This window comes from Aquarana catesbeiana, linkage group LG02 (assembly GCF_042186555.1).
Source record: "Aquarana catesbeiana isolate 2022-GZ linkage group LG02, ASM4218655v1, whole genome shotgun sequence".
Classification (NCBI taxonomy): domain Eukaryota; kingdom Metazoa; phylum Chordata; class Amphibia; order Anura; family Ranidae; genus Aquarana; species Aquarana catesbeiana.
Window position 1 is genome coordinate 700,845,067 of NC_133325.1, and position 135,088 is coordinate 700,980,154.

The 135,088-nt window shown below is 40.8% G+C and overlaps 2 protein-coding genes across 5 annotated transcripts; one reads left to right on the forward strand and one right to left on the reverse strand.

The window, feature by feature from the left end:
* The first annotated feature begins 19,171 nt into the window (after window positions 1-19,171).
* On the forward strand, window positions 19,172-74,534 carry TRPV3 (transient receptor potential cation channel subfamily V member 3). The gene is made up of 18 exons (XM_073616911.1): window positions 19,172-19,278; window positions 39,029-39,133; window positions 44,962-45,045; window positions 46,899-46,982; window positions 49,896-50,047; window positions 52,320-52,496; window positions 53,071-53,211; window positions 55,577-55,857; window positions 56,182-56,358; window positions 57,352-57,510; window positions 59,568-59,666; window positions 61,864-61,937; window positions 63,444-63,609; window positions 64,194-64,260; window positions 65,803-66,074; window positions 67,943-68,055; window positions 69,089-69,168; window positions 71,065-74,534. The coding sequence occupies exons 1-18, from the start codon at window positions 19,241-19,243 to the stop codon at window positions 71,178-71,180; spliced, it is 2,385 nt and encodes a 794-aa protein (XP_073473012.1). The 5' UTR covers window positions 19,172-19,240; the 3' UTR covers window positions 71,181-74,534.
* Window positions 74,535-89,525: 14,991 nt separating this feature from the next.
* ASPA (aspartoacylase) lies at window positions 89,526-109,046 on the reverse strand. Of its 4 annotated transcripts, XM_073616913.1 has the most exons (8): window positions 108,978-109,037; window positions 108,555-108,674; window positions 105,730-105,985; window positions 97,702-97,897; window positions 95,258-95,351; window positions 94,719-94,826; window positions 90,943-91,052; window positions 89,526-89,835 (listed from the first exon to the last, which is right to left on the reverse strand). In XM_073616913.1, the coding sequence occupies exons 3-8, from the start codon at window positions 105,960-105,962 to the stop codon at window positions 89,638-89,640; spliced, it is 939 nt and encodes a 312-aa protein (XP_073473014.1). In that variant the 5' UTR covers window positions 105,963-105,985; window positions 108,555-108,674; window positions 108,978-109,037; the 3' UTR covers window positions 89,526-89,637. The 4 variants fall into 4 exon arrangements, with proteins under 4 accessions (XP_073473014.1, XP_073473016.1, XP_073473013.1 ...); XM_073616915.1 differs by lacking the exon at window positions 108,555-108,674 and having other exon boundaries at window positions 108,978-109,046; XM_073616912.1 differs by lacking the exon at window positions 108,978-109,037 and having other exon boundaries at window positions 108,555-108,918.
* Window positions 109,047-135,088: the final 26,042 nt, after the last annotated feature.

Here is a 135,088-nt window from a genome sequence, read left to right on the forward strand (position 1 = left end):
AATTGATTTTAGCAATTTAGTTTAGTATTATAAATTACATCTCTACTGCTTATTGTTTTCATGCTATGTCTCCTAAAATGCAAATCTTCCAAGCTGTAGCTTTACATATTTTAAAATTTGTTTATGGAAACCATTTCTGAGTAACTAAAAATGAACCGAATGATTCTGTTTGTCAGTCGGAGTGTTTCAATTAAAATAAATGTTATTTATTTTTTTTATAATTTGGCCATATTGATATGTATTAATATATATCTCTCTTTTACTGCTACTACATTTCAATCTCATGCTAGTGTTGAGATAAACTTGCTTTAGGAAGCAGTTAAGCCTTGCAGATACTCACTGTACATTGCAGATAAGAGCCAAAGTCCCATGTCTAGATTATATATGTGATTTCCCTGTCGTCCGTGCTTCAAAAGCCGCTGGATGGGACACGGAGATGACAAGTGAAATATAATGGCCAATTGTTAGAGCCATATGGTTTGGAAGGGTGGTATTACATTGTTAATTAACTAATGCTGTTGGAATACACCAGTCTCCACTTATATGTTCACACATTTCATATACTATTGAGAATAGCCTTTTTTAATGCATACTTAATAAAAGTTAGGTTTTAAACCCAGTTTTGGTGCATGTGGAAATACACTTTTGGTATTTTGAACATTCTTTTATTAAATTAAGACCCTTCACATCTTCACAATACACTTCTCTTATTCTTCTCTAAAGTTATGGTGGTGAAGCAGCACCCAGCATTTGTATCTTATCTTGTAATATCTCCAGAGAAAGCAAGCACCGCTGGGCAGAGCAGCAAACATGAACAACAGGAAGAGAGGCTGCAGGATGAAAAATAACTGGTCACTAGGGCAGGACACCACAGGCAGTAGGAATACCCTGACAGCGGTTCACTTGAAAGAAGGGGTTATATTGCAGTCTGTGTGCACACCAGGGAGATTTATCTATTGCTGTCTCAGAAGTAAGTGAGGGGAATCTCCTCATTGGGAACAGGGATTTTGTTATTAATTATTATTAATATTATTATTTTATTTAAAAAACAGGTTCTATGCCTTCCCCGTTCAGTCAAGAAAGCCCCTATGTGTTGGACTGGGTATGGTTTTCACCAATTTGAATGCAGTAAGATAAAACTGGCTTCCATGCATAACTGTATTTTGCACATCATCATACAGTAACTCTACAATGCTTTGTTAAAGAACTTTTCTATGCTGAAAATAGCACCCATGTAATTGTAAAAGTATATCTAAAGGCAAAATGTATTTTTCATTTTGGATAGAATAGGGGAGGGTTTAAACCACTATCAGTTTTTCCTTTTTGGCCATGTGTGTCACCTTAGGGATATATTTCTTCACCCCCTGCCCTGTAGACTCAACATAAGTAAATGGATACCTTTCAAATTTGAAGGAAATCCCCTCTTATACAGTGGCCCCTGAAAAAGTGTCCCCATTGAAAGATTCCCTCTCTATTCCTGTTTTTGGTGGCAACTCAAAATTTAGAATTTACCCTTACTTTCCTTCCCAGTGAAATTTGCAATCAGTACAATTAGACTGAGAGAATCTTCCTAACGAGGACATAGAGAACAATACAAACATGACAGTGGTTCTAACCCTTATGCATGCTATCTATGTTTGCCTTCAGTTATATGTTAATAGTGTTTTGATATTTCAGAATCTTTAAACAAATTAATTTGCTTTATAGTCTATTTTTTGTAGCTTGTATACTGACACCCACCATCTTGCCTAGTTATTATCAGCCTCTTAGCCTGTGGCTAGCAGAAGGAACCAAAAGCAGAGGGAAGTGACATCATATAATGGAAGATGCACAGATGGAAGAGCTACATCAGTCTATGCAGCACTATGCTTCTTCCCTAGACAACTACAGCAGATCAATTCTATGGTCAAAGAGCCCCTGAGGTCCTGCTGCTGTATTTGCATGCCACCTGAGGCTCATACATATGCAGCACCATCGCAATCAGCCTTCCTAGAGACCAGCAACTTTAACTAAAAGGTGAGAGCAGGAGATTGCTCGGTTTATATAGCAGTGGATATCTATGGTCGCATGCTAACCCCCATGAGAGTGGGTTGAGGCTCTGTTCGGCAAAACGAGAGTGGGAGGCCTTAATAGCTGATCGTTCTTTGGATGGAGCAACCCTGTATGTCTTTGGCCCTTCATTGAGAGAACTTACAAACAAAAAAAAAAAAAGAAAAAAAAAAATCATTGACCTTTCTTTGCATGTGTACACATACACACACGTGTTTGAATTCAAAGATACATTTAAAAACCAGGAATATGAATACAAGATTAATTATTTGTAACTAAACTAGAGACAACAGGTTTTAATGTTGGGACACGTATGTTGTAATGTTGTAACGCTATTTACCATCGATTGTCTGGCTACCTACAAGCTGTTCAAAATCTAGCCATCTGGTAAGCGTTTAGGACATATGGTGGTGGATATTCTCACAAGTCGCTCTTGGTGTGACCGATTTAATTCACCTTTATTTTGTTTGGAGGAGTTTTTTCACTGAACTTTCATTATTCCTATATTTTCACTGTTGGGACTAATTTTTACCACCCTTTTATGTTGATAAACACTCTTTTTTATGATAATTTTTTTTTTTTGCACTTATATTGTTCATTCTGGTCCATCATGGACTCCTGATCCTGATTTTACACATTATGTTTAATTTCTGTAGCGCTGCTCACGTTTTTATAGTTATTGTCTGATTTGTGTTATATCTCACATTTTTGAGCTGCAGCTGTTTTGTATTGTTTTTTTTATCAGCGCAGTGCATATTTTTTTGTTCTACATATGCAGCACCTAGGAAGATTAGTTTACAAATGTTCATTAATGCAGCTTTTTTTTTTTTTTTTTCAAGCATATCTGCAAAAAAAAGCATACACTACATAATTTGTGCGGTTACTAATGTGCTTTAAATAAACCTTATAGTCTTCACAGGCATGGCCAAACTACATGTTAACATGTGCAAGAAGGTCATTCGGCCGTTATCCATTATATTATCTATATATTATCTATCTATCTATCTATCTATCTATCTATCTATCTATCTATCTATCTATCTATCTATCTATCTATCTATCTATCTATCTATCTATCTACAGCGGGGACGGAAAGTATTCAGATCCCCTTAAATTTTTTACTCTTTGTTATATTGCAGCCATTTGCTAAAATCATTTAAGTTCATTTTTTTCCTCATTAATGTACACACAGCACCCCATATTGACAGAAAAACACAGAATTGTTGACATTTTTGCAGATTTATTAAAAAAGAAAAACTGAAATATCACATGGTCCTAAGTATTCAGACCCTTTGCTCAGTATTTAGTAGAAGCCCCTTTTGATCTAATACAGCCATGAGTCTTTTTGGGAAAGATGCAACAAGTTTTTCACACCTGGATTTGGGGATCCTCTGCCATTCCTCCTTGCAGATCCTCTCCAGTTCTGTCAGGTTGGATGGTAAACGTTGGTGGACAGCCATTTTTAGGTCTCTCCAGAGATACTCAATTGGGTTTAAGTCAGGGCTCTGGCTGGGCCATTCAAGAACAGTCACGGACTTGTTGTGAAGCCACTTCTTCGTTATTTTAGCTGTGTGCTTAGGGTCATTGTCTTGTTGGAAGGTAAACCTTCGGCCAAGTCTGAGGTCCTGAGCACTCTGGAGAAGGTTTTCATCCAGGATATCCCTGTACTTGGCTGCATTCATCTTTCCCTCGATTGCAACCAGTCGTCCTGTCCCTGCAGCTGAAAAACACCCCCACAGCATGATGCTGCCACCACCATGCTTCACTGTTGGGATTGTATTGGACAGGTGATGAGCAGTGCCTGGTTTTCTCCACACATACCGCTTAGAATTAAGGCCAAAAAGTTCTATCTTGGTCTCATCAGACCAGAGAATCTTATTTCTCACCATCTTGGAGTCCTTCAGGTGTTTTTTTTTAGCAAACTCCATGCGGGCTTTCATGTGTCTTGCACTGAGGAGAGGCTTCTGTCGGGCCACTCTGCCAAAAAGCCCCGACTGGTGAAGGGCTGCAGTAATGGTTGACTTTCTAAAACTTTCTCCCATCTCCCGACTGCATCTCTGGAGCTCAGCCACAGTGATCTTTGGGTTCTTCTTTACCTCTCTCACCAAGGCTCTTCTCCCCCGATAGCTCAGTTTGGCCGGACGGCCAGCTCTAGGAAGGGTTCTGGTTGTCCCAAATGTCTTCCATTTAAGGATTATGGAGGAAACTGTGCTCTTAGGAACCTTAAGTGCAGCAGAAATTTTTTTGTAACCTTGGCCAGATCTGTGCCTTGCCACAATTCTGTCTCTGAGCTCTTCAGGCACTTCCTTTGATCTCATGATTCTCATTTGCTCTGACATGCACTGTGAGCTGTAAGGTCTTATATAGACAGGTGTGTGGCTTTCCTAATCAAGTCCAATCATAATCAAACACAGCTGGACTCAAATGAAGGTGTAGAACCATCTCAAGGATGATCAGAAGAAATGGACAGCACCTGAGTTAAATATATGAGTGTCACAGCAAAGGGTCTGAATACTTAGGACCATGTGATATTTTTTTAATAAATCTGCAAAAATGTCAACAATGCTGTGTTTTTCTGTCAATATGGGGTGCTGTGTGTACATTAATGAGCAAAAAAAATTAACTTAAATGATTTTAGCAAATGGCTGCAATATAACAAAGAGTGAAAAATTGAAGGGGGTCCGAATACTTTCCGTCCCCACTCTATCTATCTATCTATCTATCTATCTATCTATCTATCTATCTATCTATCTATCTATCTATCTATCTATCTATCTATCTATCTATCTATCTATCTATCTATCTATCTATCTATCTATCTATTATACAGTATATCTCCCTAACAAGCATATTATCATTTGTGGTATGCCTATGTGTTCATAAATAGATGTTTAAAAGTTTTAGCCTGAAGCATATGTTTACTTCCTACTCTTATAAGTTGTAGATGGCATCACAATGATACCCATTTGGCACTACACCCATTAGTCACATTATTAATAAAGAATTTGGAAACAGTACATATTTCTTTCTTGCGCAAGGACCCTATTTAAAAAGTGTAATTATATTAATTGTATTAAGAGCAGTATAATTACTTCACGGAGCACTTCCAGAAACCAAACGTTTCAAGTTTGATAATGTTTTTTGCAAATGCTGAAATGTGGCACACTTTAAAAGTGATCTATAATGAAAGCAGGCTTGTTCAATAAAGAAATAGCAGCATGCAAAGTGAATTATCCTATGGCGGGATCAGCAACCTGTAGATCGCAATCTACCAGTAGATCGCAGACAGGTGACTGGTAGATCGCGGTCTGGGCTTGCTGACCCACCATTCCAGAGCATAAAACAGAGTGCAATGCTTATCAATCTATCTGAGATATACAGTAAATAAATAAATTATTTATATAACTCTTCTCTAAAATGCACAAGATGAGCCATCTGCAATCTAAGATGCTAGGCTTGCTGGGTTGCCCACGTCCTAGTATTCCATGACATTAGGTTGCAGACAAAAGCTGCATGTACGCTGTACTTATGTAAATGTTAGAAAAAACTTAGCATGCATACAGTTTATGGACAGGATTTTACCTAGGATTTCACTGCCAGCAAAATCATAAAATTATACAGCCATTTGCATGAGCCGTTATAGTTTATCTTGTATAACGTTTGTGGCCCTAGATCATATTTATCTTTCAACTTTAAATGCAATGGATTTATTGGTTGTGCATAACTATTTCACCTAAACTAATCTAAGTCCCCGAATTTTGAGTCTTTTCTTTAGGAACTGCCTGTTTTCAGCTATATATTCTGAAACAATAGTTTGTTTTCACAGACAATTTGTGTAATGGTCACACTGTATATCATATTGCAGAGTAGGTTCTATTTTGATATCTATATGTGTTTATTATTTTGTAAGTTTTTTTGTATTTTTTTATCTTGAGCACATTGAATTTCTTTGGATGTGAGTAAAGGCTCTTTCACACGGGGCGGATCAGTGATGATCCGCCCCGTGAACACCCGCTTGCTCAGCCGATCCCCGCTGAGCAGGAAGATGACAGGTCCGTCGCTGCACACTGTGCAGCGACGGACCTGTCAGAGCACCGCTCTCCCCAATGGGGGATCGGATGATGACGGACCGTAGAGTCCGTCGTCACCCGATCCGATCCGAAAATGGATGGAAAAGTAGGGTTTTCCTCCGTTACACTTTTTCGGATCAGAGCGGGTCGGATGTCAGCGGACGTTCATCCGCTGACATCTGCTATTCCATAGGGATACATGTATGTCTGTTTTTCATCCGAAAACGGAAGGATGAAAAACGGACATATGGATCATCCGTGTGAAAGAGCCCTTAGGCTCCTTTCACATGGGGCGGATCCGTCTGAGCAGAATCTTCCTGTTCAGCGGGGGGGGATCTCTCTGATGATCCCCGATGAGCAGGCAGATAACAGGTCCTCCTCTATGCAGAGTGGACAAGGACAGAGCCTGCTCTTCCCTTGCGGGCAGTTGGATGGAAACAGACTGCATGTCTGTTTCCATATGATTGTTATCTGATCCGATCTGCTGGACGGATGACGAACGTATCGCCATATGTCTGTTTTCAGCATATTTTGTCAGATCAGATGCCAAGCAGGTGTCAGCGGACATCCACCTCCCCATAGAGAACAATAGGTGACCCAATCGGGTCCGCTTGAAGAACGGACATGCGGACCCGCTCAGTCCAATCGTGTGAAAGGGGCCTAAGGAGGGCTGTACAGGCAAAAGCATAAACTTCAAATATACATGATATATACACTATTTATACACTTTAACCACTTCAGCCCCAGAAGATTTTCCACCTTAAAGCGGAGGTTTGCTGAAAAAAAATATTAAAAGCCAGCAGCTACAAATACTGCAGCTGCTGACTTTTAATACATGGACACTTACCTGTCCAGGGAGCCCGCGGTGTCGGCAGCCGAAGCCAATCTGTCCTTCGGCTCTCGGCTGCTGCCGCCGCCATCCTCGGTAAGGGAATAAGGAAGTGAAGCCGTGCGGCTTCACTTCCTGGTTCCCTACTGCGCATGCGCGAGCCGCGCTGCGCGTCCTCACAGGTCCCTGCTGTATTCTGTGCCTTACAGAATACAGAGGGGGGAGGACAGGGTAGGCGGCGGAAGTGGCGTAGGTCACCGCAATCACCGCGGTGATCTATGCCAGGAAGTGGGAGCAAATACCTGTATTAGACAGGTATCTGCTCCCTCCTCCCCCCTATAATGTGCCAATTGTGACACCGGAGGGGGGGAGGAATCCAAAAAGTGGAAGTTACATTTTTGGGTGGAACTCCACTTTAACGACCAGGCCCTTTTTTGCAATACGGCACTGCGTCGCTTTAACTGATAATTGTGAGGTCGTGCAAAGTTGTACCCAAACAAAATGTATGTCCTTTTTTCCCCACAAATAGAGCTTTCTTTTGGTGGTATTTGATCACCTCTGCGGTTTTTATTTTTTGCGCTAAAAACAAAAAAAGAGCGACAATTTTGAAAAAAAACACAATATTTTGTACTTTTTGCTATAATAAAAATCCCAAAATTTAAAAAAAATCAAAACAAATTTCTTCATCAGTTTAGGCCGATATATATTCTTCTACATATTTTTGGCAAAAAAAAAAAAAATCGCAGTAAGCGTATATTGATTGGTTTGCGCTAAAGTTATATCGCCTACAAACTAGGGAATAGATTTATGGCATTTTTATTATTATTATTTTTTTACTAGTAATGGCGGCGATCTGCAATTTTTAATGGGACTGAGACATTTTGACAATTTTTTTGGGACCATTCACATTTACACAGTGATCAGAGCTAAAAATAGCCAGTGATTACTGTATAAATGTCACTGGCAGGGAAGGGGTTAACACTAGGGAGCAATCAAGGGGTTAAATGTCTTCCCTATGTCTCTCCTGTCCCCTGACAGAACCAGGATTTGTGCGTTTACACACACAGATCCTGGTTCTCTCTCTGTCACGAGCGATCACGTGTGCCCGGCGGCTTCTTAAAGAGCCGACGTACAGCTACAACGGAGGGGAGCCAACCTGAGGCAGCTGGTCCGGAAGCGGTTAATGAATAGATACATTTTGGATAATTCCTTGATGCCACCACCTTGGATTACCATTGGCGATATCCATTTTTATGAATAAAATAAACTACAGCAAACAAAAAGACATCCCCACCCCATTCTGTATATTATATCAGCATTGGAATGCATGGATGCACACAAATCAGCAAAATGTATTTTCAATGCACAAAATCAGAGCTTGTGACAGTTTCTAAGGCCTCATGCACACTGCAGCTGTAGAATACTGCGTTAAAAACGCAAATTTTGCTGCCTTTTGCATCGTTTTTGCATTAGCGTTTTTAAGCATTTGCGGTTTTTTTAGCAAAACTTTACTCCCACAAAAGCTTGAGGCTCAAAAACACCCATAAATGCCAGATCGCCTAGTTTTTCTGCATTTTTCAGTGTTAGAGCATTTTTACAGCTGAAAAACTCCTTTTCAAACGCAGTAGTTCTGGAGGGGTTTTTCAGCCTGAAAACTTCCCTGCCTAAAAACGCTGGTAAAAGTTCATGGACACATAGGATAACATAAACTAAAGCAAAAATTGTCAGCCACTCCAACCAGTTTATCCCCAGCAAGGAAAAATGCACATAGGGAACACTTCACTAGACATTGCTAGATACTCCGTCCTGCACAAAAATAAAATATAAAGAGTTTCCAACATCTACATTAAATGCATTCGTTTTTGTTGCAAGTATTTTCAAACAAATGTAAAACCAGGCGCCTCTGCAAAGTGTGCTCCCTAAACTGTCTGAGCCCATTCGCATTCGTGCATTGTGGTAAAACTTCTTAAAACAATGCATGGCAACATGTGTTCTGCAGTGGGATACGTTGTGGTGGCAGTCATAATGAATATCATGCCATGTGTTGTGTTTCCAAAAAGTCATGTACTGTAGTTTTTATTGTCCATTGCCAGGTGCTGAAAAAGAGAACAGGTATACCTTGAACATAGCCTCATCCTTACTTAAACATTCCAAATGTTCCAACTTGCTCAAAGCAGTTGAAGACCCCCAATGTCTAAATACAACAATGTTTGTATATCAAATTCAAATAAAAAATAACAATATTAATGTGAAGTCGTAAATGGCTTTGTCCCACCAAACCAGTATCTCAGGTTTGTGCACTGAATGGATAAAATGGTTTGAATCATGATGGGCTGCTGAATTACCATAATACACAAAATGAACAATTTTATATCCTTTCCTTGTGATGGAAAGCAGTTAACACCTTCTTGTCCGGCCCATGGCAGATTGATGGCCAGGTGGGTGCTTTACCATTCTGATTGGATGTCGTAGGATGTCCTTAACATCACGTCCTTAACATCACACTGCTCGTGCGTGACCCGGGGGATCGCTGGTGAGCTGTGTCCCTCAGACACAACGCATCATTGATCAGGGTAAAGAGCCGATGACGTAGGCTCTTTACCATGTGATCAGCTGTGTCGAATCATAGCTGATCACATGTAAACAAATGCTGGTTATCGGCATTTCCTTTCCTCAGCACTGTCAGTGTCTGAGCAAAGGTAAGCCAATACCTGGCTTTCCAGTTACAGGGGAGGTTTACACTGATAATCAGGGCAATGATCATCAGTGCAGTCCCATTACTGCCCATCAGTGCAGCATATCAGTGCTGCCTATCATTCCCGCCTTATCAGTGCTGCCTCATCAGTGCCCATCAGTGTAACCCCATCAGTGCCAATTATGCTCATCAGTGCAGCCTCATCAGTGCTAATCAATGCAGCCTTATCAGTGCCCATCGGTGCAGCCTCATCAGTGCCCATCAGTGCAGCCTCATCAGTGCTAATCAATGCAGCCTCATCAGTGCCCATCAATGCAGCCTCATCAGCGCACATCAGTGAAGAGGAAAAATTACTTATTTGCAAAAAAAAAATTGAAATTGAGAAAAAGGGTTTTCAATTATTTTTATTTAAATTTTCAACAAAGGTACAAAAGTGCATCAGGTAAGCTTTTATTTCAAAATTGTCTGTATTTTTTCGTTTGTTTAGCAAAAAATACAATACGCAGTCATGAATAAATACCACCAAAGGAAAGGTTTATTTGTCTAAAAAAATGATAAAAATGTAATATGGATACAGTGTTGCATGACCGCACAATTGTCATTTAAAATGCGACAGGCTGAAAGCTGAAAAGAGGCCTGGGCAGGAAGGGGGTGAAAGTGCCCGGTATTGAAGTGGCTAAATGCAGCCTGGGAGCGGACACCCCCAAATAATTTGTGTTAGCCCCATCACCTCAAAAATGGACTTATGCCAGCCATACACGTTTCGAATTTTGAAAGAATTTTCTTTAGAAAATCGTATCAAAGAATTTTCGGATGAATTTCGCACTATTAGTGGGCTGCAGCAATGGCCGATTTTCGTGCAACAATCAAATTTGAGGAATCGGACATGTTGGAAGTTTTTAGAAAAACGAACGATTTTCTAATCAATGATGGGAGAATCGTGCAAGAAATTTAATAAAAAAAGAAAATTTACGGAGAGAAAAGAAGATTCCCAGCCACAAAAATTCTTTTCTGTAGCAACATGAAGTGAAATTGAAGGCTTGGTCGGCCGAATTTCGTAAATCAATGGTGGCACCATTGGATCCCCAAAAAAACGAACTTTCTGATTTTAAAAAGAAAATTTGTTCGAAATTCGACCATGCATGGCCTGCTTTACAGGGTACTTTGTGGGTGAATCCTACTGCTTTATGCAAATAGAGTTACACAGGTGCTAAATATAAATCTGCCGCCTAAATACAGTAACAGATCCAGTATAACCGGTATTACTTCTGCTCCGTGAATACAGTTATTATGTATCCATTAAGATATCCATTAGCTGCGTTGGGAAAAATGGATGAGTCAGCATTAAAAAATGTGTTTAGGAATTTCACAAGCTCTGCTTGAAGTATATGTGTCAGGTGATCCATGTGATGTTGGGTACAGTATGTTGTGTGTTTATTATCTACACACTGTACTGTACAGGATCCACACTTTGGTACAGTGACGAGACTGAAAACTGCAGCTTGAGGGACATATTTTTATAATTACTGCAAGAATTGTACAGTTCATTTATGAAGTAACTTGTAATCTGATAAACACGTGGTTGTGAAGGACGCTGGCTGGTACATGTATGTGGTGACACAGAGCCCCTACCTACTCCTATACAGATACAAGAAGAGGCATGCAATGCTTTCTAATGAGAAATTTGTTTAAAATGATCTGTTTGATCTCACAATAAGTTGGCAACTACATATAATACATGGCAAGGACTTTTTAGACTAGAAGAAAGCTTATAGTCTACAATAACCGTTACAACTCTTATGCCGCGTACAGACGATCGGACATTCCGACAACAAAACCGTGGATTTTTTTCCTTCAGATGTTGGCTCCAACTTGTCTTGCATACACTCGGTCACACAAATGTTGTCGGAAATTCCGAACGTCAAGAACGCGGTGACATACAACACATATGACAGGACTAGAAAAAGCAAGTTCAATAGCCAGTGTGGCTCTTCTGCTTGATTCCAAGCATGCGTGGAATTTTGTGCGTCAGAATTGTGTACACACGATCGGAATTTCCGACAATGGATTTTGTTGTCGGAAAATTTGAGATCCAGCTCTCAAATTTTTGTTGTCGGGAATTCCAACAGAAAATGTCCGATGGAGCCTACACACGGCTGGAATTTCTGGCAACAAGCTCACATCGAACATTTGTTGTCAGAAATTCCGATCGTCTGTACACTGCATTAGTAGTTTATGTCAAGAGCTGATTTTTCTAGTGAACAAACACAAAAAACTGCTTAAAAAACTACTCACTGCAATTAATCTTTAGAAATATAATATTTTTTAAATTTTAGTTTGTCGCCACATTTGATTCCCCAAGAGTTTGTATCAATGGCCAAATGCAGTTTGCTTTCAGTTGCATTCAAATTGCATTTCAGATACACACAGACAAAATTAGGCAAAATATGCCTAACATTAAAAACATGTTGTTTTCTGGAAATCCCCCACAATCCAGTTGAATTTATTAAAGTCTAAATTATCTTGGATCATGGTTAATAAATGCCTTACGGTCACCCTGAACGATAAACTTGCTTTCTTTGACAAAATTTGTGACACTTGGATTAAATACCTTTCAGATGCCTTATGTATATACTATAGTATCTTTCGCTTGGACAGGGTGCACTTCTTCCTTAGTTCTCCTTTCCCCTACTTTCTATCATTTCTTTCTCATTTTCTGCGTTTCTGTTTTGTGTTTTTGGCCCTCTGGCCATTTGTTGTGATGTGCTGTAAAACATGAGCCAAATTTAGACCTGCACTTGAAGGGTGCAGTGCTGGCTGAAGGGAGCCAGGGGCACAGTTTGCTATAAATGGCCCTTCACTTATAGTGTTCATGTGGATAGGTTGACTAACCCTAAAGCCGCGTACACACGGGCGGACTTTTCTACCGGACTGGTCCGACGGACTTTCAACTGACTTTTTAACGAACGGACTTGCCTACACACGATCACACCAAAGTCCGACGGATTTGTACCTGATGACGTACCCCGGACTAAAATAAGAAAGTTAATAGCCAGTAGCCAATAGCTGCCCTAGCGTTGGTTTTTGTCCGTCGGACTAGCATACAGACGAGCGGATTTATGGGTCTGGCAGAGCTACGACGTAAAGATTTGAAGCATGTTCCAAATCTAAAGTCCGTCAGATTTTTGACTGGAAAAGTTCCTCTGAAGGTCCGATGAAGCCCACAATCGATTGGATTGTCTGCCGGAATCGGTCCGTCGGACCAGTCCGGTTGAAAAGTCTGACCGTGTGTACGCTGCATAACAACTCTGCAGTATCGCGCCAATCCCCTCTCCCATCTCTGAAACATTACTGGCGGGGTGGGGCATGATTGGGCTTGAGTGCATGCCTTTTATTGTTTTACATTTTGGTTTCTCACAATCTGAGTGAAGAAAATTGTGATCATTAAAAAATGTTGTCATTTCACTTTGTTGTGAAGAAAGGTGAAGAAAGGTACCTTGGTATGCAATCAATATGCACCGTTGTTGTTTGTGTACCTGATGCACTTTTGTACCTTTGTTGAAAATTGAAATAAAAATCATTGGAAGTGAAAACCAGTAAAGCCAGGATGAAAGAGATTGTCAGAAACTGTGAAAAAATATGTTGTTTTCCACAGCTGTGGATCCATAGGTGGAGATCGTACAGCTAACCAAGTGAATAGCTGTATGCCCCAGTGCTCGTGTAAATGTTGATGTTTCTCTGTATCAGCACTTATCTGTGCATGCAATGTATTTTACCAAACACAGAAGAGTTGCAATCAGGTTATTACGTTGTACGGGTAAACGCTGCAGAGAAGCATTAGCACTTCCATGAGTACAAGGGCGTACAGCCATTCACTTCTATGGCCTGCTGTAGGCTCCATCTGTGGCTCCCCAGATGCAGGAAAATAACACTTTTTTTATGCTAGGCGTATTTCATGCCTAATTATGTCCATGTGAATGAGGGCTTAGAATTCACTGACAGGAGCATGTGATCAACAGCTGACCCTCTTTCTAAGCTCATCAACTTGCTCAGGACTTTTTTGCATCCCCAAGCCTTGCATGGCGTGAGAAGGAATTCTGATGAAAACAAATGACTGTGTACACAGGCCCTATAAGTGACAACAGTTAAAATGTTGCTTCCTTGCAATATGGGATACAGGGGAACCTTCACCAGCCTTTTCCTGAATAGATGTCAAATGTGAGGCAACCTCTGCATAGGATCTTTATATTTTGCTGAAATATTTTATATGGCTATATGAATGAAGATATATATTTTTTTATTATTACAATGTTAAGATTCTCATCTAATGATAATGTAATATATTCCTCGCATTCCTTCATCCCCCTATCAGTCTGAAAAAAGATATAGGGGGTTATTTACGAAAGGCAAATCCACTTTGCACTACAAGTACAAACTACAAGTGCAAAGTGCACTTGAAATTGCACTGAAAGTGCACTTGGAAGTGCAGTCGCTGTAAATCTGAGGGGTAGATCTGAAATGAGGGGAAGCTCTGCTGATTTTGTCATCCAATCATGTGCCAGCTAAAATGCTGTTTTTAAATTTTCCTTGTATGTCCCCCTTGGATCTACAGTGACTGCACCTCCAAGTGTACTTTCAGTGCAATTTCAAGTGCACTTTGCACTTGTAGTTTGCACTTGTAGTGCAAAGTGGATTTGCCTTTCGTAAATAACCTCCATAGTCAGCCAAGCATCTTTTTTTTCTGAAGAATAAAAAGTCCCTTCACACATGTGTGTACATTGTTTTGAATGGGCTGGGAGTGAAGCTAAATGCACAAAAACCAAACCTACAGAATTTTCAAAAAAGCAGTGCACCGCAGTGCTTGCTTTGCGTGTTGTGGTGCACTGAACTGTAGATATATACAGCAACTGTGGATGTGTGTTGGGGCTCCATTCTAAACTAATAGGGCTGAAATGCACATAGGCCATGTGTTATTAAAACTTATAAGTATTAAGCCAGCCAAAGGCAGGATTGGAGAATTTATTTAAACATTTTATGAGAAATAATATGGGGGCTGCCATTGCTGAATGCCAGGGAACAAGGATTTGTAGAATTAGATGTCAGCTTTAGCAGCCTGTATAAAATACTTGAAATCTATGTGTTTTTTTTGAAGGAGATTTTTTTCTGGAAAAAGGTTGGAGTTTCCAACCTTGGAGTTTTCAAAGTCTTTCACACTGGGGTGGGCGGGCGCCAGCGGTAAAGCGGCGCCATTTTTAGCGGCGCTTTACCGTTGTATTAGCGACGCTATTTGGCCGCTAGCTGGGCGGTTTTAACCCCCGCTAGCGGCCAAAAAAGGGGTTATATATGCCCGCAAAATGCTGCTGCAGCAGCGTTTTGCCGGCGGTACGGCGGTGCTGCCCCATTGTTTTCAATGGGCAGGAGCGGTGAGGAGTGGTGTATTCACCGCTACTCCACCGCTGCAAAGAAGCTGCTGGCAGGACTTTTTGTGACGCCCTGCTAGCGCAGCGCCCCAGTGTGAAAGCACTCAGGCTTTCACACTGGGTTTGCAGCTGAGGCTTTTTTCAGGCGCTATTTTTAGCGCTGTAGCGCCTGAAAAACTCCTCCAGTGTGAAAGGGGTCTTAGTGAATATTCAACAAAGGAGGACATACAAGGTACAAAACAGCTTCAGTAGTTAATAAACCTTTCTCGCCAGCAAACTACCCCGAAGGAAAATCAGTTGCTGAGAACGGCTAACCAGAAACGCCGCTACACCAGAAGTATTCAAACTTTTTACTTTCCTGAGCCACATTTGAAGAAGAGGAATTGTCCTGGGCCACACAAAAAATATACTAATAATAAGGATAGCTGATTACCAGAAAAAGTCAGGCAGATGGCAAGATAATGAAAGAAGTGGGCATTGATTAAGTGCTCACAGCATGGGATTGTGGCGGTCAAAAGAAATAAAAAAGAAAAAAAAAAAAAAATGTTTTTTTGTTACTGCCCCTTTAAGTTGACGAATCTGATAGGCATGTGGATTCCAAGTGGGAAAAACGTGATACAAGGTGGGAAAAACACGTGTATTCCGGAGAAATACACGTGTTTGGGGGCTATATAAGACCCTCGCATCAAGCTCCAGTCACAGTTGACCCCATAGCGGCTTGGCGAGCTCCCCATCCCTCCCACCCTGTCGCAGCACCTATTATGTGGTTTGTCACCCTTGGATCAAAGGTGGAACTTTTGATGAATGTTTTTTATTTATTGTACTCACTCGAGTTCTATAACTGAGCGAGATATTGATATATGTTTTGAATAAATAAATAAATAATAAAAAAAGAATTTGAAAAAATTTTATTTATTGATGATTTTAATAAAAATAAGGATTTATAAAGTTTAGGTTATTACCAATAAAGGTGCCGCGGCCATTTTATCACCATTTAAGAATTGCATGTGAGTGTGAATTATTTCCTTGTTTATTCTTTTGTACAGCCTACATTCCCATGATCGCTGATATAGATAATGTATCTATCTGAGTAATAAAACTTGATTTCTTTGTGATATTTTTTATTATAAGAGTAAAAGAGAGCAACAGAAAACTAGTGCGATATTTGACACGGTTTTTGATAAACGAACACATTAATATCTGGCTGTAGTATCAATTCTCAATGAATTCTCAAGGTGCTCATCAAATATTTTGGATCTAATTTTGCTCTTTATGTGCTTCATCCTTGAATACAGTTGCTCACAAATATAGGTGCTGCCAGAAACTGATTCAAACAAGGAAGACGCCACTCCAGGTGAGCAATCCCTACAGTCCGGATGAGCTGGGGGCAAGTCACGGCTCGCCACCAACGATCAATAGGAAGAAAAGAACGGCTGCACACCACAGGAACGTTCCAACGATTTTAATCTAACCCAGGAGGTGATGTGTGCGTTTCACACTGATCAAACTGACCTCAGTGCTTCTTCAAACCTCGAGGTCAGTGTGAAACGCACACATCACCTCCTGGGTTCAGACACTCTGGGGGTTATTTACGAAAGGCATATTCACTTTGCACTGAAATACACTTGGAAGTGCAGTCGCTCTAAATCTAGGGGGTAGATCTGAAATGAGGGGAAGCTCTGCTGATTTTATCATCCAATCATGTGCAAGCTAAAATGCTGTTTTTTATTTTCCTTGCTTGTCCCCCTCGGATCTACAGCAACTTTACTTCCAAGTTCACTTGCGGTACAAAGTGGATTTTCCTTTAGTATATAACCCCCTCTGTCTTTGTTGGCTGTCATTTGCTATTCTTGGAATAAAATTGTTGGAACGTCCCTGTGGTGTGAAGCCGTTCTTTTCTTCCTGCCAAAAACAGGTAGGAAGACATGAATAAGGCGTAAATACGAAAAGTGGCATATTTTTCTTTGGGAAGATACATAAAAGTCCAGTAAAGAGACACTGTAAAATTGTTCTTCGGCGGCATATATTTGCAAAGTGTATTACAAAGAAAAAAAAATCTTGTTGGACCACATTCATAGTCGGACACCCCTACGCTACCTTCAATATGATTAAAGGCTATCAGCAGAAGTGTATATTCAGCCATTTTTTTTCTTAAGTTTGGATAAAGTACAAAGGGTTAGAGCCCCTGGCTGTTTTTTTTTTTTTTTTTTTTTACTGCTATAGAGATTTGACATATTAGGAAGCAAGGATATTACTAAAACAATTATATGGGAAGATTGCTTTTTGAATTGAAATACACTCTAATTTAAGCTAATAAATACTTTAAAATCCATTCTGGGCAGCAAAAGTGTAGGCATAAAAACAACCTATGTTCCATCACTAGAGGCTATCTTCTCATTTCTACACCATACAGTGGGGATGGAAAGTATTCAGACCCCCTTAAAATTTTCACTCTGTTATATTGCAGCTATTTGCTAAAATCATTTAAGTTAATTTTTTCCCTCATTAATGTGGACTGGGCTGAAGGTTTACCTTCCAACAAGACAATGACCCTAAGCACACAGCTAAAATAATGGAGTGGCTTCACAACAACTCCGTGACTGTTCTTGAATGGCCCGGCCAGAGCCCCGACTTAAACCCAATTGAGCATCTCTGGAGAGACCTAAAAATGGCTGTCCACCAACGTTTACCATCCAACCTGACAGAACTGAAGAGGATATGCAAGGAGGAATGGCAGAGAATCCCCAAATCCAGGTGTGAAAAACTTGTTGCATCTTTCCCAAAAAGACTCATGGCTGTATTAGATCAAAAGGGTGCTTCTACTAAATACTGAGCAAAGGGTCTGAATACTTAGGACCATGTGACATTTCAGTTTTTCTTTTTTAATAAATCTGGAAAAATGTCAACAATTCTGTGTTTTTCTGTCAATATGGGGTGTTGTGTGTACATTAATGAGGAAAAAAATGAACTTAAAGAGGGAGTACCTCGAAATTTTTTTTTTTAAAAGTCAGCAGCTACAAGTACTGCAGCTGCTGACTTTTAAAATAAGGACACTCACCTGTCCCCGAATCCAGCGCTGTTGGCACCCCAGGCCGAACCGTCCCTCGGTCCTTGGCAACTGCCGCCGCCATTCTCTGTGAGGGAATCAGGAAGTGAAGCGTTGCGGCTTCACTTCCCGACTCCCTACTGCGCATGCGTGAGTCCTGCTGCGCGTCCTAACTGGTCCCCGCTATCTCCTGGGACCCGTGTGTGTCCCAGCAGACAGTGTGGGGGGACAGGAAGAGGCATAGACTCCCGTGGGAGTCTATGCTGGAAGTGGGTACAAATACCTGTCTTAGACAGGTATCTGCACCCCCCTCCCCCCATGAAAGGTGCCAAATGTGACACCGGAGGGGGGGAGGGTTCCAAAAAGCGGAGGTTCAATTTTTGTGTGAACCTCTGCTTTAAATGATTTTAGCAAATGGGTGCTATATAACAAAGAGTGAAAAATTTAAGGGGGTCTGAATACTTTCCATCCCCACTGTATATGCACTGATGAGCTGAATGCTAATGGCACTGGCCTTTACCTGACCTGTGGTCCAAGTTATTGCTTATTGCTACTACCCCATAATTAGATATATACTTTATTGAATGGGTTTGTTGGGGCATGGTTGTAATGTAAAGTATAAACACATCCCTAATCTAGTATATTTATTGCCAAATAGTAATGGTATGTTTGAACCTATAGGACATGCCAACACTGATTATATGAAATACTGCTATACAGAATATTAAGAAAAGCATATTTAAGGTATTTCCCCCCTATGGCAGTATACTTTTTTTTTTTAATCAAATTATTTATTTATAGGAATAAAGCATCCCTCAGAGCAGTACAATACGAAATGAGTGCGATATCTCACAAAAGACAAACCGTATACTATACTTTTTTTTACTCTCCAAATTTATTAGTGAAAACTGTCCTGGGTGACACATTCATCTGGAATTATGTTGTCTGGATGCTTAACCTGCCGTACTAGAAACAGAAAGAGGCGGTGCTTCGCCTGTGTTTATTACACCAACTATGTAATTAATGATATCTTATTTAAGCCGGCCTCTCAGTCATTTGTCTTCAATGTAAAGGAATATTCTCTACTGGCTCTTCGAGACTGAACACAATTACATTACTGGAATACTACTGATGAGCATTCTACTTGCATGGAAGCACGGTCATCCAGGGTAAGGTTAAAATGTTCATCTTTTTCTGTGGTTGTGTGGCTGCATTGTGAATTAGGATCTTGTGGTCCTTACAAAATGTTGTTTGTAGCAGTATTTGTTACTGGCTGAAGCTCCATTCACTGTCAATGTTTAGGTTTGATTGGTGGCTTGCTATATTTTTGGAGCCATTGAAAGATTCTGTTTAGTTGTACCATTAGGCAGTAATAAAGGTTATGGATAAAGTGATGGCTTTTCCATATATTGATGTCTCTGCTCCCTGTCAGCTACTGGTGCTTATGGCTTGTCAGTGTTGGTAGGAACTCCATGGATTAAATTAAGGTGAACAGCCTGTAGGCTGATACCTCAATTGGTTATATTACCAGATTTTGGGCCTAAAAATTAATAGATCCCACACTAAATCTAGTAGGTACTATTAAAAACCACAATTTATTTATGGTACCAGGCTAGTAGTGGCCTACCACTTTGGCCACAACATAAAAAAACTCCAATACTCTAGATAAATTATATATAAAAGTAACAAATATGACCACATACATTACAATTGCTCATTAACCCGTTAGTTACATTTATTTGTTCAAATTGAAATAATTGCAATGTTGTCCTACATGACTGAAAGGGAAAATTTAAAATGTTTGTTCCTTTTCAGAGCAGCAGTGGAGGTAGACTCTAATGCCGCGTACACACGAGCAGAATGTTCGTCAGAAAAAGTCCGATGGGAGCTTTTCATCGTATTTTCCGACTGTGTATATGCCTTATCGGACTTTTTCCGTCGAAAATTCAGACGGACTTAGATAGTGAACATGTTCTAAATTTTTCCGACAGAACTAATTACTATCGAGAAACCCCCTCGTCTGTATGCTGTTCCGACGTACCAAAAACGACGCATGCTCTGAAGCAAGTACGAGACAGAAGCTATTGGCTACTGGCTATTGCACTTCCTTTTTCTAGTCCCGTCATACGTGTTGTACGACTTTGGTGTGACCGCTTATAGGCAAGACTGCTTGAGTGGAATTCCGTCGGAGTTCCGTTGGAGAAACCTTCGGAGTTAATTCCGACGGCAAAACCGGTCGTGTGTACACGGTATTAGGGGATGCAAGACTGAATAGGACAAGAATCTTTCAGTTAAATGCAATCTGCCTACCAATCCAATACCATTTATGTGGACCAGGACATGTGAATAATGTATCTGATTAATAACACCACTGCATACTTTACTGCCATTAAAAAAAACAGATCAAATAACATATTGAAGCATAAAATCTTAGCATTAGATTGGGACCTGTGTGGGAACCCTTAGAGGGTAATCCCCAACCAGGAGCTTGGAAGCCACATGTTACTCCAGCACCCTTTTGATGCTTCCTATGGAATCCTGTAATTAGGAAAAAATGTTTGATTTATCATACATATCTTATTACTGCAGGAAGAAATAGAAGTTATATGATCTAATGTTACTTGAAGTGTATGGATAGTCATTTTTTTAGTTTTGGATGGAGTAGGGAAGGTTTTTACTGCTGTTTGTGTCCCCACTTGGGCAATAGACTCTGGGACAGAAAAAAATATGAACTCTAAAGAATCCTTCGATGGGGACCTATTTTCCACTATCAGCTTTTTAACAATGGAGCTCCCTTAAATGTGTTCAGATTCCCTCTGATTTCCTGTTGCAGCTTGGGAACAGAAGTGAAGGAAAGCTCTACAATGGGACACAGACAGGAAAAAAAAATAAACCCAGAGAAAGGGTACAACCCCTCTATACTTTATCCAGAAAAAATAAAAAACAGTGGCTGTACATATTCACCATCATAATTTGAAAAAAAAAGTCTACTATTGAAGTATTTGTTTTACAAATATCTAAAGGAAGGTCACAATAGGTGTTCACAGTGTAGTGTCTAATCCCAACATGTTTCGCCGAAATAGGCTTCCTCAGGGGATTAATAGAAGATCACAAACAGTCAACCAACTATAACAGAAATGTATACAGGCATACCCCACTTTTAAGTACACAATGGGGTTTATTTACTAAAGCTGGAAAGTGCAAAATCAGGCTCCCTTCTGCATAGAAACCAATGAACTTTTAACCCCAGCTTGTTCAATTAAGCTTTGGTAATAAAACCTGGAAGCTCATTGGTTTCTATGCAGAAGTGAGCCTGATTTTGCACTTTCCAGCTTTAGTAAATAAACCCCATTGTGTACTTAAAAGTGGGGTATGCCTGTATACAAAAAGGAATATTAATAAACAACAAGGTAGCAACATAACATAATAATATAATTAATATGTATCAATGAGAAAAAAAGCTATGAGACGCTAACAATAGACCGCTCGGCAGCAATAGACCCCTCCTTCAACAGTAGATCCCTCTCAGCAATATAAGGCCCCCCCCCAGCAATATAAAATACCCCCCTAGTAACAATAGATCCTCCATCAGCAATAACAGATCCCCCAGCAGCCAGCAACAATAGACCTTCCAGCACCCCTTGCTATTATTGCATACATTTAGTGCTGGAGGTCCCAGAACTCCATTTCTCTGTGTTCCTGCTGAAAAAGCCCCTTTACTAGCAATTGGGGGTCTGGATCTGGTCAGTGGAGACCAGATACAGCCCCCATCAGCTCCCCATGCAGCTGTGTAGCAACAGATCACTTCTAATAGTAATCTATTGCTATCTGTATCCATATCTGGGATCTATTGCTGAAATGCTGGATAGAGCTGAAGCAGATCTTTTCAGGCCTCCGTACTCAGAGGAAGTGATGTGACATCACTTGTGACAATGCAGAAGCATTGTGTTAACAGGGATTAGCAGGCACTCCTATGGACCAATGTTTAGCATGATCGGAAGACCAGAAGCTGAGCATTTCAGCTCTTGGGCTTAGCACTGGACTCCAGCTATCACTGACAGCAAGTGGTTCCAGTGCTAATGTTGCAAAACTGAGACTGGGCACCATTTTAAATGGTGCTGAGACATATAGCCTCTATCCCTTCCCTGTTTTAAAATAGTTCTGAGGACACAAGTGGTTAATGAAATGGTCCTCCACATAAGCGACTCTTTGATGGCTGCAATGCTAATAAGAAAACAAATTTTAATTAGCTTACTTTTATTAACCAGTCACATTAATTGAGTGATCACTGCTGTGTTTGTGGCTTATACCAAACATTCACTACGTCCAGTGGATGGATAAAATCATAAAACATGTGAATGATTGAAAATGGTTTCAGCCCCTAACCGGGCATTATCCCACTGAACCAAAGTTTATTAAAAGCACAGCAAACTTCATCAGCACATGTGAAATTCTTTAATCACGGAGGCTCATGTGTGGGCCCATGTGACTGAATCACTTTAAGCAGCTAATAACAAGATCATGAGCAGTTCATTGTCACACTTGTAAAATTAATCCTGCAAGTGCTACCTTCTAATTACAGGTTTCAAGCATACGTAGGAATTACACTGTAATGCATACATTTTTAATATACAATCTTTACTAATATAAACTGCAGGTAAGGTAAGGACAAACAAATCCGCAGTAGCGTAAGTGGGGGAAACGGAAAGTCAATAGGCATATTTCTGAAGTCTCAGCAGGCAGGACACACTGGGGTTGATTTCCTAAACCCAAATAGACTGTGTACTTTGCAAGTGCTGTTGAAGTCATTTTCCTTAGTAAATATGATGTGGTAAATCTTCACATTGTAAAGTATACCCAATCAGGTGCGAGGAAAAATTATTTTTTTGTCCAATTTTATCAACGTGTGTACTAGGCATCAACAAATTACAGAGCCCTATAGTAGAATTTTGAATGCCCCAACCATTGCATAAAAAAATTAAGAGATTGCCTTTAAGGCCTGGTTCACACCTATGCATTTTTTAGAGCATTTTCAGTAACACACTACAATCCATTTAACATGGTCTCTTATGGGTCACGTTCACATCTGTGCATTTTATGGAAAGGGCCAGGGACTTTTTTTTCTGGTTTTTGGTTCCATAGAATTCATTGGATCAAAAATGTGTATTGAAAAACGCAAAATGCACCTGCAATATGCAAGCTGCAACCTGCATAGGTGTGAACCAGGCCAAAGACACTAATGAGCCTATATGACAAAAGTGCACAGCTTCCAGCTGACATATCTACAGCTCATGGTCTGAGAATGAAGAAAGTCTGGTTGCTATAAGGCTGGATTCACACCTATGCATTTTCAGTGCTTTTTGCATTTTGCAGATTTGCACTACAGAACGTGTTCCATAGGAAAACATATTAAATGGACTGTAGTGCAAATCTGCAAAATGCAAAAAGCGCTAAAACTGCATAGGTGTGAATCCAGCCTAAGAAATGTTCTTGTTAGCATGTTTTTCCTACATAAACCCCTAAGAGATTGCCCTGGAGAACCAGATTGTCTTGTTTACTGACCTGAAAAGCTGCACAGTAAAGCACCCTATTCCCTGGTCAGCCCAGGCTGACTGCCCAAATAAGATCATGTGACCTCTGATGTCATTTTCAGGCTAAGAAAAGGAACAGGTTGCTCACCTGTAAAATCCATGACTCCCCCTAGTGGTACAAAAACAGCAGCACTACAGGGGGGCATTTCTCAAGAGCATTAGCGATACAAAAAGGCGCTCTCTCATACCAAGCAAGGTTTATATTATAGTTTTCCTGTGTGTTTGCAACCCTGTACCTGGAAATCCAGTCAGCCAACTGCAACAGATTTTTTACTGAAGATAATATAGATTTACACAAAAAAAAAAAAAAAAAACTTTTAACAAAAAAGGGCAAGTTCTGGTTTTATTCCGCTGCAGTACTACATTAGGACAGATGAAGGAGGAATTCACGAATCAAGCTGTAACACAGAAGTTAAAGTGGAATTCCAGCCTAACACTATTTTTAAAAATGTTCCTTCCCCACTCCTCCTTCCTCTCCTGCCTACCCTGTGTAAAAGCTGATTGTAGATGGATCAAAATCCAGCCAGGCCAGTGTTTCTCCATTCCAGTCCTCAAGACGCACCAACAGGTCATGTTTTCAGGATTTTCCTCAGATGAAATAGCTGTGGTCATTACTAAGGTAGTGAAACTGATCAAATCACCTGTGCAAAATAATGGAAAGCCTGAAAACATGACCTGTTGGGGCGCCTTGAAGACTGGAATTGAGAAACACTGAGCCAGTCCCTGCTGAACTGGCAGCCAAATTTTAATCCAGAAGTCAATCTAGCGATCGGCTTTACTCAAAAACAGGAATATTGGAAAATTTTCACTCAATCAGCACATGCAGCCAATCAGCTGCAGTGTTGATCAGTGTATTCTGACAGAGGAGGAGTCCCTGCTGTCCAAATACAATAGCACAGAACAGAGAATTCGACCCCATACACACTATTCGATTTTCTGAAGATTTTTGTCTTCAGATTTACCAAAACCATATAATATGAGGTCAAACCTTAAGAGTTTCAATTTGTATGCAATCAGGCAGGCCCTTGCACTACATGGTTTTGGTAAATCTGAAGACAAAAATCTGCAGAAGATCTAATAGTGTGTATGGGGCCTTCCTTCAAATGTGTGGATGAGAGAATCTGTTCGGGTTTTTTTCATCAGTCAGCTGGCCGATTAAAACAAAAATGATCCATCTATGGTTAGCTTTACAAAGATCTGTCTACTCATCTTCTTTAAACCACTTCGGGACCGCCCACCGTCCTTATAGGTCGGTACTTTGAAGAGGAGTATCGTTGTTATGGCAGCAGCTAGCTGCCATAACCCCGCTATCCTCTTCTTCAGTGGGCGGTCCGCTTCAAGATAAAAGTGGTCTCTGCGGCGGATTCGCTTTTTTGCTTGCACATGATTGGATGATGGAAATCTACAGAGCTTTACCATGCTTATTAAGCTTTGGGGAAAAATAGTGCAACTGTGCTTGCTAAGTGCACAATCTGTTTGCCTTCTAAATACACCTCATTGTGTTCATATAGTGATGCAAATCAGCTGTTTAATATTGGAGCAATTTGCATCTACACAGTATTGGCAGATAGAAGAGGGATTTTCATGTCATTCTGTAATGTCATATATACACTAAATATATATATAAATATATATATATATATATATATATATATATATATATATATATATATATTTTTTTTTTTAATCAAAGTGAACTATGTAGTAGGAACGCATTTGTTTGTTGGTTAAACACAGTCCATCCAAAACTGATATTCAATTTTTGGTACATAGCAAAGAGTTAAATTATTTGTAAACGTCATCACACAAATCTTACATGTGAATGGGCCTAAAAAATCCTTTTTTACCATATATAAGTGCAAACAAAAGTATGTACCCAACGGGCTGATATTGACTGTTTTGAAAATGAACAGTCCTGAACTGTTCATTTTCAATACAAATCATTAAACCACTTGAGTTCCAGTTTATAATACCCCTTTATTACCAGACCATTTTTCAGTTTTCAGTGATGTGAAGTGTGACTGACAATTACTCAGTCATGCAACACTGTACCCAAGTGAATTTTATATAAACATATTTTTACACACATAGAACTTTGTTTTGGTGGTATTTAATAACACTAGGGGTTTTATACTATATAAAGAAAAAATTATCAACATTTTTGAAAAAAAATTGTTTCCCTTACTTTCTGTTAAAATAAAAAGGTCAGGCTAGTACAAACACCCCCAAAATTACCCCTTGTTGGAGCTCTAAAAACATTATTGTACAGGTCATACACAGTGGGAGGAGAAGGTGAAGGGGTTAAAGTGGTAATAACTGCTGTTTTTTTTTTTAAACCTGCAAGGCAATGGTATAATGTGTTAGTATGCATCGCATATTAGCACATTATGTGAAACTTACCTTAGACTGAAACCCTCCAGCGGTGCACTGTCACCGCTGAAGGCGCTTCCATCTTCACCCGGCCTTCCAAAGGGATGATGAAGAGTTAATATACAGGTCACATTGAGACAGAATGGAGATGAGATATACAGGAGAGAAGGGGGAGGTGGATAGGTTACAAAACGATCTCACAATTACAGCCCCCCTACTCTGAAAGTGTTGCTGCCTGTGATCTGGAGCTCATGAATAATCATCCATTCATCAGTTCTGCCTTTCTGTGCTGTAAGGGGAAGGGGTAGGCTCTTAACAGTAGTTTACATTTAAAGAGGAACTGCAGTCTGCTCACATAATTTGTAATAAAAATGTCTTTGCCATTCTGAGGCTTTCCTCCAACCACTTTGCATATTATATATTTATATATATACTGTGATTCTGTACTTGCCAAATATGCTTCAGAAATCTCCTTCCACTGAGTCTGGCTGCAACCATTTTAGTTGTGGGCAGCTGAAGCTCCTGCCTGTTCACTTCCTGTATTTACATAGACACACATTGGCACACCTTCAGCTCTGGAGCTCTCATTGGCCCTTTTATGACTCATCCCCCCTCCCTTCCTGGCAAACTCTCATGAGAGTGAGAGAGAGAGCTGTGCATGATGTCATCAGCCTAGACTTTTTACCAGACAAGAAACAGGAAGTGGGCTATATAAGGTATTTACTGGCAGAAAAAAAAATATTTTACTATCCAAAGTTAAAACAACAAGGGCAGAAGATTTAATAGATGGAAAGATGAAAAAATTACTGAAGTTCCACTTTAAGTAGTTGTTACATTTGTGATAGCTGTGATGGGTCATCTCACAGTGATCACACGGTACAGAGCCACTCAGATCAGCTCTGTATGCTGTGCCTGTAATGTGAGACATCTGATGAAGATTAGGATCACAGCAATTAATGGAAGCACTGGCTGTTCGAGTGTTGTAAACATAAAACATCCAGCACTTTGTCATTCATTAATGTATGGTGGTAGACAAAGGTGAAGAATGGTTAAGTAGAAGATCCATCTGTATGCTCTGATTGATTGTCACCCCCATATGTGTTTATTGTTTTCACTCTTTTTTTTTTTTGCAACATGAACAAAAATATATTGGATAGTCCAATAAATACAAAAACAAACCCAAAACCAAGGCAGTCAGATATTAAAAGCATGCAGCCATAAAGAGTTTTGGACAAAACCTGAACTATACAGTATGTAATATATGACCTCTGGTTATCATACAATCATACTGTATATTGTGTTGGATGCTGGACATCTCTTTGGTGTCTTTCAGGTATTGGTCAGGTAGCAGGAGACCTTTTAATCGCTTTTTAGATTATTTGCGTGTCTAAAGCTCCGTATCTTTTCTCCTTGAAGCGGTTTGCAGATGACATAATTCATAATAGCAAAATATGTGTCAACAGGTTGAAGGTTTCATATTGCATAACAGAGATAACATAACCTAAAATAACTTGAAAGCTGCATTACTAATAGATTATTGATTAAAGGTTGACCTGAAAAGTTCCTTTAATTTTAGTAATCATAAATATATTTTAAAGGGAATACATAAGGTTTTGCAGGCTATTTTCATTTATGTTTAAGATTAAAGTATAACTAAAGGCAAAAGTTTTCTTTAGTTTTGGATAGAGTAGAAATGGATTAGAATACCCATTAGGTTTTTATTTCTGTCTGTGCCCCCATTAGGGAAATTCACCCTCTCTATTTGTTCTGTTTACCATTATCATTGAAAGTGAAAGTAAAATAAAATAAAAAAATATAGGTTTATATCACTGTCCCTGATTTCGAGGGACTGTCCCTGATTTGGAGCAATGTCCCTCTGTCCCTCATTCCTCCTAATTTGTCCCTCATTTTGGTCTGATCTATATAGATGTACATAAAATGCACTTTTTATCTATCAAAAAGTGTTTATTAGCGCTAAACCTTTCATCTGATTTCTAAATTGCTGCATTTGTAAATTCCAAAAGCCAATATAAAGGAATAGTAGTGGTAAAAAAGCACTTGTGGGTTTAACCAACCTTGTTTTTTTTGTACAATTCTCCTTTAAGGGGGAGTGGCAAGGGGTGTGTCCTATGCCTGCATACTTTTGCTGATAGGTGTCCCTCATTCCCATCTCAAAAAGTTGGGAGGTATGTAGGTTGTCCTAAGAAAAGTAATAGAGGGGAAATCTTCCAAAGGAAACATTAGTTCTGGTGACCTGGGGGGACCCAAGGGGTTCCCTTAATTTGCAGAGATTTCCCCTCACTTCCTGTTTGGACTATAGGACAGGAATTGATGGTAAATCTCCCCAAATAAAAACCTGACAGGGGATTATAAACCCTCTATTACTCCATCCAACGTGAAAAAAGTATATCTACCATCAAAACATTTTATTTAGAGTAAGGGACAGGAGAAACTCTAGATTGTTAGCACATTTGACCAGGACCCTTCTAACCCTCTTGTATCAAATTGTATTGTAACTATTGGTGCTATATAAATTATGTATTGTAATAATAAAAATAATAATAATAACATAGGATTTTTTAAAATATCTTGTCTCATTGGAAAGGTTTTCCATCACTTCCTGTCCTGGAGACACAGCAGGAAGTAAGAGGAAATCCCCTCTTAGAAAACTGTCACCAGAACAGATGTTCCCATTGGAAGATTATTCCTCTCCTTCTCTTCCAGTGACAGTTCTAATATATTTAGATTTTTCCTGCACAACAGGAGACAAAAGAGAGTCAAGTCACCCCAGCAGGAACATAGAGTGCAATATAAACTTGAAAGAAGTTCTTACTCCTTATCCCTCAATCTAAAGATAACAAATGTTTTGGCTTTGCATGTACTTTTTGTTTCATTTCATTTTTTACCGGGTACATATATAAAATATTGCATAGGTATATTTTATAAATAACACGTTTTGCAAGTGAATGAAACCCTGGAGTCTGCTGACTACAAGATTTCTGTAGTTCTTTACCTTTGTGTTGCAAAGAGAGTGTAATTTGGTTTCCTGTTGATCGGCTCTATTAGGAACACACATAAACACAGCTAAATATGTCAAAAAAACGTCCCTTCCCTGTCTCCAATTCAAGCAGTACTGTGTGGAATATCCGTTAGAAAAGGGCATTTCAAAGGTAAGCAGCTGTGGCTTGGCTGTCTTATGGAAATGCTGATATTTCTTATGGAAGCACCCTGTATCAAATGCTTAATAAAGAGATTCTATGCTTATATTGAAAGACTAACATAAAAAAGATTTGTTTATAAACCTTTAAAAAATTTTAAAGAAATGAACCTAAAATTACAATCAAATTTTTTTTGCTTTCTAAACTTGACCACAATTGCATAGTACTAACGGGTCTCCACCTCATTAACCATCTTAGTTTGCATTTGGAGACCATCTTTTCACTCCTGTCCATAACATATTTTATTAGTGACATTCGGTTGGAACTGTGTGAGAAAGGAGAAGGAGATACAGGGGTTGATTTACTAAAACGGGATAGTGCAAAATCTGGTGCAGCTGTGTATGGTGGCCAATCAGCTTCTAACTTCAGCTTGTTCAATTAAACTTTGACAAAAAAACCTGGAAGCCGATTGGTTACTATACAGAGCTGTACCAGATTTTGCACGATACAGTTTTAATAAATCAACTCTACAGAGTCTCATCAAACAAATGAGCTGCGCTCACCCTCCTGACTGTTGTCATCATACAGCAGATGTCAGTTTCCCAGATGGGCTCCTGTCAGCCCCATCCACAAGATATTCAAAAAAGTCAACACAGGAGTCCATATATAATCCACAGAGTTTATTAATTAAAAACCAGGTGGTCCAGCATACAGCAGAAATCTAACGTGTTTCGGCTTTCAAAGCCTTACTCATAGTTCATAGTTATGAGTAAGGCTTGTAAGCCGAAACCTGTCAGTTTGTGCTGTATACTGGACCACTTGATTTTTAATAAATAAACTCTGTGGATTATGTATGGACTCCAGCGTTTACTTTTTTGAGAAGAGTTAACACTATCAAGAAGGAGATACTGAGATGGGACATTCGGAGGAGGTGGTCTAGTAATAGTGTTGGGCTTGTGGACAGATCATACAGCACATGAAATAAGAACATTGTATAGGTTCTGATGTACCATTGGAGATGGTGGATATAGTGGATTGAAAAGGTGAAATAAGGAACATCATTAATAAATAAACTCTGTGGATTATGTATGGACTCCAGCGTTTACTTTTTTGAGAAGAGTTAACACTATCAAGAAGGAGGTACTGAGATGGGACATTCGGAGGAGGTGGTTTAGTAATAGTGTTGGGCTTGTGGACAGATCATACAGCACATGAAATAAGAACATGGTATAGATTCTGATGTACCATTGGAGATGGTGGATATAGTGGATTGAAAAGGTGAAATAAGGAACATCATTACATTATAGGGTTGCTTTACCAAGGGCAAATAGATTGTTTGCACTTTCATTCAGATCTTTGTGAATGTGATGAAACTCTGCTGACTTCCATCATCCAATCATGTGCAAGCGAAATACTGGTTTTTCTTTATTCTCCTTACAGTTGACTGGGTGTGCTTTGGAAAGACCATTTTTACCACATTCACTAAGCCATTGAAAAATTCCCTTGCAATGTGTTCATGCCTTTGCAAAGTAAACAGTTTATTTACCTTAAACCCTTTGATCTGTTCTTGCAATTGTGATTGACAAGCTTAATGAAACTGAATGAGACTTTATATTTTGACTGTAATGTTTCTAGGTGAGCGCTGTAAGGTATATTTGTGTAATTTTGGATAAGACGTACTGTTGAAGAAAGTGCTGCAATCAAGCAATTCAGATTAGAAATGGTGCGCTGTATACTGTATACTTTCTTTTTGCTGTATTTATAGCTTTTCTGTATGTAATTGACAAGTCTTATGAGTGAGCAAATCTTATATATAAAATCGGGGGGTTGGAAGGTAATGACTTCGACTGCAACACTGTGTTTGCTATATCACTGAAAAAAAAATAACCTGACGTAAATATGTATTTGTACAAAATACAATAACAGCTGGTTTTCATGAATGGAACGCTTTAATCATGCGTTTTGGTATCCAAAACAAGTTTTGTGTGTCATTGTTTTTGTCCTTATTGTCATTCTGTCACACTATGAGTAAGACAAATTCAAATGTATAAGGCTCCTATGTATTCAAATATGTCTGTACACTTCAAGTTGTTTACTATTGAATCGAGAGCCGTAGTGTCATGTATAAGCATGTGTTTAGTTAAAAAAAAAAAAAAAAAAATTTATATGTATATTTATATCAGCTTAGTTTTAAACCCAACACCATAAATGTTATATATTGCAGCTTCCTAAGATATGGTGGCTGCATTTATTTTATTTTTTAGGGTTTTTTCCCTCTGTTGTCACCTGGTAGCACACCTCCAGTATAATGCCCCGTACACACGGTCGGATTTTCCGATGGAAAATGTGTGATAGGACCTTGTTGTCGGAAATTCTGACCGTGTGTAGGCTCCATCACACATTTTCCATCGGATTTTCCGACACACAAAGTTTGAGAGCAGGCTATAAAATTTTCCGACAACAAAATCCGTTGTCGGAAATTCCGATCGTGTGTACACAAATCCAACGGACAAAGTGCCACGCATGCTCAGAATAAATAAAGAGATGAAAGCTATTGGCCACTGCCCCGTTTATAGTCCCAACGTACGTGTTTTACGTCACCGCTTTCAGAACGATCGGATTTTCCAACAACTTTGTGTGACCTTGTGTATGCAAGACAAGTTTGAGCCAACATCCGTCTGAAAAAATCCTAGGATTTTGTCCGACCGTGTGTACGGGGCATTAGAGTGCCCCTACTCTGGATGAAGGAGCACAGGGGCACCTTTGGACAGCAGCATTGACATTCTAGGGGAAGGGGAGTGTTAGATACACTAGCAGATTTAAACTCACTAACAAATTGAGGCCAAATCTCAGTTCATACTTTATAATCAGCTATAGCAAAAAAAAATTTTTTTTCCTTTCAGGATAAAGGTTTGAATTGACTAAAAGTTAATCATTGCAAGCAACCCTGTCTGTGTTAAATGGTTTGTCTAATCTCTGTAAATTGATACATCTGTATAGGGCTTTTTTTTTCAGAGAAAATGTGCAGGAACTCCCCCTTTCCCTAGATAACACTTGTCTCCGTCCCTAGAGCCTCCCCCTTTAGGAAACAGGGAACTAAGTATTAGGGGGCTAGCATGAGCCCTTAGAGTTTGTTATTGAAGCAAAAGCAATAATAGACCCCCTACAGCAAGAATAGATTCCAACATTAGACAGCCCCACCATATCCAGTAATAAACAGCCCACCATATATCCAGCAAAGAGACAGCCCAATCTAGCAAAGAAACATCCCCATATATCCAGCAAAGAGACAGCCCAACCCAGCAAAGAGAAATCCCAAAATATTCAACAAAGAGACATCTCTATATATTCAGCAAAGAGACATCTCCAATCCAGCAAAAACATCCCCAATCCAGCAAAGAGATCCCCAATCCAGCAAAGAGGCCTTCTCAATAAAGCAAAGAGATCCACATCCAGTAAAGAGACAGCCCATGTACGTGTAGTGTGCAGGGTTCAGGAGTGTGCTATGTACAGGGTGCAAGGCTCAGGAGTGTGCTATGTAAATAGTGCAGGGTTCAGGAGTGTGCCCTGTACAGGCCGCAAGGCTTAGGTGTGCGCTATGTAAAGGGTGCAGAGTTCAGGAGTGAAATATGTACAGGGTGCAGGACTCACGAATATGCTACATACAGTACAATTAACACCTTGAGACCCTTGAGACCCTCAAAAATGTTCAAACAATTCTTATGACTAATTGGTCGGTAAGCTGTAACCATAGGTGACCTCTTGGGGCTGGTTCACATGGGAGGCCAGATGGTGGTAAAAACAGGTGGTAAAGCCATTGTTTTACAGCACCTGACAACCCACCTAAACACAGAAATGCCACTGCTTAGGGCTGTACATCTGCCCTGCAGCTGCTTGTAATGCATGTGGCTTCAGCAAAGGGAAGGTTAAAACAGGTGATGGGGAGGTGACAATTCACTTCCTCACTATCTATCACACCACAGATCCACCGCAGATCACTTTGCAGGGGATCAGAAATAATAGATGCACATGGGGTAAGTATTGTTATAGAGGGGAAAATTTTTTTGGTGGGGGGTAGCGCTAAGTGTGGTGATTTAGGAGAATTTGTGTTGGGAGGGGGGATGGGGGAAGAAGATTTGTGCTAGGAGGGGGGATTTGGGTGGAATTTGTATGGGGGGGGGTTTGGGGTGGGGGAGAAGATATGTACTAGGAGGGGAAATTTTAGGAGTAGGGGATTTGTGCTAGGAGGGGTGAATTTTTTTTGGGGGGGGGGTCATTTGAGCTAGGGGATTTGGGGGATGGGGGGGGGGCAAAGGTTTGTGCTGAGATGGGGGATTTCAGCAGGGGGGTTGATTTGTACTGGGAGGAGTGGGAATGTATGCTTAGGAGTAAGCATGCAGATTAGTGCTCAGCGTTTTTGTGCAGGGATTTTTGCTGACACATAACGCTCATACATCTTGGGGGGGGCAGAGTTTGGCAAGTTCGCCCTGGGCTCTGGATGACCTTGTCTAACCATATCTGTTCAATGCCCATAAAGGTGAAATATGCTGGATTATTGTGCTGACATACTATTCATCTGCATTCGCATAGTTGTGATATTGGGCCAAGCGGCTGTGTCCGTGCAGCTGTTGCTCACTAATAGACTTCAATGGGCTGCCTGCTTCAGTACCTGGAAGTGGAAATGCTGCAAAAAATGGCCTACTCACGTTATACAATTTATATAAAGTAATAAATCTGTATAATATATGAATTTTTTGAGATGTACCTGTATGGGCATCATCACCTGCGTGAAGGAGGCCACAAAATGTCCTCATTACCTTCCCTTCTAACTTGCTATTACCACAATCTGCACACTTCTTACAATAACAGAAATCATTATCTCAGTATCTTTTTCTCTCATACATAGCTTTTTACAATCCTGTCCATAGTTGTGCTTTTAATCCTATATTGTCATTTAGTTAAAACTGTTGAAAATGTCCTTGTAAAACATGCCAGTTCTTTCTTGAGATTTTATTGACTTCTTAATTTCCTTTCCCACAATCCATTATCCATTTTATTGTCTTTAGAGAGTTCCCCTTTCTTTAAAGCTGAACTCTGGGCACATATTCCTTAAAGGATAGGTTCACCTTTTCAGAAAAATAATAAATGCCCATAGTTTTGTAAAAGAAAAATGTGCATTTATTATTTTTTTCTTGCAGAAGCATTAAAAGCATTTCACCTGTGATCAGTGGATCTGGGGTGCAATGGTCAGACTTCTGCAGACAAGCCCTGCAGCTTTCTGACCATACCTCCATTCGGGCTGATTGTTTGCAAACCGTAGGGGTTGCAAATGAACTACGAAAGCGCTCATCTGCACTCTCACAGTTCATTCAGAACTACAGTGGAACCTTGGATTACGAGCATAATCCGTTCCAAGAGAATGCTTATAATCCAAAGCACTCGCATATCAAAGCGAGTTTCCCCATAGAAGTCAATGGAAACGAAGATATTTAGTTCCACATTGACTTCTATTACATGCAATACCGCATGTGGCAAGAGGTGGGGGCACCGGAAATACTCAGGCACAGCTCAGAAAGCCTCGGAAACATTCGGGAATAGAGTATTTCCGAGTGCTTCTGAATATTTCCGAACGGCTCCGAACCGTTCCGAGTGTCGATGGCACCCCCACACCTCTGGCCAAATGCGGTACTGCACTGCCCAATAAATTGAATTCTGCTCGTTTTGCAAGACAACACTCGCAAACCGTGTCAGAATTTTAAAAAAAAATTGCTCGTCTTTCAAAACGCTCGTTGACCGCGTTACTTGTAAACCAAGGTTCCACTGTACAAGCTGTCAGCTGCAGTGGTTGTAGTTCATTCATTCACTCACGTTCCTGTGTTGTTTTTGAATTGTGATAGCAGGTGTGGGGAGAAGATCCCCCACCTGATGTCACTCTGGGGGGGATTGGCAGCAGGAGCTGGAACGTGTAACATGTTCCACTCTAAATACGTGCAGAACATGTAACATGTTCCAAAAGGTGAACTTATTCTTTAATTGCCACAAAGGATATAAATCCACCTTGCCTGCACCAATTGCCTTTGCAAACCCAGGTACTATAATGCAAATGTAGCCGTGACATCATCACTGGGCTGCATATAGCCTGAGCCAAGAGCAGAGTTGTGGGAGGGATCCAGCAGACCCCACCCACTATAGGCTGCCAGAAAAAAGCTACAGAAGGGGGCAGAGACAAGACCAGTCACCCTGCACAAGGATAGAGAACAGCAGTGACAGGTCTTTACCCTGTTTCCCCGAAAATAAGACCTAGCGTGATTGTCGGTGATGGCTGCAATATAAGCCCTACTCCCCAAATAAGCCCTAGTTAAAGTCCTTGTAGGTCTTATTTTCAGGGTAGGGCTTATTTTTGGGGAAACAGGGTAGGGCTTATTTGGGGGGTAGGGCTTATATTGCAGCCATCACCGACAATCACGCTAGGTCTTATTTTCAGGGAAACAGGGTAATAAAGGAAGCTCCTGCAGAAAGGTAACATTTTACACTGGATCACTGCACAGATCTGGAATAAATTCCCATAGGACATAAAGATTTAATATTTAAAGATTTCCCGGAGTTAACAATTCCCTCCTATCTTTACTGTCAGAATTTCTAGAAGCTTTCCCCAAGATATATATATGTATATATATATATATATATATATATATATATATATATATATATATATACTGAATGGGTTTTCAATCATAAATAAAGTGTAAAATACAAAGTTCAAATAATGTCCAAATTTCAATAAGTGCAATCACCACAAATGTGCAAGTAAATCAAAAAATCAAAAAAATCTAAAATAATGTCCTTTTCTCACCTCTCATCACACATACTGTGAAGTGATTCAATATATGTGCAGAAAAAGATTGCTGGAGTTTCCTCTCTCTGGAATCCCCCAGCTGAAAAGTGCACACCTCCTCTCTCCAATTAGCGTCTCCATTTCTATGGATGTTAATTGGAGAGAGGAGGTGTGCTCTTTTCAGCTGGGGGATTCCAGGGAGAGGAGGTTCCAGCGATCTATATCTGCACATGTATTGAGTCACTTCACAGTATCTGCTTTTTGGGAGACTATGGTACATTTCTGTCAATGCTAATTGGAGAGAGGAGGTGGGCACTTTTCAGCTGAAAGATTTACAGGGAGAAGAGATTCCAGCGATCTTTATCTGCGCATGTATTGAGTCACTTCACAGTATCTTTTTTTGGGGGGGAGGTGAGAAAAGTTCCTTTTTTAATTTTATTTTTATTTTTTTAATTACTTGCACATTTCCACCTTGTGATTGCACTTATTGAATTTTGGACATTATTTGAACTTTGTATTTTACACTTTATTTATGGTCCATTCAGCATTTGTTATTGCAGTAAATATATATATCTTGGGTTATTTTTTTTGCACATATTTTAAAGTAATCACTCATTTTATTTTATTTTCTTGATTCTGGGCCGCATTGTCACTTTATTTGAATTCGAAGGTCTCATAATTTATTTTTTTTTACACTTTTTGCACATACTGAGCTTTTTTCAGCTCAGTCTTTATGAAAAAGACATGTATTTGAGGAACTGGACAAAATAAAAGGGTTAGAAAGTAAGTTTGTAACTTCTAGCGATGATGTTAAATATTTGATAATAGTGTATAGTTGCTAGTAGGGATGAGCTCAGGCATGTTCGGATCCTAGTCCCAACCCACCTGAACAATCCCGCCAGGAAGCCGGCACTGCACACCGCCAATCATAAGCGACTGAGGCATTTCCCGGACCGCAGCTGCACATACACACACCCTCTTGTATATGTGTGGCTGTGGGCCAAGGAAAGACTAGGCTTCTCATGATTGGAAGTGTGCAGTGACGGCTTTCTGGTGGGATTGCTCAGGTGGCTAAGTGGCTTGGGACTAAGATCAGAAAACACCTGAGCACATCGCTAGTTGCTATTAATTAAAAAAATTCCCATTTGCATTTTGGTATACCATGCATTTTGATAAACCATGGGCTCTAAAGATTTGCATAGACAAATACACTATCACCAAAAGTATTGGGATACCTGCCTTTACATATACATGAACTTTAATGGCATCCTAGTCTTAGTCCGTTGGGTTCAATATTGAGTTGGCCCTCCCTATAACAGCTTCAACTCTTCTGGGAAGGCTGTCCACAAGGTTTAGGAGTGTGTCTATGGGAATGTTTGACCATTCTTCCAGAAGCGCATTTGTGAGGTCAGGCACTGATGTGGACAAGAAGGTCTGGCTCACAGTCTCTGCTCTAATTCATCCTAAAGGTGTTCTATCTGGTTGAGGTCAGGACCCAACATGGATTGGCAAATTTGAGCGGAGACTACGAGTCAGGCCAATCACCACATCAGTGCCTGACCTCACAAATGTGCTTCTGGAAGAATGGTCAAACATTCCCACAGAGACACTCCTAAACCTTGTGGGACTTCCCAGAAGAATTGAAGCTGTTATAGCTGCAAAGGGTGGGCCAACTCAATATTGAACCCTACGGACTAAGACTGGGATGCCATTAAAGTTCATGCGCGTGTAAAGGCAGACACCCCAATACTTTTGGTAATATAGTGTATGTAAGTTATAGATTTATAGGTAACTTTAACCTTCTCACTTATTGTGCATAAAATTAGGTCCCTTTTGTCTTTATAAGCTCTTTCCCTGCCTCAAATACATTTTTACTCTTCTTGCTCCATGATAATGCATCTTACTCCTACTACTGCATTTCTATGTAATGTAAAGTAAAATAAAATGTAAAAAAAAAAAAACAACGGAAAAATAAGATCCACACTGTAATAAACTTTGTGGCTTAGTAAACCTGGGAAGTCAGATACAGAAATCTCAACACCAAAATCTTAGTTATATATAAAAATCAGGTGAATGATTCCTTTAAAGTATCTACTGAAAACTGCAAAATGATAAAAAAGCCAGCCAATCTAAAAAAAACATATATTGAAGATATGCCCTCCTTGTATTTTTACTTTGTGAGTGTAGTTAAAGAGCTGGATTTTTTTTTTTTCCGTGCAGCTGTTACATCACCCTCCTCTGTCAAGTGACTAATTCATTGTGTGTTTTTTTTCTATTATTCTTTTGTGAGAACTGTCACATCAACAGCAACAAACTACAGCCTGCTCCCATCCCGGACTGCAGTAACTGTTGTACATCATAATCTGTCCTCTTCAGTGTCTATTGTGTCACAATCACATTCTTAGATGACACTAGGCATTCCCTTCTAATTGATTCTACATAGCAGAGATGCATCACAGTATAGGTTTACATAAGTTGCCGGAAATTATTTTAGTTTGTTTCAGATGTACAAATACATTTCCTGACTATAGGGACAGTGTTATACTCACACATTAGATTTTGTGTATATATATATATATATATATATATATATATATATATATATTTCTTCTCTCATTGTGTACACTGTACTGTAGATGATTATGTGTATGATCATGTGTTGTGTATGTTAAGAATACTTATAGGTGCACCTTTATATAAGGCATTGTTGTAAAATAATACATATATACATGCACAAGACTTAATAGACTCCATAGAGAATTGCACATCATTAGTGTTTTATTTATTGTAATGCGTTGTATTTTTCTTTAATAATATAATAATATTGCAATGTGATGTGAATGTGATGCAAGAACAATATTGGCAGTTATTTTGTCACTAAAGTGTCTTTTGCATATTCTCAAACTGGCATTAGTTTTATTTGTCATGCAGATTTAAGGATTTATACATTATGTCTTCATTGCAGAACAATGAATAAAAACGAGGGAGTGGCGCTTTTGGCCAAGGCCGGGATTCCTCCTGGAACACCACCCAGGACACACAAGACTTTGGACAATGGGCTTAAGAAGAGGTGAGATATCAGTAACAACACATGATTTTTACTCTCTGGAAATGGCTTCCTTTAAGTTTTTCGGTCACTCTCTTTACTGTAGGATACATCATTTGTGGGATACATAATTTATTCTTGCTATTTACATGACTTTTTCTATAAAAGTCAAGATTGGCCCTACCCTCCCTGCCTCACCCTTTCCCAAATCTACTCATTGGTTGTCTAAAAGGATGGGTGCCTTCACCGACCAATAGGAGGACTTATGAGGTTAGAAGTAGTGGGGATAAGATCAGTATTTACAGGAAAATGTATTTTCTGCATAGCTTCAGCTACCTATATCTCTGGATCTACTGACAATTGTGTCAATATTCACAGGTTTACTATAAAGCCAATCTAATTAATCAGCAGTTGAAGACTTGCAGTTTTGGTGCATGCTACTGAAATCTCTGGGGCTAAATTAATATATGGACATTGAAAGTTATTTTTAGTTCAACTTAGAAACATTCCAATAATAATATAAAGTATTAGCAGAGTGTTGTACTTTGCTAATCATTGATCAGTGAGAAAAGTTTTGGAGTTAAACTGATACCCTTTATTGGCTAATTATTATATAATGTGTAGCAAGAAAGACCTAATGAGGAAATATTAAAAGAAAAATGTTACCCTTAGTAAAGAGCTTTTTAACCAGTTGTGGTCTTTGGACATGCTACACATGACCAAAAAAACTTGTCCTGTCCCCTTTTCCAAGTGCTGCAGTGCCAACCTGCCAGCCCCTTCGGGATTCAGAAATACAAAGTAATATTGGTACTTTTTTATTTACTCTGTTCTGTTGATCTGCAGATAAAGGGGGTGAGCTTTGATCTTTATATAATGTCAGATAAAGTAACCTGACAAATAAAAAAAGGTTTCTATTTAACCCCTATTATTTTATTAGCCCCTAATAACTTTTACTTCCATTTTATCCCCTTAGCTATTATTTTCCTGCGGTTTTATTTTTTTTTTTCTATCCAATTTTTTCTAATTATAATTTTTAAAATTTTTATTTGTTTTTCTCATAACATTGAAAAAAAAACGAATTAATCTGTGAATAACATTGCAGTGCATTGTTTCAGAGTCATTTTAGAAAGGGCAAATTATAGAATAACATTAAGACCCCTTTCACACTGGGGCGGTGCGGGCATTGGCGGTAAAGTGATGCTAGATGTAGCAGCGCTTTTCGGCCGCTAGTGGGGCGCTTTTAACACCCGCTAGCGGCCGAAGAAAGGGTTAATAGCACCCGTGTTGCAGCGCTGCCAAATCACTTTGCAGGCGCTTCGGCAGAGCTGCCCATTCAGTTCAATGGGCAGGGGCAGTGGAGGAGCAGTGTATACATCGATCCTCCACCACCTTAAAGATACTGCTTGCAGGATGTTTTTTTCCCATCCTGCAAGCGCACCGCCCCAGTGTGAAAGCACACTTGAGAATGGGTTTGTTACCAATTACATGACAGAGACTAAGGGGGGTTGCTGGTGAGTAGTTTCGGGCGGCAGCCATATTGAAAGCACAGCTACCCAAGCCCCCACAGCTTATCAATACTGCTAATGCTCATCATCATATCCCATGCAGTTAAACACAAACAATCTCAATAGTGCAAACATTGTTTTTGAAAAAGTGCTTTTATTAAAGCTTCCTGAGGAAGTCCTTGTGACGAAACGCATTGAGACAGATGTGACATCAGATGCTAGGGGAACCCAGAAGTAGTGGATGTTTTCTGTGTATGGGGGTGATTATTGAAGACATGAGCATTTACTAAGGATTTTTTGTGAGTAGGCATTTTATATTTAATAAAATGACTTTATTAAAAACAATATTGAAGATGAGTGGAAAGGAGAATCAAACCATTGACTCTTAACCAGAGGAGAAATTGGAGAAGATAGGACCGGATGTACTTGGTGTGTTTAACATGTGATATATGAACTTAGAAATAAGTGGTCATAGTTATCTGTTGAGCTTTTTGAGTATTTAAGCACTGCACAAGGTGGAATATATTGGAGGAGGAGATGTGTCTTTGACAGTAATATATGGACTCTTAGACCTTATATCTGCACAGGATTTTTGGAATTTAATATAAGTTTTGCTGTAATTTATGAGGATTATACACAATGTTTTGAGAGTGGATTTTCATTGCACTTGTCTCACTGATGTGATTTATGCATTTGCAATTGAAGCATGATGTTATTAATTTGCGTATTAGTTGCATGAGGGTATAGCACTGGCATATTTGACAGATTTTTCTTTATTATCCAGGGGGATAAAACATTTTTTTCAGCTGTTTGGGTAGAGGGCAGAGGAATACACAGGGCACCAGTTAAAGAAAATTGATTTGCTGAGATATCTGAACTGAAATTCCAGGTCTACATGCCTACTGTGGCCACTTTGTGGATTTCACATGCTTTCTTTTGGAATTTTAAAGTGTTTGTGAAGCCAAAACCTTTTATTCTAGCTTTGAATAAAATTGGGAGTTAGAACTCCTTTTAGGTTTTTACTGCTATCAGGAGCTCAGTTAGAAAGATTTACTCTCCATTCCTGTCCTTTTGACAATGTTTTGCTGTCCCCTCAAAATAACTCAACACACAGCCATTAATGTCTAAACTGCTGGCAACAAAAGTGAGTACACCCCTAAGTGAAAATGTCCAAATTGGGCCCAATTAGCCATTTTCCCTCCCCGGTGTCATGTGACTCGTTACTGTTACAAGGTCGTAAGTGTGTAAAATTTGGTGTTATCGCTCTCACTCTCTCATACTGGTCACTGGAAGTTCAACGTGGCACCTCATGGCAAAGAACTCTCTGAGGATCTGAAAAAAAGAACTGTTGCTCTACATAAAGATGGCTTAGGCTATAAGAAGATTGCCAAGACCCTGAAACTGAGCTGCCGCACAGTGGCCAAGACCATACAGCGGTTTACCAGGACAGATTCCACTCAGAACAGGCCTCACCATGGTTGACCAAAGAAGTTGAGTGCACGTGCTCAGTGTCATATCCAGAGGTTGTCTTTTGGGAAATAGACGTATGAGTGCTTCCGGCATTGCTGCAGAGGTTTTACGTGGTGGAAGGTCAGCCTGTCAGTTGTCAGACCATACGCCGCACACTCCATCAAATTGGTCTGGATGGCTGTCGTCCCAGAAGGAAGCCTCTTCTAAAGATGATGCACAAGAAAGCCCGCAAACTGTTTGCTGAAGAAAAGCAGACTAAGGACATGGATTACTGGAACCATGTCCTGTGGTCTGATGAGTCCAAAATAAACTTATTTGGTTCAGATGGTGTCAAGCGTGTGTCGCGGCAACCAGGTGAGGAGTACAAAGACAAGTGTGTCTTGCCTACAGTCAAGCATGGTGGTGGGAGTGTCATGGTCTGGGGCTGCATGAGTGCTGCCGGCACTGGGGAGCTACAGTTCATTGAGGGAACCATGAATGCCAATATGTACTGTGACATACTGAAGCAGAGCATGATCCCCTCCCTTCGGAGACTGGGTCACAGGGCAGTATTCCAACATGATAAAGACCCCAAACACAGCTCCAAGACGACCACTGCCTTGCTAAAGAAGCTGAGGGTAAAGGCGAAGGACTGGGCAAGCATGTCTCCAGACCTAAACCCTATTGAGTATTTGTGGGGCATCCTCAAACGGAAGGTGGAGGAGCACAAGGTCTCTAACATCCACCAGCTCCGTGATGTTGTCATGGAGGAGTGGAAGAGGACTCCAGTGGCAACCTGTGAAGCTCTGGTGAACTCAATGCCCAAGATGGTTAAGGCAGTGCTGGAAAATAATGGTGGCCACACAAAACATTGACACTTTGGGCCCAATTTGGATATTTTCACTTAAGGGGTGTACTCACTTTTGTTGCCAGCGGTTTAGACATTAATGGCTGTGTGTTGAGTTATTTTGAGGGAACAGCAAATTTACACTGTTATACAAGCTGTACACTCACTACTTTACATTGTAGCAAAGTGTCATTTCTTCAATGTTGTCACATGAAAAGATATAATAAAATATTTACAAAAATGTGAGGGGTGTACTCACTTTTGTGAGATACTGTATATCTGAAATAGCATGTTTGGGTGGAATGACCCTAAAAAAAAATCCTTTTGTCCCTGTTGAGTAATTGTTAGTGGAAAATCAGCCGTTTGAGTGTCATGCATTAGAAGTAAACCTAAAAATACCCCCGCAACTGGTGCCTAAACTTACCCCAACTCTTCTTGTCTCTTACCTTCCTTTAAAATCCCAGTACATCCATACATTGTGGCATGCAACATGCCCTCTGCCTCCCTACAGTGCAGAAACCTGAGCTGCCAGATATGAAGGCGGTGCCAAGGTTGAAAATGGAGTTCCACCCAAAAGTGGAACTTCCACTTATATGCTCCCCCCCGATGTCACATTTGGGGGAACGGGGACCCATTTATGACAGGTCCCCTTCCCCATTTCCGGGAGATGGGCTGCGGCCCAATCTCCTGGAAGTTCGGCCCCCCTCTTCCTTCCCCTGAGACAGGCCAATTGGAAAGTGCAATGCGCTTCACGTATGCACAGTAGGGAACCAGCAGTGAAGTCTTACGGCTTACCAGAAATGGTGGCGGCAGTACCCAGGAGTCGATCCAAAGATTGGCTGGGGTGCTGACATCTCGGACTCCCTGGATAGGTAAGTGCCCTAGTGTTAAAAGTCAGTAGCTACAGTATTTGTAGATGCTGACTTTTAATTTTTTTTTGGCTGCACCTCCTCTTTAAGCCAGTACATTGTTTGTAATTGCTGTTGACATTTAGGCAGCAGAAGCAGGCATCACAATGACACTAAGGCTCAGTTCACACTGCCTCGACCCTAAAGTCAGTGCGACTTTGCCAGGCAACTTTAGTGCTGCTTCGGAGCAACTTCGAAAAAACTTTGTAGCAACTTCAGGGAATGCCCAGATAATCATCCTGTAATGTCAGATCCAAATCACATCAGTTAAGATGAGGATCCGACTTAGAGGCGACTGCCATTAAAGTCTATGGGCACAAGTCGGATAGAAGTCGCCTGGAAGTAGTACAAGAACCTTTTCTAAAGTTGGAGCGATTTCAGTAGTGCTAATTAAGACAGCTCTCATTGACTAAAATAGGATTTCACATCTCACAAGTTGGATCCCAAGTCGTGGCAGTGTGAACAAAGCCCAAGGGTCCAGAGGATGTTTAGCACACATTGGGGTGTAGGGTTGATGGGTTTTATTTAAAGTGTAAGCCTAGCCAAAACTTTTTCTTCCTTTTTCATAGAGTGCGGAAAGATTAGAACTCTCCTGCTGGCTTTTTACTGCTAACTGGGGCTCCATTAGTAGACATTTCTGCTCACTAACTTTCATAGTGACAATTGTTCTAGCAAACGTAGAGTGAGGGAAAATCTGTGACAGAGAGATTCTGTCAGTCAGACTTCATGTACTATAGGACACTTGTAACAAAGTTATGATAAAGAGAAATCAGGAAACGGATTTACATTTGCACATATAATTATAGGGAGGACACATCAGGAAGATTTGTTTCAATGCAGTTTGACAACATTTGATTAGGCTGGCAAACCCATTTCATATTTTTAGACACAAATCATTTAGCTCATTCCACCTGCCACACAACTGGTTCTGGCAGTATCGGGCTGGCTCTGCCCTTATTGCCACTAGTACCTGTTGATCTCAGGAGATGCTCAGTCCTACAGCAGAGATCCAGCACCTTGGATAGACAGAAGGGGAATTTTACAAACATTAGCCTATTTTTTTCTTTTTTCTTGTGTCAGTTACATTTTTATCATGTCGCTCTCTCATCCTGATCCCATGCTTACAGAAACTTCTCTTTACAGTGACACCACTGATTTCCCAGTGGCACCCAGCAAAATTTCCTTCCCTGTATTTTCCAAGCCTATGGACTCCAATATAAAGCCTAGGTAAGTACCTGTTTTTATTACAGTAAAACTTAGAACAAAACAAGTCATTTTCCTGTAATGTTTAAAAATGTACAGTAGTTTGGGTGGTTATATTTAATGTAATTATTTATATACATTTGTAATCTAAAATTATACAAACAGGACATATTGTTGTTTGTAGACGTAATGCAGTTCATTTACTGAAGGCAAAAAGACTGTCTACTTTGCAAGGGTAATTTCACTTTGTTAGGGGATTTTCCCTTAGATCAGTGAAGGCAGTGAAATCAATCACGTGCAATCAAAAATAGCATCTTTTTTATTTTTCTTGCACATGATTGGGTATTATTTACAAAATAAATGTTCACAACATATACCAAGATAAGAGAACATGAACGGCCTATTGGAGTTTAACAGTAACCAACACTAGATTTAAGTAATTTATATAAAAAAATGCTCCATAGCACTGAACTTTTTAGATATTCTTTTCTCAATGAGGTATGGTACAGATATATATATATATATATATATATATATATATATATATATATATATATATATATATATAAAATGTATCATTAGTAAATTAGTATTTATACATACTGGCTTTATCTTGACTTAATTGTAAACTGTATTTTTAGAAACACCACCTAGGTTTAGCAAAAGCTTAAGCATTTCAGTGCCTTAGACATTTGCCTCTGCATCTTTCTGTATTTTTTTTATTTATTTATTGCCCTGGCCAGGTGCTTTGTCATACATCCCATCTAAAGCCCCTAAAACTGAACCTTTTCCGGGCCACTGCATGTCAACACGCTGTAACTAGCACCAATGGCAAACCTGTGTACATGTGTTAATGTGCACTGAAACGTGTAGGTGTGAATTGAGCCTCCAATTTAGAATGCTCCAAAGGCTGAGTTGGATGTTATGAAGCTGAATTCCATGGTGTCTTTTGCTGTGCTTGCTTGACTTCACATTTTGGTAAAATTGCATGTTTACTGCAACTCCCCTTGTACAAGTCAAAGCAAATGCAAATAAAAGCAAGTCAACCATATCAACTCAAAGACAACTTAAACGTCCAGAAACCCTAAGAGTAGAGTTTGTATACCACTGTTTTCTACAAAATTGTGACAAACTGTCATAAAGATGACCCTTTATGTCTCTCTTTTAAAGTGGAAGGGAACTCTGTTTTTCTTTCAGAACTATAAATGCACACAAAAGTATTTTTTGAACACAAAAGTGTATATATATATATATATATATATATATATATATATATATATATATATATATATATTTTTTTTTTTTTTTTCCTAATGAGATGGTCATTTTAGAGGGTAATGGGGTCTCTTTTTTCCATCTAGAGCTGTAACTAAAATATAAAACTAACATTTCCATACCTGGACCAACCTTGCCAAAACTGAAATTACATGTATTCTAGCTGTGCATTTGGTTTGCCATGGTCCTTTTTTTATGACAAGCTTTTTTTGGAAGCTAGCATTAGAAAACAGATTCTTCTATCAAACTATACTAATGAGGGTTCAGTTCCTAAAATCTGTAAAATGTTTAAAATAAATATTGAACCTGTAGTATCCTGTTAGCCAATATGGCCCTGTAAAGCATTTAACTATGCTTACATTGTGTATAAAAGAGCATAATAAACAGATATAACACAATATTTTCAGATGTAGACATTCCATTAGCTCGTTTAGAAGAGCAATTAGAAGAAAAGAAAAAAATAGGACACTATTTTGTTTGGTTTTATGCTAATATTTTACTTTCTTCTAGGATGTCTAATGTATTTCCTTACCAAATATAAATGTGTATAAAACTAATTTAAGTACATTGTATGAACTTTTCAACCTTTTTATCCCAAATAGTAACCACAGGCAAAGTGAGGATATTGATTCTCCACAAACCGTGTCAGATGTGTCAGAGTTCCTGTTAAAGAAATGTAATAATGGGTAAGATTATCCTCCTACATACAAGTCAGTAGAATGTTGTCCCCCATTCAGTACCTAATAATCAGTTTCCGCACCCTTTAGTATGATCACATCACTTTTAGGGTGCTGCCCCACACTTCTATCCCCTTTCCTTCTCCTATCTGTAATGTGCTCCCCTAGCAGGTGAAGGAGTTCTGAGCAGATTGTAGATCTAGATTAACGTGAACAATCATATTAATGTTTTTTTACTTGTTTATATATACTGTATTTTAGGATGTGCTTATGTCCACAGTACTGTGTTAAAACATTTTAGAGTACTTGGGGACAGGTAGATTTCCTTATTAGATGCAGGATCTGCTTTGTGGTTAGCAATGTAGTACAGTGATTGTTCTTCATTGCTTCTCCCTCCACTCTTCTCAGACTGCTTGGAAACAATGTAGATCCCCATTCTTTTGTACATAGCTAATTTCAGTGTCTGACATACAGATAGAAACAAGATATACCTATGCTCATATCCCAATTGCTTGTACATGAATATAATCTACTAGGTGCTAAAGGGGTGTGACCACATATTAACACTAAAAATACTGGATGAACTCTCTGCACACTGCTACACCCTTTAAAGCAAACTTTGCAATTAAAAATAGGGATATTTGGTTCACACATATTGCAATACGTATTTAACCACTTCAGCCCCGGGAAGGTTTTACCCTCTTAATGATTAGGCCATTTTTTGCGACGATATACCCAAATAAAATTGATGTCTTTTTTCCCACAAATAGAGCTTTCTTTTGGTTTTTGATCCCCTCTGCGTTTTTTTTTTTTTTTTTTTTTTTTTGCACTATAAACAAAATAAGACCATCAATCTTGAAAACAATATATTTTATTTTGTGCTATAAAGCATACCCAATAAAAAAAATTAAAACGATCTAATTTCTTCATTAATTTAGGCCAATATGTATTCTGCTACATATTTTTGATAAAAAAAAAAAACAATAAGCATATAAGGATTGGTTTGTGCAAAAGTTATACCATCTACAAAATAGGGGATAGATTTATGGCATTTTTATTATTATTATGTTTTTTTTTACTAGTAATAGCGGGCGGTGAACAGTGATTTTTAGCGGGACTCCGACATTGCGGCAGACAGATCGGACACCTAACTGACAATTTTTTACACTTTTTTGGGAACCAGTGACATTATTACAGTGATCAGTGCTAAAAATATGCACTGTCATTGTACTAATGACACTGGCAATGAAGGGGTTAACAGGGACAATCAAGGGGTTAACTATGTTCCCTGGGTGTGTTTACTAACTGTCTGGGGGATGGGCTGTCTGTGATAACACACACAGATCTGTCTTCCTGCATAGCAGAAAGACAGGATCTCAGTGTAATACCCTGTCAGAACAGAGATCTGCCTTGTTTACTTTGGCAGATCCCCGTTCTGTCTCTGCAGGGAACGATTGCGGGTGGCTGGCGGGCATGGAGTGTGCCGGACCCGCTGATTGGCACCCCAACTGGCCAATCGGCACGCTTGGCCACAGAAGCTAGAGCAGGAACTGCCGTAACGGTACCTTCATGCAGCGGAGCCACCTTGCTGCAGTATAACTATGGCGGCTGGTCGACAAGTGGTTAAGCTGGCCAACTGCGTAAAAATAATCCCTCTTTGGCCAGTCCTACTCTGTATTGCAGGTCAGTGGCCAGACCTAAACTGTTTATCTCTCCCCCATTTTGTGTCGGTTTGCCCCAGGTTGGCATTGTTTCTACAGTAGCATTTGCAGTGGCAAACTAGAGTAAGACTGGCTACAGAGGGTTTATTTTGATGCAGTTTGCCAGCTTAAACATGTATTGCAATATGTGTGCACTAAATATCCCTATTTTTTATTGCAATGTTTGCTAGAAAGGGTATAGCATTGTTCAGAGGGTCCATCCAGTATTATTATTGACATACAGATAGTTCACATTAGGTCAATCTACAAATCTGATTCTGTACTAGTGTCATGTTTATATGGAGCAAAAAGCAAGTACGGTAGATATATGACAAACATACTGTTTTCCCAACATAATATACTGTTATATCATGCTCTGCCTGTAAACATAGCTGTGACCATAGTGTACTTGTACGGAAGGAAACAAAACGCATCAAATATGACTATAGTGGAGTTACCCAAAGGAGCGTAAAACACCAACAGCCATGAAGTCCTTTTTGTGTCTAGCACCCAACCTCTACAAAAGATTCAGAATCAAATCCAGAAATCACTCTTTCTAAATGACCACTGAAGCCCACAACAGCACACATTGAGAATGTAGTTGAGAATGTAGATATTCGCCAGCACACCAAGGACCATCAATTTCATCCAACCTTTTTTTTTATTCAAGAAAGATCAGATCACAAAAAAGTGTAGTGCAACGTTTCAGAGCCACGCAGGACCTCTTCATCAGGCATGTGATCACATGCTTGATGAAGGGGTTCTATGTGGCTACAAAACATTGCACTACACTGTTTTGTGATGTGATCTTTCTTGAATAAAAAAACTTTTGGACAAAATTAATGACCCTTGTTGTGCTGGAGAATATCTACATATCGCATAAGTTCCAGTATCCAGCTGGCAGTCCCTACAGCACCCAATAACCTAAAGAGCATATTCCAGGAATGTGTGCGATGGGAATATGGACTGTAGTTGAGAATGTTCACAGAATAAATTGTGTGAATATTTACTTCAATTATCTGATCATGTGAAACGAAAATTCATGTTTACTTATTTTATATGTCACAACTTGTGAAACATTGCTGTGCATTAATATAATGTAAAATGTAGAGGTATATTAGAGCTTCACACACTAAGCATTATAACATAAAATTGTGTTCAACAACATCACAGATTTTTTGTGACTAGTATCTCACAAATGTCCTGTTTTTTTTTTTTTAAGTGTTGACTCTTCAAGTCCAAAGAAAACACCAAAAAGGCCACCTAAAAATCTCCTGTTCAAAGCAGTCTCTGAAGGCGACATAGAATCATTGAGCAGATTGCTGCAAGAGGCCAAAGAGTGTGCTGAAACATATACACAGAAGCAAGCTCAAGGTAAATATAATGCTTTATGTTTACTTTTTTCTTAATAAACTGTGTAAGGAATTATAACTCCATATACAAAAGCTGCTGTGCAAATGGGCAAATATCCAATCCAACCCTTTAGCAATAAGGATGATTATTCAGGCTTCATTTCTCTTTTGTGACTGTTTCTAGAATTTGTAGAATCGTGAATTTTCAGGGTCTCAAGCTGGCCATACATGGTTACATTTTTATTTGAACGTTTGTTGAAAAATTGTTCATCAGAACATTCTTTCTTATCAGTGAGTCAACTAATTTTGTTCAAATTTATCTAGACCTGCTATTTGGACTTGGATTACAATATGTATATTTTTTTCCAATTAAAGAAAAACGCTTTCAAAGTTAGAATTCTGTTCATATGAGAAAAATTTTCCATCCTGCTCCTTCAAATTTTCTTTGAAGAAAGAAAGATAAAAAATGAATGTTGATTTGACACCACTAACAATTAGAAAATCAAAACTTCCTGAAACCAACATTTTCTAAAGAAATTCTACTGGTATATAGCTAGCTTTAGCATCAGCTGCACAACTGTGACATAACCTGAGAATTACATAGAATCTACAAATTTTCAATAATGATTTCCAAAAACACATATCTGACCAGTTTCTCTGTGATACTTGGGTATTATCTAATCATATAGTACTCAATCAGGTTATTTATTTTATTTAACCACATCTAGATCGCCCACCGCACATATACTTGGCAGCACGACTGCGCAAAAGGACGTAACTGTACGTCGTTCCGTTCATGAGATACTATGGGCACGCCGGGGGAGCATGCACGTGGGTCGGCAGACTCGATGTCCGCCGGCCACCCACGGTTGTGGTACAGAGAGGCAGAACGGGGATCTGCATATGTTAACAAAGCGGATCCCTGTTCGGACAGGAGATGACATGGAGATCTGCTGTTCCTAGTGATGAGGAACAGTGATCTCTGTGTTTTCCCAGTGATCCCATCCCCCACACAGTTAGAACACACCCAGGGAACACAGTTAACCCTTTGATCGCCCCCTAGTGTTAACCTCTTCCCTGTCAGTGTCATTTATACATTGATCAGTGCATTTTTTTTAGCACTGATCACTGTATTGGTGTCACTGGTCCCCAAAAAGTTTTACTTAGGGTCAGATTTGTCTGCCGCAATGTCACAGTCCCGCTAAAAAACGCAGATCGCCACCATTACCAGTAAAAACAATAAAAAAATAAAAGTCCCTAAATCTACCCCGTATTTTGTAGACACTATAACTTTTGTGCAAACCAATCAATATACGCTTTTTGGAATTTTTTTTACCAAAAATATGTAGCAGAATACATATTGGCCTAAACTGATGCAGAAATTAGATTTTTAAATTTTTTGGATATGTATTATAGGAGAAAGAAAAAAATATTGTGTTTTTTTTTTTTTCCAAAATTGCAGCTCTTTTTTTGTTTATAGCACCAAAAATAAAAACCGCATAGGTGATCAAATAACACTAAAAGAAAGCTCTATTTGTGGAAAAAAAAAGGACGTCAATTTTGTTTGGGTACAACGTCACATGACTGTGCAATTGTCAGTTAAAGTGATGCAGTGCCGTATCGCAAAAAATAGCCTGGTCATTAAGGGGGTAAATCCTTCCGTAGCTGAGGTGGTAAATCTGTATTAGAAAGATTACACCTTACAGAAAATGTATGACATTTACTTTGCTAAAGCTCTGTATATCATAAACAATTGCTATTTCTTTTCTTTAAAAAATCTAACATTTTTTACCTTTTCTCATCCTTTCAGTCCTGTCTACATGCACTCACTCTAGTGGTGGCTGCATGTCATTGCTCAGGACAGGCTTCCTGATAATGAAAATGGCAGACTATTGAGTACCAGCACAGTACCGGAAGCTGGGTAACAACCCAATGGAGCAATTGGGAGACAGGCACAGAGCATTGTCACTTCATAGCAGGAAGAATAATTACTGATGATCCTGGTGTCAAGGTTCATATTGAACCTTGACACCAGGATCATCAGTAATTATTCTAGTGAAAGTTGAAGATTTAAAATATTAAAACTGATCTTTTAAATTACATAAACTTGTAAAAAAAATATATGAGATTTTAGTAATTGGGTATTGATATACTTTATTATTACTGAATTGCTATAAAAGAAAAGTGCTGCATTATAGATACATTAACACAAATGGTCGAGCATGGTTTACATACACCAGTAAGTTGTGCTCATGTTTATTATACACGCTAATAAATTATGTGCTGTGTTTTAGACTTCTACATGTACAAATTAACATCAAAAGACACTGGAAAAACCTGTTTGATGAAGGCATTGCTGAACATTAATGACAATACTACTGAGATTGTTAGTATCCTGCTGTCATTCGCTGAGGAGAATGGATTTTTAGAAAGATTTATTAATGCTGCATATACAGAAGAGAATTATAAAGGTAAGGATGGGTAGCATCTGCACTGCACAATACAACCCAGACATACACATAGAAGAGCAGAAAAGACGCATACAAACTGTTATTAAGCACAAATTACTTCCTTAGTATTCATGTTAATGGATACCACAGTCAAGCATTTTTTTTATGACTCTGGTAGCATAAATGGCTGATTAAAATGGACTTAGCTTTCTACTAAATACAATGCTAGGTATTATAAACTGTCCAAACCTGAAAACCCCGTGCATTTTTATGAATGTCTACCAGTAGTTTGTAACACATCAAGAATTTTAATTGAAAACAACCAATTTTTTTCCCACATCTGGAGTCATTTTGGGCTGATCCCAATATGTCTTTACATTTTGCAAAATTATTAGAATGCAGATTATGAACAAACCATAAAATGTTAAATATTCACAAAAATCATAAACAGGACCCACATCTTGCTGATCTGGAATACCTGAACCTGACCTGGATTAGACTTAGAACCTCTAGTTTACCTCTAGAAACCTCTGTTTATTTCTCTTACTTCTAAAAATTAGATATTATATTTTGAGTATGTTGAATCTATTTCTAGGTCAAACAGCACTGAACATAGCCATTGAGAGACGTCAGAGTGACCTTGTCAAGTGCTTGATAAGAAAAGGGGCTAATCTAAATGTATATGCACAAGGACGTTTCTTTAACCCAAAGCATAAACATGAAGGATTTTATTTTGGTAAGTAATAACAATTAGAGATTTGTAGGATTTCATTCACTATAGTCATATACAAGCTTCACTATAACATGGTTGAAACTTGTACTTCTCATCTTTTTTTGTGTGTGACATGATGGGCATGCAAGTTTCTTTGCTGATCCTGTTCACCTAAAGATTGAAAAATATTAAAAGCTATTATGCAATTCTGTAACTTGCATCACATTTCTTTCCCAACATAATAGAAAATATCTGTCATTTGATATGCTAAGCCACTGAAATTGTAAACGCCAACTTACTTAGACTCTGGAATGACTACTTCTCACTGCATCTAAATGGCCAAAGTGGTTCATTCCGACCTTCTAGAGAATGGGAATTTTTTCTTGTTCAGAATGTTTATTGAAAATTTGGTGTAGCTGAAATACAACACGTACAATTCCTGCTTCATTAAGGCTAGTTGTCATAACATTTGCCATGGGTATTATAATCACAAATGGGTATATTAAACTAAAGTTGTGCATAACCGATAATATCACGGAAATTACAATAAGGCATATTCTTAAATGGGCATTTTTTTTTTTTAATTATTTATTTTAACAATTGTAAAACATCATATCGTAAGATACAAAGATCATGACATTTTAAGAATTCAAAAGCAATATACAAAACAAATTAATAGAATTTGGTGGGGATACCCGTATAGGCGTGTGTCAGCGGTTACCATCACTGGGTCAATCAAACAAGAAAATATCTATACAGTATCCAAATCTAGGTCAAAAATAAAAACATAATGTGTCAGCTACAAAATCAAACATAAAGGATGGTCAAAGGATATTGCTAATGGGTTTCAAAAAGGCATGGAACTATAAGGTTCAAGAGAAAATATTGAGTCGTCCCAAGCTTTCCAAATTTTCCCAAATAGGGGAAGGGTACCTTCAATCTTAGCGGTCAAATGCTCCATCCTGCACATATCTGTAACTATGGAAAGTACATGGTGTAAAGTGGGGGGGGAGGTAGAGAGCCAAAGTCTAGGGATGGCTCTTTTCGCTGCCAGAAGTATGAAAGACCCGAGCTTCTGTAATGATTTAGGGATACCCGGGAAAGGAAGACCTAGAAGGAAATGTATGGGGTTCAATGGAATAGTTGTAGAGAAAAGTGCTTGCAATAATTTTTGAACCTCGGTCCAATATGTGCTAAAGATATGACAATCCCAGAAGATGTGAAGATGGATACCAACGGATTGACCACATCTCCAGAACAAGTTAGAGAGAGTAGGATTCTGGGCATGTAGTAATTCAGGGGTTCTGTACCAAAAAAAGTATCTTAATGGCGGTTTCTTTTTGTGCTACACATCTTGAGACTTTTGAACATGATTCCCAAATTTTCCCCCAATCCAACAATGAGATTGGTCGGTTTAACATTCTAGACCATTTTGCCATGTAATTATGTGTGGAATCAGTTAGGGGGGTACTGCGTGGAGCATTTTATATATAGACGAAATTAGTTTAGTTTCATATGGGCCATTTGCACATAATATTTCAAAGTCTGTAGGTTTTTCTAAGGATAGTGAAGGCGAGTTAGTTTGGAAAAAATGTTTAATTTGTAAATAGGAGTATTCCATAGAGGCAGGGAGATCATGTTTTTTTGGAGGTCTGAAAATTATAGGAATTTACGTGTAACCGGGTGTACCAGATGTCGCAGCTGAAATATACCCGCTTGAGTCCATGGGAGTGTTCGCATATAAGACAGTCCGTCTGGAATATCTGGGTTGAAAAGGACATTCTGGAGAGGAGAGCATGATGAGGAAAGGGAGAACTTATCTGTACATCTCTTCCAAATGGATAGGGTAAAAAGCATCGGGGACAAACAAAGAGACCTCAATTGGGGCATGAATTTGCTTGAGGATGGCCATAGCATGTAACAGGGATGGACTGGAGCAGTGATCCCCATTTCAATTTCAGCCCACCTACTTGGGGCTTTCCTTGAGGTCCAGGTGGCCAGTACCCTGAGATGGGAGGTGTAATAGTATTTAATGAGATCAGGAGCAGCCAGCCCACCTTTAGTTCTAGGGGAAAAACTACTGATTGAGCAATTCTATGAGATGCATTATTCCAAATAAAATTAAGGCACTTTCTCTGGAGGTTTTTCAGCTGCGACATTGGGACTGGGATTGGTAGTGTTTCAAATAAGTACAATAATTTAGGTAGTACCGACATTTTGAGGACGTTAATTCTGCCAAGAAGAGAGAGTGGGATGGGGGTCCAGAGTTGTAGAAGTCTAGAGATTTCTGCAAACACCAGAATAGTAGAGTAACCTTCAAAGTATATATAAAACAAAAAAAAACTGAGACATTTTTCTGATAAGCTTACAAATGTTATTTGTTATTTAGGTCAAACGCCATTAGCGCTTGCTGCATGCACCAACCAACCAGATGTGGTACAGCTGTTGATGGAGAACAGCCAGACCAATGTTACCATCCAGGACTCTCTGGGGAACACTGTTCTTCATGCACTAGTGACAGTGGCAGAGAATTCAGAAGCACAGAATGCCTTCATCATACGAATGTATGATACAATCCTACGAACCTGCAAAAACAAGTCTTTGGAAAGTATTGAAAATAACGAAGGACTAACTCCAATGCAACTTGCAGCTAAGACTGGGAAAACTGATGTAAGATTTTAAACAACTATACTGTTGTATATAACTAATTATTCTACTGGGCAAGATGCTTTTATACCAAAATTTCAATATTCCCGCTATACTGAGCGAAAAAAAAAAAAAAAAAAAGATATATGACTGCTTTCTTTTTTGCCTGTGTTGTCAAGATATATTGATTTATGGACAAATATGACAGATTTATCCCTTGACAAATTGGTTAACCTCATGGGGCAGCCAATTCAAGACCAATCCTTACATGCTGGATTATTAAAGATCATGAAGGTGAAAATGTTTTACATTTATCATTTTTTAACATATCATTTTTCTGTTTTGTAGATACTACATTACATACTGAGTCGAGAGATAAAAGAAAAGGAAAACAGGGTTCTGTCCCGAAAGTTCACAGACTGGGCCTATGGACCGGTTTCATCTTGTCTGTATGACCTAAAAGATGTGGACACAACCACTCATAATTCCTTATTGGAAATTGTGGTTTATAACACCAACATCAATGTAAGTATCACAGGACTTGTCATTAGGTATTGTTATATACAGCAATGCCACTAGATTTAAACACAGGAATGAAAACAACTTGAACATTATTATTCGGATTCCAAATTCCCACATGCCATATTTTAAGTATTATAATTTGTGCAAGTTGTACTAGAAAGTTTATAGTTTTGTATGACACAAAGTATTCAGCATCCAACAGATCTTTGTGTTGCTGCAACGTGTGGTAGATTGCATGTTTACACGTTACTGCAACACATGTAAACCCTAGTACTTTTTGTTTCCCATTAAAATGAATGGGAATTTGCTCACTCCAGCAATTGATTATGATACACTTTTGCTTTAGCAAACCAAATGTCATTAATTTCGGTTTTAGATCTACTTTAATATTGTTATTACATTCTCAGAATTCACCATACAAGGGAAGCTTCTTTCTGTGCACACCTGTAAAACATGGGCCACTGAAAACAATCCATTTAAAGCCATGGCCAATATTGCCCGAAAAGATTAACATTTTTGCTGGACACCACTGTTATGAATATCCTACCATCTTCTTTTGTCTCTTAGAGAGTGACAATGTAATATTTCTATATGATAATATGTATGTACCCTGTGAAGCCCATTATGGAAAATCAGTTGGGGGATGCCAGCACAATCATCTGGTCTTTGTAATGATAGGTGGATTGAATTAGGAATTTTGGAGGGGTTGGGGATTCCTCAACTATGGAGTCCTAAGAAGTAGAATAAACAAGCATGTGATTCAGCTTACCAGAAATCAAACCACACTGAAGTATTAGATTTGGCTGGGCACAGTGTTTATTATCCAACACGTTACACACTACACTATGCAGCCTGTCCACATTCCATACAGATTTAGCTTTAGGTTATGGATAGCAGCACAACTTATCTAATAAAAGATTAGTTTTATGCTTTGTATTTTGTTGCATAAAAATTTGTGTGATATGTTTTTAATAACAGAATTGTACTTTTTAATAGAACCGTCATGAATTGTTATCTTTGGAGCCCCTCCATACGCTGCTTCAACTAAAATGGAAGAAGTTTGCAAGATACATGTTCTTCATGTCCTTTCTTCTGTCTTTAACATATAATGTTGTCCTGACATTAATCTCCTATTACCGCCCACGTGGAGAACAGGTAAACCATCTCATATTTACTAGGTAACCTTGCTAAGTTCATTAGTTTTGTTATTATAATAATTATTATTAAAACATTAACTGAACTCGTTCAAGTTGTTCTCACAGCAGCTCAGGTCCCCTTTGTACCCCCTATTGGCAGGGAGTCTAAAACCTTTCATTCAAATATGTTTATATTCCTAAAAAATCTGTAAATAAACTATATAACAAGCCCTCACTGACTCCTATAGCAGCAAATACTTGGAGAAATTCTTCCTCAAAGTCCACAAGAAATGCAGAGAAGTTGTTCAAGCCTAGCATTTGCATTCTACTCTCCTCTCTTTTTTATGAATCTGTTGTGTTTACATTAGAAGGCTGGCATGCTCTCTAAGCACGCCTGAAAGACAGGAGCTAAAGGAATAAAAACTAAAGTGAAAGCACTTCTCTGTAAATTTGATGGTGAATTACTCCACAATGCCTGCAGCCACAGATGTCAGTGAAGTGTCCTTTCACTCTGACTTTGTCTGCTTCTGTTCAGCCAGATATCCATGAACTGAACCCCTGCTGAATCAGAGCAGAATAGGATAGATGTCACTTTGGTGTCCGTATTTTAACAGCGGCCCCATGTTGGATCTATGGGCTACGTCCAGTCTGTCACATTTAGGTCTGGAAAAAATGAAAATGGATGAAGTTTTTCCTTTTCTGAACATGGGCAGGTTTAGAGGTAGGTGGATGTAAACAGATGTATGTCTGTGTACATCCGCCTGCCTATAGTCTGCTTTAAAAACTGAAAGGCGGACCTGATCAAAAAGCTCTTAGGAAAGGACGCTAAAGCTTATTTACTGCTTTTTAAAAATATGTAAATAATTGAATGCCCATAGTCTGGTCACAGTTCTACTTTAAGCTTCAAATTTGTTGTAGCATTTAAGATAGTACAGAAAGATGTTGTAAACTAAATAATGAACGAAAGTTTATAGTTCTGTTAATGCATTCATTTGATTTGTGCCCAGCTAGATCCTTAGAACTCTGAAACAATATTCTTGCTGACAGACAGTAGTCCTGAAGCTGGTGGCTGAGAACCACTGTCTAATGCTGAGTACACACAAGCGGACTTTTTGACCGGACTGGTCGATGGACCAAGTCCGGCGGACAATTCGACAATGTATGGGCTTCATCGGACCTGCAGCGGACTTTTTTGGTCGAAAATCTGACAGACTTTAGATTTGGAACATGTTTCAAATCTTTCTGATGGACTCGAGTCCGGTCGAAAAGTCCGCTCGTCTGTATGCTAGTCCGACGGACAAAAACCGAAGCTAGGCCAGCTATTGGCTACTGTCTATGAACTTCCTTATTTTATTCCGGTCGTACGTCATCACGTACGAATCCGTCGGACTTTGGTGTGATCGTGTGTAGGCAAGTCCGTTCGTTGGGAAAGTCCGTTGGAACTCCACCGAAAGTCCGTCGGATAGACCGTCGGACCAGTCCGGTCGAAAAGTCCGCCCGCGTGTACACTGCATAAGGGAATTGTTAAGCATTAGGTTCCAGACCCTGTAAAATGTACAAATATGTAGACTGTATACTTTATTTGTAAGTGGTCACTACAGTTACCAGAACAAAATTGTGTAGAGTACGAAAGCATAGAGAACTATCTCTTCAAAATGTCATTGATAACCCTTAACTACACATAAGCCTCCACAGTCAGGTCTTTCATTCTGCTACCAACCTATAGAAAAAAATTACCCAAACTCTAAACATACCCTTGAAGTTCCATTGTTGACCTTTCCTTGTGATAAATGCTAGCTGCCTGGCTGTCAGGCACATCCATTGGTTTTACAAACCAACCCAGAACAATTATGCAGATTAATAACACTAACTTCACTCTCATAGCCTGATCTTCCTGCTTCTTCCAGGTCCAAAGTATAGAAACCAGATACAGACAGGCAGCTAGCATTTTCTCAAAGAAAGTCAGCAATGGCAGCCTACATGTTTCCCTTAGTATGGCTTTTCAGTACACACTATTTTAAGATGCTGGAGATCTTTGACTTGAGCCCACCTAATATCTTTCTCCTCTTATCACAGGCTTTGTATCCACTTAGTCTCTCATATGATCGAGGATGGCTGCAACTGGTTGGACAAATGTTTATTATTGTTTGTGCTACCTACCTCATGATCAAAGAGGTGAGTAATCGCAATGTTTTCCAATTACAGGGTGTAATTATAGAAACGATTCATTCTTTTCATTGCGTATCATTACACTCATTAATTCTTTGCATAGTTCTTTGTTTGATGTCATGTGGCCCCACCCTTATATAGTTTTAGACTGAGCAAAAACATGGGTGTGCTAACCAGTGTATAATCTGCTTACATCTTCCAGCTTCCATCATATGATATAGATCTTTATATGCACTAGATTTTCCCAATTCTAATGTGCATAGAAAGTGTTTGATATATTGTATGTGCCTGTATTCAATAAGTACATGTAGATTGCAGGCTTATTAAATAAGGCACTCCATACAGCAAACACAACAGACTTACTTTCCTGCCATCTGAGCTAGACATGTGCACACTGAAATATTTCGTTTCGGGATTTTGTTTTCGTCCGAAAAATAAATTTATTTAGTTACTCCCGAAATTAGTTTTTCTTTATTTAGTTTTTCGTTAAAAACTTGCATTCATCCGAAAATCCAAATTAATTAAGATCGAATCTGTCATTGAAGGCTTATGGTGCCTGTCGAATGTTCAAAGAAGATTCGACGGAGCAGCTAAACTGTACGATGCCGTATAGTTTAGCTGCTCCTTTGAATCTTCTTAGAACTTTCAACAGACACCATAATCGTAAATGAAAGTAAGTTGGCTGTACGTGTGTTAGTTCTAGCTATTTTACTGCCCCTCCTCTTTGGTTACAATCAGCCAATAACATTCATCAACATCATTATTTTTATTTTACTTCCCCCACCGTGTTGAATCTTTTCTCTCTCTACGTCGAATCTTTTCTCTCTATGTAGAATAAACTTTGACTAATAGAGTTAAGGTTAGGCACATTCGACCACAGGTTTGATGGACACAGAGTGTTATTGTCAGCATCATGTCGAATCTCCTATCTATATCGAACTGTTGTAGCAACGAAAACGAAAATAAAGCATTTGTTTATGTCGGATCTTTCGTTTTTCGGATTCTGCACTTTCGTTATCGCTTGTTAAAACGATAACGAAAATACCTGAAATTTGGGCGAAAATGCATTCGGACGAAAACTAATGCACATGTCTAATCTGAGCACAGTATCCTGAAATCTAATTGGTTGCAACCTTATTCTATACTTTTTAATGTCATATTAAAATGACCATGACACTATACAAAAAAGAAGACCGTTCATGCTCACCTTTCCTGCTGGCTGTGTTGATGAACTTGCTGATGAACTGCTCTGATGCTGAGAAATCTTTTACTAAAGTCCACACTTAAACTGACACTTCTGATTTCCTGTGTACCCCACAACTCTGATTGGTTCCGCCCTCTAATCTCAGTTTATTATCGTATATAATAGCAGAATGGAGGTCAGCAGTTAGCCAGTAAGAGCTGCAGGGGAACTTTGAGATTGGCACTTTTGGAAGTGTTGGTTTCATTGTGGACCTCATCAGAAGATTTCACAGGCAGCAGAAAAGGTGATTGTGTACTTTCCTTCATTTACAGGTATAGCTTGCTTAAAAAATATATTGTGTAGACATGCATACACCCAATGGATTATCTTTCAGCCTTGACAACTGGTGCAGCCAATACATTATAGGTTATCTCAGCACATGTAAGGAAACATGTTAAACATTAGTCTATTTTTCAAGTGTGGGGGGGGATAAAAAACAAAGTCAAGATGCCAATTCATTTTCTATCACTTATTTTGTATGGTGACCATTGTTACCAGGACAGAAAGTGATGGGAAAAGAGGTAAGGGGAAAACTTGCAATGAAGGCACCCATTTTTTCTTCCTATTCCCGTTAGTCTCACTATGATGAATGGAAATCTCTCCAACAAGGTACAGACGAAAAAAACAAAACCAAAACAAAATTAATAGATTTTAACCATTCCCTGCTCTATCCAAAGCTACAAGCTATGGAGATTTCCCATCACCTATTCCAGTCACAATTGTCAAAGTTTAGATTTCTCCTCTTATTCTTCCCAGGCAACAGTAGACAGCAATAAATATGAGACAGAGGTTCTAACCTTTTCCTAATCTGTCCAAAACTGAAAAAAGACTTTGGCTGTAGTGTCACTAAATGTCTCTAGATTCCACCATTTATATTGAGTAGGTAGGATAATGTCTACATTGCAGAATGTTTTACAGAAACTTTCTATTTTTGTGACCAGTTTTCTGTCTCCTCTCTAGGGTGTGGTTATCTTCTTAGTGAAGCCTTCAGACTTACGATATGTCCTGTCAGATGCTTGGTTCCATGTATTATTGTAAGTACCAAGTAGAACCCAATAAGCATAAAAAATATCAACAACTTTCAATGATGAAAAATCCTTTCTGAATATGTCACCAACCTTAGGTTATGTAAATAAGATTAAAAAAAACAGTTCATTCTAATAGTCATTAGCAAACCTGTATTTTTTAGCTTGCAATAGACATAAGGCTGGCACAACTCAAACATCCCCTGTGTAGAGGAGCTGATGCTGTAGGGGAGAGGAGGGACAAAGGCTGGGCTATAGGAGCCTATGGGTGATGTCATGGCTTCCGGAATTCAGAGTTGTTGTTGACCGCTCCCTTACGTGACTGGACCAGTTGGCCAGGATAGGTAGGAAGAAGCAGAGTGGGAACATTTTTAAGAATAGATATAGTTAGGGTTTTCTTCCACTTCAGGTGATATTTAGGAGATCCTGCTCATAGGTAAATTATTAGGTTGAATTGAATTGATTTAATAAATATAATTTGAGTTTGAATAATATTTAGCCAACTGGTACTCACACACAACATCTTGCTGAAAGCACTAAACTATTGACAAGATATGTTCAAAAGTGCCAATATATAGTTAAGCGAGGGTGCCAGAGGGGGGACAAGAAACTTCATAACCAGTCAAAGATGGACTTGGCAGTGTGATAACATGTCACTCTCGGGAAGCTGGAGGATGACCACCACATGTTTTTACGCTGCCAAGTCAATCTATGACTGGTTGTGACATTTCTTGTCCCCCCTCTGGCACCCTCGCTTAACTTTATATTGGCAGTTTTTCTTCTTGGTCTCTGTGTGCCCTCTGTGGTGGCAAGGTTTGTCCTGTGTCTTTTGCGGCACCTCTGTGGCTCTGGGTTGGCACAGTTGGAAGACCTCACTGGTGACTTTTTCAATTAATCCCTCGAGGAAGCCCTTACGGGCGAAACAGGCTGGGATAAAAACTCTGTGCTATCTTCTACTTGAAAATTATATCTATGACATGATTAAATGTCAATATGCCAATTTTTTTTAAAGATGTTAAAATAAAATGTGTTAAATTTTAAATTTCTTCTTTGGTACTATTTGTCTAAGGCACTGCCAAAAATCCCATCAACAAACCCCTTTTTGTATGTATGCCTTATTAAGGGATGTTGGTGCCACCAGTTAGTAGGTCACTAGCCCACACTACCACTTTTTCTATATGTTCAAAAGTGTTTTCAAAAGTTTGAAATTGAGCTTTTAAAGAGTTATTGTTTTTTATACTTATTACAATGAAAAAAAAATACAATTAAATAAACACCTCTGAAAAAAGAGTTACTGGTATTATACCCACATAAAAACACTATCAGTAAATAATATCCCATTTGGGCTTTATACAATATGCTTCCTACTGGTAGTGCCTTAGCCACATTTTCTGCGTATTGTGTGTAACTTAAACATAGTTACATAGTCTAGTGATGCATCAGTCACAATGAAAAAAATAACTGATTACACTACTAGGCATGCTTTATACTGAATAGTTTTCATTTTATTTCCAGTTTCATACAGGCAGTGCTGGTTGTCTTGTCTGTTTTCTGTTACCTTTTTGGAGTCAAAGAATACCTAGCCTTCCTTGTGTTAGCCATGGCGCTAGGATGGGCAAATATGTTGTATTACACAAGAGGATTTCAGTCCTTGGGAATTTACAGTGTAATGATCCAGAAGGTAAGTGTCTCTTTCTTTTAACAGGTTTTATATATATTTATATATATTTTCTTGTTTTGAAAAAGCAATCCCTTAGGCTGGCCATACACACTTCGATTAGAAAAAACAGCATGGATGCTGCATTAATAGATGCATCTCCCAGCTGGGCTATTGTATAATGACGGCCGCTGCCGTCAGCTATAGGAATGGCAGAACAGCGGCTGCATCTGGTTGAATGCAGCCACTGTTTGGCCAACAATTTACCACCTGGCAGGAGGGGGCCAACAAGGTCACCCACTAAATAAATTTTTGCTCGCTCATCAGGAATGGAACAACATTTGAACAGTGTATGGCCAGTTTTAGTGGAGGGCAGGATATTGCAGAGACAGTTTCTCCTTTTTTCTGAGGTGATGACTGTAAACCTATGTACTGTAGATGATGATGCTAGCTCCTAATGAAACAGTTTTCCAAAAGGAATTAGCATTATCAAATATTATATGACAGGTACTCTTTTATATAAAGGTCACTCATCAGTTTGTAAAAATAGAAGCTGCTATTTTTACATTTATGTAAACTTGGAGAATTTACATTTATCTTTCCTCCAGGTCATCCTGAACGACGTTTTGAAGTTCCTATTTGTGTACATCTTATTCTTGTTTGGGTTTGGAGTAGGTAAGTGCATCTTACGGATATCAATATCTAAATATATAAAAATCAGTATGTTAATACTAACAAAACCAAAATGTACTTTAAAGATGTTTTAAGTACATTTTTTTTATTTCATAAAAGAGATAATACAAAGCATAGTAGCTGCTGTACTTAGTAGTGATGATTTAAGCCATGACAAGCTCTTTATCAAGGTAAGAGCAACTGCTGAACAAAAGCTTGCTCTTTATCAAGCTAGGAACATTTTTTAACAAATATCCAAACATTTGCCAGGTTCTTTAATAAACCAAAGCCTTACTTTATTTATTCAAATTATAAAAAGAAACAATAAAACAAATTCTACAGATTACTTTCCAAAGCAATGATCACCTCTGTTGTATATGTTGTAATATGTTCACCGATTTATGTGGGACATTATTATATGTATGTACACATACAGTCAATATTGACCAGGCCAGAATTCAGTTGGACAAATCAACCATTGTCAATTGAATTCTATACAAGAACCTTTATTATGTAAGATGCTCATTAAAGTGCACTTTGTGGTCTTGCAGACCTTTCTATACCTGGGTCTATTACCTTGTTATTTCATATTTTTCATAAAAGTACCATCCAGCTTAAATAATATGGAGTAACCAATGCTGGAAAAAACAAGAAGGCTGGATCACAGTTCCAGTACATTCTAAAAGTGTTCAGTAGTGTTGAGGTCAGGACTCCACACCAAACCCATCTAACCGGGGATTTATAAAGCTGGTTTTGTGTAAAGGGGCACAGTCATGATGGAACAGAAAAGGGCCCTACTCAGACAGACACCAAATGTTTGGAGGTGCACAAATTGTCTAAAATGTATTTGCATGCTGTAGAATTAACAATACCTTTCACTGGAAACACATGAACCCAATCATTTAGAGAGTTGTCAAAAAAAACTTTTAGTCATTCTATTGTCTCCACATCATTTTGGAAACTGGAGTCTATTACAAAATCTATTTTGTAATAAAAACTTTTAGGGTACTTTCACACTGAGGCGCTTTTCAGGTGTTTTAGCGCTAAAAATAGCATCTGTAAAGCGCCTCTCATGCCTCCCCAGTGTGAAAGCCCGAGTGCTTTCACACTGGGGCGGTGCGCTTGCAGGATAGCAAAACGCCCTGAACTGAATGGGCAGCACTGCGGAAGCGCTTTGGCAGTGCTGCAACACGGGCGCTTGGCCGCCAGCGGGGGTTAAAAGCGCCCCGCTATCGGCCGAAAAGCGCTGCTATAACAGTGGTAAAGCGCCGCTAAAGCTAGCGCCGCTTTACCACTAACACCGGCACCGCTCCAGTGTGAAAGTACGCAGAGTTTAGCTATATACCAGTTACAGTAGTGTTCTAAATTAGAGCACCCATGTCTGTTTATCCAGTGGGTGAAGGTAGATCCAAATGCATAATATGTCGTTTAAGACCCACCATTGGTATCATTTGAATTGGACTTACCCAGTATAGCAAAGTAAAGATTTATTTTTACATTTTAAATAATGAATTAAAACAATTATTTGCATTTTTTTTTAAATAGCTCTTGCCTCATTGATTGAAAACTGCACAGATGGTGATGAATGCAGCGCATACAAGAGTTTCAGCACAGCCATAGTGGAACTGTTTAAGCTTACTATTGGACTAGGAGACCTGGAGATGCAACATGACTCTAAATACCCAGTCCTGTTTCTGCTGCTTCTTATTGCCTATGTCATTCTAACATTTGTCCTTTTGCTAAATATGCTGATTGCATTGATGGGAGAAACTGTTGAAAAGATTTCAAAAGAAAGTGAGCACATATGGAGATTGCAGGTGTGTATATGTAGACGCTTTATATTGTGTTGCTTAGTAAAATCCACACATTCTAACAATACTGCACAAAACAACATATTCCTCTAAAATAACTTAACAAAGGGGGATATTTACGAAAGGCAAATCCACTTTGCACTACAAGTGCAAGGTGAATTCAAAATTGCACTGAAAGTGCACTTGGAAGTGCAGTCGCTGTAGATCCGAGGGGGACATGCAAGGAAAATAAAAAACAGCATTTTAGCTTGCACATGATTGGATGATAAAATCAGCAGAGCTTCCCCTCATTTCAGATCTACCCCTCAGATTTATAGCGACTGCACTTCCAAGTGCACTTTCAGTGCAATTTCAAGTGCACTTTGCACTTGTAGTTTGCGCTTGTATTGCAAAGTGGATTTGCCTTTCATGAATAACCCCCAAAGTGTTTATTTACAATTATCGTAGAATGAACAATGGCATGTACACACCTTAAGTAACCAAACACCAGTCAGATATACTGTAAGATGTGTTAATTATGCTAAAAAAAATGTGTTTTATGATTGACTGTAATTGGCCATTGTATATCATATATTTACAGTATATGTCTATACATTAATTATAACAACCAAGCTAAACAATTGACAGGTATTACAAAGAAGTATGAATATCTCCATTTATATAGCTGTATTTATATATGCTACATTTTAAGCCATTAACACTTGAAGCAGTGAAAAATTAGAAAATTAGGATAGAAAATTACTATGTCACTCCTTTTTCATTAAAACTTTTTTAACCATTTTTTTTAGGTTTAATCCCTTAATAATCAGCCAACACCATACCTCTATCCCCCATTTGGAATCAAAGCCCTCTGCCTCTCTTCCCTTCTCAGCTGTCCCCCATTTTGGATAGATGTGTAGACCTCTATAATGAATGCAATACTGAAATACCAAAAGTGTTAATTACACTGGATATTTCACACAAACCTTTTTATTGTTACATTATTGTTTTAAAAAGGCAGTATAAGCAAACACAATGATGAGAAAAAAACTTTTGGGTTTAGCCAATATTTTTTTGCTTCATGGGCCACATAACTTGAAGCATGGCAGAGGATGTGCCCTTTGCCTACACACTTTCTTCTAAGGGGTCAACACAGATCTATACCCTAATTGTATGTATTTTCTTGTACTAAGGCATATAGCTATGGCTTATGGCCTTTTTTTTTTACTATTTAAGGTACACAACTGGATGTATGAACTAATATGCACTATATGCTGTGATAAACCTGTTAATATCAGCTGAAATTAGGCTTTAAAAAATAATTGCAGGTATGGATATTTTATTAGTAGTTATATTGTTCCAGCTTGAACCGATGTAACTATGCATATACCATACCTGGCAAATGCCCCTGGAAAGTAAAAATCACTGAAGTACACACCGCTGTTCCAGTGATCTCCAAATGCTTCTGGGTCCTGTGCCGAGCAGCTTCCCAGCTGCATTCTGAACACAGGAGGTCGGCCACTTGGCACAGGTGCCATTCAGAGAATGCTTTGCATTTTCTGAATGAATGCAAAATGTTTTCTAACTGGGCAAGGTGGAGAAAGTAATGTCACCACCCTGCCTCTCCATCTCATCCATTCAAAGACCAAGCTGGACCAATGTAATTATGTATAAAATATCAATACCAGCATCGATTAGATGTTGGTTATCCCAGCATGCACTACACTGTGCCCAAACCCAATGTAGTTGTTGGGCGAAAGAAAAATAAAATCATTTTAACATTTTGATCAAAGGCCATAAAGGCACAAAACAGCATGATCATTAATGATTAGCCAAAAAAAATACATTTAGATTAAAATTATATAATAGTCTTTTCTTTTATTTTGCACTTTTAGAGAGCACGGACTATACTGGAGTTTGAGAAGAATTTACCAGTGTGGCTAAAAGCAAAATTTCAGCTTGGAGAGTCATGCACTGTCTCCAAAAATGACAACAGAGCCTGTTTAAGGTAATTGCTAATATGCCTATATAATAGTATAGTTACTAATTATTTTCAAGATATTTGATTTGCTTAAATTGGAACTTAAAATAGTTATAAAGCTTTGTTTTTTTAAATGAAAAAAAAAATAAACATGCCTATACTTTGCACAGAGCAGCTCTGATTCTCTTCTTTTGGGGTCCCCCCTGGCTCCCCTGCCCCTCCTCTTCATCAGGTGCCCCCACCCGTGCATGCTCACTCCCGAGTCCCACTGCTGCATCCTTTGACCTACCCCCTTCCTCCCGTGTCACCGGATTTGATTGACAGCAATAGGAGCCAATCGCTCCCACTGCTACCAATCTATCCAATGAGGAGAGAGACAGCAGCGGGAGCTGCTGCGCTTGTGCACATCACTGGATCGGGCTCAGGTAAGGAAAAGGGGGGTCTGGTGGGCAGCTGCAACACAGAAGGTTTTTCACCTTAATCCCCAGAATGCATTAAGATGAAAAGCCAAACTATATCCAACCATTCATTTTTGACATGCAAAGCGCACTCACCCATCGTTCATGTTTCCATTCTTTTATTGGTTGAGAAAACACCCAATCACACAAGCTGAGGCCATCTTGAGTAAAGGCAGGTTGAATGAGAAAGTTTTGTTTTGCTTTAAGCCGGAGCACTTATATTTACAGAAGTTATACATGCCCCCTTGATTGTAGAAACTTCCTTTACGTTTTTAAAATTGAAAAGTTAGATAGTTCATTAAGTTATCAGTCAAGGCATAAAAGTCCCCTGTGCAACTTTTAGCAAACAAAAAAAACAGATTTATTCATCACATGCCTCTGACAAGTCAAAGTAACATACAAAGGATGGCATGTTTATTATGTCTCCAATGCTTGTGCACGAATATAAGTATTAGAAGACAATGTAATGACCAGAGTTTCAATGACGGCATAAATGCTTAGCTTTTTCATACAGTAGGTAATGAGTATGACTTTACACTTCCTATTCCATTGGTGATTAGGAATTCATATGATTAATGTGTTTTTTTTCATTCCATAAACAGGATAAATGAGGTGAAATGGACTGAATGGCACAATCATGTCACCTGTATAAATGAAGAACCTGGCTTTGAAATGTTTCCTGGTATGTGAATTTGTTACAAATACATAGAAATATAAAGAAAAAAAGATTTCCATACTGGCTTTCACACTGGAGACAAAGCAGCGGCACTTTCGGGTTGGTTTGCAGGCACTATTATTAGAGCAATAGCGCCTGCAAACTGCCCCAGTGTGAAAGGGCCCTAAAGATCTGGTAGTTATTGGAGCAGAGCTGACTTAAAGGGTGAGAGACCCCTCACAACAAATTACCTTTAAAGTGGTTATAAATCCTTATATATATACCCAGTGAAGTGTCTGGCCTCAGGTGATACACATAGATAAAACAAATCCTCCTACATAAGTTGTACATGTTTATCTGAAGTCTTCTATTTTCTACATCCATTCAAAGTGCTGAATTTTAAAGCTTGTCTGAGCTGACAGAAAAAAGGGGGCAGAAAGTTGAAGTTACACTCTGCAGGGCTTAGTGAGGAGAACTCTGACAGCTGATTTGAGGGAAGGGCCACTTTACAACCACTTTAGGCAAAATGTTAACCCTCACACTGACCTTCCCTGTAATATTCACATAAACCCTTGATTAAAGAGAATAAAGTTGCTGTGGGTATAAAGTGCAGACACCCAGAATACCTGCATTAGCCTCCTATGACTTGCTGTAATTTCCAAGTCTCAGGTCATTATGATGAGGCAAAACTTTATAGCTTCTCAGGAGTGTCAGAGTTTGCTCTAAGCCCTGGGCAGCCTCACTGCCCAAAAGGAATGTGCAGGAGGAAGAATAGGCAGACAAGCTTCATCACTGGAAGTGAGAGAGCTTTGCTTGTCAGCCAGGAAAAGAAGGTTTAAAAGGTTGCTGCCTCTGGGTACCTTTGCTTTATATCTGCAGTATTGTTTTTCTAAGATGATATATAGGGGGAGATTTACTAAAACTGGTGCAGCTGTGCATAGTAACTAATCAGCTTGTAATTGAAGCTTGTTCAATTAAGCTTTGCAAAAACGAAAAAAAACAAAAAAAATAACTAGAAGCTGATTGGTTACTACACACAGCTGCACCAGATTCTGTGTGCACCAGTTTAAGTAAATCAACCCCATAGTTTTTATTATTATTTTAATCAAAGCAGATTTATATAGCACTGACAGCTTGTGCAGCACATTACAAAATAAAGAGAGACAGCAGAGTTGCAACAAAATTCAAGACAAGGGGGTCTGGAGGGCCCTGTTCATGAGAGTTTATAATCTAAAAGGCAAGGCAAGTGATACCAAAAGGTAATAATGTGTGGGGATCAGTTGTTCAAGAGTTACAATTTCAGTGGCTAGGTAGAGCCAGTTATAGGCTTCCATGAAGAGATGCGTTTTCAGGGATTGCCCACAGGCAGGCTAAGTAGAAGATAGCAGTACAGGTTGGGGGGTTAAATGGGGAGTGGCTCTAAAGAAGTCCTAGACATGAGCACAAGAGGAGGTGCTGAAAAACATCTCAAGGAGGTCCCGGTGTCTTGCCGAGAAAGTTCCCTCGGCGGATAAGTTCCCCCCCTGTACTGCGCAGGCGCAGTGCCTGCACAGTACGAACTACTATCAGCCTCCGGAGATAGCCGAAGCACAAAATCTACAATCAGCTGTACACGGCGCCTGCGCCCTAGGTCCAGGTTCCTTCCCTACCATCCAAGTGGACCTAGAGGGGGAATAAAAAAGAGCGAAGCGAGGCCGTGCCCGAAGCGTGGCGAGCGAAGCGAGCCCGCAAGGGGTCCTCTTACAGGCGCCGTGTACAGCTGATTTTCCCCTATTAATCTTCGGCTATTTCCGCCGGATCATCATATTAACATAACATAATCATCATCATCATCATCATATGATCATCATCATATTAACATAACATATAATCATGTATCAGATAACAAACATACATTTTCTTATTTTATATTTTCTTTTCTAGGAATCAGCTATGCCAATTTGAATACTGAAGATGAACCTGAGAGTTATGAGAATGATCAAGCAGTTACCATTGAATTGAGAGATCTGATGGATCCAAGCATAGAGACTACAGTTTAGTATCTGTGATGATGGAATGTTGATAGATACATCTGTCATTTACAGTATATTAAATTCAGATTATGTATTAAGACAATGCAATAGGCAATGATAATATGCAAGTGCATAGAAATCAGTTTACTGTAGTCCGGTTAGTAAATGATTCATTTCAAATAGGTGCTATGAACACTTTGGAAACCTTTTGTATAGTAATATTTCCTTGACAATATAACAATCCTCATTTTCACCAGTGCCAGCAACATTTATATTACTGATGATGGTATCTCCTGAAGGGGGACATAGACAGATATTTTAAAGCCCAAATGATCCCTTGGTTAAAATTAGCTAAATACATCCTAGGTGTATCAAAACAAAAGGTATGCAAAGTCTTACAGTTTGATTTACTTAAAAACCAGCCACAGCCTTAGTGGAAAAGTCTGTACCCTGTCAGCATGCTACAGAGTGGGTCCTTTGTTCTCTGTGGGTAAGCAGTAGTCTCTTTGCAGAGGTCTGACGCACCCCCTACTGAGGCACAGCCAGAGCTGTCCAGTCAGCAGGCAGTATGAGCTTTGCTTATTGCAGGGTCATAGGTTTGACTCAGTAGAGGGCGTATTGGACCTTTGCACTTCTTCCTGCAGAGAGCAAGGGTCCCACTCTGTAACTGCTGTCAGAAGACAGGCTTTTCTACTCAGGTTTGTAGCAGCTTTAGAAAAAAAGGCAAACGGTAAGACATTGCATGCTTTTTGTTTTGGCAATTAATTTAGCCGATTTAAACTAAAGATTCAATCAGGCTTTAAACCATAAGTAGCAAACTTGGATAACTAATGGCACTGTGCTTACTGTGAAACTACAATTTCCAGCATAGGCTGGGTATTTTGGAGAGCCACTAGTTGTCTTTGTATGAATAATGGTCCCTAGCCTTTAACAGCTTGCAGGGCACAGAAATATAGTATTAGGAACCACATTAAAAGTTGGTGACTGTAATACCACTGGTTTAGAACCCCCAATACCACCTAGAGCCAACTGTGATGGTTCATGTTGGTGTGCTGCAGTTCCTAATGCACTAGGACTTGTAGGTCCATTGAAAGAAAAAGAAGCAGGAACAAAAACATAGAAATATGGATTAGCTTTTTCTTTCCATTTACATTTGTAGCCCAGAGGGGTAAAGAAAAGTCACTTGCTCCAGAGTGAATGGACCATTTGTATATAATGTAAAAAATGTTGAGGAAATTGGGTTAAAATGTGTGCATTGTTCTATAATGAATGGGATGGAAGCAAGCTGGGAAGTTAGATGAGCAGTGGTTGTTGAATTTATAGGCCTTGGGTCAAGTCTGACCTTTTTTCCAAATCCTAATTATAACATAGGTTGTGCTGCTGCTTCTTTATGATTTGGGCTAAATGGAGGTTATAGGTCCTGTTGGCCCACAATGGTCCAAGAGCACTTGAGTGCTCTTTTTTTCTTAGATTTTGCATGATGCCCAACTCTAAATTAAGTCAACATGTAAAGCCTTCTAAACTGTGAATAGACTTCACTCTATAGTGCAATTGCCTATTAGATATACTAATATATAGATACAGTTTATAAATATATATATCCCATGGAGCAGACAAGAATATGTAGCAATATATATATGAGTGATGTGGATCATGGACTTATCCCCCCTTAGGGGTTTACTACTCTCCAAGACTCCATCTCCACTTTTTCTGACCATGATACTTTTAGCTTGGCTTAAGAAAAGTATGTTTCTTGTATTCCTTTGGAAAAAAACACTAGAGGGTCAGTGGCACAAAAATGCATGCCATCAGCCCCTAGTAGATTGTCCAAAGGAATGCATGGTGAATCTTCTCCCAGAGAAAATACTTGGAATACCAGGAAGCACAAATCTGTCACAGCTTGACTGGAAAGGATGAGAGATCTAGTTAGGGTCAAAAAATGAAGTAAATATTGAGTGGAGGCCCAAACCAGCTCATTACACAAAAGAAAACATACACTTTAAATTAATAGCAAATATATTCGTTTGTTTGAAGAATAAAGATGTAGCATTAGGACTTTCAATTTTTGCACTATTTTTATATGTATTATTTTTGAAGAGAATGGTTTGTACTGTGTTAAAATTCTACTCATACTGAGTCTATTATAAAAGTGGGTACATTCTGTAAAGTTTTAATCACTGTAGATGCATTCAGCTAAGTTATATATTCACTCAGGTTTCTTATTCAATACCTGAAAGTCATTTTAAGAAGTTAATATTATTAATCAATATAGTTTTAAGAAATGGTTAATAAACAATTTAGCTGTATGTATACAATGTTAAAATGATGTAATACCCACATTTTGTGTAAGGGATCTGCTGGAAAAAGATTATAATATATATGCCAGTTTTATGGTATGTCTAGGCAAAATTAAAAAAATGCAGTACTTCTCTGTAATACATAGACATGCCCCCATTGTTTATGCCTTTGAACTGCTTTTAAATATTTCTTTAAAAAGTACAGAAAAATACCCATTGTCCTGCCAGAAATCCAGTGTACACCTAACTTCCTATTTGAACTGACAACACTGTGCCTTTGCTGAGCTGAAATTCCTACCAGCGTTGTCAATCCTAAACAGTTCTCTCTTACAAGACCACAGAACACCCCCTCTCCTCATTTCCATAATATAGGGAGAGGTGATTTTTAGTCCAACAGGGAAGAACTGAACAGAGCTAACAACACGCTTTGGGATTTCACTACAGCAGACAAAGCGTTGTCAGCTCAAACAGGAAGCTAGCAACTCATTGGATTTTCAACAGGATCAACAGTTATTTTTATGCACTTGCAGTGTTTTTAAATACATTTTTCATTTTGCTCAGACATACAGTTTAAAAGGTAATAACCTGCAACACCCTTCTTCTAAAGTTTTTAAGAAATTGAATGTTACCAAGGCTTAGGGTGGCAGAATCAGTAGTGAATGTACTTACAGGGTACAGCTGGCATTACATAGTTTTACAGCTCCAAACCGTAGGCTACAGCATTTGCCACGTGGAATACACTAGAAGTATGGGCCTGCAGTTTGATGAGATATATTTTTATTGCACCTTATATATGGTTTGTAATAATGTTTGAATAATGTATGGTTATTTTGCAATGAAGTGCATTTTTTAGATTGCTAACTAAGCAATCCCTGCTGTTTTTACATTTTGTACTCAATTTTAAGGTGCTAGAAAACAGATGTATTGATCCATTCACACAAGACAAACCGAAAAAAATGTTCCACTCTTGTCCCCTCTCCCCCTGCTGTTCATACTGTGCCCGCTGTATGTGTCTTCTGACCCACTGGCAGCCAGTGTTGGAGGCATTGAGGAAATATTACATTGTGGTTGATCTTCCAGTGCAGTGTATGAGAATGTTTTCACATCTCAGGTGCCCCAATCAGTCTCCATCCACATTATTACATATTTCTGAATTTTAATTAAAAGAGCCAGCAGATTTTGGAATGATTGGGCTATGATAAAAAATATACATTATTAAATGTTATCGTTTTGATGCAACATAAGTATTTGTGTTAAAGCCAAGCTGCAGCCAAAACTTTTTTTTTGGATAGTGGGGTGAAGAGTCAAACTTAGTTGAGTATTTGCCATCGTCTGTCTCCCTGCTCATGAGATTTATAATCTTTAGAGTGGGTAAGGGTTAGAACTTCTAGTGACACCCTTTAACACAGTGACATACAGGGTGTCAACTGAAGCCAAGTGGGGTGAATCTCAACAAATCCACCAAACAGGAACTGAGGGGAAATCTCAAAGAGGACACAAACAGCAACACGGTACTCTTAGAAGTACTAAGAGTTTAAAAAAATAGTTTAGGCTGCAGTTGGGATTTAGGCTGGGAAACATATTTAAAAAGTTTAGACAAAAAAAAAAAAAAATCACGCCTGCTTTGTTTGATATTGGATTTTCTTTCATGACTTTAGAATGAAAATGTTTTTTTTTTATTAGAAATATTTTTTAATCTTACTGACTGAGAAAACTTTGCTGTGCTATTTTTAATTTTTTGGGAGCACTGGACCTTAAGTAAAGAGCATTGCGCAATTTGCAGTAACCAATCAAAATTCATATTTCATCAAACTACAGAAAAGTGATTGGGTCACCGCACTCTGTGCAATGGTTTTGCTAACAAGTCTTATAGCGTGCATTTTTTTAAGTTGTTTTTTTTACTGAGCATTTCCAAATGTATTTATAAAGTAATTTTAATTTCTACTTTGTGCCATTTATATATTTACTTTTTAAACTACCTCAGTCTTCTAAATATAAATGTGATGCCTTATAAATGTGATGTTCTTGAGAAAAAAAAACTTTCACTTTGTATTTCTTTGTTCAATATATTTATTTTGAAAACAAAATGCTACATTATATAAAATGAGTAATTTATTTTATTGCAATGACAAAAACAATAAAAACATATTTTCTAAGTACCTTTTTGGTGTTGATTTACATAGTAGAAGTAAAAGCTTGTGCTGCTTTGCACATCACTTGTAAAAACTGTGACGTCCCTTTTTTGTTCTGTGAAGTTTGACATTCTGCCTCCTAGCTCAGAGGAATGTTAAAGTGGTTGTAAAGGCAGAAGGTTTTTTTTATCCTAATACATTCTATGCATTAAGATAAAAAACCTTCTGTGTGTAGCAGCCCCTCTCAGCCCCCCTAATACTTACCTGAGCACCATCTCTATCCAACGATGTAGACGAGTGCCTTGGCCATCCAGGACTTTCCCTCCTGATTGGCTCAGACACAGCAGCGGCACCATTGGCTCCCGCTGCTGTCAATCAAAGTGAGTTTAGAGGGGGCGGGGCCAAATCGCGGCACCGTGTCTAAATGGACACACAAAGCTGTGGCTCGGCTCGGTTGCTCCCATAGCAAAGCTGCTTGCTGTGGGGGCACTCAACAGGATTGAGGGACCAGGAGCACCGGCGAGGGACCCGAGAAGAGAAGGACCTGGGCTGCTACATCCTCACAGGCCGACAGGGGTATACAACAGATTCCTGTGGCAAGAATCTGCACATTTTTGCATCTAGGGTCACAGGTGTGTGCAAACAGCTGTGGCTGTAAAGCCTGTACAAAGCAATGACAGGCTGACAGGAGCCGCTGCTGTTCACATATATCCAGTGGTTACCTATGGTTAGGGACAGATGCGTGACAGTGGAAACAGAAAGATCGCGTTCAGGGTCGGACATCTATCCCTAACCACAGGTAACCACTGGATATGTGGATATGCGTGAACAGTAGTGGCTCCTGTCAGCCTGTCATTGCTTTGTACAGGCTTTCCAGCCACAGCTGATAAAGGATCTTGCGAGCCACAATGAATTAATGGTGAGTGAGTGCAAAGGTAAATCACTTAGATAACTGAAGCTAGTGCACCCATGTGTAATAAATAAGCAGTGAAGAAAAAATTGAAATTAAAATTAAAATTAAGATATTGAAAAAAATTCCAACATGAATCCCATAAAATAAACATAAAAAACTGAACATGAGAGGTCAGATTCAAAGCTGGATGGAGCAAGCAAAGTCCATGGAGTAAGAAAGTTCATTGATGGAAAAGTCTTTCAAAAGAGGAATACACCAGTCATCCAAGCGATGTGAGACATGCAGTATTGTCACCCTGAGGAGCGTGATGACAGGAAAGTTCCTCCACCTCAAAACCAACTTCCCCTTACCAGATCGAGTGATCTCTTGTTAGGAAGATCGTGTGAGTGTATGGCTGTGTCCCCCAGCCACAGGGTCTCTGCTGAGAGTGAATCTCAAAAGGGTCACCTCTCAGGGGGTCCTCTAGATGGTGCATGAACGCTCAGTCCCCATGGATATATATATAAGAAAAAAACTCCATAGCGTAACACAGTTTAAAGGTTTATTAAAAAAATATAGAAACACACTTACAAATTAGTCGTGTCAATTTGCGTATTAAAATCACAAGCCGGCCGGCTCTAGACTGCTGCCTGTTGCTTCCGGGATCAGCGATGGATAGTGGTGATGTCAGCACGCCGCTCCTCCCTACGCCATTTTGACAAACCTGGTGCCCCAGGAAGACGACAGGTTTGTCGAAACGGCGTAGGGAGGAGCGGCGTGCTGACGTCACCACTATCTATTGCTGATATTGCTGATGCTGATACAGACATTGCACAGCATTACACAGCTCCAAAAGTTAGGGGCAGGGATCTGATGTCACAAACAGCACATTATAGAGAAAAATAGCTGAGTATATCCGGAAACCTGAGTGGAGGAAAGGACATACCCCCCTCTCATGCAAATAGCAGAAGAAAGAGGAAACAGAAATCACACTTGTTGCTTTGGATAGAGACAAGTACACACTACAGGAAGGTTTTGCTTTGTTTATTTTTAATTTCAGAGGTTTACAACCACAGCTGGCCATACACTGTAAGCTTCTTGGTTTAGCCAGCGGGCAGAACCGAAAAAAAAAAAAAAACATAACTGATGCCTCTATCCACACAAACTAGGTAAATGGAGAAGGGCGGCACAGAGGTGTAGTGGGTAGCACATTCGCCTAGCAGCAAGAAGGGTCACTGGTTCGAATCCCAACCACAACACTACCTGCTTGGAGTTTGCATGTTCTCCCTGTGTCTGCGTGGGTTTCCTCCGGGTACTCCGGTTTCCTCCCACACTCCAAATACATGCTGGTAGGTTAATTGGATCCTGTCTAAATTGTCCCTAGTATGTATAAATGTGAGATAGGGACCTTAGATTGTAAGCTCCTTGAGGGTAGGGACTGATGTGAATGTACAATGTATATGTAAAGCGCTGCGTAAATTGACGGCGCTATATAAGTACCTGAAATAAATAAAATAAAATAAATAAAATTCCCGTGCCAGGACATTATAATCTGACAGCAGGACCTGCAGCTCTCAGAATACACTGATTGGATGTTGCAGCTGACTGGCTGCAGCTGCAGATTGAGAGAAGATTTCCAGCATGTCCCTTCAGCAGGACAAATAAAAATCAGTCAATGGAAAGCATTAGAGTTAGGCTGGGTTCACACCATTACGAATTGGATGCGGGCTTCCCGCATCCAATTCACAATAGTAGGAGATTTTGACTAGCTCTCTATGGAGCCGGTTCACATATGTCTGCAGCAGGTCCAGTCCGTTTTGCAAAAAACGATGTGCGTCTTTTGGTCCATTTCAGGTCCATATTCAGCCCAAAATGCAAGCTGAAATCAGACCTGAAACGGTGAACCAGCACGCACCGGACCCCTGCTGTGAGCCGCATGCCTAAGCCATGTTACAAATGTTTTACTTCTTTGCATGAAAAGCTTTATTTGACTGGTCAATCCAGAAAACACTAATCTCAGGTTTGCTACATGCTGGACATTTAACTCCCCTTGGGGTCAAATGTATTTAGTGCTGTGGAAAAGAAACTCCAATGCTTAGTAAGAATGCATTGATACATCAGGCTTTTATACTAGATTTAAAGTGATACTAAACCCACATCCGTAAAATCAGTCTGCATATGCAGTAAAGCATGCTTGTTATACTCACTGTGGAACCTAAGGGGTTAATCCTCCACATTCTGTAAAAAAACGGTCTCTCTAATCCTCCTTCTACTGACTTCAACCCATCTACTGATAGTCCAGAGCATTAGGAGTCAGGCTGCACATGCTCAGTTTAGTGTGTTATGCTAGGGGTTTTTTTTTCTTGGGAGCGTGCATGTGATCAGCACAGGGCCAATCAGTGCTGTCAGAGGGCCAGGAGAAAATGAAAACTACTCCTACAAGCTTTAACCAGACACTGATAGAAGTCACAAGACTGCTCTAACTGCTGATAAGAAAAGGTATTTAGCAGTTTATATTTACTAAAACTATTGCATTTCCATGTTCTGTGTACTGTGGGAGACCAGACATAATTACTGCATGGTCCTGGGTTTAGTAACACTTTAAAAACAATCACTATAATCTAATAGAAGCCTTTTAAAAAATGTGCAGTTTTTATTAAAATAGCAGCCCATAGCAACTCCTAGGCAATGCAAAAGTAAACCGAAGCAGCTCAGAAATACCTGAAAGCATACTGCACTGTGAACATGAATGCTTTGTTTGGAGAACGCAGTAGGGGAAGTTAGAACACCCAAAACTCCACCCAAAAAATTATGAGAGATCTCTTTGCCGAAGTTCAAGTTAAAAAAAAAAAATCCAGTGAGTGACAATCTGTCAGCTACTACTTGTAACTAAAATATCAATTTTGGGTGGACTGATCGTTTAAAGATTTTTCCTAAATTCAAAAAGTAGTAAAAAAATAAAGTGTATATTCTATTTTCAAATTTTATAAAATGTATATAACTGCCAGAAAAGTAATTTTGCATGTTTTCATTAAAAATGTCCATGCAATTTCAGACCGTAAGCATACATATTCTTCTAGTTAGAATTTACTTGAATTCTTGATTCCTTGATGTCGCTTCATTTCTCACATTACTGTACACAACAAGGAGAACATTTAGCTTATAAGAAATATGACATCCCTGTTTAATCACTTCAGCCCCAGAAGGATTTACCCACTTCCTGACCAGGCCATTTTTGCGATACAACACTGCGTTGTTTTAACTGACAATTGCACGGTCGTGCGACTTTGTACCCAAACAAAATCAATGTCCTTTTTTTCCCAATAATAAACCCAAATATAAACCCTGCACTTGCTCAATGTTTAGCAGCTAACACAACAAACAGATTATTTGCTCAAAACAATAGGTGTATCAAAGTGTAGCGCTATTGTGTCAAATTAAATAGCCTTAATAAACAAACCGTGAAAATTTTACATATGACAAATACAGTGAAAAATGTATATAGTGAAATAATAAAGTCTCTAATGGTCTCCAAAAATCACTTATGTGTAGTGATCATTCGCAGTCTATACTCAAATAGGGCGATCCTGTTCACCTTGTGAATAGCCAATATGGTAGATGGAAGGCAATTTGTGATAATACCACCACCAGAGTGAATTGCAGGCTTACTAGAAAATGTGGACCCAAAAGAACATACGTTCTATGAGTCAGATGTGCTTGTATTGCCACCAGTAATGGAAGAAGAGCCTTAGAAATCCACAGTGATGGAAATCTGGAGTCATCCGGGCTTTAGTGATGAGGGGTTTTCTCCATGAGGGTGGTTATGCATCCAGGATTAGCCAGTGAAAGATAAAAAAAGGGGGCCACATAGCGTAATTCCGTAAGCAGGAAAAATGTATTAATAAAAGGTAGAACACTTACATTTATGTCGTAAAAAAAGCGCTTTAAGTAAAACCGTGGCGGCAGTGGAGTCCTCCCTTCATCTCACTAGACTTCGCCTGGGGTGCTCATCCACTGCAGCCATGCTCCCTAATAAAGACACTGTGACCCCTATGATGAGAATCCAGCTCGTACAGTGTTTGGCCATGCACTTCCGGGTTCGTCCAAAATGGCGGACCCGCGTGCGTTCCAAGCCTCTCTATTATGTTCCACAATGCGTTCCAGCACCCTGAGTTATGTTGTTTATATCTCCCCATATGTATTTATATATAAACTCAGGTTTGATGTTATATGTATTGTAAAGCCGAAAAACACCAAATAAGCGAAAAATGAAAGGGTAAGAGAAAGGCTGACCGTCTCCCAATGGATTGCGCGTCTGCTCTCCTACGCCACACAAAATGGCGCGTGTTCCTTATCTAGATCACATGATCAGACGTACGTCATGACCCGACGTACGCTCCAAATGGAATGGAACGCACGTCAAGGATCTCTGAAAGAGACATGCGTTTCACGTCTCAATGTGATGGCCAAGCGCACGGCGTGGCATAGTAGTCATAAGTGCGTGCCAAAAAAGTCAATGGGGACATCAAAAAGTGCCGTCCCCATATAACAAAGCCAGAGTTAGTCGGATGGACGGGCGTATCCATCCCCTACGTGCAAAGTTAGCCAAAAATACCAGTAATCTTCAAATGTCCACCCGTACCTCATCTCACTACTTTTTAGTCCGTATTAAAATAAGCAAAGAAACTGCATATATTAAAGGTCAGAATTATGTCAAATAAACATAATCATTTAATCTGTATTATGACAAAAATTATAAATTTTAGACGTTGACGTTTTCTATGAAGTAAACGTAGTCCATTAATCTATATTATGACAAAAATCTACTCATAGATTAGAAGAGAATAAATCAATTTTGACGTCCAAGATGGATTCTCTCCGGGTCACAGTGAATTGTTAACAATTGATGCAAACATCACATACGTATATAAGATGTAAAGAGTAGGTTACATATGTCGACAAAAATAATTATAACTATTTATGTTATCTTTTAAGAATCATTAATAAAGGAATTGATGTCCAATTCCATGTTCATGCCATGTGGAAAATGAGACTGTAGCTCATATATCCAGAATGTTTCTAAACGTGAAACACCTCTGGTCATGGCACCCCCCCTCCAAGGTGGAATATATTTGTCTATGGCGATAAATTGAGAACCTTTTGGATCACTATTATGGAATTCTTCGTAATGTCTGGGGGCGCTATGTTTAGGGTCCCTGCCTTTAATTAGGGAGATATGCTCGCCCACTCTTATAGAAAATGCCCTTATTGTACGCCCGACGTATTGCTTGCCGCAACGTATCTGGTGCTACATGTGCAGAATGGTTTAATAGTATATCTCTTTCCAGTAACTGTGGACGTAAATTCTGTCACTTTACATCGCCCTAGTGTGTTATGCTGGCAAACTACACACTTCCTACATGGAAAGAAGCCAGTCCAATCATGAAAAAAAGAGGGACGGGCTGGTGGATTGATGACATTGGGTGCTCCTCTAAAGATCACCTTTGCCTGTTCAGGTACTATCGTACCTAGAATATTATCCTGTTTAAGAACGTCCCAATGTTTCCTCATAATATTTCTAATTTGTTTATGTTTAATTGAGAACGAGGTCAACATAGCCCATTTGAATGTCATATCGGGTTCTCTTTCTGGTTTCGTCATAAAGACTCCCTATCAATATGGATAGCTTTCTGGAATTCTAAATCCAAACTGACATCATCGTATCCTTTATCTCTGAATCTTTGTTTGAGGATTCTTGCCTGTGTAATGAATGTGTCAGTATCAGTGCAGTTCCTGCGAAGTCTCAAAAACTGGGTCTGTGGCACCCCACTGAGCCAGGACTTGTGATGACAGCCATCTAAAGGAATGAAACCATTGCGGTCTGTTGGTTTGAAATAGGTGTTAAATTTAAACTGTTTATCCACGATTGCAATTTCTAAGTCAAGAAAGTGTATGTTGGTTTCACTGGCTTCATGTGATAAAGAAATACCTCTATCATTGAAATTCAGGTACTCAAAAAATTGTTTAAGTGTTTCAAAAGTACCGCTCCATAGGAGGAGGATGTCGTCTATATATCTCACCCACAGTACCAAAGACGTGGTCCCGTGAGTATAGAAGACATCCTCCTCCCACTTAGCCATGAACAAATTCGCAAGGCTTGGAGCAAATTTCGCTCCCATTGCTACTCCCCATTGTTGGAGGTAGTAGCGCTGATTGAACCAAAAATAATTATGTTTGGTTGCGAATTCAAGAAGTTCTATCAGATAGTCACATTGAAAGGGTGCCAGAGACTGTTCACAGTCTAAGAAGTGTCTGACAGCCTCTATACCTTTATTATGCGGTATACAGGTATATAATGATGCCACATCGGCAGTGGCCATAATATAACCATCCTGTATGGGGGATTCTGGGTGCTGTAGGAATCAAAAATGCTTTCTCTTCTTTATTCAGAATCTTTAAGTCATAACCCTTAGAGATGAGTTTCTGAAGCTGTTTTTTATATGCATTGGTAGGGTTATTGGAAAGTTTCTGTATGTATCGGGTTCACTCAGGATCCGGTACATCTCTTCTTCATATTGGCTTTTATCTAGGATGACAATGCCACCCCCCTTGTCCGCCGGACAACCAAGTTTTTGCGTGCACATAAAGATTGCAGTCCATCTTTTGACAATGGTGGGTGGCGAATGTGCTTTTCGGGTAATTTTGCGAGGTCATCAAGAACAAGGTCCCTAAAGATTTTGACTGCAGGGGCTACCGGGACAGGAGGAGAAAAGAAAGGGATTGGCTAATCCAGAATGCACAGTACCTGAAGTTGCTGCAGGATAATCAGTCCGTAGCGGATTAGAAATTAGATATCTTTGAATATTGATTTTACATATGTACCTATCGATATCAATGAAAGTGTGGAATTTATTTAATTTTCTTGGAGGGGCATACTTGAGGCCCTTATCCAACACTGATATTTCTGCCTGGGTAAGTGTTTGAGTACTCAAATTGAAGACACCTTGGCCTATTATACTCTTTTTCTCCTCTGTATTCTCCTCCCCCCTCGACACCCTCTCATAGGTCTGGGCCTCCTTTTCTGGCGTGTCGGTCTTCGTGAAAACCCTGATTCTCATATGTATTGGAATTGTGTACATATGGGGAATCATTATAATTATCTCTCATATTGTCAGAACCATGTACATCTCTAAGGGGTGAATATCTATTGTAGATAGGCACCGGGGAGGGGGGAATGGTGATAATACGGGTTGTTATCGTAATATGAGTTAGAACGTGACCCTTGCCTCCTTGAAGAGGGATGATGGGGCTGATTATCATAGTCTCGATAGGGGTGAGTTTTGATGTGATGTGCATTCCCCCTAAAATTACCTCTGCTCCCTCTTTTACCCCTATGGTTACCTCTACCCCTGGAGAAATTTTTTGGGGTCTGGGGACTAAAATGGCATACCCTTTGTTGAGACATACAGGGTTCGTTATCATGTTTATCCATTCCTCTCTGGGTTTCATGACCACGAGTGGATAGAGATTTTGGAATAGTTTGTATACCAGAGGTTGTTGACATAGGCGGAACGCCTGATAGTGGTGTCACCTCTGTACTACTAGAGGTAATTTCCATTGGAGGCGTGACAGTAAAAAGTTTTTGCCAACCGAAGACTGTATTGCTTTTATAATCACCAACATCCCTGGAGTACTTCTTCTGTTTTTTATATCTTTGGTCTCTATCCTCTTTCTCAAGATGACTCAAGAGATTAGAGGAAAGAGAATTGTATTCTAGGGAGTTTTTACGTATCAAAAGTTTGTCAACTCTTTGATCTCTCTATCTATGGAAAGGAGTCTATTATTTTTCTTAGAAACAAGGACACTTAAACTAATTGACTTTTTTGGCACACACGTATGACTACTATGCCATGCCGTGCGCTTGGCCATCACATTGAGATGTTACATAGTTACATAGTAGGTGAGGTTGAAAAAAGACACAAGTCCATCAAGTCCAACCTATGTGTGTGATTATGTGTCAGTATTGCATTGTATATTCCTGTATGTTGTGGTCTATTAATAGTTTCTTGAAGCTATCAATGCTCCCCGCTGAGACCACCGCCTGTGGAAGGGAATTCCACATCCTTGCCGCTCTTACAGTAAAGAACCCTCTACGTAGTTTAAGATTAAACCTATTTTCTTCTAATTTTAATGAGTGGCCACGAGTCTTGGTAAACTCTCTTCTGCGAAAAAGTTTTATCCCTATTGAGGGGTCACCAGTCCGGTATTTGTAAATTGAAATCATATCCCCTCTCAAGCGTCTCTTCTCCAGAGAGAATAAGTTCAGTGCTCGCAACCTTTCCTCATAACTAATATCCTCCAGACCCTTTATTAGCTTTGTTGCCCTTCTTTGTACTCGCTCCATTTCCAGTACATCCTTCCTGAGGACTGGTGCCCAGAACTGGACCGCATACTCTAGGTGCGGCCGGACCAGAGTCTTGTAGAGCGGGAGAATTATCGTTTTATCTCTGGAGTTGATCCCCCTTTTAATGCATGCCAATATTCTGTTTGCTTTGTTAGCAGCAGCTTGGCATTGCCTGCCATTGCTGAGCCTATCATCTACTAGGACCCCCAGGTCCTTTTCCATCCTAGATTCCCCCAGAGGTTCTCCCCCCAGTGTATAGATTGCATTCATATTTTTGCCACCCAAATGCATTATTTTACATTTTTCTACATTGAACCTCATTTGCCATGTAGTCGCCCACCCCATTAATTTGTTCAGGTCTTTTTGCAAGGTTTCCACGTCCTGCGGAGAAGTTATTGCCCTGCTTAGCTTAGTATCGTCTGCAAATACAGAGATTGAACTGTTTATCCCATCCTCCAGATCGTTTATGAACAAATTAAATAGGATTGGTCCCAGCACAGAACCTTGGGGAACCCCACTACCCACCCCTGACCATTCTGAGTACTCCCCATTTATCACCACCCTCTGAACTCGCCCTTGTAGCCAGTTTTCAATCCATGTACTCAACCTATGGTCCATGCCAACGGACCTTATTTTGTACAGTAAACGTTTATGGGGAACTGTGTCAAATGCTTTTGCAAAATCCAGATACACCACGTCTATGGGCCTTCCTTTATCTAGATGGCAACTCACCTCCTCATAGAAGGTTAATAGATTGGTTTGGCAAGAACGATTCTTCATGAATCCATGCTGATTACTGCTAATGATATCGTTCGTATTACTAAAATCCTGTATATAGTCCCTTATCATCCCCTCCAAGAGTTTACATACTATCGATGTTAGGCTAACTGGTCTGTAATTCCCAGGGATGTATTTTGGGCCCTTTTTAAATATAGGAGCTACATTGGCTTTTCTCCAATCAGCTGGTACCATTCCAGTCAGTAGACTATCTGTAAAAATTAGGAACAACGGTCTGGCAATCACTTGACTGAGTTCCCTAAGTACCCTCGGATGCAAGCCATCTGGTCCCGGTGATTTATTAATGTTAAGTTTCTCAAGTCTAATTTTAATTCCGTCCTCTGTTAACCATGGAGGTGCTTCCTGTGTTGTGTCATGAGGATAAACACTGCAGTTTTGGTTACTGAAGCCCCCCGATTCACTCGTGAAGACTGAGGAGAAGAATAAATTCAATACCTTCGCCATCTCCCCATCCTTTGTAACCAGATGTCCTTCCTCATTCTTTATGGGGCCAATATGGTCTGTCCTCCTTTTTTACTGTTTACATACTTAAAGAATTTCTTGGGATTTTTTTTGCTCTCCTCCGCTATGTGTCTTTCATGTTCTATCTTAGCTGTCCTAATTGCACCTTTACATATCCTGTTGCATTCTTTATAAAGTCTGAATGCTAAGGATGATCCCTCAACCTTGTATTTTTTGAAGGCCTTCTCCTTTGCTTTTATATGCATTTTTACATTGGAGTTAAGCCATCCAGGACTTTTGTTCGCGCTTTTAAATTTATTACCCAATGGGATACATTGGCTAATGCCCTTATAGCAAACCCATCTCTCCTCCGTATTCTTTGTTTCTAATATTTTATCCCAGTTTATGCCTTTTAGCAAGGTTTGTAGTTTAGGGAAGTTGGCTCTTTTGAAATTCAGTGTCTTTGTATTCCCTTTATGTTTCCTATTTGTGTGATTTATACTGAAACTAATTGACCTGTGATCGCTGTTACCTAAATTGCCCCGCATTTCCACATCCGTGATCAGGTCTGTATTGTTGGTAATCAGTAGATCCAGTAATGTTTTATTTCTAGTTGGTGCGTCTACCATCTGACCCATAAAATTGTCCTGCAAGACATTAAGGAACTGGCAAGCCTTAAATGAATGCGCGGTTCCCTCCGCCCAATCTATGTCTGGATAATTAAAATCCCCCATTATGATAACACTTCCCATCCTTGCTGCTACTCCAATTTGTGATAGGAGATCCGTCTCCACTTCCTCCCTCAGGTTTGGGGGCCTATAGCATACTCCCAGTATTATTTTCCCCTTAGCTTTATCCCTTTGGAGCTCTACCCATAAGGATTCCACCTCCTCTCTAGCTCCCTCAGTGATGTCATCTCTCACATTCACTTGTACATTATTCTTGATATATAGGCATACCCCTCCCCCTTTTTTACCCTCTCTATCCTTGCGGTATAGGGTATACCCTTGAATGTTTGCCAGCCAATCATGAGAGCTGTTGAACCAGGCCTCTGAAATTCCCACAAAATCCAAATCCTCCTCGTACAACAGTATCTCTAGTTCACCCATCTTGTCCGCCATGCTCCTGGCATTGGTGAACATGCCACATAGTTTAGACCGGTCGCATATTGAAATGAGATGTGAAACGCATGTCTCTTGTGGAGATCCTTGACGTGCGTTCCATACCATTTGGAGCGCACATCGGGTCATGACATCATGACGTACATCTGATCATGTGATCTAGATATGGAACGCACGCCATTTTGTGTGGCGTAGGAGAGCAGACGCGCAATCCGTTAGGATAGGAGACGGTCAGCCTTTCTCTTACCCTTTCATTTTTAGCTTATTTGGTGTTTTTCGGCTTTCCAATACATATAACATCAAACCTGAGTTTATATATCAATACATATGGGGAGATATTAACAACATAACTCAGGGTGCTGGAACGCATTGTGGAACATAATAGAGAGGCTTGGAATGCACGCGGGTCCGCCATTTTGGACGAACCCGGAAGTGCATGGCCAAACACTGTATAAGCTGGATTCTCATCATAGGGGTCACAGTGTCTTTATTAGGGAGCATGGCTGCAGTGGATGAGCACCCCAGATGAAACGCATCGGGAGGACTCCACTGCCGCCACGATTTTACTTAAAGCGTTTTTTTACCATATAAATGTAAGTGTTCTACCTTTTATTAATACATTTTTCCTGCTGACGGAATTACACTATGTGGCCCCCTTTTTTTATCTTTCACTGGCTATTTTTCCTGGATGCATATGCTGGTGGCAATACAAGCACATCTGACTCATAGAACGTATGTTCTTTTGGATCCACATTTTCTGGTAAGCCTGCAATTCACTCTGGTGGTGGTATTATCACAAATTGCCTTCCATCTACCATATTGGCTATTCACAAGGTGAACAGGATCGCCCTATTTGAGTATGGACTGCGAATGATCACTACACATAAGTGATTTTTGGAGACCATTAGAGACTTTATTATTTCACTATATAAATTTTTCACTGTATTTGTCATATGTAAAATTTTCACGTTTGTTTATTAAGGCTATTTAATTTGACACAATAGCGCTACACTTTGATACACCTTTTTTTCCCCCAATAGAGCTTTCTTTTGGTGGTATTTGATCACCTCTGCGGTTTTTATTTTTTTTTTGTGCTATAAACAAAAAAATAAAAAAAATTAATAAATAAAAAAGGAGAAGAAGAAGAGCAGCAATTTTGAAAAAAAATTTTTTTTTTTTTACTTTTTGCTATAATGAATATCCCCCCCCCCCAAAAAAAAGTAAATATTCTTCCTCAGTTTAGGCCAATATGTATTTTTCTACATATTTTTAGTAAAAAAAAAAATCCAAATTAGCGTATATTGATTGGCTTGCACAAAATTAATCACATCTACAAAATAAGGGATAGATCTATGGCATTTTTATTTATTTTTTACTAGTAATGGCGGTGATGTGCGATTTTTAGCGGGACTGCGACATTGCGGCAGACAGATCGAACACTTTTTGGGGACCAGTGACATTTATACAGCGATCAGTGCTATAAAAATGACACTTGTAGGGAGAGAGAGACTTAATCACTAGGAACAGACGATCTCACTCTACTCCCCTAACAGAACGGGGATCTGCTTTGTTTACACGGGTATATCCCCGTTCTGCCTCTGTGGAGCAATTCGGGGTGGCTGGCGAACATCGACATGCGCCCAACATACAATGACAGCGAAAGCCAACCTGCCACAATACACCTGCGGCGGCTGGGTGGGAACTAGTTAAATCAAACCTGTGGTTTGACCATGCAAAGCAACAGATTTGCTGTAATTCCCCACTTTCCTTCCCCTATACAAAACACAAAATAGAGAAAAGTACTGGGATTACCTGGAGACATCCACAACAAGTACTTTAAAAGTGGTTGTTATACCACTTTTGCCTACAGGTACCGTGAATAGCTCCTAAACTTGCACAGTTTAGGAGATATTCAGTATATGTGCTGCTGCCGACGTCACTGAAAAAATGGCACGCTGGTGCCGTTTCTTCAGGACTCGTGCCGTGACGTCAACCCAGATGTAACTGCGGTGGAAGACGTCAGCCGTATACTCGGAATGCCGACACCGATTCAGGGCATCGTTCTGAGGTAAGCATTTCATAATGAGCTAGTATGTGATGCGATGCATACTAGCTCTTTATGCCTTTATTTTGCATGGTTGCCCCCCCTTGAGGTTTACAACCTCTTTAAGAGCAATGCAAACATTTATTGTTGCATACAAAGATTTTTAAGTACATGACACTTGTTCTGCCAAACCAACTGTGTTCTCAAAAGTTATCTGATGATGCATATTACAAGGCTGCTCCATTTATGTTTGGCTTTAGTGATTTATTAAAGTTTTTTTTTTTAATGCTCATGTAGTTTGGACCTAAAAAACGTACAGAACATACAAGTAAGCTAAGGATATGGCTATTATAATTTATATAGATTTACACCGAACACTTTGTGCAGATAATGTTATCTTCTGTGTTTTGAAAAAGGCCTCATTTTTCTCGTAGTAGGCTGCTTCATTCACAAATGTTGGATACACGGTGTGCTCTCCTTCATAGGGAATGATTTTTCCATCCATTGTGATAAACATAGGGTCCCCGGGGTTTAGAGCTCTCCAATCCTGGTCCTGTACGGCAGGATAATAAACAAAACAGGTGGAATTACTAGTAAATAATATTAAAGCCCAAATGAACTTTGAGTTTATGTCAACTAAATACATTCCCGCTGCATAAAAACAAAAAGGTGTTAAAAGTTTTACAATTCATTTTCTTTCCAAATCAGCCACAGCTGCATAATGGGCCCATTTCTGGGGAAGCAGTAGTCCCATTGCAGAGGTCCGACATGTCCTTTACTAGGTCAGACCTTTAGCTCTGCAATCAGCAAAGGTCATGCTCCCTGCTGATTGGAGAGCTTGGTCTCTGATTTAGCAAGGGTCATGTTGGACCTCTGCAATAAGATCTTGGCTTCCCTACAGAGAGCAAGATCTCTTGCAACATTTTGGCAGGACACAGGCTTTTCCACTCATACTGTGGCTGATTTTTCAAGGAAACAAATAAGACTTACAAAATAATGTAATTTCTGGGTTCATTAGCCAACGGGGGATCAGGGAACATCCTAATCTCAAAGTCTATTCAATGGCTCCTCAATGAAATAGAAGAACCCAGGAACTACTGTGAGTGCTGGTGGATGTGTGGGGGGGTTGAGGTAATACCTTTGGAGTCCCATAAAAGTGATCGGGCGGCATTGGAGCTGCCTAGATCACTTTTACCGTAAAGCCAAGAGTTGGCTGTAAAAATCAACACCAAGCTCATGGCTACAGCAGCAGCAGCCTTGAACTTGTTTTAATATCTTGTATACCAAGACATGTAAAAACAGATCTTGGTAGACAAAGGGTCAAGGATGTAATTATATGTACTTTCATGTAAGCCAGTATGATTTGCACAAAGGCTTACAGAAAAAAAAACTGCCATATTTTTTGTCTGTTAAGGTACTCAGATATCCAGGTCATGATAGAGCTAGTATTAGTCGCATTCAGCTAAACTTATTCTGTCATTTTGAAAACATTTTCCCACTTACCCAAGCAGCCTTAGTTGTAAGGAAAGAGGGAAATCTTTACAATTATGGAACAAATACAGATGATTGTGACAAACTACTACTGGGAAACACACATTTTTTTTCTGCCTCTAGGGCATCAAAGTCCCAGTCCTGCCCTGAAAGTAATAGCAAGGCTAACCTGAAGATTTTCATGAATAATAGCAGCAAGTTCACCGTTCTCATTCCTGGGGTAGCTGGTCTTCTCTAGCACTTTGAACACTTCAATACTACATGGTGGAAACTCTGAACCTGGAGGGAAGCAAAAATATTATTTGAATAAAAGTAACAATCATGAGACAAACTATACAGAATCCAGTTCAGCTTTTCCTATTAGGGCAATGTCCTCCCATTTATACACTGTGTGCACAATTATTAGGCAAGTTGTATTTTTGAGAATTAAGTTAATTATCGAACTACAGTGCTCTTGGGCAATCTAAAAATGTTAATAAACCTGAATATTTAAGAAAGTAAAAGTGAGGTTTTGGCTTTCTTAGGAGAATATCTATGTGTGCACAATTATTGGCCAACTATTGGTATGCAGAATTATGCAACTAAATGAAAATTTTCCATCTCACTTGTTTATTTTCATCTGTTAAAGTGAGGATAATAAACAAACAACTCAAAAATTACAAATAAACATTTCTGGCATAAAAAAAAAAAAAATAATCAGTGACACACATATATATATATATATATATATATATATATATATATATATATATATATATATATATATGTGTGTGTGTATATCTCCTTCTTTTCAATAACAGTCATAGGCCTTCCATTCATGGAGTCTGTCAATTTCTTGATCTGTTGACGATCAACTTTTTGTGCAGCAGCAACCACAGCCTCACAGACACGGTTCAGAGAAGTGTGCGGTTTTTCTTCACTGTAAACCTCCCATTTAAGAAGGGCACACAAGTTCTCAATAGGGTTTAGGTCAGGTGAGGAAGGGAACCATGTCATTATTCTTTCATCTTTAAGGCCTTTACTGGCTAGCCACGCAGTGGAGCTTGAAAGATGCAGACTTTTTCCTGTACCACTTCTTGAAGAAAGTCCCTTCTAAAAACTGGCAGTAGGTTTGAGAGCTGATTTTAAGTCCACCGTCAACTCGAAAAGTTACAACTAGCTCTTCTTTAATAATACCAACCCATACCAGTACCCCACCTCCACCTTGCTGGTGCCTGAGTTGAAGTGGAGCTCTGTGCCCGTTACTGATCCAGCCACAGGCCCATCCATCTGGTCCATCAAGAGTCACTCTCGTCTCATCAGTCCAAAAAAACCTTTGAAAAATCTGTCTTCAGATATTTCTTGGCCCAGACTTGACATTTCAAATTCTGTGTCTTGTTCAGTGGTGGTTGGGTTTCAGCCTGCCTTACCTTAACCATGTCTCTGAGCACTGAACACCTTGTACTTCTGGGCACTCCAGGTAGGTTGCAGTTCTGGAATATGACAGCACTGGCAGATAGTGGGTTCCTGGTAGCTTCATATTTGATTCTTCTCAAATTTTTGGCAGTTAATTTGCATCTTTTTTCTCAACATGTTACTTGCGACCCAGTTGACTATTTGCAACAAAATGTTTGATGGTTCTGTGATCCTGCCCCAATATCTTAGCAATTTTGAGGGTGTTGCATTCCTCTGAAAGAGTTTTTCAATTTTTGACTTTTCAGAGTCAGTTAAACCTCTTTTTTGACCCATTTTGCTTGAGGAAAAGAAGTTGCCTAATTATGCACACCTTGATATAGGATGTTGATCTCCTTAGGCCACACCCTCCCTTCTTACACAAATACACATCACCTGTTTAATCCAATAAGCATTCAAGATTGGATACAGATTGGAGTTGGACAATATGCATAAAAATTATGATTTGGTCAAAATACTCCCTTGCCTAATAATTGTGCACAGTGTATAGGATCGCTAGATTCCAAGATCAAATCAAGAACACCAATTGAAGGACTTTTTCTATTTCAAATACAAAATTCTGACATGCAATATTTCAGCACACCATCCTTCGTTCCTGGAGCTGTCCTTTAAAAGAGGAAGGACTATGGGTGCTTCCTACTAATGTATTCTCTCTTTTTCTTACTAGCAGTCTAAAAAGTGGTAAGCAAGCTGACGTAGGTCACATAAGAGAGAGAACTGGAAACCTTTTTACCAGGCTTGGTTTCTTTTACTAAAGAAACAATACAACCAGGCCTAGTGGCCAGATTCGTGTAGTATAACCTATCCATGCATTTTATTTATGTATAGTGCTGATCAATTCAGCGGCTCTTCACAAGGTACATAAATCATTTAATTGAACCCCTGTCCCTGAATAAAATTTTCACCCTCAAGTTGCTGCAATAACTAATACATACGTAATGGGGAGCAGGCTCTTTAAGTCAGATTCCCAACAAGTTAATGCTATGCCATCCCTTCTCTGAGACTCCTTCTGTGCAAGCTGAGTGAAGAAAGAGTAGTCTTTTGGAGATCATGCTAGTGTTCTCACACGTTCCCTTGAGAGGACGAACCAAGTAAGACCATGTAGGCGAGTGTTGTCTGGAATGTGTTCCCCTTCAGAGGAGCACTGGTACTACTCCCGTTTGGGAGGTAAGACTCCTCCTTTATTCACCCTCTTTAAAAGGGAGGATGTACATTTCACTTCTAACTCTGTGGGAGCAGGTTCTCTCTCTGAATAGTTTGCAACTGTGCTATTATTCATTATGCCTAATGGCCATTATTCTGTCATACTGTTAAATACTGCGACAGTAAAGTTGGCCCTGTTGTAATGACCTTACATGAAATTCTGCTGTTCTGTTGTAATGACCTTACATGAAATTCTGAAGCGGGGAATTACTCTCGGGCATGGGTTTATGTTTGGGGACAAAGTCGGTAGGTGAACCGGCTGTACAGTTAAACTGCATTCCCAGTTAAGGCAGGTTAGACCTTCCCTAAAAGGTGAAGTCTGTGTCTTGCTGCTTTGTTAGTTATAGAAACTCTTTGGGGCCCATGCAAAGGAATTGTGCAGTGCCAGATGGGTGGCCAAGAGAAGCAAGGAAAGAGGAGCCCTTACATGTGCTCTCCACAACACACATATTCGGGTAATTTATAGTCAAAAGCTAATTTATATTTTTGGGGATTACATTTTCATATGTAGACATTCAGCCAAACTAATTGTCTCTATGTGAGATTCTACAGTAAAATGACAGGTGCAAGGTGGCGCTCTCATTCTAGGACAACGTCATATGACATTGTTCCACTCTCGCTGGGCTTGTGCGGCGATCGGTGGCGCACTGTGTCCTTGGGACGCGACACATCCCAGATCTCGGTAAAGAGCCGATAAGGAGGCCCTTTACCCATGTGATCAGCTGTGTCCAATCACAGCTGATCACATGTATACAAGGAAATGCCAGTTAGTTATTGGCTTTCCTCTCCTCATACTGAAAGGAGAGAAAAGCTGATCAGTGGCATTTCCTCACAGGGGAGACCAGCATAGATAATCAGGGCACTGATTATCAATGCCCTGATTATCAGTGCATCCCCAACAGTGCCCATCAGTGGTGTCAATCAGTACTGCCTATCAGTGACCATCAGTGCCACCTATCAGTGCCGCATATCAGTGCGGACCTATCAGTGCTACGTCATCAGTGCCCATGAGTGCAGCCTATCCGCGCCCATGATGCAGCCTCATCAGCGCACATCAGTGAAGGGGAGAAATTACTTATTTACAAAATGTTCTAACATAAATCTAAGAACCTTTTCTTTTAATTTTCTGCCTTTTTTTTGTAGCAAAAAATAAAAAACCCAGTGGTGACCAAATACCACCAAAAGAAAGCTCTATCTGTCTCAAAAAATGACAAAAACTTCATTCAATTGGCCTGGGCAGGAAGGGGGTGAAAGTGCCCGGTATTGAAGTTTTTAAAGTAAGATCTTTACCTTCATTAAACTCTTGCATGAAGTTAAGTGCATATATAACCATTCTTCTCATTTTTTCAAGAATATCTGCTCGAATAACACCTTGCGGCTGTGGTCCCACTTCAATGCCTGTTTAAAAAAAAAAAAAAAAAAAGTGTGGAAATTACAAAATGTGATTTATTTGCAATTACAGTGCCGTGTTCTGGTGGTTATGTTAGTTGTGATGTAAAGTTATAGTGGTTGAGGATTCTACGCCTGTAGCAGTGGGAACAGAATTACAGTTTAACAGTTCAGGATTTCATCTGTCATTGAGACCATTGGGACCAAGTATTTAAAGCAACATTGCTGAAGAGAAGGTTGGAAATTAAGAAAAGAGGGGGCCTTTGAATAAAAGCTTTAAAATGTCTACACATGCCTGCAGAAACTTTCTATATGCTGTACTACAGTCAAACTCAGATTTCTATTATGCCATTCAGGGCACAGCTTCACACATCCAGACCCCATTGCAACATACTATAAAGAAGCATAGATACTGTGACATTTTGTCTGATATAACTTACCAACAGGGTGTTTTGCTATTGAGCGTGCAGTTGCGTATTTTATTTTGGGGTGTTCAGTGAGCAACACAGAGCAAGGTACAGGAGCCATACATTTCTGTGATACAATAAATAAAAGAAATGTAAGTTTTATTTTTCAATGGGTCACAAGGAAAATACAGAAAACGTTAAAGAAGTAACAGTCATTCAGTTCTTTCATGCCAAGTGAGCACAGTGCATTGGGGGAAAAAAAAGGGAAAAAAAAAAAAAAAAAAAAAGAAAGGAGAAAGATGAAGAAAGAAGAAAGAAAAGCTACACATTGATCTACAACCTCTCAAGAGTGCTGGTTTATTTACACAGAAAGAACCATGACCAGTTAGCATTAAATATTATGCCCCAACAAACCTAAATATGTACATTAATTTAATACTCCGATTCAGAGCATGAGAGTGAAGGGAAGACTACAAAGGTGCTCAGGGGCGGACTGACCATTGAGCCACTCGGGCACTGCCTGAGGGCCCTGGGCCACTAGGGGGCCCCATCAGGGTTGCCAGCCTCAGTAAAACCAGGGACAGTATGTATAAATCTGTGTTTTTTTTACATCTGTCTGTGTATACTGTGTGTACATGTATGTGTATACTGTGTGATTGTATACTGTGTGTGTGTGTATACTGTGTGGCCCCATAATCTCTGATTGCCTGGGGGCCCCATAATCTCCTATTGCCCGGGGGCCCCATGAGTTATCAGTTCGCCCCTGAAGGTGCTGCTGGAGGGGCCACCAGTAAATAAACCAGTTACCATTGTTGAATGGATTAATAAGGTTAATATTATAGAGGCCAAATAATGGTGCTGGAGAGACCAATATACAAAAAAAAATTGGCAAATATGGATACACTGAAGCAAAAAGTCTCCAATAACCATACAACCTCTTTCAACTAGTGCACAAAATTCAGGCATCTAGCCTCTAAACATCTTCATTGGAAATGTTTATTGGTAAACCTCCTTCCTGATTTTATCAGTATGCATTGCTATTGTCATTGATCTTAAAGGGATATTAAAGGCTTTTTTTTTTTTATTTAAATAACAAACATGTTATACTTACCTGCTCTGTGTAATGGTTTGCACAGAGCAGCCCCAATCCTTCTCTTTTTGGGTCCTCCTGTCGGCTCTCCTGGCCCCTCCCTCCTGCCCAGTGCTGGTGAGGCTGCATTTGATAGGGTGCTGGTGAGGCTGCATTTGATAGGGCACTTCATTAAAAAGGTGGGGTATACATGGGCAGGAAAAAGAGGGTGGAGTCAGGGGTGAAGCCAAAATTAGGTTTTGCTTAGGGTGTCAAAAATCCTTGCACCAGCTCTGGATGCATGGAACATCTGTGCATCCCGTGCAGGTAAAAACACGGCATGCGAATGAGGCCTAAATGTCAATTATTGCTGCCGATTGTCAGTTATGCCTCACCAAGACTTGGAATGATTCTGGTTTATTTACTGATGGATGATGAAGCAGAAATAAAGACTATATTAAAAAAAAAATTTACCTGTTTGCCCTGCACAGGGACTTTTGTTTGCCCTACATAGGGCTGCTTGGCTTTTCTTGTGTAAACGTACAAATGTGTACTTTCATTTTCTAGCCTCCAAAGAAACATTAGGATCATGATTATTAATATAGATACTATAGGTAAATGTGCCAACCCCAATCTGTAATTATATATTCAGTCAATTATAACAACATAAATTATGACAACATAAAATTAAATTGTGATATATAATCGTGATTCAAGCAAAAAAACGTGACTTGGTGCACAAAAGTTCCAGTGGTAATTTTTCATAAAAAAAATACACATATATATATATATATTATATATATATACATACATACATACATACATACACACACATATATACATACACACACATAATATATATATATATATATATATATATATATATATATATATATATCCCATGAAAAATTACCACTGAAGTCACTTTTTTGCTTAAATCACGATAATAATATCACAATTTAAATTTATGTTGTCATAATTTATGGTGTTATAATTGATTTAATATATACTTACAGATTTGGTTTGACGCAGCTACCCATCTATATTAATATACTATACGCCACATTCAGTGGGGAGACTGTACCTGCAGCAAACCTTGTATCTATATCACTGTTTTCTTGCGGCGGTGACACTAATTACACGAATTAGGATCATGATGACTGCTATGTACAATCCATATATTTTCCCCCGTTTTGGTTTTTAGGAATGAAACCCCGAATATCTCAGGCTTGTGAAAGTGTTGGGTAGTGTGTGTGTTATTTGATCTTAAAAACTAGATTGCACATCCAAATGTAAATTGTTTATTTGCTGTGTAAAACAAACAGTTAAATAAACAATGAAGATAGATGTCGGTCAAATTATAAACCGGCAGATTGCTGGCTTTCAGTTACTTGAGTCAAGCCTTTACCTGAATGTAATGGAACATCTGAATTGTGAAATCATCCTTGGAATCCTCAAGGAGAAGCGTGGCCCCCATTTTAGAGGTGGTGTTGTGAAGGTCCAGGATAACATCGTAGGCATCTTTACTCCCTTTAGGACCAAATATGGAATTGATCTCTTGAGCCTGTGCTATCTCATAGGGTATATTTACTTTATTTTGTTTACTGCAAAATAAGCACACCGAATGGTCATATGTACCAAGATGCTTGAATAAAAACTGTAATTTGCTGTGCTTCTATTATACACACACACACACACACACACACACACACAGACATGGAAAAATGGACATATGGGAGCCGATTTACTAAAGGAACTTTGCAAGGGAGTTTTCCTCAGAACTTAGAGAATGCGATGGTTTCACTTTGCAAAGAATACCCAATCATGTGCAAGGAAAATGAAAAACAGCACTTTTTCTTGCACATGATTGGATGATGAAGTCTCTGCTTCACCCAATTCACTAAGCTCTGATGTAAATTCCCTTGCCAAGTAAATAATATATTTGCCCTTAGTAAATCAACCCCAGAGTGTCTGGAGTTTTTCAATACTCCCTACTAAGCAGAACAGTCACAGAAAAACATGATGCTTTATCCAACCTAGTACACCAGTCTTTGTATAAGGGGCCATAAATGACATGATCAACAATCACACAGTTGTAGGCCTGTGACCTTCGTATATAAAATCTCTCTCTCAGCTGTAGACTCACTGTTATTTTTTTTTTTTGGAAGGGTGCGTGTGATCAGCACAGGGCCAATCAGCACTGACCAGACAGAGGGTCAGGGGCCCTGTAGCCTCATAGGACAGTCAGTCAGAGTAGAGTAGCTTTAACCAGACACTGATATAAGCCACAAGACTGCTATATACTGCTGATGATAAAAGGTATTTAGCAGTTTATATTTACTAAAATAATTGCATTTCCATGTTCTGTGGGAGACCAGATATAGTGAATGCAGGGTCCTGGGTTTAGGAACACTTTAAGTAATGCAACCAAAGCTGTAGAGAAAAAAGGTTTTTAGCTAAACTTCAGCTTATTTGCTCACTCGGGAACCGTACACAAAAAAAAATAAATGAAAAATAAAATAAAGTCAAAAGCTAGCAATCCCCGATGTAAAAAAAGTAACAGATCCTCTTTAAGATTACGGATATGTAAATTACCAGAGCTAGATAAATACCTAATGCAAATAAATAAAATAAATGTGACAGGTCAGCAGGTTTTTCCATCTATGCAGGTACTCCCTCGGTTACCGCAATCATCACCATTGTGCCTAACCAATAAAATTAATGGGTTGCTCTCCCCAACCAGTGAGAAAGCAGCCGCAGCTTTTATTTTATTTATGCTGTGCTTAAAGCCCCGTACACACCAGTGTGAGGCAGATGCCATGAACATAAAAAAAATAAAAACACACAATCTAGGGTTCGAGGGTTGTATTCCGGCGACCTGGGGTCCTACCCCACCACTGGTCAACATTTGGGGCTCCTAGCACCTATGGGTTCCAGAGATAAGGGGCTCCTTGTGCAGCCTGTCAGAAGCTACATACAGAGTGGCCAGTTTAAATACAAGCTGGCACACGCCGTTTGCAGCAGACAGAGGCTGAGCTCACAGTGCCTCTCCTCACTTCTTGTCAGAGCTCAATGGACAGCTTGGAGCCTTGGACCAATGATACACACACTATAATATATATATATATATATATACACACACACACACACACACACATGCGTTTTTTTTGGGGAAAAAAAAAAAAAAAAACAGTTTCAGGAATAAAAGACAAAACAAAACTAAAGTAGCCCGATTTCTTCATTTACAGAATGCAGAAATAAAAAAAAAAAAAAAAAAAAAAAAAAAATCTGCTGTCCAATAGATTCCTTTCATCAGATGCTTATTGTCTGGGGGAATCTGATTGCCTGCGTCCTGACGCGCGGGTTTTTAAGCGTAAGCCAATTGGCTGAAGATGAAATTTATCCTCTCACAGTGCTCGGCTACGCTGTGGGGGTTTATTCACTAAATGTTGATGTGAGGTTTATTCACAAAATAATGTGGGGGTTTATTCACTAAATGGTTTTAGGGTGCGCACTAATAATGAGAATCGAATATGTAACTTGTGAATATGTAATCTGTGTGTATCTGGCTCTTAAACAAGCCATTGCCTTACCAGCCACTGACCTCACCGCAGGTCCCTGGTACACATTGGCCAAATGTTGGGAGACATCAGCCGGTTAAAAAAATTAAAAATAAATGGCCAACATTCGGCCCATGTGTATGCCACCCTGTCCGACAGAAGCCAGCCATGCATGTCCGATCAGCCAATGGCAGAGAGCACTGATCGGAGTTTTCTGGCGGGGGACGGGGCTATCCCCCTGCCAGAATACAACAGCTCAGTGGGGGAGATTGCTGTACTAACTTTGCATAGTTAGTACAGCAGCTCCAAAGCACAATGGGCTAGCATGCATCGCATACTAGCCTATTATGTTCCACTTACCTGCAAACGAAGCCCGCGATGTCCCTGCTGGTGGCCTCGTCCATCTCCACCCCTCTTCCTTCTGGGGCCGTGGGCTCTGGCCTGAGCCGGGCAGGATCCGACGGTCACGGCACGCTGCTGAAGAAATGCCCTTTTTTCAGTGCGAATGCACCGATGGCATCGAGGGGAAAGCATATATGGTAAATACCGTATTTATCGGCGTATAACACGCACTTTTTTCCCCTTAAAACCAGGGGAAAATCGCAGGTGCGTGTTATACGCCGATCCCCTGCGATCCCGACCTGTCACATTTTCAAAATCGCCAACCGCGATTTGAAAATGGCGCCGCCGGCGCCGAAATACACAGAGCCGGTCCTCGGCTCTTTCCGGCGGCTGTCGTTCATTTTCGGCTCCACTCGTAGTCCCGAGCGGAGCTATCCGAACCTACTCGGCTAGGTTCGGATAGCTCCGCTCGGGACTACGAGTGGAGCTGAAAGTGAACGACAGCCGCCGGAAAGAGCCGAGGACCGGCTCTGTGTATTTCGGCGCCGGCGGCGCCATTTTCAAATCGCGATCGGCGATTTTGAAGCCCAGAATGGCAGGGGATCACTGGGGAAGGCTGCACTGGGGAAAGCTGCACTGACAAGTCTGCACTGGGGAAGTCTGCACTGGGGAAGTCTGCACTGGGGAAGGCTGCACTGGGGAAGGCTGCACTGACAAGGCTGCACTGACAAGGCTGCACTGACAAGGCTGCACTGGGGAAGGCTGCACTGACAAGGCTGCACTGGGGATGGCTGCACTGGGGATGGCTGCACTGGGGATGGCTGCACTGACATGGCTGCACTGACATGGCTGCACTGACAAGGCTGCACTGACAAGGCTGCACTGACATGGCTGCACTGACAAGGCTGCAATGATGGGCGTTTAAATGTAAGTTTTTTTTCCCTTCAACTTCCCTCCTAAAAGTTTTTTTTTCCTTAAAATTCCCTCCTAAATTGGGGTGCGTGTTATACGCCGGTACGTGTTATACGCCGATAAATACGGTATCTCCTAAACCATGCAGATTTAGGAGATATTTCCAGTACCTAAAGGTAAGCCTTATTTATAGGCTCACCTGTAGATAAAAGTGGTATGTAAGGGTTTACAACCACTTTAAATGGTTGCAGACAGATTTCGGGCACATAAGGATCCTGCTCACTCCAGACACGTGTTCTGCAGGGCCGTGTTGGGAAATCCCAAAGCAGAAACTCTTCTGATAATGAAACAAAGTAAATCCATTGAGCGCATGCCAGAGACCAAACATCAGGCACAAAGCCAGGATGAATCAGCACAATCCCACCAAAGGTGAACAACACACAGAAATGTCAGTGAGCATTTCCAGGGAAGAGGAACATTCTGTTCCCCCGCCATGTCTCAGCCATGGAGAAAGACTCTGCAGTCTTTCCTCTAAAGTGCCGTCTAGGCTGGCTGACATATAAACTTCTCAAAACAAAATACAGAGTCAGATGTTCTCTGCGTAAAAACACACTTCTCTGTCTAAGCAGTTTTAGACCACTTGGGGTGTTTAGAATTTTTTTTTTTTTTTTTTTTCACCAAGTACGCATTGGGTTTGATATAAATAAGTTTGCTCACCTTGCAAGGAAAGTTGAAAGTTGCACTTTGCAAGGGAATTTTCCCCAGAGTTTAGCAAATGTGGTGAAATTTCACTTTGCAAAGAATACCCAAAACGTGCAATAAAAAAAATATTTTTACAAAATCGAAAACCAAAATCTGCTCTACAGTGGCCTGTTCACATTTCTGCACATAAAATACATGCAGTTTCAAAGTGGCACTTGCCTATTATGCATTTTCAAAGCTAAATTCCAGATATGGCCATTTTTCCACCATGGACCAATGCAAGTATTGATGTGCCATATCTATGGGATTTACCTGGAAATCACTGTATGCACTGCTACTTCAGTGATCTCCGTTTGCTTTTGTGCTGAGCAGCTGCCCTGCTGCATTGTGAACACAGGAGGTCTCTCGCTCAGCGCGGGTGCCATTCAGGGAAAACGCTGCATTTCTTTAACGAATGCAAAGCGTTTTATGATTGGACAAGGTGATGTCATGATGTCTACCTTTTCCAATCAGAGAATACTTTGCAGTTCTTGAACAAATGCAAAGCATTTCCTGAATGGCATCCGTGCAACCTCCTGTGTTCACTAAGCAGCAGGACAGTTACTCAGCACGGGATCCACCAGGAACTCACAAGTATGGCAGATACATAATTACATTGGTCCAGCTGGACCTAACTTAGTAAAAATTGCCATTACCTTAAAAAATAACTCCACTTTTTTTTTTTTTTCTCAAAAAAAAAAAAAAAAAACACATTCCTCTCTGGGTGATCTATATACATTGCTAGGATTTTAACAAACTTTGTTGCAGAGTCCTACCTTTTGTTATTCTGAAGCGATCCCTGTGTGTTTGTCTGTATCCATATGGAAAGTGAATCTAATGGGAGTGGTTTCTTAATGATCAATCAGCTGCTGCACCTGAAAGTGGCAGGGTCTGCATCTCTTTAGAGAGGATTTCCTATTGGGGGTATCTCACCAAAAATGACATTTTTGTTGCAGGGGATGCCAAAAATCTGACTTGTATCTTAGTGTAGACTTCTGGGAAAATCAATGAGCCAATCACACAAGCAGGAAATTATGTTTCTGGGGGGCGTTCTGTACACATTCTGTGTACAGAGCACCCCCAGGTAGCCATATTACATTGCACTTTACAGAAAATGACAGAGCTGCAGATTGAAAAGGAAAGGTAATTTTTAACATTCAAGAGTGGCGTTACCCTTCAACTTCGGCTTTAACCACTTGCCGACCGCCTTCCGCATATATACTGTGGCAAGGCGGCTCGGCTGCACAAACCAATGTACCTGTATGTTGGTCTGTGCATGTGGTATTGTGGGCGCGCGCTCGCCTGTGGGTCCGGCGCACTCGATGTCAGCCGGCCTCCTGCGATCGTGGTAAAGAGAGGCAGGATGGGGATCTGCCTATGTAAACAAGGCAGATCCATGTTCTGACAGGGGACAATACGGAGATCTGCTATTCCTAGTGATCGGGAACAGTGATCTCTGTTGTCCCAGTAAGCCCATCCCCCACACAGTTAGAACACACCCAGGGAACACATTTAACCCCTTTATTGCCCCCTGGTGTTAACCCCTTCCCTGCCAGTGTCATTTATATGTTGAACAGTGCATTTTTTTTAGCACTGATCACTGTAATAACGTCACTGGTCCCCAAAAAGTGTCACTTGGGGTCAGATTTGTCCGCTGCAATCCTGATTGCCGCCATTACCAGTAAAAACATTAATAAAAAAAAAATCCATCCCATAGTTTGTAGACGCTATAACTTTTGCGCAAATCAATATACGCTTATTGTGATTTTATTTTACCAAAAATATGTAGAAGAATACATATTGGCCTAAACTGATGAATAAATTTGTTTTTTTATATATATTTTTTTCGGATATGTATTATAGCAGAAAGTAAAAAAAATGTTTGTTTTTTTTTTTTTTTCAAAATGGTCAGTCTTTTTTTGTTTATAGTGCAAAAAATAAAAACCGCAGAGGTGATCAAAAGAAAGCTCTATTTGTTTGGGAAAAAAGTACATCAGTTTTATTTGGATACAGCATTGCACAACCGCGCAATTGTCAGTTAAAGTGACGCAGTGCTGTATCGCAAAAAATGGCCTGGTCATTAAGGGGGTAAATCCTTCCGGGGCTGAAGTGGTTAAAGCATGTTAAAGCATTTTGCTTGTATTTTTTTTTTCCAATTTCCATTTCTTTTATAACCAGTAAATATGACATATAACCAATAAATGTGACATTTTCATGTTTTGAACAACACCTGTATTTTATGCATTTCTAATTATTCATATTGGAAAGATAAAGCATTTCAGCATAAGAATTGCTGTGAATTCCCTCCATTTCCTTCAGATTACTCTAGCTGTGTATAGCTGTGTGCTTGGGTTGGGGGGGGGGGGTGGGGTGGATATGTCATAGTGCAAGAAAGTAAAAAAGTGCGACTAGGTCATTAGTACGAGCAGTTTTGGTCCACTTGTATACTGAATGCAAAACAAGACTTGAAAAGAAATAGGAGGTGCTGGACTTTAAGTTTAGCTTTTCTTCAAATACAAATTGATAGTGATTTTTGTTGACTGGATCTCTGATGCTTGGGAGACACAAATTGAGGGGGGTGGACCCACAGAAGCGGGACCTACTCAACCTGAAGAATTTGTGTGAATGGAAGGAACCAAGTACGAAACAATCATTTAACCCCCGTAGCGTTGGCGCCTCCTGGCCCCTTATGAGGTTTCAGACGCTGGAAGGTGGGCATTTCGGTCAAGTGACAGAGGTCACATAATCGGAAAGTTCACAATCGCTACTTGAGCTTTCCAGTACCTGCTGGTAACTGTGCTGGGAGTGCGCAGGGTGCACGCTTCCAGCACAGATTTGCGTACATATTGGTACACAAATATGTGGCCTTTGGAGCGTTAAGGTGAGAAGCCGCATATATGTGTACGGCTGGAATAAAGAGTTTAAAGACCATGCTGTATAGGCTTTTATTTTTGATAAAGTCACAACCAGTAGAGAAGAAACAGCGAACATGCTTTGGGGGCCAAAGCATCCCCCTTCATCAGGGCTCAAGCTTGGTTTTCAAAACTCAAAGGACTGTGCTGAGATCTCCTAGACAGAAATCTCTAGGAGACAGGCAGGCATATAAAATCCAGTGATTGCGTAGTAGCATTCAAGAAGGAAATCTCCCAAATGTCGCATATCCAGCAAAACCCAAACAATGTATATACTAAAAGCAACCTCAGGCCAAACTCCGTCCAGGTCACGCCCCCAATGTGTTTCACCCCGGCCATGGGGCTTAGTCATGGCTCTCCATGACTAAGTCCTGTAGGCAGGCCAAAACTCATCAGGGGCTAGGCCTGGATGGAGTTTGGCCTGAGGCTGCTTTTAGTATTTACACATTGTTGGGTTTTGCTGGATGTGCGACATTTGGGATCTTTTCTTCCTGTAGGTTTACACATTGAGCTAAGACAAGCTCTCCCCCAGAGGGCACTCTTTAGTGAGAGTCACCAGACATGGACAGACAAGGAGGCTGAAGTGGCACCCACAATTTTTGGTTTTGGTTCGCTGTGTACTAGTAGCATTGCCAGTATCCTACTGGGAACACTACTACACAGTCACTAAAACGTGAGGGTTTCTCGTTTCTACTGATCTTGACTTTGTAATCATGAATGAAGAATATATGGACTTTTAAGTGATCCTTTGATGCTTGGTTCCTTCCATTCACAAAACAAGGCTTGGTTCTCTTGTCCATGCCTGGTTATGAAGCAACACACACACACTTATGAAACATTTTGATTATCAAAGCTTTCTATGAATATGCTAAAAACTGCTCCACATTGTATACTATCTAGGCACATCAACACTAATAGAAGAAGTTTGTGGTTCAGAGAAAGACAGAGGAAAACACAAGGCTTTCTTACCTAAGACTTTGATTGTCAAAAACTCTGTTCAGGTCAGTGTCAACATATCTAACACATTTCTCCACAGCTTTTGGGTTGGCAATAAAGGGTCTCACCTCCATACCTGACCTGGTAATCTCCCCTTCGTGTTCTAGCCAGTGTTTAACTAGAAAAACACCAGTGAGTTCATTTCCATGGGTGCCTCCAAATATAGCCACCCTACGTATGGCAGAGACACCACTGCTCACAGCCATGGCTGAAACACACCCGATAACAGCTGAAAGACACACATTGAGAACAAATGCAGGTCAGAATGCATGCAGGCAGAATAAATATCATATGACAGAGGAAAACAGCTCACAACACGCCTTGTGATATTTACACCTCTCTGTTTACCTTCAATCCTCAATGATGGCGTGATGGCAGAGTGAACTATTTTACATAAATACAGAAACTGGCCTCAAAACGAGATATGTCCGAGGGTTTGTTCATACAGCTGTGTAAAATGCATAGCTCCCAACTGTCCCTGATTTCGAGGAACTGTCCCTGATTTGGAGCAATGTCCCTCTGTCCTCCTCATTTTGGTCTGATCTATATAGTTGTATATAAAATGCACCTTTTATCTTTCAGAAAGTGTTTCCCAGAGATAAACTTTTCATCCAAATTCTAAATTGCTGCATTTGTAAATTTTAAAAGCCAATATAAAGGAATAGTAGTGGTAAAAAAAATCTCTGCAACTGAGTATATCAGCCTCTCAAACTTTTCAATACAGAGGAACCCTTGAAATAACGGTTTCAGGAAACCCCTGCTAAAAATTTATAATATATATATATACACATTAGTCTGTTGGTCACTGGGAAGAATGCTCCTTATATTTGTGGTCATTGAAAAGAATCCCCCCCTTACACAGATAGCTATAAGGATAATTGGTGTCAGTGGGAACTTATCTAAAGGGCAGAAATTGCTCATTGCTCAAGGAACCCCTAGAAACCTCTAGTCTAGAGGAACCCTGGACTATACCCTTGTCCTAATCAATATATCTTTTCACTTTGTGTGTACCACATCTGTATACTGCCTATTAGAAAAAGAATTATGATTGTGCACTAGCGAGGATTATCGCTTTGGTGACTGATCTCCCCATTTATACAGGACTGGCAGTGGAGATTCCTCCATCAATTCTATTGGTTAGGATGTAGCAAATAAATAATTTGATTGAGCTGTGCAGTGAATTGTAATTTACAGCAGACGGCACATTATTCAATTTTCTTTCTTTCCATCACAGGTGGAAGCATAGGCTTCACCAGGGGGTGGCTATTGAGGCTGTAGCCCCAAATCTGGAGCCCATAGCCCCGAGTCTCTTGCGGCAGGCTCCCTGCCTAACCAGCGGGTCGCGGCTGTGGCAGGTGAGCGGGCAGGCTGCATTAGAGGTGGATGAAAGGAGAGAGAGACGCGCGGGCAGACGAGCAGAGATGACATCATCTCTCTCCACCCGCTCCATGTCACCGCTCTTTGGCCCTCACAGCCGGGCCGCTTCAATGTGAGAGTGATGTGCGGTGGGGAGCAAAGAGATGACATCATCTCTCACTGCCCACCACACATCAGCGCTCTTCCGCCCTCACAGCGCGGACCTCTTCAATGTCGGAGGTGTGGCGGGGAGCAGAGAGATTACATCATCTCTCACTGCCCGCCCCTCACTAAATAGACCAGTGCTGCCAGCCTGCCACCAATGCAGCGACAATGCACATTTGGTGGCACTGGCTGGCATGGCAAGTGACAGTCCACATCAGTTGGCAAGTGACAATCCGCAAATGGGGGTAAGTGACATGGCAATCTGCAAATGGTGGCAGGTGATGTGGCAAGTGAGGATCCACATCTGGTGGCAGGCGACATGGCAAGTGACAATCCACATCTAGCGGCAGGTGATGGTGGCAAGTTAAAAAGCTGCATCTGGTGACAGGCGACGGTGGCAAGTGACATGCTGCATCTGGTGGTAGGAGATGTGGCAAGTGACACGCCCAGGGCTCCCACTGATTCTGCATTATGGGGAGTTGAACCATTTCATTATATATTCGAATGTAACAATAGAAACAATTCGCTTTGATCACCCTGACACCATATTAACCATGGTACCATGATGATTGAAATGCCAACACCAGCCTCTTTGCCGTCGAATAACTGCTTACCACCGGTGTGCCCCCCCCCCGGCCTGCAAAAAGGTTGGTGACCGCTGCTATGGGCTCTAGCCCCAGATCTTCGGCAGACCTATCAATGCCCCTGGGTGGAAGAAAAGAAATCTGCTCAATGCCTTAATCAACAAAGTCAGGGTTGATGGGGGGAATCCCTCAGCAGTGGTAATGTATTCTGCCGGTTGGGGGGGCGCCCCTTCCGGCAGAACACAATGATTAGTGATGTCGACTTATAGCATGCGGCACTAATCGTTCAGGAAATTCCCGACAGGCTGGTTGTGCACAAGTCGATCAACGAATCGGCTTGCGTACAACCAGGGTGCCCATACGTGCATTGAAATTTGGTTGCTGAACCAGCCAGATTTCAATCCACCTATGGCCGGCATGTCTACACAATGTCCAGATTATTGGTGAGATGAAAAAGTAAAAGGTCACATACCTGCGATAACCTGTAGACAACAGGAATAATAGCAGTTGAGGCTAGGCTATTTGTAATGTTCATCAGATTATTTCCCTGTTTTACTTTAGAGTTTCTTTGCCCTTTGTACTTCTCAATGAGAGTTTAAACCACATAGCTGCACTTCCAGTGAACAATTAACTCTTTACAGCGCCCAGGAAGAGTTATATTAAAACCGAACAAAAAAGAAAACATTTACTGACCTAATCCAAGCGTTTTCTTCACAAAAAGAGGAGGATCTGGAACAAGTTCCTGCACTTCATGAGTGAACTGAGGACGACGCTCGTATTTACATCTCTGTCAAGACATCCCACCGATCGCCTCTGCCAGGACAAATAAACTTTTTTTGCCGAATGAAGTTTGCAGCTGAACTCTGGAAGTGGAACCAAGGGATTGTGTCCATGCAACTGGAGACATATCTCGAGACAAAGACACAATACAAGTGCTTCACTTCCTAAAAACAGCAAAAATACAGACTTGTGACCACAACCACTTCACAAACAGGGAATCGCTGAGCCTGCTGCTGTCATTCAAATTATTTAAAGCAGCGGGATTATCTTGATTTTCTTCCTATTAGATCAAAGGTCTTATAAAGTGTGCAGGGATCTAAGTAATGTACCACCAACCTGGAGCAAAACAGGAATCAAGTGTGGTAGGATTAGGAAAGAAAGAATGACATGCACATATACACTGAGCATGCTCTGAACTCAATGTGCTGATTTCACTAAACATAGCTGCTTGAACTGAGACCAGGTCACCCCCGACATTGGTTTCTGTTCTTTTCTGTACAAAAATATTTATAAACCAGATATACTGTGTATGCAGAATGTAATGTAGACGTGCCAAGCCAGCATTTCTATGCCAAACATGAAAAACTGAAAACAGTTAGTTAGGGGCATAATAATATATATATATATATATATATATATATATATAAATCAATCAACAACAACATATTCTTCACACTTCTGTTAGTGAATTACCTAGTTAAGGACCGAACCTATTTTTCAGACTTGGTGTTTACAAGTTAAAAACAAAAAAAAAATTATTTTTGCTAGATATATATATATATATCACATACATACACATTTTTTTTTCCAGACACTCTAGAGCAGTGGTCATCAACCCTGTCCTCAGAGCCCACTAACAGGCCAGGTTTTAAGTATTACCTTGGGGAGATGACTAGAATACTGCAATCACTGAGCAGCAAATGATATCACCTGTGATGTATTTCAGTTATCTTGCAAACCTGGCCTGTTAGTGGGCCCTGAGGACAGGGTTGATGACCACTGCCCTAGAGCAGTGTTTCTCAACTCCAGTCCTCAAGGCGCCCCAACAGGTCATGTTTTCAGGATTTCCCTCAGATGAAACGACTGTGGTAATTACTAAGGCAGTGAAAGTGATCAAATCACCTGTGCAAAATAATGGTAAGCCTGAAAACATGACCTGTTGGGGCGCCTTGAGGACTGGAGTTGAGAAACACTGCCCTAGAGTATAAAATTTCGGTCGTTGCAATACTTTATGTCACCGTATTTGCGCAGTGGTCTTACAAGCGCAATTTAAAAAAAAAAAAAAAAACGCTTTTTTGAATTAAAAAATAAGACAACAGTAAAGTTAGCACATTTTTTTTTATATTGGGAAAGATGATGTTATGTTGAGTAAATTGATACCCAACATATCATGCTTCAAAATTGCGCCCGCTCGGAATGGCGACAAATTTTGACCCTTAAAAAATCTCTATAGGCGACATTTAAAAGTTTCTACAGGTTACTAGTTTTGAGTTACAGAGGAGGTCTATTGCTAGAATTATTGCTCTCGCTCTAACGATCGCGGCGATACCTGTGGTTTGAACACTGTTTTCATATTCAGGCGCGACTTAAGTATGCGTTCGCGTGTACAAGACTTAATGTAGACCATACATTATGCAATTTTCTTTCCTTCAACCACAGATTGAAGGCCCGGCCCAAGAGGCAGGTGCTAAAAAAGCGTGTTTATGGTGCAGTGACCGTGGTGCCTCAAATCAAAGTGACTGCCACTCACAGTGATTTTATGGCACCCCTGGACTGCCACTCCAGGGGCACATACTCCATAGGCTTTCAAAGACCAACCCTGGCCACCAGCCCAGACCCCAGCAGCCCCCACCCCAGGCAGAAAGGCATGGAGTTCTGGAAATTTGGTGAGAGCCCTTTACCATCAGGCTTCACCGTCGTTCCGTCCCTCCTACCTAATTACATTTGGGAAATACTGGCCGCTCCCCCGGTGGGAGAAAGGGGAGCCAGCGTTCTCTCCCAAATAACTGTTCAGAGCTAGAGCTGCCCCAATCCAGGCCAAAAGGCCAGGGTCCCGACCCTCCGGTTCAGACCCCGTGGTTCTCCATCCCCATCAGAAGGCTTCCCTTTCGGCTACGAACCGTCCAGGTCACCTTTACTCCAGCAGGTTTTGCATAGCAACCGCCATCCCATCTCTATCTCGCTATAGATCAGGGACGGAAGCAAGCGCCACCTCCTGGAAACTGATAGGAACGGATACTACACTTGATGTTAGCCAAAAGGCAGAGAGGCGCGTTTGTTTTTTTTTTTTTTACAGTGTTTTTTTTATACTGTATACAGTGTAAAAAAAAAAAAAGAATGAAAAAAAAAAAAGCAAAACGTGGCAAAAAAGCGGCAAAAACGCGGTGAAAACGCGGTACTTGCGTTTTTGGATGCGGGTCCATTGAATTCTATTACATGCAAAACGCTGCATTTTGCATGAAAAAAAGTCCCTGACCCTTTCCAAAAACGCAGAGGCACAAAAATGCATTGATGTGAACATGTTCCATAGGAACCCATGTTAAAAAATTCCCATGCATTTCTGCAAAATTCAAAATGCATCAAAAAACGCATTAGTGTGAATAGAGCCTAAAGCACCCAATTCCCTGGTCAGCCCAGGCTGACTGCCCAAATAAGACCATGTGACCTCTGATGTCATTTTTTTAGGCTGAGAAAAGGAACAGGTTGCTTACCTGTAAGGCTGGATTCACACCTATGCATTTTTAGTGCTTTTTGCATTTTGCAGATATGCACTACAGTCCATTTAACATAGTTACCTATGGAATAGGTTCTGTAGTTCAAATCTGCAAAATGCAAAAAACACTAAAAATGACCTCTGCCGGGTTAGCCCCCCCATATCAAAATTTTTGACAAAATCTTATGCAGTTTGTTAGATCTTTGTTAGATCTTTGTTAGATCAGGTTAGATCAACTAGATCAACTATTGTTTGCATTAGATCTCACACAGAAGAAGCAATATTAACAGTTATTTGCTGGGGGGGCTAACCCGTCATCAGCTCCCGCTTATCAAAAAATTAACCAAACAGTTAGCTATTTTGGAAGCTATTTTTTAGATCCGGTAAAATCAAGTGGTTTTAACGTTAGATCTCACATAATTAAAGACCTATTAAGTGATATAATGAGGGGGGCTGGCACCCCCATATCAAATTTTCTGGCCAAAAATCATTCAGGCTAATAGATATTCATTAGATCCGGTAAGATCAAGTGGTTTTAACGTTAGATCTCACATCATTTCAGAGATATTCCACATCAAAATAGAGATATTAGGTGGTACGTAAAGACGGGTTAGCCCCCCACATGCAATTTTCTGGCAAAAAATCATTCAGGCTAATAGATATTCGTTAGATCCGGTAAGATCAAGTGGTTTTAATGTTAGAGCTCACATAATTTCAGAGGTATTCCACATCAAAATAGAGATATTAGGTGGTACATATGGACGGGTTAGCCTCATACCAACAAGCTTAAGTCTTTAGCTAGCCCCCCCTTCCTGCAAAGTAGGCTGGGCTTGGTAGTTCCACCCCCTGTAGAAATCAATAGGGCTGTATTGTGATGAGACTTCAAGTCCCGTGGTCCTCTGCTGCTGCTTGATTGTCTCCCTCTCCCTGCCAATAGGGACACAGGAAGAGGAAAGGGAGGGGGAGAAATCCTCCACAGGGACTGACAGGCGTGCTCTCCCTCAGTGAGTGCCTATGTCAGTGTCTATTCAGTCCAGCGGTCGCTGGTAGGAATGGCGGGAGGTGCGCGACCACAGGTGATAGAGTAGCCCCCGCCACACACTCCCTCCACCAAAGAACCTTTGGTCCGCCAAAGGAGGTAAAGAGTCTATGACCTGTTACATGCTTTTGATATACACACGAAAAAAAAAACAGGTTAGTGCGCACAGGAAACCATACAATTTACATCTGCATAAAACCCTGGCAGAGGAACATCCCACCAATTAGCATAGGAGGGGAAGTTGTCCTGCCTACAGGCCATTTTACCTGAAATGGCCCAGTTAGATGTGCCAGGGGGTGAGTGTCAGAAACCAAGAAATCAGGCCGAGACAGAAGTACAGTAAATCACACTTGTTTAATAATAAAAGAGAAAAGAACAAACGTAGTCAAAACATAGCCAAAGTTCAGTACCTGGAACGGATAGTCAACCAAGCCAGAAGTCAGGGATCAATGTAGTGGAACAGCAAGCAGGATCTTGAAGAGGATCGCAGGAGATTGTTACTGTGATGTTGACCAAGGCGAAGGCAGAGATCCTCTGGACTGGACGGCTTAAGTAGGCAGGACTGACGAACAGGATATCATCAACAGCTGAGTAACTGTGGAGAGATAGGAGTTGGCAATTAGCTGACAGCTGAGCGGCCAGCTCAGAGAAGGAAGGGCTGAGCCCAGCCCTGACAGTGAGTTGGGATTGTCCACCACCAAATCTGCAGTGGAATGGCCAGTTACTTCAAGAGTCCTTTTTACAATGAGAATGACCTCCTCAGAGCTTTCACCTAAAGTATAATATGTTACTCTTTAGGGCGGGTGAATAACCCTTCGCTCTCGCTGTTCTTTAGGTTCTGGGGTTACAGGCACACTGGTCTCTTCTTCTTCCTGCATATCAGCTTCAACTTCCTCAATGAAGGATGGAAAGTATTAGGGGTCTGTTGTCAGCAGGAAAGATTGAGGGTCTTCCAACTCTTCAAAAGGTGGACTTTGAGGTACAAACTCAAGAACCTCTGGTCTGAGAGTCACCTCAGTCACCTTGGGAGGAGAAGAAAAGTGGGGGTGGCAGGCCCTTTCAATCAATCCTTTCTGTTCATCCTTCCTGCTTTCATCTTCAGCAAGGGGTACAGAGTGAGATCTAGTCACTGGCCGATATCTTTGAGAGGCCGTGGGTGTAGACTGTAAATCTGGCTGTGGTGGTACATAAACTACTTCTGACAGAGGCAACAGATGATTGCGATGCCAAGTCTTCAGCGGACCTGTGCTTCCCTCTGGTTGGATTTGATATACTGGGTGTTCTGGCAGATGCTTGCAAACGACATAAGGCTGTGACTTCCAGTGGTCAGTCAACTTGTGCTTTCCAGGGACACCCAGGTTTCTCAGCAGTACCTTGTCATCTGGGTGTAGGTCCTGCACTCGTACCCTGAGGTCAAAGTTTATTTTGTTTCTCTGTCCTCGGACATATGAGGCAGCTTGAGCCTTATCATAGGCAATTTTCAGACGTCTCTGCAGGCTATCCACACACCCTGTGTGAGAAGTTGCTGAGGTATGGTCGAGGGATGTGCCGAAGGCGAAGTCTACTGGCAGCCGGCCTACGGTCCGAACATCAAACTATAGGGAGATTAACCTGTGGCATCATTGGCGGTGCTGTTATAAGCATGCATAATAGCCACTATATGCTTGCTACAGTGCTGCTTTTGTTCTGAACTTAGAGTTCCGAGCATATCCAGGAGGGTTCGGTTGAATCTCTCTGGTTGAGGATCTCCTTGAGGATGATACGGGGTGGTTTTAGACTTTCTGTTGCCCAACAGGTCCTAAAGTCTCTTGATGAGTATACTCTCGAAATCTCTCCCTTGATCAGAGTGGATGCATTGGAACAGACCATAGTGCACAAAGAATTTCTCAGCGAAGATTTTGCCCACCGTGGATACTTGTTGGTCCCTCGTGGAAAACGCCTGGGCATACCGAGGGGAATGGTCAGTCAATACCAGGATATTTTGCTGCCCACTCTCAGATCAGGCTACAAGCACAGAATGTCAATGCACACCAGCTCCATGGGCCCCTGACTCTGAAGATGGCCCATTGGGGCAGCTCGATGAAGCAAAGTCTTCCTGTGGATACATCTGATGCAGGAGTGGCAATAGTCCTCAACTTCAACCTGCATGCAGGGCCAGTAGAACCAGTCCCTCACCAGGTGAAAAGTCCTCTTGGGCCCTAGGTGGCCATGGTTGTCGTGTAGGGCAGTTAATACTGTCTCCCTATGTTTTTCAGGTAGAAATAGCTCCCATTTTTCTTCAGAATCGTCAGAGGGGCCCCTTCGGTAGACCAGCCCTCTGTGCACCTGAAACCGATCCCACTCTTGGTGCAGCAGATGGGTTTCCTTCGGGGAGTCAGTGAGGAGCAAGTCAGGGCGTTGGCTCTACAAGGCCTTCAATGCCAAGCTACAGGGAGGGTCCTCCAACTGGTCCCTCCGCAGGTCTTTCTTTGACAGCTTGGGCAGATCTTCATCCCCGACTGTGACATTGCAATAACATCTCGGGACACCAGCGGCTGACACTCCAACCTCTTCAGTCCTGGATCCTACTCCAGGTTGATGTTCTGCTCCTTGACATAAGGCTCATACCCCTTCAGGTGTCAGCTGGGCCTATTCTTCTGGAGGGTCTCTGGAACAATCTGGCCTTCTTGACAAAGCATCTGCGTCTTGTTTCCCAACCCCAGTCGATACTTCAGGCTGAAAATAAACCCTGATAGAGCAGCCAACCGTCTGCGAACCGTGGTGTCCAACTTGGTGGTAGTGAAGATGTAGGTGAGAGGATTGTTGTCGGTCTTGATCACGTACTCCGCTCCATACAGGTAATCCCTCAGCTTATCCACCACTGCCCACTTCAAGGCCAGGAACTCAAGTTTGTGCATTGGGTAGTTCTCGGCAGGGGCCAAGTTCCGACTCACGTAAGCAACAGGCCATAGATGGCTGTCATGCTCTTCATATAGCACCCCACCCAACCCATCTCGACTGGCATCAAAGGGTAGCTCGTATGGCTTGGTTGGATCTGCATAGGCCACGACTGGAGCGGTTGTTAGGCTTCACTTTAGCTGCCTAAAACCTCTTCACATTTCGGGGTCCATTGTTCCTGAATGGACTCTCTGGGTTTTCTGGGCCCTACAGCTGGTCTGACAGGCTTCGCCAGATTAGGGTCAGCGTCTTAGCGAATCCCTTGACAAATCTCATGTAATAAGAGCAGAATCCCAGAAATGACCTAAGCTCAGTCACGTTGGTAGGCCTCGGCTAGGAGGTGACAGCTTCCAGCTTCTGGAGGTCGGTGGCCATTTCGTCAGCAGACACAATGTGGCCAAGGTAGTTGACTGAGGGTTGATAAAACTGGCACTTTTCCAGAGACAGCTTCAACACCCTCATCATGGAGTCTCTTCAGGACCTTCTGCAGACGCTCTTCACGCTCTTCCAGGGTCTTGCCGAAAACGATGATGTCGTCTAAGTACACCAACACCTCGATCAGTTTCATGTCACCCACGGTCTTCTCCATTAGCCTTTGGAAAGTGGCTGGGGCACCAGACAGGCCTTGATGCATATGGTCAAATCTGAAGATCCCCTCCAGGGTAATGAAAATGGTCTTCTCCCGATCCTCAGGGTGCATGGGGATTTGGTAATACCCACTCTTCAAATCCAGCATGCTGAACCACTTCGCTTCTGACAGGCTCTGCAAGGCATCTTCTATCCTTGGGGTGGTATATTGGTTGGGAATGGTCAATACCCAGCCTCAGTGACCCATTCTTCTTCCGTACCACCACTATTGGGGAAGCGCGTAGACTCTGGGACTCTCGGATGATACCTGCCCTCTTCAACTCTGACAGTTGTTCACGCAGATCCTCCAAGTGCCCTAAAGGAATCCATCAAACTCTTTCCCTTAACGGCTTATGCACTCGAAGAGATGGATCCGGTATTGGGCACTTTTTGCACACCCCACATCAAATTCACTCTTGGAGAATGCAACCTGCCATCTCAGGAGTCGAGTCTTGGCCCTTTCTTTCCATTCAGGCAAAAGGTGAGTATTCTTCGGATAGAACTCCTTCACAGAGATCCCATCCTTTGCTCCCCCCACCAAATCAGACTGGGGTGGCTAGATTCACTTGTCCCAGCAACATCTGAGCTGGCATCTTCACTGGTGAGGCTGTTATGTTGCGGACACTAACCAAGATCTTCCCGTGACTTCTTTGCAACCCTTTGGTTGAAAGCACCTTGGGAATTATCTTCACTCCAATGTCTTCTCTCCGATTCAAGGACAATGAAAGGGCCTGGTTGCTTCCAATTTAGCTTGACAGATGCCCGTAAATAGGCCACTTTACCAGGCTGTAACACCTCTCACACTGGTTCAAGTGCCAGATCTTTCCCACTCCTTCAGCTGGAGCTTTCTGTTCTTGTACCAGGTGCTGGTAGGCTTGTCTCAGCATGGGGTGCACACTTGTAGTTGAAGTGCGCGGCTCCAGAACAAGAGGTGTCAACAGCCTTCTGACAAGATCAGTATTGGTCCCTATGATGAGAGAACTCTTACTGGCCCCTGGTTGGCGAGGACAGACCACTGCCTGAGTGTCAAAAGTCTCGGCTTTCCCAGCCATGGAGGGATCGAAGGTCAGCTTGACCGGTATATAGCCATCATAGGGGAAGTTCTGAGTCACAATGCCCCATATCTGCAGTTCTTCCAACTTCTGCAAAGGCAGGTGCTTGAGGTGCCTGTCATAGAAGTCTCTGTAGAGAAGGGTCACTTAAGCTCCAGTATCCAGAAGGGCCTTGGTGTAGACTCCCTTTACTTGGATGGGAACAACAGGAGAAGGTCCCACCAGCTTGTCAGGGAGCATAGAGGAAGTGGTGGCCCTGACCTGTTCAGTGGTTTGTGTCCGCGCTCCTGTCTGTGGAGATTCTGATCGGGCTTAACTCTGCGCTAAGTTTTGGGAGTCTGGTGTGCATTGACTCTCTGACACCAGGCAGCATGTGTCAAAGGAAACAGGACACTGGGTTGCTTGGAGGCAACAACGGGGGGCCCTCTGCAAGGGTTTGGACTTTCGCTACTGTCTCTTCGTGTCATTGGTTTTGAGCCAGCTACCATAGATGGGTACCCGGTTGGCTCCTTCACCAGAGCCCTCCGAAGTTTCCCTCTGGTTTCTGGCACTGTGCTTCAGGCTTCACTGGGCTTGAACACACCTATTGATTAATGTCCCACATAATTTCAGCATACCTCGGTATGCTCAGTGGCATTCCTCACTGGTGCACGTGAAAATGCTCATTATCGCTCCCATATAGACACTAGTATGGATATCCGTGCATCGCTACCAAATATCCATAATATCCCTGTAATTATGGATAATCAAACATTAAAATCACTTTATCTTACTGGATCCAATGAATATCAATTAGCCGGGGTGATTTTTTGGCCAGAAAATTTGTTAAGAGGGGGTCAGCCCCCATCATTAATCACTTAATAAGTCTCTAATTATGTGATATCTAATCTCATCCTTATGTACCACCACCTAATATCTCTAACGTTAAAACTACTTGATCTTACCGGATCTAAGGAATATCTATTAACCTAGATGATTTTTGGCCAGAAAATTGCATGTGGGGGGGCCATCCCGTCCTTATGTACCACCTAATATCTCTATTTTAATGTGGAGTATCTCTGAAATTATGTGAGATCTAACATTAAAACCACTTGATCTTACTGGATCTAATGAACATCTATTAGCCTGAATGATTTTTGGCCAGAAAATTGCATGTGGGGCGGCTAACCCGTCCATATGTACCACCTAATATCTCTATTTTGATGTGGAATATCTCTGAAATTATGTGAGATCTAACGTCAAAACCAATTGATCTTACCATATCTGATGAATATCTATTAGGTTGAATGATTTTTGGCCAGAAAATTGCATGTGGGGGGGCCAACCCGTCCTTATGTACCACCTAATATCTCTATTTTTATGTGGAATATCTCTGAAATTATGTGAGATCTAATGTTAAAACCCCTTGATCTTACCAGATCTAATGAATATCTTTTAGTCTGAATGATTTTTGGCCAGAAAGTTTGATAAGGGGGGCTAACCCACCCTTATGTACTACCTAATATCTCTATTTTGATGTGGAATATCTCAGAAATTATGTGAGATCTAATGTTAAAACCACTCGATCTTACCAGATCTAACGAATATCTATTAGCCTCAATGATTTTTGGCCAGAACATTTGATAAGGGGGGGGCTAACCCGTCCATATGTACCACCTAATATCTCTATTTTGATGTGGAATATCTCTAAAATGATGTGAGATCTAATGTTAAAATCACTTGATTTTACCGAATCTAACGAATATCTATTAGCTTGAATGATTTTTGGCCAGAAAATTGCATGTGGGGGGGCTAACCCATCCATATGTACCACCTAATATCTCTATTTTGACGTGGAATATCTCTGAAATGATGTGAGATCTAATGTTAAAATCACTTGATCTTACCAGATCTAACGAAAATCTATTAGACTGAATGATTTTTGGCCAGAAAATTTGATAAGGGGGGGGCTAACCCGTCCATATGTACCACCTAATATCTCTATTTCGATGTGGAATATCTCTGAAATAATGTGAGATCTAATGTTAAAACCACTCGATCTTACCAGATCTAACGAATATCTATTAGCCTCAATGATTTTTGGCCAGAACATTTGATAAGGGGGGGCTAACCCGTCCGTATGTATCACCTAATATCTCTATTTTGATGTGGAATATCTCTGAAATGATGTGAGATCTTACGTTAAAACCACTTGATCTTACCGGATCTAATGAATATCTTTTAGCCTGATTGATTTTTGCATGATAATGGGGGGGCTAACCCATCCTTATGTACCACCTAATATCTCTATTTTGATGTGGAATATCTCTGAAATGATGTGAGATCTAATGTTAAAACTACTTGATCTTACCGAATCTAATGAATATCTATTAGCTTGAATGATTTTTGGCCAGAAAATTTGATAAGGGGGGGCTAACCCATCCATATGTACCACCTAATATCTCTATTTTGATGTGGAATATCTCTGAAATGATGGGAGATCTAATGTTAAAACCACTTGATCTTACCGGATCTAACGAATATCTATTAGCCTGAATGATTTTTGGCCAGAAAATTGCATGTGGGGCCTAACCCGTCCTTATGTACCAGCTAATATCTCTATTTTGATGTGGAATATCTCTGAAATGATGTGAGATCTAATGTTAAAATCACTTGATCTTACCGGATCTAATGAATATCTATTAGCCTCAATGATTTTTGGCCAGAAAATTTGATAAGGGGGGGCTAACCCGTCCTTATGTACCACCTAATATCTCTATTTTGATGTGGAATATCTCTGAAATTATGTGAGATCTAACATTAGAACCACTTGATCTTACCGGATCTAACGAATATCTATTAGCCTGAATGATTTTTGGCCAGTAGATTTTGATCACTTATTAAGTGATTCATTAATCACTTAATAAGTCTTCAATTATGTGAGATCTAATGTTAAAACCCCTTGATCTTACCGGATCTAACAAATAGCTTCCAAAATAGCTAACCGCTTGGTCAATTTTTTTGATAAGGGGGGCTGATGACGGGTTAGGCCCCCCCCCCCAGCAAATAACTGTTAATATTGCTTCTTCTGTGTGAGATCTAACGCAAACAACGGTTGATCTAACCCGATCTAACAAACTGCATAAGATTTTTTCAAAAATTTTGATATGGGGGGGCTAACCCGGCAGAGGTGTCAAATTCAGCTGGGCAGGAGAGCAGAGCCGATGCGTGTCCTTTCACATATATGGGCTACCTGCATGCAGCTCAGTGCTAGTACAGAAAAACAAAACAAATGGCTCATTCACGCTGTACAGGCCTCGGCACCCTTGAGAAAAAAAACAACAGAAAAAAGTTCTGGCTTCGGGTACAGTTTAGGAACGGTGCCAGTCAAATATTAGACTAAACTCAAAAATGCACAGAGGTAGCTGGCATATAGAGCCCCACCAATTCTGCAATGCAGACACAATCCTGCATTGCCATCTACTGGTCAGTTGTCATATTGCATATACACAGCATATCCAGCCTGGATGGTATAGTTAAAGTGGTTGTAAACCCATTACAACCACTTTCACCTATAGGCAAGCCTAGTTTAAGGCTTACCTGTAGGTGCAAGAAATATCTCCCAAACCTAAAAGGTTTAGGAGATATTTGCAGAAATAGTGGCACTGATGTCTACAGCACATGCGCCATAGACATCGGGCGCAGGCACACTGAGCGTGCCGTTTCTAATGGCGATCATGTCGTTAGCGGCGGCACCAGCGCGCATGCACGGGAGTGACGTCATCGCGGCTCCGGCCAGTCACAGCGTCGGAGCCGCGATACCCGGAAGTCACTCCGGGATAGATGGCGCCGTCAGAGGAAGCAAACGAGGGCCGATGCAGGGGCTTCAATCTCAGGTGTGTAATTCATAATGAGCTAGTATGCTATGCATACTAGCTCATTATGCCTTTGTCTTGCAGGGTGTATTTTTCTTTCCAGAGGCTTTACTTCCTCTTTAAAGCCATATTAAACCCCTATATTAAAAAAAAAAAGTTATATATCGCAGCTTACCAATCTTTAAATGTAATAGCTGTATACATTTTTTTTTTTAGGCTTTTTTCCCTTTATTTTCACCTGGTGATCTGCCCAGTAACTTATTTCCTGTCTCCACTCTGGATGGAGGAGGAGTAGAGCCACCCTTGTATAACAGCATTGTCTGTCTGAGTAGTGTTAGACTAGTAGATTTAAATGGACTTGACTTACAAATGAAAGCTAAATTCTAGCTAACACTTTACAGTGCCTTGAAAAAGTATTCATACCCCTTGACATTTTCCACATTTAAATGTATTTTATTGGGATTTTATGTGATAGACCAACACAAAGTGGCACATAATTGTGAAGTGGAAGGAAAATGATAAATGGTTTTCAACATTTTTTACAAGTAAATATGTGAAAAGTGTGGCGAGCATTTCTATTCAGCCCCCTGAGTCAATACTTTGTAGAACCACCTTTTGCTGCAATTACAGCTTCAAGTCTTTTTGGGGATGTCTCTACCAGCTTTGCACATCTAGAGAGTGAAATATTTGGCTATTCTTCTTTGCAAAATAGCTCAAGCTCTGTCAGATTGGATGGAGAGCGTCTGTGAACAGCAATTTTCAAGTCTTGCCATAGATTCTCAACTGGATTTAGGTCTGGACTTTGACTGGGCGATTCTAACACGTGAATATGCTTTGATTTAAACCATTCCATTGTAGCTCTGGCTGTATGTTTAGGGTCATTGTCCTTCTGGAAGGTGAACCTCCACCCCGGTCTCAAGTCTTTTGCAGACTCTAACAGGTTTTCTTCTAAGGCCCCATTCACACCTGAGCGTTTTGTAGCTTGAAGCCTTAAGCTACAAAACGCTGGAGGGGAAAAAATCAATTATTCTCTATGGAGATGGTTCATTAAGGACATTCACAGAGTTGTCCCAAAGCCACTTCTTTGTATCTTGGCTGTGTGTCTAGGGTCTTTGTCTTGTTGGAAGATGAATCTTCGCCCCGGTCTGAGGCCCAGAGTGCTCTGGAGCAGGTTTTCATCAAGGATGTCTCTGTACATTGCTACATTTATCTTCCCTTGATCCTGAGTAGTCTCCCAGTTTCTGCTGCTGAAAAACATCCCCACAGCATGATGCTGCCACCACCATGCTTCACTGTAGGGATGGTATTGGCCAGATGAGCAATGCCAGGTTTCCTCCAGACATGACGTATGCCATTCAGGCCAAAGAGTTCAACCTTTGTTTCATCAGACCAGAGAATTTTGTTTCTCATGGTCCAAGAGTCCTTCAGGTGCCTTTTGGAAAACTACAGGCAGGCTGTCATGTGTCATTTACTTAGGAGTGGCTTCTGTCTGGCCACTCTACCATACAGGCCTAATTGGTGGAGTGCTGCAGAAATGGTTGTTCTTTTGAAAGTTTCTCCTCTCTCCACAGAGAAACGCTGGCACTCTGTCAGAGTGACCATCGGGTTCTTGGTCACCTCCCTGACTAAGGCCCTTCTCCCCCTGATCTCTCAGTTTGGTGCCCGCTCTAGGAAGGGTCCTGGTGGTTTCAAAATTCTTTTATTTACAGATGATGGAGGCCACTGTGCTCATTGGGACTTTAAATGATGCAAATTTTTTTCTGTACCCTTCCCCAGATCTGTGCCTTGATACAATACTGTCTCGGATGTCTACAGACAATTCCTTGGACTTCATGGCTTGGTTTTTGTTCTAACATGCACTGTTAACTGTGGGACCTTATATAGACAGGTGTGTGTGCCTTGTCCAATCAACTGAATTTATAACAGATGGACTCCAGTCAAGTTTTAGGCTGGGTTCCCACTGGTGCGACACGACAGCCGTCCTACTTTGGATCCGACTTTGCCCTGCGACATGAAGCCGGCATGTGTCTGACTTTCAATGAACGGGGATCCGACTTGGATCCCCGCCAATGCCGGCACTGTGTTTGGTATGAATCTTTAGGGGGAACTCCGCGCCAAATTTTAAATAAAAAACCGGCATGGGTTCCCCCTCCAAGAGCATACCAGGCCCTTGGGTCTGGTATGGACCTTAAGGGGAACCCCTACGCTGAAAAAACGGTGTGTTGGTCCCTCCCAATTTCATACCAGACCCTTATCCGAGCACGCAACCCGGCCAGTCAGGAATGGGGGTGGGGACGAGCGAGCCCCCCCCTGAACCGTACCAGGCCGCATGCCCTCAACATGGGGGGTGGGTGCTTTGGGGCAGGGGGGCACCCTGCGGGCCCCCCACCCCAAAGCACCTTGTCCCCATGTTGATGAGGACAAGGGCCTCTTCCCGACAACCCTGGCCGTTGGTTGTCGGGGTCTGCGGGCGGGGGGCTTATCGGAATCCGGGAGCCCCCTTTAATAAGGGGGCCCCCAGATCCTGGCCCCCCACCCTTTGTGAATGAGTATGGGGTACATTGTACCCCTACCCATTCACCTAGGGAAAAAAGTGTCAATAAAAAAACACAGTACACAGGTTTTTAAAGTAATTTATTAGACAGCTCCGGGGTCTTCTTCAGACTTCGGGGGTCTCTCCGGCGTCTCCTCCCAGTGTCCTGATCTTCTGCCGACTCCTCCGCTATCTTCTACTTCTGCCTTCTGCCTTCTGCTTTTCTTCCAATGTTGACACGACGCTCTCTCCGGCTGGAATGCTCTCTGTGCGCTCTGCTATGGCTTATATAGGCGGTGACCTCTCCCCCTTATGAGGTCACTGTCCCGGGGCATGCTGGGACTGTGCCGTCATAAGGGGGCATGGTCAACATCACCCGGTGACCACGCCCCCTAAAACGTCACAGTCCCAGCATGCCCCGGGACAGTGACCTCATAAGGGGGCCTCATGGGGGGCTATATAAGCCATAGCAGAACGCACAGAGAGCATTCCAGCTGGAAGAAAAGCAGAAGGCAGAAAGCAGAAGTCCGGGCCACCGCTAGCAATAGAGCTGTAGAAGATAGCGGAGGAGCCGGCAGAAGATCAGGACACCGGGAGGAGACGCCGGAGAGACCCCCGAAGTCGGAAGAAGACCCCGGAGCTGTCTAATAAATTACTTTAAAAACCTGTGTACTGTGTTTTTTTATTGACACTTTTTTCCCTAGGTGCATGGGTAGGGGTACGATGTACCCCATACTCATTCACAAAGGGTGGGGGGCCAGGATCTGGGGGCCCCCTTATTAAAGGGGGCTCCCGGATTCCAATAAGCTCCCCGCCCGCAGACCCCAACAACCAACGGCCAGGGTTGTCGGGAAGAGGCCCTTGTCCTCATCAACATGGGGACAAGGTGCTTTGGGGTGGGGGGCCCGCAGGGTGCCCCCCTGCCCCAAAGCACCCACCCCCCATGTTGAGGGCATGCGGCCTGGTACGGTTCAGGAGGGGGGCGCTCGCTCGTCCCCACCCCCATTCCTGACCGGCCGGGCTGCGTGCTCGGATAAGGGTCTGGTACGGAATTGGGGGGGACCCACACGCCGTTTTTTCGGCGTAGGGGTTTCCCTTAAGGTCCATACCAGACTCAAGGGCCTGGTATGCTCTTGGAGGGGGAACCCACGCCGGTTTTTTATTTAAAATTTGGCGTGGAGTTCCCACTCAAGATCATCTGAGCACAAGTCGCATGCCGAAGTCGGATCATGCGAGACGGCGATCCGACTTTAATCCAACTTCAATGATAGTCAATGGGCTGAAGTAGGATCAAAGTCAGACCAAAGTAGTACAGGGAGCATTTCTAAAGTCGTAACGACTTGTGTCGGACCAGTTAGGACGGCTCCCATAGGAAAACATTAAATTTCACACATCATGCGACATGAGCTCCCAATGTCGGAGCGTTTGTTGGACCAGTGTGAACCCAGCCTCAGAAACATCTCAAGGATGATCAGTGGAAACAGGATGCACCTGAGCTCAATTTTGAGTGTCATGGCAAAGGCTGTGAATACTTATGTACATGTGATTTTTTTTCGTTTTTTTATTTTTAATACATTTTCAAAGATTTCAAACAAACTTCTTTCATGTTGTCATTATGTTTTTTGTTTTTTTTTTTACCTTAATGCACTCTCTGCATTAAGGTAAAAAAATCTTTTAGGTGCAGCCCCCTAAAATACTTACTTGAGCCCAATCTCGGTCCAGCGCTTGCCCAAGAGCAGCAGTGCCGCTCTCTCTCTCCCCCTCCTCAATCGCCATTGGCTCCCACTACTTTCAGTCAAATCCAGTGACGAGGGAGCAGTGTGTGTGCCAATAGATGCACACAGTGCAGCTCGGCAGCAAGCCCGCATGAGTCTGCCCCCCAGCAAGTGGCTTTCTAGGGGAGATATTTGAAGGCAGGAGGAGCCAGAAGCGCTGGTGGGGGACCCCAGAAGAGGAAGGTTTGGCCTGCTCTGCGCAAAACCATTTCACAGAGCAAGTATAAAATGTTTGTTAAAAAAAAAAAAGACTTTAATATCACTATCATATTAGTTGTGTATATCCTGGAATTCAACTCTAAAGCTGTTCTCCATTCACTTTTAAAAAAATTAAGTCAGCAGCTACAAATCTTGTAACTATTGACTTTTAATAATAAAACATTTTCCTGTCCAGGGATCCAGCACTTTACTAATCTGGGCCCATTCTTCACCAGTCTTTGGGTTCCTGGCACCGTCATGGTGAGTGTGGGAAGCTGGCTGTGAAGCTGCACTGCGTGAATGGACCCACAGCACCCTGGGACCTTTGACGTATCACAGAAGGTTGCAGCAGGGAGGGGAGCAAACTTTCAGTGGAATCGCTTGGATGATTCCAGCGGAGGTAGGGAACAGTTACCTGTCAAAGCTATGTGCCCACTCCCCCACAAAAAAATTGTGTTCCAAAAGTTTCCTTTTTTCCCTGTCTGGTAAAAGGGTGGTCCCCAGGAAGTGAGGGGAAACCTCTAAACACAAGCCCGGATAGCGGTAAAATCTGACAGGGGACCTAAACTTTCCCTGTTCTATTCACAGCTAAAAACCTATAACATAGATATATATTTCTTACACTTATGCCGCGTACACACGAGCAGACTTTTCGACCAGACTGGTCCAACGGACCAAGTCCAGCGGAAAATTCGACCGCGTGTGGGCTTCTTCGGACCTGCAGCGGACTTTTTCGGTCGAAAATCTGACGGACTTTAGATTTGGAACATCCTTTAAATCTTTCCGACGGACTCGAGTCCGGTCGAAAAATCCGCTCGACTGTATGCTAGTCCAACGGACAAAAACCTTCGCCAGGGCAGCTATTGGCTACTGGCTATCAACTTCCTTATTTTAGTCCGGTCGTACATCATCACGTACGAATCCATCGGACTTTGGTGTGATCGTGTGTAGGTAAGTCCGCTCGTTAGAAAGTCCGTCGAAAGTCCGTCGTAACTCCGTCGAAAGTCCATCCTTTGTTTTCGAAAAGTCCGACCGTGTGTACGCAGCCTTACTTTTAGTTCTGAGATTTTGAATAAGATTTTCTTTCTTTGGGAATGTGTCTGTCTTGATGCCCTTGTACATATCCTATCTGTAGTTTTGTAATTTGATTAACATCCCACCTCCAACATTCTTATCTCTGTTTTAGAAATGGAGATTGATGTCAGAATGTGATGGGAGCAGTCTTCTGGCTAAGCAGAAGGTTAGTAAAAAGTCTGTGTATTGTCTGATTTCTCCAGTGAATATCCTTTTACTAGTACAATTGTAATCATATAGACCAGCTGTATAGCTTGGGTGCGTGTGTGTGTGTGTGTGTGTATGTGTGTGTGTGTGTATGTGTATATATATATATATATATATATATATATATATATATATATATATATATATATATATATATACATACAGTTGTGCTCATTAGTTTACATACCCTGGTATAATTTATGATTTCTTGGCCATTTTTCAGAGAATATGAATGATAGCACAAAAACATTTCTTTCACTCATGGTTAGTGTTTGGCTGAAGCCATTTATTATCAATCAACTGTGTTTTACTCTTTTTAAATCATAATCACAACAGAAACTACCCAAATGACCCTGATCAAAAGTTTACATACCCTGGTGATTTTGGCCTGATAACATGCACACAAGTTTACGCAAAGGGTTTTGAACGGCTATTAAAGGTAACCATTCTCACATGTGATCTGTTTGCTTGTAATTAGTGTGTGTGTATGAAAGGTCAATGAGTTTCTGGACTCCTGACAGACCCTTGCATCTTTCATCCAGTGCTGCACTGACGTTTCTGGATTCTGAGTCATGGAGAAAGCAAAAGAATTGTCAAAGGATCTCCGCGAAAAGGTAGTTGAACTGTATAAAACAGGAAAGGGATATAAAAAGATATCCAAGGAATTGAGAATACCAATCAGCAGTGTTCATACTCTAACCAGGAAGTGGAAAATGAGGGGTTCTGTTGAAACACGGTCAGGTAGACCAACTAAAATTTCAGCCACAACTGCCAGGAAAATTGTTTGTTTGGGATGCAAACAAAAACCCACAAATAACTTCAGGTGAAATACAGGATTCTCTGAAAACATGTGGTGTGGCTGTTTCAAGATGCACAATAAGGAGCCACTTGAAGAAAGATGGTCTGCATGGTCGAGTCGCCAGAAGAAAGCACAAATGCCACAAAGTATGCCGCTTACAATATGCCAAACAGCACAGACAAGCCTCAAACCTTCTGGCACAAAGTCATTTGGAGTGATGAGACCAAAATTGAGCTTTTTGGCCACAACCATAAATGTTACATTTGGAGAGGAGTCAACAAGGCCTATGATGCAAGGTATGGAGGTGGATCGCTGATGTTTCGGGGATGTGTGAGCTACAAAGGCACAGGAAATTTGGGTGAAAATTGTTGGCAGGATGAATGCAGTATGTTATCAAAAAATACTGAAGGAACATTTGCATTCATCAGCCAGGAAGCTGCACATGGGACGTACTTGGACATTCCAACATGACAATGATTCAAAACACAAGGCCAAGTCATCCTGTGATTGGCTACAGCAGAATAAAGTGAAGGTTCTGGAGTGGCCATCTCAGTCTCCTGACCTCAATATCATTGAGCCACTCTGGGGAGATCTCAAACGTGCAGTTCATGCAAGACAGCCCAAGAAATTACAGGAACTGGAGGCTTTTTGCCAAGAGGAATGGGCAGCTTTACCATCTGAGAAGATAAAGAACCTCATCCACAAATACCACAAAAACCTTTAAGCTGTCATTGATGTTAAAGGGGGCAATACACGGTATTAAGAACTGGGTTATGTAAACTTTTGATCAGGGTCATTTGGGTAGATTCTGTTGTCATTATGAAAAGAGTAAACACAGTTGATTGATAATAAATGGCTTCAGACATACACTAGCCATGAGTGAAAGAAAAGTTTTTGTGTCATCATTCATGCTCTCTGAAAAATGGCCAAGAAATCATAAATTCTGCCAGGGTATATAAAATTATACACTTATGAGCACAAGTGTGTGTGTGTGCATGATATATATGTATATATGTATATGTGTGTGTGTGTATATATAGATATATATATATATATATATATATATATATATATATATATATATATATATATATATATATATATATATCTATATATACAGTGGGGCAAAAAAGTATTTAGTCATCCACCAATTGTGCAAGTTCTCCCACTTAAAAAGATGAGAGAGGCCTGTAATTGTCATCATAGGTATACCTCAACTATGAGAGACAAAATGTGGAAACAAATCCAAACAATCACATTGTCTGATTTTTGAAAGAATTTATTTGCAAATTATGATGGAAAATAAGTATTTGGTCAATATCAAAGGTTCATCTCAATACTTTGTTATATATCCTTTGTTGGCAATGACAGAGGTCAAACGTTTTCTGCAAGTGTTCCCAAGGTTGTCACACACTGTTGCTGGTATGTTGGCCCATTCCTCCATGCAGATCTCCTCTATAGCAGTGATGTTTTGGGGCTGTCGCTGGGCAACACGGACTTTCAACTCCCTCTAAAGGTTTTCTGTGGGATTGAGATCTGGAGACTGGCTAGGCTACTCCAGGACCTTGAAACGCTTCTTGCGAAGCCACTCCTTCGTTGCCCGTGCGGTGTGTTTGGGATCATTGTCATGCTGAAAGACCCAGCCATGTTTCATCTTCAATGCCCTTGCTGATAGGAGGAGGTTTGCACTCGAAATCTCATGATACATGGCCCCATTCATTCTTTCATGTACACGGATCAGTCGTTCTGTTGCCTTTGCAGAGAAACAGCCCCAAAGCATGATGTTGCCACCCCCATGCTTCACAGTAGGTATGGTGTTCTTTGGTTGCAACTCAGCATTCTCTCTCCCCCAAACACAACGAGTTGTGTTTCTACCAAACAGTTCTACTTTGGTTTCATCTGACCATATGACTTTCTCCCAATCCTCTTCTGGATCATCCAAATGCTCTCTAGCAAACCTCAGACGGGCCTGGACATGTACTGGCTTAAGCAGGGGGACATGTCTGGCACTGTAGGATCTGAGTCCCTGGTGGCGTAGTGTGTTACTGATGGTAGCCTTTGTTACGTTGGTCCCAGCTCTCCGCAGGTCATTCACTAGGTCCCCCCGTGTGGTTCTTGGATTTTTGCTCACCGTTCCTGTGATCATTTTGACCCCACGGGGTGAGATCTTGCATGGATCCCTAGATCGAGGGAGATTATCAGTGGTATTGTATGTCTTCCATTTTCTAATTATTGCTCCCACAGTTGATTTCTTCACACCAAGCTGCATGCCTATTGCAGATTCAGTCTGGTGCAGGTCTACAATTTTGTTTCTGGTGTCCTTCGACAGCTCTTTGGTCTTCACCATAGTGGAGTTTGAAGTGTGACTGTTTGAGGTTGTGGACAGGTGTCTTTTATACTGATAACAAGTTCAAACAGGTGCCATTAATACAGGTAATGTGTGGAGGACAAAGGAGCCTCGTAAAGAAGAAGATACAGGTCTATGAGAGCCAGAAATCTTGCTTGTTTGTAGGTGACCAAATACTTATTTTTCACCATAATTTGCAAATAAATTCTTTAAAAAATCAGACAATGTGATTGTCTGGATTTGTTTCCACATTTTGTCTCTCATAGTTGAGATATACCTATGATGACAATTACAGGCCTCTCTCATCTTTTTAGGGGGGAGAACTTGCACAATTGGTGGCTGACTAAATACTTTTTTGTCCCACTGTATATATAAATTCATTTGTCTGTCTGCTGTTCAACTCTAATCTTTGTAGGCCACTGATCAAGGTTTTTGGACTTTTTTTGGGGGGAAAATCATTTTTACTAACCAGTTGCCGACCGCCGCACGACGATGTACATCGGCAGAATGGCACGGGCAGGCAAAAGGACTTACAGGTACGTCCTTGCCTGCCCGCGGGTGGGGGGACCCCCCCCCGGTGCCTGCGGCGGTCGGCAAATCCTCCCCGGCGATCGGTGGTGATGGGGAGGCCATCCATTCGTGGCCCCCCCCTCGCGATCGCTCCTGGCCAATGGGATCATTTCCCTGCCTCTGTATTGTACACAGAGGCAGAGAAAATGATGTCATCGCTCCTCGGCTCGGCATTTTCCGTTCCGGCGCCGAGGAGAGAAGACTGTAATGTGAGTGCACAACACACACACACACACACAGTAGAACATGCCAGGCATACATTACACCCCCGATCCCCCCCGATCACCCCCCCCCTGTCACACTGACACCAAGCAGTTTTTTTTTTTCTGATTACTGTATGGTGTCAGTTTGTGACAGTTAGTGTGGTAGGGCAGTTAGGGTTAGCCCCCTTTAGGTTTAGGATACCCCCCTAACCCCCCCAATAAAGTTTTAACCCCTTGATCAGCCCCCGTCACCAGTGTCGCTAAGTGATCATTTTTCTGATCGCTGTATTAGTGTCGCTGGTGACGCTAGTTAGGGAGGTAAATATTTAGGTTCGCTGTCAGCGTTTTATAGCATCTGGGACCCCCATATACTACCTTATAAATGTTTTAACCCCTTGATTGCTCCCAGTTAACCCTTTCACCACTGATCACCGTATAACTGTTACGGGTGACGCTGGTTAGTTTGTTTATTTTTTATAGTGTCAGGGCACCCGCCGTTTATTACCGAATAAAGGTTTAGCCCCCTGATCGCCCGGCGGTGATATGCGTCGCCCCAGGCAGAGTCAGATTAGCGCCAGTACTGCTAACACCCACGCACGCAGCATACGCCTCCCTTAGTGGTATAGTATCTGATCGGATCAATATCTGATCCGATCAGATCTATACTAGCGTCCCCAGCAGTTTAGGGTTCCCAAAAACGCAGTGTTAGCGGGATCAGCCCAGATACCTGCTAGCACCTGCGTTTTGCCCCTCCGCCCGGCCCAGCCCACCCAAGTGCAGTATCGATCGATCACTGTCACTTACAAAACACTAAATGCATAACTGCAGCGTTCGCAGAGTCAGGCCTGATCCCTGCGATCGCTAACAGTTTTTTTGGTAGTGTTTTGGTGAACTGGCAAGCACCAGCCCCAGGCAGCGTCAGGTTAGTGCCAGTACCGCTAACACCCACGCACGCAGCATACGCCTCCCTTAGTGGTATAGTATCTGATCGGATCAATATCTGATCCGATCAGATCTATACTAGCGTCCCCAGCAGTTTAGGGTTCCCAAAAACGCAGTGTTAGCAGGATCAGCCCAGATACCTGCTAGCACCTGCGTTTTGCCCCTCCGCCCGGCCCAGCCCACCCAAGTGCAGTATCGATCGATCACTGTCACTTACAAAACACTAAATGCATAACTGCAGCATTCGCAGAGTCAGGCCTGATCCCTGCGATCGCTAACAGTTTTTTTGGTAGCGTTTTGGTGAACTGGCAAGCACCAGCCCCAGGCAGCGTCAGGTTAGTGCCAGTACCGCTAACACCCACGCACGCACCGTACACCTCTTTTAGTGGTATAGTATCTGAACGGATCAATATCTGATCCGATCAGATCTGTACTAGCGTCCCCAGCAGTTTAGGGTTCCCAAAAAGGCAGTGTTAGTGGGATCAGCCCAGATACCTGCTAGCACCTGCGTTTTGCCCCTCCGCCCGGCCCAGCCCAACCCACCCAAGTGCAGTATTGATCGATCACTGTCACTTACAAAGCACTAAACACATAACTGCAGCGTTCGCAGAGTCAGGCCTGATCCCTGCGATCGCTAACAGTTTTTTTAGTAGCGTTTTGGTGAACTGGCAAGCACCAGCGGCCTAGTACACCCCGGTCGTAGTCAAACCAGCACTGCAGTAACACTTGGTGACGTGGCGAGTCCCATAAGTGCAGTTCAAGCTGGTGAGGTGGCAAGCACAAGTAGTGTCCTGCTGCCACCAAGAAGAAGACAAACACAGGCCCGTCGTGCCCATAGTGCCCCTCCTGCAGCATTCGCCAATCTTAATTGGGAACCCACCACTTCTGCAGCGCCCGTACTTCCCCCATTCACATCCCCAACCAAATGCAGTCGGCTGCATGAGAGGCATTTTCTTTATGTCCTCCCGAGTACCCCTACCCAACGAACCCCCCCAAAAAAGATGTTGTGTCTGCAGCAAGCGCGGATATAGGCGTGACACCCGCTATTATTATCCCTCCTGTCCTGACAATCCTGGTCTTTGCATTGGTGAATGTTTTGAACGCTACCATGCACTAGTTGAGTATTAGCGTAGGGTACAGCATTGCACAGACTAGGCACACTTTCACAGGGTCTCCCAAGATGCCATCACATTTTGAGAGACCCGAACCTGGAACCGGTTACAGTTATAAAAGTTAGTTACAAAAAAAAGTGTAAAAAAAAAAAAATATATATAAGATTAAAAAAAAATAGTTGTCGTTTTATTGTTCTCTCTCTCTCTATTCTCTCTCTATTGTTCTGCTCTTTTTTACTGTATTCTATTCTGCAATGTTTTATTGTTATTATGTTTTATCATGTTTGCTTTTCAAGTATGCAATTTTTTATACTTTACCGTTTACTGTGTTTTATTGTTAACCATTTTTATGTCTTCAGGTACGCCATTCACGACTTTGAGTGGTTATACCAGAATGATGCCTGCAGGTTTAGGTATCATCTTGGTATCATTCTTTTCAGCCAGCGGTCGGCTTTCATGTAAAAGCAATCCTAGCGGCTAATTAGCCTCTAGACTGCTTTTACAAGCAGTGGGAGGGAATCCCCCCCCACCGTCTTCCGTGTTTTTTTCCGGCTCTCCTGTCTCAACAGGGAACCTGAGAATGCAGCTGGTGATTCAGCCAGCTGACCATAGAGCTGATCAGAGACCAGAGTGGCTCCAAACATCTCTATGGCCTAAGAAACCGGAAGCTACGAGCATTTCATGACTTAGATTTCGCTGGATGTAAACAGCGCCATTGGGAAATTGGGAAAGCATTTTATCACACCGATCTTGGGGTGGTCAGATGCTTTGAGGGCAGAGGAGAGATCTAAGGTCTAATAGACCCCAATTTTTTCAAAAAAGAGTACCTGTCACTACCTATTGCTATCATAGGGGATATTTACATTCCCTGAGATAACAATAAAAATTATAAAAAAAAAAAAATGAAAGGAACAGTTTAAAAATAAGATAAAAAGCAAAAAAAAAATAAAGAAAAAAAAAAGCACCCCTGTCCCCCCCTGCTCTCGCGCTAAGGCGAATGCAAGCGTTGGTTTGGCGTCAAATGTAAACAGCAATTGCACCATGCATATGAGGTATCACCGCGAAGGTCAGATCGAGGGCAGTAATTTTAGCAGTAGACCTCCTCTGTAAATCTAAAGTGGTAACCTGTAAAGTCTTTTAAAGGCTTTTAAAAATGTATTTATTTTGTTGCCACTGCACGTTTGTGCGCAATTTTTAAGCATGTCATGTTTGGTATCCATGTACTCGGCCTAAGATCATCTTTTTTATTTCATCAAACATTTGGGCAATATAGTGTGTTTTAGTGCATTAAAATTTTAAAAAGTGTGTTTTTTCCCCCAAAAATGCGTTTGAAAAATCGCTGCGCAAATACTGTGTGAAAAAAAAATGAAACACCCATCATTTTAATCTGTAGGGCATTTGCTTTAAAAAAATATATAATGTTTGGGGGTTCAAAGTAATTTTCTTGCAAAAAAAAAAATTTTTTCATGTAAACAAAAAGTGTCAGAAAGGGCTTTGTCTTCAAGTGGTTAGAAGAGTGGGTGATGTGTGACATAAGCTTCTAAATGTTGTGCATAAAATGCCAGGACAGTTCAAACCCCCCCCCCCAAATGACCCCATTTTGGAAAGTAGACACCCCAAGCTATTTGCTGAGAGGCATGTTGAGTCCATGGAATATTTTATATTGTGACACAAGTTGCGGGAAAGAGACAATTTTTTTTTTTATTTGCACAAAGTTGTCACTAAATGATATATTGCTCAAACATGCCATGGGAATGTGTGAAATTACACCCCAAAATACATTCTGCTGCTTCTCCTGAGTACGGGGATACCACATGTGTGAGACTTTTTGGGAGCCTAGCTGCTTACGGGACCCCGAAAACCAAGCACCGCCTTCAGGCTTTCTAAGGGCGTAAATTTTTGATTTCACTCTTCACTGCCTATCACAGTTTCGGAGGCAATGGAATGCCCAGGTGGCACAAACCCCCCCCAAATGACCCTATTTTGGAAAGTAGACACCCAAAGCTATTTGCTGAGAGGTATAGTGAGTATTTTGCAAACCTCACTTTTTGTCACAAAGTTTTGAAAATTGAAAAAAGAAAAAAAAAAAGTTTTTTCTTGTCTTTCTTCATTTTCAAAAACAAATGAGAGCTGCAAAATACTCACCATGCCTCTCAGCAAATAGCTTGGGGTGTCTACTTTCCAAAATGGGGTCATTTGGGGGGGGGGGGTTGTGCCACCTGGGCATTCCATGGCCTCCGAAACTGTGATAGGCAGTGACGAGTGAAATCAAAAATTTACACCCTTAGAAATCCTGAAGGCAGATATTGGTTTTCAGGGCCCCGTACGCAGCTAGGCTCCCAAAAAGTCTCACACATGTGGTATCCCCATACTCAGGAGAAGCAGCTAAATGTATTTTGGGGTGCAATTCCACATATGCCCATGGCCTGTGTGAGCAATATATCATTTAGTGACAACTTTGTGCA

Excerpts from the sequence above, each read along its gene's own strand:
- TRPV3 (XM_073616911.1), top strand. The coding sequence starts at position 19,241 with ATGAGCATTCTACTTGCATGGAAGCACGGTCATCCAGG. Across the intron at positions 64,261-65,802 it reads CTTGTTTGGGTTTGGAGTAG|CTCTTGCCTCATTGATTGAA; the intron begins GTAAGTGCATCT and ends TTTTTTAAATAG. Across the intron at positions 66,075-67,942 it reads AGCACATATGGAGATTGCAG|AGAGCACGGACTATACTGGA; the intron begins GTGTGTATATGT and ends TTGCACTTTTAG.
- ASPA (XM_073616915.1), bottom strand. The coding sequence starts at position 105,962 with ATGGCTGTGAGCAGTGGTGTCTCTGCCATACGTAGGGTGGCTATATTT. Across the intron at positions 97,898-105,729 it reads TTTGACAATCAAAGTCTTAG|TAAACAAAATAAAGTAAATA; the intron begins GTAAGAAAGCCT and ends CTTATTTTGCAG. Across the intron at positions 91,053-94,718 it reads CATGCAAGAGTTTAATGAAG|GTTCAGAGTTTCCACCATGT; the intron begins GTAAAGATCTTA and ends GCTTCCCTCCAG.